This window comes from Geotrypetes seraphini, chromosome 3, assembly GCF_902459505.1.
Source record: "Geotrypetes seraphini chromosome 3, aGeoSer1.1, whole genome shotgun sequence".
NCBI classification, from domain to species: Eukaryota; Metazoa; Chordata; class Amphibia; order Gymnophiona; family Dermophiidae; genus Geotrypetes; species Geotrypetes seraphini.
The window spans coordinates 319,889,401-320,019,139 of record NC_047086.1 but is presented as its reverse complement, the minus strand read 5'-3'; the positions used below and the strand labels follow the sequence as shown (position 1 = coordinate 320,019,139).

At 44.6% G+C, this 129,739-nt stretch overlaps 1 protein-coding gene across 4 annotated transcripts; it reads left to right on the top strand.

Moving 5' to 3' along the window:
• The first annotated feature begins 9,897 nt into the window (after positions 1–9,897).
• GALM (galactose mutarotase) lies at positions 9,898–107,623 on the top strand. 4 transcript variants are annotated; one of them, XM_033938155.1, is made up of 7 exons: positions 9,898–10,200; positions 28,216–28,370; positions 31,729–31,935; positions 39,288–39,369; positions 55,489–55,624; positions 62,630–62,804; positions 107,467–107,623. In XM_033938155.1, the coding sequence occupies exons 1-7, from the start codon at positions 10,011–10,013 to the stop codon at positions 107,575–107,577; spliced, it is 1,056 nt and encodes a 351-aa protein (XP_033794046.1). In that variant the 5' UTR covers positions 9,898–10,010; the 3' UTR covers positions 107,578–107,623. The 4 variants fall into 4 exon arrangements, with proteins under 4 accessions (XP_033794046.1, XP_033794049.1, XP_033794050.1 ...); XM_033938158.1 differs by lacking the exon at positions 107,467–107,623 and adding an exon at positions 79,904–80,064 and having other exon boundaries at positions 9,900–10,200; XM_033938159.1 differs by lacking the exon at positions 107,467–107,623 and adding an exon at positions 78,416–78,448 and having other exon boundaries at positions 9,902–10,200.
• The last annotated feature ends 22,116 nt before the right edge of the window (positions 107,624–129,739 follow it).

Sequence of the window (129,739 nt, the reverse complement as noted above, 5' to 3'; positions counted from 1 at the left end):
ATGAGTGTGGACTGTTGCCAGTGACAAGTACTACTTCCATTAATGTCCAGGATGCTTACCGTCCCAGTGCAGCAGGAATGAAGTTTCTTGTTTCCTCAAATAATTCAACCTTTCTTGCACTGTGAACATCAAAGTGAGCTTCTAGGCCAGGGGTGTCAAACTCAATCACATAAGGGGCCGAAATCTGAAAAAAAGGGTAAGCCACAGGGCAAATTTTTAATTAAGATAATTAGGGGTCCTTTTGCAGTGGTTCCCAACCCTGTCTTGGAGGAACACCAGGCCAATTGGGTTTTCAGGCTAGCCCTAATGAATATGCATGAAGCAAATTTGCATGCCTATCACTTCCATCATATGCAAATCTCTCTCATGCATATTCATTAGGGCTAGCCTGAAAACCCGATTGGCCTGGTGTTCCTCCAGGACAGGGTTGGGAATCACTGCTTTAAGGTACGCTAACCAATTTAGCATGCGCTAAATGCGCACCTTAATAAAAGGACCCCTAAGTGACTAAAGCTTAGTCTTAGTAGAAGAATAGGGTTACAACATCTCCAACCCCACACCAGCTCTATTTTATGATTACAAAATAAATGTTGTAATCATAAAACAGAAAATAAAATTATTTTTCTACCTTTTATTGGTCCCAGGCTCTGGTTGTCTTCTGATAACTCACTTGTCAGGGTCTCCTGCCCATTTGTTGTTTTCTTCTTTCTCCATGCTAACTATCCATCTTCCATCTCTGTCCTCCCCTTCCATTTCCCTTCCCTCCCCCGGAGGTCTGGCATCTTTCCTTTTTTTCATGTGTATATCCGCAGCTGCAGCGATAGACCCCATCATCCCCAGATCCACCATATGTCCTTTTCTCAACTATCCTTTCATCCAGCATCTCTCCCTCCTTCCCCACCACCCCAGGATCCACCATCTTTCCATTTCTCTTCCCAACTACCTCCAGTATCTCTATCCCCCCTCCACACCATCCCTTGTATCCAACTTCTCTCTTTTTTCTGTTCCTTCCCTCTCTTCTGTTTTATTTCTTCCACACCCCACCCAACCCTCCACTCAGTCCGGCATATGCACATCTGGACCCCTTCTCTCGCCAGGTACTTCTACACCAGGGCCTGCCCCTGTTCCGAAGGCCCCCTTCTTCTTCTCTGTCTCACCTAAAGATTTGGCCCCCATTCCTACCCTCCCTCCATCCCGGCTTATGGTCTCTGGCCCACTGGCACGAACCACTGCTGCTCTTCACTCACGTCTGCTTTCACCTGGCCTCCTCTTCAAAGCAGCCTGCCGGCTGTAGCGAACCTCACAGGCCGCTGTCCACTTCGGTAGCACGTTCCCTCTGACGTGATCCCGCCCCTCCTTTCCTTCAAATCCGGATATGAGTTTTATAGTGCCTGAGCAGTTTGACTCTCTGGAAGGTACTTTGAAGTGTGCTAGAGCTATGTCCGCTTGTATCCACTGGCGTAGGAGTGTCAGCAGCTTTTGGGACAGCCCAGGTTAGATTCCTTGGTGGCACCTCTCTTTCCACTGATGGGAGAGTTGTGTTGACAGATATACAGGACCGCCGTGTGGATGTGGTCCTCAGGAAACTTTTTGAAACAGCCAATTTGGGCATCAAAGCTGCTGTGGTGACATCTTTTGTTGCACATGCTTGTCTTGGCGGCGCATGCTAGAGACTGATGCGGTGGAACCTCCTCATCAATTGCTGATAGCTGGGACGGATTATGTAGTATACTAGTCTTTAAGCCCGTTACATTAATGGGTGCTAGAATAGATGTGTGTCTGTCTTTCTTTCTTTCTCTCTCTCTCCTTGCCGCTTTCTGTCTTTCTTTCTGTCTCTCTCCTTGGCTGCTGTCTTGTCTCTTTCTTTCTTTCTGTCTCCTTGGCCGCTGTCTGTCTGTCTTACTTTCTGTCTCTCTCCTTGGCCGCTGTCTGTCTTTCTTTCTGTCTCTCTTTCCTTGGCTGTCCACCACCACCCTTTGCCTGCTCCCCCCTGTCCAGAAGTAGCCCTTCTCTCTTCCTTTTACCTCCCCCGTGTCCAGCAGCACCCCTTCCCTGCTCCGCCTGTCCAACAGTAGCCCTTCTACCTTCCTTTTACCTCCCCACTGTCCAGCAGCACCTCTTCCCTGCTCCCCCTATCCAGCAGCAGCCCTTCACCCTTCGTTTTATCTCCCCCCTGTCCAGCAGCACCTCTTCCCTCTACCCTGCTCCCTAATACCTGCTCCCAAACTGCCGTTCTTACCCTCCCTCCATCCCGGATTCCTGGTCTCTTCTGGCCCACCGGCATGAACCGCTGCCACCGCTGCTGTTCTTCATTCGCATCTGCCCTCCTCTTCAAAGCAGCCTGCTGAAGATCGCCGGCCGGCTGTGGCGAAACTCGCAGGCCATTCTCCACCTCGGTAGCACATTCCCTCTGACGCGATCCCGCCCCTCCTCTGATGTACGGAATCATATCAGAGGGAACGTGCTCCCGAGGTGGAGAGCGGCCTGCGAGATTCGCTACAGCTGGCCGGTGATCCTCAGCAAGCTGCTTTGAAGAGGAGGACAGACACGATTGAAAAGCAGCAGCAGCGGTTTGTTGTCTGGCAAGCCAATTTTGAACACCCTGCAGGCCTTACAGTGAGGGAGGGGGGAGTCGCCGGCGTGTTCCCTGCCTCCTTGCGTCCGTGGTCACCATTTCAAACTCTGCATGCGCAGTAGGCCTGGCACGGAGCTACGGATCACGGACGCAGGGATCATGAAGTTTGAAGTGCGCATGCGCACTTAGGGTTTTATTATAGTAGATGCCTTTTGAAAGTGCTAGCAAAAGTATCAGCGTACTCCATTTCGGCCCACCGAATGCTCTGATTCCACTTCCAAGGCGACTTTAGTGAGGCTGGCTTTTAAGGGGCACTTATTGTTTGACAAAGGCCTAGATGTTCTCATGGATTCGGTATTGGACCATCGCTCAAAGATCCTGCCTGATAGTAGACCCAAATCCTCCTGGGGTTCTGGGTGATCTAATTTTCAGGGCGCCAGACAATATGCACATTCCACGTTGCAGAGATTTTCCCAGAGCTTCCCAGGGCGGTATGCAGACTATAGGCGTTCCCAACCTTCCACCGCCCATCCTGCACACCCTGCCAGAAGGAGACAATGACACCAGGATGCCAAATACCCCTCTGGGGATAGGGATCCAGCTCTCGGAGTTTCTGCCTGCCTGAATGTGCATTACAGCAGACCAGTGGGTCGATCAGGATACAAGCTGGAATTTGTCCAGCCTCTATCAGATTGGTTTAAGAACATAAGAATTGCCGCTGCTGGGTCAGACCAGTGGTTCATCATGCCCAGCAGTCCGCTCACGCGGCGGCCCTCTGGTTGTAGTTATTATTTTCCAAGGGTTTGAGTGTATTTAATACTTATTATAACTAATATGCAAATACAGCTCAAACTCCTCTTACTGACTTACAAGTGCATTCACTCTGTAGCCCCCCAAATATCTCACTTCACTTATCTCCCCCTATGTTCTCACCCCCATGAACTCCATTCATCGGGTAAGTGGATTCTCTGTCCGGACAAGGTGCTCAGAGTCCAGGTTACTGTTCAGCACTTTCTGGATATTCAAGCTAGAAAGCTGGTGTCACACAACCTCTCGGGCTCAGGCAGATACTCTGCTTTATCGTGTTAAAGAAAGGCTTGGAAGATTGGAGGCCTATGCTGTATCTTCAGCACATGAATGCGGCTCTCAGGATTCTCCACTTCCAAATAGAGACCGTGCGGTCGGTCATTGCAGCAGTGGCTCTGAGGGAATTTGTAGCCTCCCTGGATCTTAGAGGCATACATATACATTCCCATATTTCCAGCCTACTGCAAGTTTCTGTGGTTTCATGTTCTGGAGCAGCATTACCAGTTTTTGGCCCTGCCCTTTGGGCTGGCAACGGTGCCTTGGACTTTCACCAAGGTGATAGTGGTGGTGGCAGCTTACTTGAGGAAGATGTGTTTGCAAGTTTATCCTTATCTAGACAACTGGTTGATCAGAGCTCCCTTGTTGGCTGAGTCATTGCACAGTAGAGCAGGTGCTTCAGGTGCCAGAGGACTTGGGCTGGATTGTCATCCTCAGAAAGAGTCATCTGCAGCCCACACAGTCATTGGAATACTTGGGAGTCCTCTTTGATACAGCTACAGGCTGTGTCTACCTGTCCAAGACTTGCAGACAGAAACTGTGTGCCCAGATTTCTGTACTTTTGGAGCAGTCAGCTCTTTCGGTGTAGGATTATCTTCAAGTTCTAGGCGCCATGGTTGCCACACTGGATGTGGTTTCTTGGACAAGGGCGCACATGCATTCCCTTCAGCATGCATTACTTCTCACTGGGCGCCACACTGAGATGCCTTGCAGATTTCTTTGTCGTTGCCCTCTAGAGGCTCAGGCAAGCATGGACTGGTGGATCTGGCCACAATCCCTCTGCAGGGCGTACCGCTCCTCATTGTCTCCTGGATCGTGGTGATGGCAGATGCCAGCCTTCAGGGCAGGGGTGCTCATTGCAATCGTTGTCCTGTTCAGGGGTTGGTCACCCTTACAGAAAAAGTGGTCCATGTGCCTGGTGGAGCTCAGGGCCATTTGTTTGGCTCAAATGAGGTTGCAGAAGACTCCAGAGGACTGAGCGGTCAAGATCTTCTCCGACTTTGCGGCGGCAGTAGCCTATGTCAGTCCCCAGCGAGGGATCAAGAGCGCTCCTATGACTCAGGAAGCCCACCTTCTTTTTCTTGGGCAGAACATTTCCTGGTGCAGACAACAGCGCATGTGGAGAAAGTGGACAACATGCAAGCAGACCTCCTTAGCGAACGGTCTCTAAATCTGGGCAATTGGATCCAGTTTCCAGAGGCATTTCAGATGATTGTGGAGTACTGGAGGAGTCCCATGTCGATCTCATGGCCACTTCATGATACAGGAAGGTGCTTTTCTTCTTCTGTCGAAGTTCTGGTTCTGGCAGTAGGAGTATTCTCCTGTCTGGTTTTACTCCTGGGCTGTTGGTTGACCATGTCCTTCAGAGGATTTTGGTTCTTCTTGGCCGCATTATGCTGGTGGCTTCAGCTAGTTTGCGCAGGCATGTGGGTCATAGCCTTTGAGCTGAGCGCTTCTTCGGACCCTTTCATGCAGGGTCCAGTTACAAGCCAGTTCCAGAGCTTTTGCTCTTTCAGCATGGCTCTTGAGCATGTGACTTTTGGGCATATGAGATGTTCTGCCTTTGTTGTTGAGGCTCTTCTATTAAGTCTTATAAGTTGTCCAGGGGGTTGGCGTACCCTATGGTGTGGAAGGCCTTCCAGGATTGGTGCGCCAAGATCAGGTGGATCCATATTCAGCTCAGATCTCGCTGATGCTTGCCTTTTTTCCCACGGGAAAGATACTGGCCTTACGGTGACTTTTCTGCAGGTCCCAGTAGCTGGACTCTCTTACTTTGATCGTGGGACAGTTGGTCCTCTTTGGCAGCTCATCCTGATGTTGCTCAACTCTTGCAGGGGGTTCATCATGTCAGACGGCTGGTTGTCCATCCTTTCCCTGTCTCGGACCTTATCCTGATGCTGTCCAGCTTTATCTAGGCTCCCTTTGGCGTTCTTTCAGATGCTTCTCTGTTGGATTTGATGCTCTAAGAAAGGCATGTCCAACTTCGAACAGGTCGTAATCTACTTTTTCCAGCCAAAAGTGCCGGTGATCTACCAACATGAAAATTACGTTTCAAATTAAATTTTAACCCAATAAAGTTGGAAGATTCCCCCCCCCGCATTTTTAATGAACCTTTTGTCATTTATTTGGATGTGATCAGCTGTTAAGCAAATTACGCAAAATCAAAACAGAGAGATGAAGATCCAGTAAGAACTGCGAGGGGAAATGGAAAGTACATTTTTTCTTAAAATTTTATTCAGTAATAACTTTAACTGTCTTAATAACTTTCTTTAACTTTTATTGAGTAATTTGTGTTAAATTTAGGTCGAGTATTGATCCAGGCTGATCTTGCACAATCTTTAATATTTTGCTCTTGCTCATTAGTGAGATATCTGAGCCTGCATTTCATCCACCAGCTTTTTGAAGCTGGGTGAATATTGCGCGAGGACCAGTCTCAGGGAATCCTGGAGATTTTCATCTGTCATGTTGGAACGTTGTGCACTCTTTGTCATTTTCAGATGGGAAAACGAAGATTTACGCAAATAAGTTGAACTGAAACAGGAGTGTACAGCTTCACTGCATCTTCTCAAGTTGTGAAATTTGTCTCTAGGCACTAGCTTCCAAAACGAATCTTGCTCAGCACGGGTCTTGAGAAAAATGTCATTTTTAAGGGTTAATATTTCATTTTCAAGAGATGGCTTGTTCAAAGAGTAATTTTTACTGATAGCTGCAATTTCTTTAATGTCCACATCTACTTTGAATGGATATGACAAGTACTCCACAACTGTTCAAAGTTTTTGCAAGTCACAGAATCTATTTTCGAATTCCTGGATAACAGAACAGATTTCTGTCACATGCTTCTCATTCTGAAAAACAAAATTTGGATACTGTCCCAGATGGTCCTGCATATTAGGAAAATGGTCAAAAGTGTTGTTTTCAAGGTCAGTCATCATTAGCTCAAATTTGCTCTTGTAGGATGAAACTGTACTCATCATCTCGCCAATGCATTTCTTTTTACCTTGTAGTTCAAGGTTCATATCACTTAGTTCGCCTGTAAAGTCAGCGAGAAATGCCAGATCACATAACCACTCCTCATCTTCCAACTCTGCTTGGTCATCTCCCCTCTCCTTCAAAAACTTCTTATTTCATTCAGCAAATCACAAAATCTTTGCAGAAATTTGTGCCTACTTAGTCACCTTACATCTATGTGCAAAATGATTTCCGCTGGCCCTTCATCAAGAGTAAGATTGAAAAGCCGTCTTTGAAGTGATCTTCCACAAACTGAATTTACAATTTTGAAAGTGATGTCCATGACAGTTTTTGTATTGAGTCTCTTGCTTGCCAAAACTTGCTGGTGAATGATGCAGTGGTAAGAAAAGAAATTTGGAAAGTTGTCATGTTGTCTACAGAGGGCTATGAAACCCTTAACCTCACCTGTCATTGCTCTTGCTCCATCATTAGTGATGGAAACAAGTCTATGCAATGGAAGATTATACTTTGTCACAAAAAAATGGAAAGAACTGAATATTTCCTGGCCAGTAGTTCTCCCTTTTAAAAAATTCATTCCAAGTAGTTCTTTAAACACTGAAGTCTTCAAAAACCATCTGGATAAAGACTAGTAACAGGGTTATGTCTCTTATGTCTGTAGATTCATCCAGTTGGAGTGAGAAAGCAACACAATTTGAAACATCCTCCAACAATTGTTCAGTTGTGTCTCCACACATCTTTTCTATTCGCCACATGACGATGTTTCTTGACAATTGTACATCTTGAATAGCAGCTATGATCTCTTTCTTATTTTTAAATCCTTCAAAAAGATTGTCAGCTGCTTCAAGAAAACAATCTTTTACAAATTCCCCTTCAGTGAAAGGTTTGTATTTTTTTGCGATCAGGTTGCTGACCTTGAAGGATGCTATGGTTGCATTGACCGCAAGTGACCTTGGCTTCAACATCAACTGTTGCTGAGTAGCCAATTTTGATTTAAATTCTTTGAGCTTCAGTTTATGAATTTCACTTTTTGGGTGGAAAATCAGCATCAAACTTATTGCTATACAGAGCCTTATAATGACGTTCCAGAAGAAGTAGTCCATTTCCCATTCATCATGAAAGTAATAGGTTTTGCTCTTTTTTGGAACACTCATCTTCGTTATACTGGGGTGGCTGGATGTAAGAAGGCCAAATCTGCTAACTTAGTATAAACACTGGCTGAATCTGGTCCAAAACTGTTACTGTCCCAAAGTATTAAAGATCAACAGGAACTGAAGCCCTCTGGATGATGTGCAATACAAGGACTGGAGATGCCAAAACCACACATGTAGTTCTAAAAGTAAAAATAAGAATTCATCATACTGGCAACAATAATCAAATACCACCAATCATCAAAAAAACTCAAACACCTGTCCAGCAAACCAGATAAAATCAAATACTGCCAAACAAGTTCAAATACCACCACATGCGATTTAATAAATTCTGTACACAGTGTAGAATCAACGCAAAGGCAAGGCAATATAAAATTGCAGAGTAGAATCAACGCAAAGGCTAGGCAAAATAAAATTGCAGAGGCAAGCAAAAGTCACAGTGGTTTGAACCAATTCGAAGGCAAAGCATAGGCAAGTTAGAACAAAATTGGAAAAGCCCGCCAAAATCACCAAATTCTTGACACTTTGTTGTGTCTGCCTGAAAATGTTTAATGAAAGCAAACTATAAAGCGACGAACAACCAGCACATGACACAATTAATACGGCATGTGTATTCAGGTAAAACCCGGGCGAATGGATATCGCCCGGTATATAACACACTTCTAAGGGGTGTTGTGGGGGGGCAAGAATGGGTGATTCTGAGAGGCAGGAGACCAGGTATGATGCCGGGCCTGAGGCATATCGTTGCGGGGCACGGGCCCCCTGGGGTACCCACAAACTATTGGCACGAAAACAAGCGCCCCCAATACACCCATTGGATTGTTGTTGAAATGTTTATTGATATGAGCAGATTAGACTTGTTTTTTGAGGAGTTTCTAAGTTTCTCTGTCTCTTCTGTATCCTCTACAGGAATGGCTGTCTACTTTGTCACACACGAAGTTGGAGGGCAGTCTAGAGGTAAGGGAGGAGGAGCAAAAGTATGCAAATGAAGTATCCTACAAGAGATCTCGTGAGATGGGATTGACTACCCAAATGTTCAGGAATAGAGTGAGGGTTTATAAGAAAGAAGATTACCAGAGTAAGAACCTAATCTTTCCATTCTTTGCTATGCTTTCCATTTTAACTGTTTATAACCCATTTGAATGGACTTGATATCCCTAAGTGGTAAAGCAAATTTAATAAATCTGAACCTGCCAATGCAGCAGATTCAGCAGGTCTGAATAGTTAGGCTAGCTTCCCTTGTATGTCTTACCTAACTTATTAACGCTGGCTTTTATAAAGGTACGGTAGAGGTTTCTACTATGGGCTGGCAAGGTAAATGCTCTAATACTAATAGAATTCCTATGAGCATTGGAGCCTTTACCTTACTGGCCTGCAGTAGAAACCTCTACCGCAGCTTTGTAAAAAGAGCCCTAAAGTAGCATCATTGCCTATTAGAACTGCAAATGCTACCCCACGCAGGTTATCCTTGATGCAGGAGCAACTTTCAAAAATGTTAAACACAAAAATATCTAATATGCAATAAAATAGAGAGCAGGAAGATTTTGCATATTTTAACTACCAATTGAGTCATGGGGTCTAGGTTGTATTGCTGTTTTATATTAATCTTCCCATGAACTTCAGTTCAGACACAATGCAGAAATACTAATTAAAAGAATTAAATCATTTTATGGAAATTGAGAAAATTACAACAGAAGACAATATGGTCCCTTCCATACCAACTGCTCAGCTCTCCTTCAGAGCACCTCTGCACTTCCCCCACCTTTTCTGGATTTCAAGATACTGTCCTCGTCTCTACCACACAAACTGGAAAGCTTTCCCATGCATCCACTACCACTTAGGGAAAGAGATATTTCTTTCCATTAGTCTCCTGTCATTATTCCCATTCACCCTCGTCCTAAAACCCTCATTTATATGATTCGGCCTTCCTCTGCAGCAAAACTGCCTACATCGAGAAAAAATAACAAACACTTAGCATGGAGAAATTAAAACACAAAACTGATTGGGAAATATAAAGAAGTAAAATCACAGCTTATTGCTTAGCCTAAGACTTCCTCGAGACAAAGAGAACACAATGATGCTCACGCCCGACACTGGCGCATAGAGATGATAGAACGCTAGGCGTGCTGAAGTTGACGTCATCAGTACACCATACTTTACTCAAGTTGAAAGCTGACGTGTGTAGGAAAGAGGAAGGACCTGGTAGTTTGTGTTCAGGTGAGGTCTTTTACACCATGACTTCGGTGCAAAGAGAATCGTTCGGCACCTTGCCGGGGTCTGGAGAAACGGTGGAGAGATTCCGATTGCATTCGTCCTCGGTGACGGTGGAAGTCCTGTCCCTAGGCTGTATTATTACCGCTCTGAAAACTCCAGATAAGGCTGGTAGAGTCGCCGATATTGTGCTGGGATTTGATAATTTAGAAAGTAAGTTGTTGGGTTTCGCGAAGGCTTCTCAGTCCTACTAAAAATGATGATTACGTGTTTAGATAAATATGGCTATTATTATTTTTAAATAATATAGGTTAATACTGAGAATTACATGCTGTTCTTCAATATTTATTTGCTGCATACATTTGACTGGTTTGTGATTCTTTATAATTTAGGTTTTTATTCCTCCGAATACACTGAAATAATCCTGGGTTTCTTGGATTTTCCCATTTTTTTAACTTAGAAAAACAACTTTATAATGACTGGGTAAAACTCAGGACTAAATCCGTCTTCGAATGGTAAATTGATCCAATTAATTTGCCTATATGTATTCATATGTCTCTCTTTTGTAAGCTTTGGTTTTTAAGGGGCAATGCATGACAAACTATAAGTATTTTGTCATTTACAATGGCATTGTTTCCTAGATTTAGGGCTCCTTTTACGAAGGCACATTAGGGCCTTAACGCGTGGAAGAGCGCGCGCTAGCTGCCACCGCCTCCTTTTGAGCAGGTGGTAGTTTTTCGGCAATAAAATGAACAGCGTGCTAATCCTTCGTAAAAGGAGCCCTTAGTTGAAGGCCACTGGAGTATCATAACGAGAGTTTATTCAATCCAGCAGCCTGTAGCAAAAACAATAACACTCTGACACAGCTGTGTTTTGAGCATACAGTTGCCTGCATCAGCTGAGATGAGGGCAGTGCACTACATATTTGTGCATGGACAAGGAGTGTTATGTACTGTACAATCATTCCTTATCCTTGTACAAATGTGTAGTCCATCATATTCCACTGCCTTTATCTGAGCTCGAGATTGACTGCTACACTGTGCTGGCTGCACTGCTGAAAAGCAACATAGGCTTGGATGCACTAAATGCTCCAATCATGATGGTCACTAAATCAGTTTGTCTGATTTAACGACCAACCAAATTTGCCGACCTGATGTTCAAAACGGCCCACCGTGTGGTTTTCCATGTGTTCATACATTCTCCGACTCGCATGCAAACAATCTCATTACTATTAAAACGAGCCATCCAATCGATGGCCTAAGATTGCAAAGCCAAACCACTAATACTGACTCAAATAAGGTGACTGGTCTTGATTAGCTCAGATGCTTAAGGTCCCTCCCAGGGGGCATCTGAGCCAATCAAAAACTTAGGACCCTTGCCCAGTATATCCTGGAATGCACTGGGAGGAGCCTAAGGCCCTGATTGGCTCAGATGCCCAAGGCCCCTCCCCTGGCATCTGAACCAATCAAGGTCTTCGGCCCCTCACCGTGCATCCCAGGATGCAACAGGAAGAGGAAGGCCTGCCATTTTGGAGTGGCTGGCCTGCGGGAAGGAGGGACTGGGCATCCCTTCTGCTCAGAAGTACCAGGGGGGAGGGGGGAGAAGAGACAAGACAGGAGGGAGTGAGTATCAGGAGCATTGTGAAGAATTGCAAGAGAACCTTGATAATGGGCATCAAAAAGGCAGATGATGTTTAATGTGAGCAAGTGCAAAATGATGCATGTGGAGAAAAAGGAATCCGAGCTATAGCTTTGAGTTATACAGGGTTCCACGTTAGGTGTCGCTGTCCAGGAAAAGAATGTTAGGAATTAATGTATATACTTGAATATAAACCAGGATTTTTGGGCTCTTGCCCTGCTGTATCCCGGTCGTTCGGTGGCTGTCTCGAGTTTGGCTTTCTTCAGCCACTGAGTAGCACTGAGCAGGAGCATGCTTTGGCGCTGCTGAGAAGCTTCTGGACTGGCTCCTGGAGGGAGGAAGGGGGGCTGGGTGTAGAGCCTGACTGGGGAGGGAGGGAGGGATGGAAGGAAAGAGGCTGGGTGCAGAGTCTGGCAGGGAGGGGGCTGTTTATAGAGCCTGACAGGGGAGGGAGGGAAGGGAAGGGGGCTGGGTGCAGAGTCTGATAGGGTAGGGCACTTGAATATTAAGCCACCCGACTTATATCAAGTCAACCAGTTTTCCTCCTTTTTGGGGGGAAAATGGGTGTCTCAACTTATATTCAGATCGACTTGTATTCGAGTATATACAGTAGCAGGAAAGGAATGGAAAACAAAGATGAAAATGTTAAAATGCCCTTGTATCACTCGCTGGTATGGCTGTACCTCTAATACTATGCAATTATGGTCATCATATCTCAAAAAAGATATAAAGGAATTAGAAAAGATACAGAGAAGGGAGATGAAAATGATAAAAGGGATGGGACGACTTTCTTTTTCAAGCAGCTGGTGTCCATTTGTCTTTCTCCTCTCTCCTGTCTATTCCTTCACTAAACCTGCCTCTGACATATCATTCATTTTTAGCTCTCTTCATCTTTCTCACCCTTCTCTTTACTTTTCAGCTACCCATCAGATTTCCATCTTCTTTCATCCATTAACTGTCCCATTCATTTCACTCCTTCCTCAACTCTCCATTCCCTTTAAGAACATAAGACCATCAAAATTTCCATACTGGGACTTACCAAAGGTCCATCAAGCCCAGTATCATGTTTCCAACAGTGGCCAACCCAGGTCCCAAGTACCTAGCTAGGCCCCAAATAGTAAAACAGATTTTATGCCGATTATTCTAGGAATAAGCAGTGGATTTCCCCAAGCCATCTCAATAATGGCCTATGGACTTCTTTTAGGAAATTATTCAAACCTTTTTTAAACCCAGCTAAGCTAACTGATTTCATCACATTCTCTGGCAACAAATTCCAGAATTTAATAACATGTTGCGTGAAGAAATATTTTCTCCAGTTTGTTTTAACTCTACTACTTAGTAGCTTCATCACATGCCCCCTAGTCTTAGTATTTTTGGAAAGAGTAAACCAAGTGATTCACATCTACTCCACTCTGTATTTTATAGACCTCTATCATACTACCCTGAGCCATCTTTTCTACAAGCTGAAAGCCCTAGTTGCATTAGCCTTTCCTCATAGGGAAGTTGTCCCATCTGTTTTATCATTTTTGTCGCCCTTCTCTGTACCTTTTCTAATTCTGCTATATCTTTTTTGAGATATGTTGACCAGAATGACACACAGTATCTGAGTTATCCCAGGACAAGCAGGCAGCATATTCTTAACGCATGGGTGACGTCACCGACGGAGCCCCGGTACGGACACTTTTAACTAGAAAGTTCTAGTTGGCCGCACCGCGCATGCGCGGGTGCCTTCCCGCTCGACGGAGGAGAGCGTGGTCACCAGTTTCTTCGTTTCCGCGGAGCGAAGAAGACGCATGTATTTTTTAAACGGCCGTTGAAATATCGGATTTTGCCTTCCCGCTCGCGTTTTTGTCTTCCTTTTTCTTCTTTTACCTTCGGGTTTCTTTTTCGTTTTAAATTCAAAAAAAAAAAAAAAATCAACAACTTTGTTTTCTCTTTATTTTTCGAACCGGCCCCGGCGGGGCCTGTTGTCACCATACAGGCCTCCGGTTTTGATTTTGCAGAGGCCGTGCTTTAAGAAATGCCAGCGGTGTGCACGCCCGATATCTCTCTCCGACCCGCACAATTGGTGCCTACAGTGCCTGGGTCCAGAGCATCGGGCTGACACCTGCACCCACTGTGCTACTCTTAAAAAACGTACATTAAAAAATAGACAGATCCAACAAAATATTCTTTTCGGCACCAGATCTGCCATGGAATCAGCCGCGCCGTCAACGGCATCGCAAAAGTCGGCACCGACTACTTCGACACCGCCTGATCCTTCCTCGGGGTCGCTGGCACCAGGTAATCCGTCTAAGAAGCCTTCCACTTCCCTTGAGTGCCCTCCTGCCACACCGGCGACGCCGGTCCTCCCGGCATCACGCTGACCCCGCAAACGCTCCGCCCCGATTTCGGTGAGTGCCTCGTCATCGGCCTCCTCATCGCCGGGGCATGGAGCAGCACCTATGGTACCGAAAAAGAAAAAATTGGTACCGGTGCCCCCTCTGGACGACCGCATTGCGGCCATACTCCAAACCCAACTGCAGGAGCAACTACAACAACAACTCCAGCACTTGTTGCCCACACTGTTGGCCCCGCTCCTTTTGGTGCCGGACCGGCCCGAGCCTCGCACCACACCACCGGTACCGTTGAACACCTCCATGCCGGTACTCGCGGCTGAACCACTTCATCCTCCGGTGCAACCACGCTCTGATGCCGACCCTCCCCGACATCGAGACCGACACCAGTCCCCCCGAGACCAGGACCGGCACCGATCTTCCTCCCCCGGTACCTTCTCGATGCGCTCTGGCAAATCCCTCTCTAATACTCGCCATACTTAGCCATCCGCACCACCGTCCCGTCCTGTGCATACCGACGTCAGGGACCCGGACTTATGGGAAGAATCCCCACCCGGTACCGATGATGAGGCTTAATCAACGGACGAGGAACCATCGATGGTCGATACCAGTTCCAAACCTGAACAGTCCTCATTCACAAAATTTCTACGAGAAATGTCGGCAGCTCTGTCTATCCCTTTGGAGTCCGACTCTAAGAAGTCCCAGGCTTTCCTTGACGCCCTGGACTTCGAACAACCCCCCAAAGAATTTTTAAAGTTACCCGTCCACGACATCTTACGGGAAACTTTTTACAAAAATTGGGAAAACCCTCTCACGGTACCGGATACACCTCGAAAACTGGATAGTTTATATAGGGTCATTCCTATCCCGGGGTTCGACAAACCTCAACTACCCCATGAATCCCTTCTAGTGGAGTCCACTTTAAAGAAAACCCAGGGCTCCAGTGTTTATGCCTCTACTCCTCCTGGCAGAGAGGGCAGAACGATGGATAAATTTGGCAAGCGCCTTTATCAGAATTCCAGGCTTGTCAACAGAGCTAATAATTACACCTTCCACTTCTCCTTCTATATGAAGCATTTGGTGCAACAACTCTCCTCCTTCCAAAAGTACATCCCTGAACGCAAGGTCCCGGTTTTTCAACAACAACTTTCCAGTTTGCTCCAACTCAGGAAATTTATTGTGCGCTCCATTTATGACTCTTTTGAGCTGACCTCTCGAGCATCTGCCATGGCTGATGCCATGAGGCGCTTGGCCTGGCTGAGAATTTCTGACCTCAATATTAATCACCAAGACCGCCTAGCCAACGCACCTTGTCTTGGTGATGAACTCTTTGGGGAGTCCCTGGACTCAACTACCCAGAAACTCTCGGCACACGAGACCAGGTGGGATACCCTGATCAAACCTAAGAAGAAAACTCCTCCTGCTCGCCCCTACAAACAGCAGTCTTCCTATCAACGCAGGTTCTCGGCCAGACCTCTCAACCCGCCTCAACAACAACAGTCTTGCCGGCCTCGTCAGCAGCACCAGACTCAGGCACGTTCACAGTCTCACCCACCGACCAAGCCTCTCCCGCAGTCAAAACCATCTCAGCCCTTTTGACTCTTTTCTCCAGGGCATAGCCAGTCTCCCACCATCCTTGCCTCTTCCTCAGCCGATAGGAGGACGTCTTCAACTCTTCCTCAACCGTTGGGAGGCCATCACATCAGACCTGTGGGTCCTCAACATCATTCGCCACGGCTACTCTCTCAATTTCCAGACTCTTCCACCGGACAATCCTCCCATAGAGTCTGTTTCTCACTCCTCTCAACCCCCTCCTCCTGAGGGAGGTCCAATCCCTCCTTCTTCTCAATGCCATCGAAGAGGTACCCCCAGACCAAAGGGGTCGGGGATTCTACTCCCGCTACTTCCTGGTTCCCAAGAAGACAGGAGACCTCCGTCCCATCCTCGATCTCCGGAACCTCAACAAGTGTCTGGTCAAGGAAAAGTTCAGAATGCTCTCCCTTGCCACGCTTTACCCGCATCTCTCTCAACACGACTGGCTATGTTCCCTAGACCTCAAAGAGGCCTACACTCACATTCCAATCCATCTGACTTCACGTCGCTACCTCCGATTTCAGGTACAGCACCGCCACTATCAGTACAAAGTACTACCCTTTGGCCTCGCATCATCACCCAGGGTGTTCACCAAGTGCCTTATTGTGGTGGCGGCCTTCCTCAGGTCTCACAACCTCCAGGTGTTCCCGTACTTGGACGATTGGTTGGTGAAAGCTCCTACGTCTCCGCTTGTGCTGCAAGCCACACAACACACCATCTCTTTCCTCCATCTCCTGGGGTTCGAGATCAACTACCCCAAGTCGCATCTGCTTCCCACACAGCGACTTCAATTCATTGGAGCAGTTCTAGACACCACTCTGATGAAGGCGTTTCTTCCCGCCGACCGACAACGGACCCTGCTCCATCTCTGTCGTCAGGTGCTCCTTCATCACTCCATCCCAGCTTGGCAGATGATGGTCCTCCTAGGCCATATGGCCTCGATGGTCCATGTACTTCCTCTGGCACGACTCCACCTCAGGACACCTCAGTGGACTCTAGCCAACCAATGGTCACAGACCTCGGATCCTCTTTCTCATCCCATCTCTGTGACATCGTCTCTTCAGCAATCTCTTCAATGGTGGTTGAACTCCTCAAATCTTTCCAGGGGTCTACTCTTTCATCTGACCCCTCACTCCATGACCATCACCACGGATGCCTCCCCCTATGCGTGGGGAGCTCACCTGGGAGATCTTCGCACCCAGGGACTCTGGACCCCTCAGGAGCGTCTACATCACATCAATTTCCTGGAACTTAGAGCCATGTTCTATGCTCTCAAAGCCTTCCAGCAACTTCTCTACCCTCAGGTCCTTCTTCTGTGCACAGACAACCAGGTCGCCATGTACTACATAAACAAGCAAGGCGGCACCGGATCTCCCCTCCTCTGTCAGGAGGCCATCCGCATCTGGTCCTGGGCCACGGCCCACAGTCTCTTCCTCAAGGCTGTATATATCCAGGGCGAACAGAACTCCCTGGCCGACAATCTCAGCCGCATCCTTTAACCTCACGAGTGGACTCTGGATCCTCCCACACTCCACTCCATCTTTGCGCGCTGGGGCACTCCGCAAGTGGACCTCTTTGCAGCTCCTCACAACCATCAGCTGCCCCAGTTCTGTTCCAGACTCTTCTCTCCTCACCGTCTGGCCCCGGATGCATTCCTGCTCGACTGGACGGATCGGTTCCTCTATGCCTTTCCTCCACTACCTTTGATGTTGCGGACATTGTTCAAACTCCGCAGGGACAGAGCCACCATGATTCTCATCGCTCCTCGGTGGCCTCGCCAACACTGGTTCTCCCTCTTGCTCCAGCTCAGCTCCAGGGAGCCCATTCTTCTTCCTGTGTTTCCTACTCTACTTACACAGCAGCATCAGTCTCTACTGCATCCCAATCTGTCCTCGCTCCACCTGACAGCTTGGTTTCTCTCGGGCTGACCTCTCCAGAGAACCTGTCTCAGCCTGTCCGTCGTATTTTGGATGCCTCCAGGAAACCCTCCAATGTTACCATCAGAAATGGACCCGGTTCTCCTCTTGCTGTCTACTTCATCATCACGATTCCGCTTCATTGGCGGTAGAAACTATACTGGACTATTTGCTTTCTCTCTCCGACGCTGGCCTCATATCTACCTCAATCAGAGTCCACCTCAGTGCCATCACTGCGTTTCATGAGCCTATCCTCGGAAAACCTCTCACAGCTCATCCCCTGGTTTCCCGGTTCATGAGAGGCTTCTTCAATGTCAAACCACCACTGAAGCCTCCTCCAGTCGTCTGGGACCTGAACGTGGTTCTCTCAGCCCTCATGAAACCTCCATTTTTTTTTGCATTGGATATGGACTACAAACATCATCCAATGCCCCGGAGAGATGACATTTCATTAAGTATGAGTTCTCCTCAGCTTCACCTTGCAATCGTAGAAATAAAGATAAGGCAATAAAAAACTTATCTGAGTCCCAAAAGGAATACAGTTACTGCTCAACAGAGCTCTGTTTCGCTATCTTCGTCAGGAGCAGGAACGGGGTCATCTCTCAGGCAGTGATATTTCTCTGCTTTAATGTTCCTGTCAAATCTGAAAAAATCAAATTCCCAAGGTTTTTCAGAGCTTTCCACAGATATAGCAGCACTAGAAAAGGTTCAAAGAAGAGTGACCAAGATGATAAAGGGGATGGAATAAAGGGGATGGAACTACCCTCGTATGAGGAAAGACTAAAAAAGTTAGGGCTCTTCAGCTTGGAAGAGAAGGGAGATGTGATTGAAGTCTACAAAATCCTGAGTGATGTAGAATGGGTACAAGTGGATCGATTTTTTCACTCCGTCAAAAATTACAAAGACTGGGGAACATTCGATGAAGTTGCAGGGAAATACTTTTAAAACCAATAGGAGGAAATATTTTTTCACTCAGAGAATACTTAAGCTCTGGAATGCCTAACCAGAGGTTGTGGTAAGAGCAGGGCCGGATTTAGATGAAAAGAGGCCCTAGGCTATTCCACTTATGAGGCCCTTTCACCTCTCATTTTCACCCCTGGCTGAATTTTGATGAGTCGCTGGCACAGACGCTGTGAGGAGTGACACAGAAGCACACCTCATGCCACCAGGACTCACGATATTTCAACAGCGCATGCGCGCTCTAGGATTATATTATTTATGATATAATCATGAAAATATAAAGTAAAGCACGTAATATACATTTTAAAATATGCAACTTAAAACATATGTTAAGAACTTACTTAGAATTCCGCGAAATGAAGATATTGTCACAAAAAAATTTTCAATAGTCTATAAACACTTCACTAAAGTATTGAACCTACTGAACTCAAAAGGCGAGAATCAAATGATCGTGTACGCAATCCTAAAATAAGAATCTTTTCTAATAACATTAACACGTGTTTCATATTATCGAAGTAACACAAATATAACCGGACGTCGGGATATCAATAGGTCTGTTCGTTTGTCTGTTCCAATTTACACCAATCTGCACTTTATTTATGCAAGAACAAACCAGAGCTTAGTAGCATAAGGCACGTCAATACTTGCCATAGCAATCAGTGAACGTATGAACTATACTTTGGTGCAATCTAGTATATACAAACGAACAGACCCAATGAGCCGAACGCGTTGATCTTAACCAATACATTTTTATGTTTGTTTATTAGTCATATGCGTAGAATTTCTCCTTATTTTCGGTTCAGTGTTTTAGTGTTCACTGTTTTTAGAATAGTGTAATTTTAATTTTGCTAACAATTTGAATGAAGGCCCCTCTTGATCTTGAGGCCCTAGGCTGAAGCCTAGTTAGCCTATAGGAAAATCCGGCCCTGGGTAAGAGCGGATAGCTTAGCTGGTTTTAAGAAGGGTTTGGACAATTTCCTGGAGGAAAAGTCCATAGTCTGTTATTGAGACTGACATGGAGGGAGCCACTGCTTGCCCTGGATTGGTAGCATGGAATGTTGCTACTATTTGGGTTTTTGCCAGGTACTTGTGACCTGGATTGGCCACCATGAGGATAGGCTACTGGGGTCATTGAATGTTGCTACTTTATTGGTTTTTTGTCAGTTACTTCTGTCCTGGATTGGCCACCGTGAGGATAGGCTACTGGGCTAGATAGACCATTGGTCTGACCCAGTAAGGCTATTCTTACGTTCTTATGATCCATAAGAATCAACCATTGTCTATATCAGGTGAATGAAGAGATGAAACCATGTCTCATTTGTCATCCATAGAGAAATATGAATCAGCCACTTCACATTAGATGAGTCTCCCTGAGTTGGGGGTGACTCCACATATTGGGTTGCTGCCACATGTGAGGGCCTTTGCTACTGGGGGAAGCTCAATTAGAGGGAAGGCGGGGGGGGGGGGAGCCATGGGGATGGGCTGGAGGTGCTGTCTGGGATCAGAGTCCTTGCTAGAGGGAGCAGTAAAATGCTTCTCCCACATCAGTGTCTGTGGGAGGGAGACTGCTACATTTTTCCCCATTTGCAGCTTTCTAAAATAATTGCTCATTCTGTAGGTGGAAGGACTTTGATGTCCTGCACCTATTTTACAAGACATTCTGTGCTGGGCAGAGACTCTCTTGTAAAACAGTATGGGAATTTCCCCACATCTGACTTGGATGTGTGAATTTCCCTCTCTACATTCTATGTAACACTAACACACACTGTGAAATTAATAAGAGCATGATTTCATTTTGCTAGAATTAAAAATTGGCCATTTTTTGAGTTCTGCAAGTATTAACTCATCTGTTAAAAAAGTTGTTCAAGGTGAAGTTTGCATTCAAAAGCAGGAAATGACTTACAGAACTTTCACAGAAACTGAAAACATTCCATAATCTCTTCGATCTAATGTTAATCTTGCAATTGATGCAAGAAGTGGTACAGGAAGCAAATTTAATGTGCAGGCAAGTTGTGGCTCAGCCTCGTAAGAGTTACAAAAAATTTGCTAAGAGATTACAGGTAGGCTCCATTCTACTGCCTACCATTCTCTTAAAAGTGCACTTAATTCCTTACCCCTGGTTCTGAGAAATGTGATCATGTTTCAGACCTTGATACCTCCCCCTGCCCCCTTTTTTTTTTTTTTTTTTAAATCAAGAAACTGGCCCAAAAAATGTAGGAAGCAGTAGCCAATAGCTCTCTTAAACTCTCCATTGACCCCATTGAAATTGAAGTTAGGGGAGTTCTGCAGCACCTGGGTGGACCTGGACACCAGTTGGGTGAGCAGAAGATCCCATCCTCTCCCACCCAGTTAATCTGATCTGGTTCCTCCCCCTCACCGGCAGCAAGCAGTGTGACTGATTCACGCCGGCCTCACAGTGTTCCTTCTAATGCATTCCACTTCTACGGAAACAGGAAGTTGTGTTAGAAGGAAGGCTTTGGGGCCGATGCGAGCAGCATGCATCATTTATGCTGTTCACTTCCAGCAAAGATCAGCCCTTTAAAGATATGCGAAGGAGAGGTTTGGGGGAGTTTCTAGCTGGTAGGGCTTGGGGGATCCCCACCAGCTACCTCATAGATGTGCTGCCACTGGGTGGGCCTGAGCACAAATTGGGTGCGACGGGCCCATCCATGGCTATGCCACTAGCATTTGAGGTAATTTTGCCTCTTTGATTCAGCTATCACTGTGATATGATTGCCTACTAGTCTCTTTCACTCAACCCTCATCTCAGAAATGTAATTTTCATCTACCCCCACCAGTTTGCTAGTTCCAATCAACATAAGCAAGTGTATTCCCAGAGGAGTCCTCCAATTTGTTAATCCCCCTTCTCCCTCCTCACCTTGCTAGTTCTGGCCACTGTAGCTTCCCTGGGAACAGATTTTCCCTGCGCCTGTGGTTCTGTGAGTTTGAGCCTTGCAGTGTCTGAATTCTTGTACTGGTCTTGCAAGACTTTTGATTGTTGGACTAATGCAGAGGTTTGAGCACCGCTATGGTAACTGAAGGAGGTCATGAAAATCTGGATGCCATGGCAATCTGGAGCACATCCAAGGTCAACTCAAGGCAATCTGCTGCCTGAGGTGAGCTGGCTTGCCCCCTTCCCCCCAACCCGATCACCGAGCATCCAGAATAGAGGTGGGGCAAGGGCTGCTCCAACTGTTAGGCGAGACTATCCAGCTGCCAATAGCAGAAGCTTCTTAGAGGGTAGTAGCTTCAGTAACACAGTAAATGACACCAGATCCTTGCACACCACTCCTTTTAGGCCCAGGTCACCCATGTTTAAAGCAAAGCAATAGATCCTGCCAGACAAACTCTCAAAGAATCAAGGCCTGGATGCATTAAACATAATTGTTAATACTGACTGGATTGCTGTTGGCCGATTCTCTGGCTGATTGTGGAAGAGCGATCGATGTACCAAAAAGATTGCATGCAAATGATTTGCATGGAGGTTTGTTGTAATCCCCATCTCTCTCATCTGATTGATTGGTGGTGTGAGAGCGAAGGGAAAGCCTAAACAACTGAGAGGCAGGGGAAGCCCCAAAAGCAGCCTCCTGCCAGTCAGCTGTTCGGAGCAGGAAACCTTTTTTTAAAAAAAATGGATAGATGCTGTGCGTGTGTGACACACGCATAATATCTGCCCCATTAAAAGAAAAAATGCCCACCCCGCCAGTTGAAAATTACGGTGTCTAAGCCAATCAAGGCCTTAGGTTCTTCCCCGTGCATCACGTGGTGAACCGGGGAGGGGAAGGCCTGTTATTTTTGACTGGCGAGCCTCGGAACTGAAGAGGACCATTCTTCCTTCCAGCTCCCAACATCTACAAAAGGTATGGGGGTAGGGTTTGGGGAGGGAGCATCTGGTGCCAAGAGGGAGTGTGCATCTCTCTTGCCTTTTTTTTTGGGGGGGGAGGAAGATAAGGGTAGGGGATGTTTTTTTGGGGGGGAGCCTCGGTTGGCCCTTCCTGCAAATTTTCTTTTTTTTGGGGGGGGGAGGAAGATAAGGGTAGGGGATGTTTTTTTGGGGGGGAGCTTCGGTTGGCCCTTCCTGCAAATTTTCTTTTTTTTTTTGGGGGGGGGGGATTTCCGGTGCCGTGTTAGTTGGGGGTCATTGTACATCATCGGTGTTGGGGGACTTTTTAAAATATGGGACAGATATTTTGCGTGTGTAAGCTGTGAAAACTGGTTTAGCGACAATCGCTGACTTTAATGTATCTAGCAGCATGTTTCTTGCCGCACATACTTTTAACCTGCTTTTCAGCAAAAACACAAAGGAGAAAGATGATGCTCAAACAACAAGGAGCAAAATGAGAGAGAATGCAAAAGAAAAGCTCAGTTTAATACACCATAATAAAATTAGTTATATGAGAGCTGATATCCTCCCCACAACATAAAGATCAGAGCTAGAACATTTCTCTTTGGAAGTCGCCATCCAAAAGAAGAATCCTGATTTTTTTTTTTTATGTTATCTGAGCAATAGCTTGTGTCCTTTTATGAAATAAACAAGTTGATTTTACATCAGTGTTCTTCAATGGAGTGCTCATTGTCCGTTCCCACTTCCTTTTGTACTGTTTTATACTTGTGGGTTCTCTGTACTGTTGGACTTTTTGGTGTTTATCTGAGCAATAGCAACACAAATGTCCATTACCAGGCACATTGTGAAATACAAAACCTGAAAAGGGGCTCCATATTTTGTAATGAATACAGTACAAAGACATCTGCAATTAATATTTTCCAAAGCTAACATATTTCAATTAATAAATTCCAAATAAAACACTTTATTCTACCCTAATATTTTGCCAAATATAAAGATAGCAGATATAAATTTGGGAAACTGAGAAATAGCAATCATCACTTTACAAATTAACAAACATAAATAAAACAAATAATAGGAAATAAGAAAATACTATTTTATTAGACTAATCCATTTTTCAATGAGCTTTCAGAGGCTAAATCCTCCTCCTTCGGGTCAGTATAGTATACTGCTGTTAAGGTATTCTGTCCTGACCTGAGGAAGGGGATTTAGTTCAATAAAAGGATTTGCCTTATGTCCATTTCCTGTTTATAAACTTTTATCAATACAGCCACAATACTACTTTATTCTAAAGTAACAAAATATTTTTCCACTTTTTGTTGATTCTGCTTTAACCATCTTCTCTTTGCTCTCTTATTTTCATACAGCATCTGTCCTCTCTCTGCCCCTTCCTTCTACTGTCTGCCTTCTCTCTCTCTGCCCCTTCCTTCTACTGTCTGCCTTCTCTCTCTGCCCCTTCCTTCTACTGTCCGTCTTCTCTCTCTCTCTGCCCCTTCCTTCTACTGTCCGTCTTCTCTCTCTCTCTGCCCCTTCCTTCTACTGTCCGCCTTCTCTCTCTCTCTGCCCCTTCCTTCTACTGTCCGCCTTCTCTCTCTCTCTCTGCCCCTTCCTTCTACTGTCCGCCTTCTCTCTCTCTCTGCCCCTTCCTTCCACTGTCCGCCTTCTCTCTCTCTCTCTCTGCCCCTTCCTTCCACTGTCCGCCTTCTCTCTCTCTCTCTCTGCCCCTTCCTTCCACTGTCTGCCTTCTCTCTCTCTTCCATATGGCATCTTCCCTTTTTCTATGTCCCTTCCATAAATTGTCTATCCTGTGCCCCTTCTCTCCATTTTTCTCTCTGTCTCCACCTCCTCCCCTATGCTCTAGCATCACTCTCTTCTCCCTTCCTTCCTTTATTCCCATTCCACCCCCTGGTCTGGCATCTCTATCTCCTTTCCTTCCCTTCCCTCATGCCCTGTCATCTCTGTCCTCTCCTTCCCTTTCATCTCTCCCTCCCCCTCCATGATCTGATCTGATATCTTCTCTCCTTCCTTTCCTTGGTCTGGCATCTCTGTCTCCCCACTTGCTTGGCATCTCTCCCTCTCCCTTCATGGTCTGTTATCTTCTTTCTTTCCTTCTTTTTCTTTTTCTTTCTTTCTTTCCTTCCCCTAACAGGGTGCAGCATCTCTGTCCCTACCCTCTCTCTCTCTTTGTCACTTGTCCATAGCACAGCCTTCACAACTCGTGGCTTTTGCTGGTTGCAGGCCTTCCTCTCTGCCAGGCGGGACCTGGCAGAGCAGAAGGCCCAACAATGAAAGAGCAGCGAATTGTGAATACTGTCACTGCTGGAAGAAGATCACAATGCTGGCCCTCAGAGAACCTCCTTATGGGCTGCACATGGGGCAGACCATTCCCTCCCCTCCCCCGCCTCTTGGTACGCCATTGCCCCCAAGTCCAATATCGGGCACTGTTGAGGGAGCGGCATCTTGCCCGCCAGCCAGCCAGCCAGCTTGTTTTCTCTGTCTGTTGCTCCTCCCACTGCGGACCGCCCCAGCAGAAACAGGAAGTTGTCAGAGAGGGTGGGCCGCAGCGGAGAGAAGCGCTGGGGTTGGTATGGCCCATCTGGGAATCACTGCCACCACTGACAAATCTAAAGGTAGACACGGGGGAGGGGGAGAAGGGAAGAGAGTGAAAAGATTGGGTGCCGGGAAGTGGAGCGGCAGAGAGAGCCGACCAGCAGGTAGGCTGACTGGCAGCAAGATACTTCTCCCTCAAAAGTGCCACCTGTGGCCACCGCCTCAGTTGGCCTCATTATAGAGCCGCCCCTGACCACATCCATGCTGCAAATTTGAGATTCTGCTAATTGGGATTTATTAACTACCTCTTTATGAAGAGATTTTATCTACTGCAGGTGTACAACAGAAATACTGAATGATAAATGTACCAAGATAGAAATGCTACATTGTTCTTATAATACAGATATGATACTTATGTAGGCCCTGCTATGGGGTGCAAGCAGCGACACCTAGATACTGTGCTAAGTACTGTAAAATGAGCCTGATTATTCAGTGATTCAAGTGGGCAGGAGAGACTCCTGCATGCTTAAATCATGTTCAGCAGGCCAGCTTAATTGGGTAGTGCTGCTGAATATTGACACTAACTGGCCATCTGGAAACCCGGCAGGAGAGGGGCATTAAAGGAGAAGAGCCGGCAGTTATGTGGGTGCTGGCAATGCTCAGAACTGGCACTCATATAGCCAAGTGGGCACGCACGACTGCACAAAAAGTAACACTATGCCCGCCCAGCTATGGCACCAAATATTGGCCAGCACCCACATAACTTCTAGGTGCTGATCTGAAGTATTGTGGGCTCCCCTTTCCATCTGATCCCCCTCCGAAGAGGCTTGTCAACCCTCCCCTCACTAAATTTTTATTATATGTCATGTAATGTTGAAGCTAGGCCTGGCAAATGGTTGTGTGGTAGACCTCCATTCCTAGGTGCAAACTCTTCTGTGGTAATAAGTGTTGCACTCGTATTTTATGTTTCAGGTTGTATTGGAAAACCAAGACCTTGTATTCAGTTAAGGCAGTGACCCGCAAACTTTGTCGAGCTGCGGCACACTAAACGTAGTGGCTACAGCTTCAGGCATCCGGAAGTGCGCAAACGTCACCTTGATGACATCATGCTGAAGTCCGCGCGTGCGTAAAGGCCCATCAAACGGGCCCTGAGCCGCCAGTGGGAGGTGCCAGCAGAGGAGAGGCGCCGGTGCTGGCCGATTGCCTACATGACGTGCCTCTCACCGCAGGAGCCACGTCTTGTAGGCAGTCAGCTTGCACCGGCGCCTTTCCTCCTCCCCAGTGTGTCGTGGCACACCTGAAATCTCAGCAGGCACACAGTTTGCGATACACTGAGTTAAGGTACAAACGGACTACTTTCAGAATACCACATTATTTCAAAGTTTCTTCCAGTGCATTCATTATCAAGTAATTTTCAAACAGTTACATCCCCAGTTCTCCCTCTCCCTTACCCTAATAAAACTCTTAAAAGAAGTCTGGGTTTTCATAACTACTCAGTGCTACCCCATCCTTAGTAAGTCCCCATATCAACTAGAAAATAAGGTTGCCTCTTCTCTGTGTTCTGTTCAGCTTTCCTTCATTGTGCCCAAATATCACACCTTGCTCTTGGCGGAGGTGATTGAATGAATGAAATTTCCCCATGCCAATATGGATCTTTTTTTTTCCATATGTTGCTGCTCTAACACTATCAAGTTGTATAGCATGTTTTTCCAGTATCAATAAACCTAAAGGGATTGTATTTGAAATGAAGTGCTATATCCTGTGGAAATTATAAAGTGCTCTTGTACTTTTTCTTTTTACAGTAATCTGAATATAAGCCGTGGCATGTTACTCTAATAACAAACTATTACAGAGGGCACTGTTATTGCAAAATAATTGTATATTCAAAACTGCTGGGCACAGCTGATCAGATATTCCTTGAAAACACATGCTTGCCAGATTACGGATTATTTTAATCGTTAATTCTCAGCTGCTGTCAGTGTTTTAGCAATCAAATTTAAAATCAAAAGAAAATAATTCAGCCTCTTCGGTGTACTGACCAAATAATTACATTACATTACAGATTTCTATTCCGCCATTACCTTTCGGTTCAAAGCGGATTACAAAAAGAGTTATGGAAGAAGGGTTACAACGTTAGATCAGAGAAGGTTTCCAAGAGAGAGAAAAGTAGGATCTGGGGTTAGGGAGGGGATGGTAAGAGGGGGGTTAAGCTTTATCATGGTATTAAGCTTTATTAAGGGATTTCTTGAAGAGTATGGTTTTTATTTCCTTTCTGAACATCTTGTAGTCTGGGGTTGTTGTCAATAGGTTGGAGACTTGGTATATGTACTTGTAGACAAAAAAGAAAAACACAACATGCTGAAGAGACCTGAGAACAGTAAACAGTCTCTGGTTTTATACATGTTGGTTGGATTGCATAATCCTCCCTTGGATGCATTATGACTGTGGCTCAGGTGATATATATACAGGACAGGGCTTCGTGAGTCCCACGAGAACTGGCGGCAGCCATTCAGGGAATGGGGCTGGGGGGAGCTTGAAAAGCTCGTGCCTGCATACTGGGTGCGCCGCTGGCTGCGTGATTTGAGGCAGCCATCCAGGGAGGGAGGGGCTCAGCGCGGAGCAGGAGCGTGGAAAACTCGCTCCTGCCCATACACCGCTGGACCACCAGAGATTAGAGAAAAAGTGAAAAAAATGTACACAGAGTGAGGGGGGTAAAAAAATTGTTAGAATCAGACGGGATGGGAGACAGGAAGGTTCCCTCCTGTCCCGGCCTACCACTAGACCACCAGAGGGGGGACAGGGTGCAGGGCAGGAAGGTTAGGACAATGCAGAACCTGGCAGGGAGTGATGAGGGCTGGGTTCAGAGCCTGGTAGGGAGAGAGGGCTGGCTGCATAGCCTGGTAGGGCAGGGAGGGAAGGGGAGCTGGGTTCAGAGCCTGGCAGGGTATAGCACTTGAATATTAATCCCCTGTCTTGTATTCGAGTCAACCATTTTTCCTCCTTTTGGGGGGGGAAATGGGGATCTCGACTTATATTCGGATCAACTTGTATTCGAGTATATACAGTATATAAAAAAGTGAGTAGGAAGCTAGATTCCCGATTGTGTATGATAATTAGCTTTCAGGCTGTAGCCTTATAGGATTGTATTGCTTAACTCAATAATTTAAATTTTTGAAGCATATGTGTATTTTGTTAGAAAATAATGGAATGTATGTTTATTTCTAAGACCAAAGAATCCAGAACACGCTGCAGCTTATCACATGAGTGTAAATGACATTGCACTCTTTTAAAAATCACTTTCATCCCATTGCTGGGATTTTTTTTACAACCAAATTGAGATTCATTTTCTCTGGGAAGAAAAAAAAAAGTTTTAAACTATTGATCTTGGCAGATTATCTCAGCAAGCATCCCTATTTTGGAGCTGTAATTGGACGAGTTGCTAATAGAATTGCTAAAGGGAAATTTACTGTAGAAGGAAAAGAATATCAATTGGCCATCAATAATGGCCCCAATAGCATACATGGAGGAATAAAGGGCTTTGATAAGGTAAGCTGAACAATGGGGAAAGGGCATGTATTGAAAAAGCATGTTTGTTTTTACTGAATTGACTAGACTAGAGTATTTAGACCAGGGGTGTCCAACCTGCGGCCCCGTGAAGTATTTTGTGCGGCCCCGGTCGAGGACGATGCAGTGTTTTCCTCTGTTGTCCCCGGGTGTTTACCGTCTTGCCAGCTCCCTCCTCTGCCTTGCTGCAGCATTTGTGCGGCCCCAGAAACATTTTTTTCGGCCAGTGCGGCCCAGGGAAGCCAAAAGGTTGGACACCCCTGATTTAGACGATCAGTTTGTTTCTTGTTTGTGTGGCATCTTATTTATCAGGAGTGGATGGACGGGGTTTCCAGGCCTCTGGGTAATAAGGGTCATGGGGCCCTCAACCACTCATCTAACAAATTACTGGTGCTGCATCTGTCAAAATGTTTCTAACTGACTTTAGACAAAAACCTAATGTAAAAATATACAGTAATTAAATCATGCATCTAGAGAAGGGGTTCTTAACCCTGGACCCCTAGGGGTTTCAGGGGGTCCGTGAGGGTCAGATAAAAATTAACATTTATATTTACTATACACCTCAGTACTATTGATTTTTCTCACAGATAATGAGAGAGTAGTAGTAGTAGAAATGGTAGTAGAAAACGTAGATCAGTGCTCCACCGCGAATTTGCGGTCTGCGGTTCACGGTCCCGGTCATTCGCGGTGTTATCCGACCACGAAGGGGAGGCAGGAGAGGGCAGCTGGAGAGGCAGAGAGGGCAGCCGGAGCGCTGGCGAGTGATGGAAATCACTCACTGTATGCTCCGACCGCCTCTTCCTGTACTAGTCGGGACTCACCAATCAGGAGCTGCGTGTCAAAGCAGCTCCTGATTGGTGAGACTCGACTTTAGTACAGGAAGAGGTGGTTGGAGCATACAGCGTGTGATTTCCTTCACTCGCCAGCGCTCCGGCTGCCCTCTCTGCCTCTCCAGCTGCCCTCTCCTGTCTCCCCTGCCTAAAAACCGTATTTGTGGTTTTTCGACATTCGCAAGGGTTCCTGGAAATGAACCCCCGCAAATATCAGGGGAGTACTGTAGTAGTAGATCTGTGGTTTTGTTTTGTTTTTAACTTATGCACATTATACAGAACTACGCATCCATAAGATCAATAAAGAAAACCATAGAACTGAAAAGCATCATACACAAGATGTCTATTATGGTACAGAAAGCAATCAACAACATGAACTCCCCCCCCCCCCAGGATCCCACATACAGCATACATCGCCCTCACGGTACAGTGTTCCTCCACTCTTCATAGCATTGCCATTTCCTAATGAAATGCCCCATCCTATGATTCTTCAAGGCCGTCACCCTATACAGAGAGTACCAATCGTCCAATTTAGTCAGCACTAAAGAAGCACTTATACTATGACGTCCTTCATTTCTAGACTCTGTCCATCAGCCTTCAAAGAAACACTGTCGTACCTCGGGCCTTCTGTCCTTACCTTAAATGTTCTCCTTTCCTTTTACAATTGTATTTCATGCCCTTCAACCTTGCGTGTCCCATTAGTCAAATGTCCAGTTTTAATTTTGTCATCTCTATTGCAATTAATTTTTTTTTTAACCCCAAAATTTTTATTGTAAATCGCTTAGAAGTTCTGATAAGCAATTTTATCAAATTTTAATAAAACTTGAAACTAATTGCATGTCCGAAGCAGCCAACTATTTCCAACTGGCTACCAGCACCAAGCGAGCCGCCGTCAGGAACAGTTTGGTGAAGTGTATTTCTCCCTCCTCCCAGACGTTATCATAATGATACAGAAAGACTAACCCAATGGAGAGCTCAAGATCTTTTCAAGTACCTTTCTTATTTCTAATCTTAATGTATATTTTCTGTAAACCGCTTAGAACCTAACGGATGTAGCGGTATATAAGAAATAAATTACATTACATTACATTACATCCCTATGCAGAATAGTTTACGGGGCTCGGAATACTGAGATCCAGTACTCCGGAGCCATTCCACAGTCCCACCACATGTGCAAATAAGTGCTCGGTAACCCACAGCCCCACCAACATGTCCCATCCTCCCCCTCCCTACAGAAAGTTTTGCTAGGAGAATAGAGGTGTAATACCAGCATAGCAGTGCTTTGTACCCATTTTTCACCATTACAGTGGCTAAGCCCAGTGTAGCAGTATGCTTCCAAATCATTCCTTTGGAGTTATAGTCCTGCCCAAATCTGCTTCCCATGCTAACATGTATTTCAGGGGAACTTTGGATCTGCAATAGAGGCAGGCATATATAGCAGAAATCATGCCCTTTTTGACCTGTGGGCCCAACAAATTGCCCCCCCCCTCCCTCCAGAGCGCACTCAAAATACCAGCCCGTTGAATATAGTCCTTCGCTTGGAGATATGGGAACAGATCTCTAGGTTCCAAACCATACCTCTTCTGGAGGTTTCCAAAGGATTGCACCATCCTCCCCTCTTTATCAATAAATTGCCCCATACAAACCAACCCCCAAAGTTCCCACTGTTGAAAGACCCCCACACTATTTCCAATGGAAAATTCAGGGTTAAACCAGAGTGGGGTGCACCAAGAATGTCACCATCCTTGCAGAGGGCCAGATGCTCCACTGAGTGATAGACCCGCATGGCAATCTCCACAGCTTCCAGACCCTCCCCCCCCAATATACTGCCTACGTCCTGGGAGCCATGGCAGATGGAGTAAGGAAATCGAATCAACCCCGCCCCGTTCTACATCCACCCAGGGTTTGCAAGATTTAACCTGCCATTCCAGAAGCGCCTTCAGCTGGGCCGCTTGATAATATTTCAAAAGGACGGCACCACCAGGCCACTGAATTGTTTACGCAGGCATAACTGTCTCCCACTGATCCGTGGGTGCTTATGGGTCCACACAGAAGCAGAAATTCACTGTTGCGGAGCCCCAAATCGGAAGGTTCTGGAAAAGGAATAGAAACTAGTGTAGAATCATCATCTTAACCACCTCAATATTACCGATCCATGAGAAGCAAAATTTTTTCCCCAGAATTCAACTCCTCTCTAATTTTCTGAAGCGTTGGGACATAGTTTGAGTCATAGAGGTGGAGGGGCAGGAGGGCCTATATGAAATTTGAAGTAGTACATAGCTCCTTTCACCCAGTGGAAGGGAAAGAAATGGTTTAGGGCCCTTTTTTAGTCAGGGGGCAGAGTGATGTTTAACAGCTCCGATTTGGACATATTCACCTGAAAACCAGAGAGTCTATCATAACGCTGCCAGGGATGCTGCAGTTTTTTTGTTAAATGTTTTGTGCATGCTTTTCCACGGGTTGTGGAGGGCGAGTGGACATGCAACAATTTCAGTAGAACTGTTTTGCAGATGCTCTGGAATGCTGAGGTGCTACCAAACAGCGTGCGGTTTTCTAGGATAAGCCCAGATGGCGAGGAAGGATACCCTGGTGAGCTAAAAGTTTGGGTGACATACACGCTGGATGAGGGAGAGCTGAGCATAAACTACAGGGCTCAAACTGACAAGACCACACCGATCAATTTGACGAACCATTCTTATTTCAATTTGGCGGGCCAGGTAAGATCATTTAATAACTCATCTTGTTTTACTTATTTATCACTTCTGGTTTTATATTGTGTGTGTGTGTGGGGGGGGGGGGAGGGGGGAGTTCCACTTGCTAGTTTCTGTTTAGCATGTTTTTTTGTTAGAGAATAATCTTGAAGGTTATTGGAAAATTTGAGCTTGCTTCTGGGAATATTTCAGTTTATAAATTTACTCTCAGCCTTGTGCTAGCAGTGTCTGGAATTATATTAATTCAAAATTGTACATTTAGGCCCTGATTCTATAAAGGGCGCCTAAGTCATGCCTAAAGTTAGGTGTGCTTTAGGCATCCAATCTAGGTAGTTAATGAGCCAATTAAGGGTCTTAAGTGATAATTGGTACTTAGGCGTCCAAAGGACATAGACGCCACTCTGTAGGCACAGCCACAATTTCATGGACGCCCATGTTTAAAACTCGCGCCTAACTCAATGGGCGTGGTTTGGGCAATGACTCATTTTGGGTGTCCTTTGATTCATTTACATAACACTGAGCATCCTAGGTTACTCTGATAAGAGAGAAATAAATAAAAGCGTTAAACAAATCCAACTCCTAGTATTACAATTACAGTGCTCCCCTGCAAATTTGCGGTCCCGGTCATTCACGGTATTTTCCGACTGCAAACGACCAGGCAGAAGAGGGAGGCCAGAGGGCAGCTGGAGCGCTGGCAAGTGAAGGAAATCACTTGCGGTATGCTCTGACTGCCTCTTCCTGTACTAAAGAGGAAGAGGCGGTTGGAACATACCGCGAGTGATTTCCTTCACTCGCCGGTGCTCCGGCTGCTCTCTCCTGCTAAAAGCCATATTTGTGGTTTTTCAACATTTCCGGGGGTACCTGGAACGGAACCCCCGCAAATATCATGGGAGTACTATATAATGAAAAACAGCATAAAATTGCCATTCTAATAACATAATAATAAAATGTTATAACATTAAGGACGTTGTTTGGATGTCTAAATCTGCTGAACTCTGCTGAGCGCGATTCTACAAAGGACGCCTGACATAGGCATCTAAATGGCGCCTAACTTTAGACGCATTTTGCAGAATCAGGGCTTTAGAGTGTATTACAAATAAGTGATTTTATTAGAAATAATTTATAGGCATAATTTAAGGATTTGGCAAGTGTTCTTTAGTTTAAAAAAAAGTGCAAAATAATACATTTGGGGTGCAGAAATCTAAGGGCCAAATACTGTTTTAAAAGAGAAGAAAAAACTAGAAGTTACCAGACAAGAAAGAGGTCTGCAATGATCATAAGTTAAAGTTCTGTGACAGTATCTTGAGTTACTATACAAGGAGGAGAGAAGAAATTTCTTTGGTCCAGAGCTGCTGACCTGCCTATATGTTGTATACCGAGGTCACCACATAAAGGTTACTGCTATTATTGACGTATGAAAGCAGGGAATAAGAAAAATTCATTCTGGCAGTATTAGAACTGGCGGTAGCAATAGTGCAGACCTTTCTGGTGAAAAGAACACTCACAGAAGCTAATCAAAACATTTAAGGGGATTAACTACAATTTGATGAGCCCATCTTTCTTTTCATATTATGTAATTTGGAAGGGGGGGAGGAGCCAGCAAGCTAAAAACCACGATTGCTGAAACCATGAATACGGAAGGAGAAGTGGACTACTTCTATGCTACAAATTAGAGAATGACACGGGGAAAAAAATCTGTCCCCGTCACCGGACCACCTTCCCCTTTATGGCCCCATCCTTGCCATCCCCTTCACCACGCCGTCCCCTTCACTGCCCCGTCCCCGCTGTCCCCTTCACTGCCCCATCCCCGCAGCTTCCACCCTTCCCTCTCGCCACCTCACTGCCCTTCGGCACCCCTTGCAGGGTCCATGCATCTCCCTCCCTCCCCTCTTACCTTCTCGGCGCTTTTTAAGGTTTCAGATTTGTTAAAAGCTGCCGGAGTGTTCGTGCAGTCGCGTGCGTGTGTAGGCAGAAGTTGTGTCAGAGGAGAAGCTTCTGCCCACACACACACGTGACTGCACGTATGTTCCGGTGGCTTTCAACAAGTCTGAAACCTTAAAACACGCCGCGAAGGTAAGGGGGAGGGAGGGAGATAGATATTCTGGTGGGTAGGTAGGAAGGAGGGAGGGGGCCGCACGCGTTCCCTCCCTTAACTGCAGGGACAAGGCTATTCACCGCTTCATGGGGCGAGGGATGGCCTTGTCCCAATACCTGCGTTGAACACCTTTCCCCCTTCACCATTTTGGCAGGTTACCAGTGGCTACTCGCGGCTAGCTGCGGGTAACATCCACCGTGTCATTCTCTACTACAAATCCTTTATTTAAATTGAGAGGACTCGTAAAGAGAGCAAGGCTGAACAGTAGAGTAGCCTGGAGAGATTGAGATTGTATCTGTTGTACCCTGGTTTACGGGTGAAGTTCATTTCTATCAGTGTGTGCGGAAATAATCATCTAGAAACATTACCTCAAAAGAGATTTGAAGGCAGATTTTAGAAAGAACTTCCAAATCAAAATTGAAATGTCTAGGTCACAACTTGTCAAATTTGTATTTTAGAAAAGCTTCTGCTGATATGTTTTGAGTCACTTAAGTTACTTGTGTATTTTAGCCTTTCCTCTCTCTCTTTCCCTAGTCAGGTACAGTGGCATAGCAAGAGTAGGAGGCACTTGGGGCAGTGACACCTCGCCCTCCTCTCTGTCCCCTCCCTTCCCACCCCATACCTCTTAAAATCTTCGCTACTGCGAGCAGCTTATCCAGCCTGCTGCTTGCACTGGCTTTCCTTCTGATGCCACTTCCCGGCCCCGTGACCCGGAAGCGATTTCAGAGGGAGGCAGACCAGCGCGAGCAGCAGGCTAGAAGTAGTTGCTTGTGTTGGCGAAGATTTTGAATAGGCACTGGGGGTGGGGGTGGGATGTGGAAGGAAGAGAATGGCATGGGGGCGGAGAGGTGCTGGCACCCCCACCAAAATGGCGCCCAGGGCAGTCCACCCCCCACTCCCCCGCCTCCCACCTGACTAAGCCACTAGGCAGGTAGTCTATAAAAAAGCTACAGTCCCTACCATATTCCCTTCCCCAGCTCCTAGTAATCTCTCTGTGGAAGTAAGATGCTGTTTTGGCTTGGTTCTTTGTCTCCAGATTGATTGTAAACTAGTGGAAGAAGAAACATTGTTCTAAAACTAATAGCATTACCATATGATTTGTTGTATGTAATTCATGTACTGGAACACATGGTGATTCAAAAAGGAAAACACTATGGGGGAAATTGTATAACCAGCATCTAAATTTAGGCCACGGCAGGGAACCCCCGAACCCCACTGCAAGTCAGCTGGCGGAGGGATGCACACTCTCTCCCGTCGCTACATCCCAATAACATCCCCTGCAGGAGGGATGCCCACTCCCTCATGCCAGCACCCCCCACTAACATCCCTCACAGGAGGGAAGCCCACTCCTTCCTGCCGGCACCCCCCTCAAATACCCCCACCCTCTGAAACCCACCTTTTTCTGAAAGGCTGGCTAGAGGGATGCCCACTCCTTCTGGCCTGCAGGCCCACCTCTTCAGAATGGCGGACCTTCATGGTGCACCGGGAAGGGCCTAAAGCCCTGATTGGCCTAGATGCCTAAGGCCCCTCCCATAGCAGGGGCTTTAGGCATCTGGGCCAACCAGAGCCTTAGGCCTCCTTCCCAGTGCATTCTAGGATGCACTGGAGTGGTCTAAGACTCCGATTGGCTAGATCCCTAATGCCACTTAATGGGAGGTTTTTCTGGGCCTACATTTCAGCCACCTATCTTAACTGAATAGGCGCGATTCTGTAACCAGTGCTCTCAAATGATTGACAGGCTATCGGTGGCCACTTTTAAGGCGGCTACCAGCTGGGCACCAGTTACAGAATCCAGCCCTAACTGTTTTTAAGATAGAAAGAACTAGACAGCGTCTGAAATATAAATGACCTGTGTTCTTTAAAGTTTCCCACCAAAATCTGGATAATGTGATATTCTTTAATAAAAAAAAACCCCCAATACAAAGTATACTTAATAATATCCCATTGTCTTTCATGCATTGTTCATGATACTATGTATGCAGTTGCCTTTATTAGAAGCTCAAACTAGAAATATCATGTCTCTTAATGCAGTGTTCTTTAACCACCAGTCCATGGACCAGTGCCGGTTCACAGAAATTTCCTGCCGGTCCACAGGGCCAGCACGTGCATCAGGCCCAAAACAGTGTTCTTCAACCGCCGGTCCACGGTGCGATCGATGCGGCGTTATCTTCGAGCAGCTCCCTCTTCCTAACTGATTCAGTGCACAAAGCCACGGGCAGTGGCTCCTACGGGCATACTGCGCCTGAACCGGAAGCCTTCTCTCTGACGTTGCAACGTCAGAGGGAATGCTTCCAGATGAGGCATGGGACGTGCGAGGTGCAATTAGTACTATTATGGGGGTGGGGAGGAGATTGGGTAGAGATGGGCGGGTCTGGCCCACAACTTAGCCCAGTGTTCTTCAACCGCCAGTCCACAGACCGATGCCGGTCCACAGAATAATTCTTTTATTTCTGCCGGTCCATAGGTGTAAAAAGGTTGAAAAACACTGTCTTAATGTAAGGGATAATTGTAAGAGATCAGGGTACTAATATAACGCAGGAGGCGAGAGATTTTTCTGGATGTCACCGAGTATTGAATATGCATGATTCTTTAAGTAGGTGGAGTTGGAGGACCCAGTGGTGAAGGTAATAAAAAAAAAAAATAAAAAAAAAGAGTATGTACTGAGAGAGAAAACGGGGCTTTTTGTTATCCTGATCTCCTTCCAGAGCCGAAGTACTGAGAGAGACTCCTAGAACTGTCAGTTGTCTGTGGGAGTAAAGATCTATGTGGATTTGCCAGAGTGCAAGGCTGTGGATTGTTTCAACTTGGCAGAGAAAAAAGAGTGGCCCTGGGCTAAGAAGGGAAGAGTGATGCACATTGGGAAGAATAACCCAAATCATAGTTACCAGATGCTAGGGTCCACCTTGGGGGGGGGGGGGGGGGGGCGGTCAGTGCCCAAGAAAAAGATCTGGGTGTTATTGTAGACAATATGATGAAACCTGCCCAATGTGCGGCAGCGGCCAAAAAGAAAGACAAGATGCTAGGAATGATTAAAAAAAAGGTTGGTTAAGAAGACTATGAATGTTATAATGTGTCTGTAATGCTCCATGGTGCGACCTCACCTGGAGTATTGCATTCATTTCTAGTCACCTTATCTCAAGAAAGATATAACAGAACTAGAAAAGCTCAAAGAAGAGCGGCCAAGATGATAAAGGGGACGGAACTCCCCTCGTATGAGGAAAGACTAAAAAGGTTAGGGCTCTTCAGCTTGGAAAAGAGACAGCTGAGGGGAAATGGCAAAGACTAGGGGACATTTGTAGGGATGTACTTTTAAAACCAAAAGGAAGTTGTGGTAGGAGTAGTTAATGTAGCTGGTTTTAAGAAAGGTTTGGACAATTTCCTGGGGGAGAAGTCCATAGTCTGTTCTTGAGATAGGCATGGGGCAAGCTACTGTTTGCCCTGGATCGGTAGCATGGAATGCTGCTACTCTTTGAGTTTTCGTCAGGTACTAGTGACCTGGATTGGCTCCGTGAGGACAGGCTTCTGGGCTAGATAGACCATTGGTCTGACCCACTAAGGCTAGTCTTATGCTCTTATGTTCTAAGAGGGTGAGACCTGGAGTGGCTCGCTGAGAGATAAAATAAGGGGACCTTGTCCCCTCCTGGCAACAGTCTTGGATGCAAGGAGACTGTAGGATACCAATTTCAGTGGAAAACGAGAGTGTGATTGTTACTGCACACATCAGAGCCTTTGTGGATGATTTCAGCTTGGTGGGGAGGAAAAAGTGGTCCTGGGCTGAGGAACGAGGGTAGGACCCGAAGCGGCTCCCACATGTGCAAAAGGTTTTGTTGTGAAGAGATTGGGAACACAAAGAGGGACTGATTTTAAAGAGGGAAATTTTAAAGTACATTTGTACTGGAAATGAGATTGGAGAATTACTTTGAGAGACTTTTGTAAATAGTTTAAAAGTTGGAACCACAACTCAGATTTCAAGTAATGTTCTAAGTCACAGGTGTCAAAGTCGGTCCTCGAGGGCCGCAATCCGGTCGGATTTTCAGGATTTCCCCAATGTCTATGCATTGAAAGCAGTGCGTGCACATAGATCTCATGCATATTCATTGGGGAAATCCTGAAAACCCGACTGGATTGCGGCCCTCGAGGACCGACTTTGACACCCCTGTTAAGTCATGGGTGTCAAAGTCCCTCCTCGAGGGCCGCAATCCAATTGGGTTTTCAGGATTTCCCCAATGAATATGCATGAGATCTATTATCATACAATGAAAGCAGTGCATGCAAATAGATCTCATGCATATTCATTGGGGAAATCCTGAAAACCCGACTAGATTGCGGCCCTCGAGGAGGGACTTTGACACCCCTGTTCTAAGTTATCAATTTTTCATCTGTCTGAGTTTGATTATTTCATTAAGTAAAAGACTGTATGAAGTGATTGGATGTCGGGGAAAATTATCCTTTGGTTTACTAGAGTAAGTCTAGCCTGTGCTCGGTACGGTTTTAAAAACCCCAGACTTTTGTTTTGTATATTCTGGTGACAGGTACCTGACTCAAAGAGATATAGCTTGTGTCCCAAAGAGTATGAGTGAGACCAGGGTTACATGTGTATAAGCATCGCACACTAAAACAGGCAGTTTTGTCAACAAGGGCACTATTTCCAAGATAATACATTACATCCTAAAAAAATGAGGCTGACAACTTTTAGAGTGCAATGTATTACTTTGCAAATAGTGCCTTTGTTGACAAAAGTGCCTTTATAGTCTGATGCTTGCTGGTAGAATCATGCTCATGTGGTGTATCATTGGCTACCCAGAGAAAGGAGCAAGCTGGTGATAGGACAGAAGTGAGCCAACAAATTTAAGAGGTTTACTGTATTCCAATGACTGAAAGAAATACCATAAATTTTGTCGTCCCTAAATGCCATCTATAGGGCGTGGGTTGTGTGAGAATCTATATAAGGTAAAGAGCAGAAATGACTGAACAGCTACTTTCCCGCATAAAAGAGTAATGGTTTCAAAATTCTGCCTTTGTGTGGGAATGACATAATTTGACATGTCATTTGATATGTATTCTGATTACTTGTATTTAAGTTTGTTGATTCATTTCTTATTATTTTGCTTATGATTTCATAGCTATTGTCATGTGCTCTGCCTAGGTCTGCTATTAGCTGAATTGGATAAATGAAAAGAATAACTAAATATATGATGGTATCAAAAAGATGTCCAGAATTTATTACAGATATTCATAAAATATATTTTATTTTCTTTGTAAGGGATCACAGAATATATATGATCACGAAGTCTGCATTGCAGCTGAGGAATATTTACCTGTGGATGACACCATGATTCCCACTGGTAGGAAACGGATTTCTTTGGGGTTGTCACAGATTTTGTATTTACAGCACAACAGCTCCTCATGTTTTCTTTTGACAGTCCATGTTTTGTATGATCTAATGTCTGATCGGTACCTCCCCTTTCTCTCTAGCCACTGCTGACTGTAAGGGAGAGGAGGACATATTGGTGAGGTAAAATTATAGAATGGAAATAGCTTCTGATTGTCTTGTCTTTTGCTGCCTGCGCTTGCTGGTCTGATGCTGCCCTTTTGCATTTTGCCAGTTCCAAAACCATTTGGTTCCTGCCACCAGTACTGAAGGACATCAGCACTAAGAAATTTGGACTATAGGACACTGCCGTTTTCCCTTAGAGATACTCCCTCACAGTGTCAGAGCCACTCTTAAAACCCCTAGTCCTACCTAAGAGGAAAGTGACATGGTAGGGTGGAGCCAGGAAACAGCTAAACTAAGGAGACCCAGAAGGAAACAGTGATGCCCGACTGCATTTGTCGTTACCACATACATGTGAACTGCAACTGCTACAGTCAGATGGGTCAAGTTCAATTTTGCAAGTAATGGCTACAGACTTATATTGGTAGCTCTGGGGAACAAGCCCAGAGACGAGTAAAGTGTACTGCTGTGCTGAGAAACAGTGATGTATGCTGTGGACCTTCAGGAGCAGGTCACTGGAGAACCTTGTTACATCGAATATCATACAAAATATGTCTATTAACCTTTAAATGCCTTCTTCATAAAGCCCTGGCCTTCATTATGCAAGAATTCTTAGGTCTAATGATCATCATTTACTTACAGTTCCCTCTCTCAAGGTTATAAATATGCGCCGACAATACATCTTCTCTGTTACGGCTCCACAATTGTGGAACTCCCTCCCTATTCATTCAAGGGAGGAACACATGCTAGACCGATTTAAGAGTAAGTTGAAATGCTTTCTTTTTAAAGATGCCTTCAACTGTTAGCTCTCTTGACTTGAATCGTTCCTCAGGGCCTATCCTGCGACCTCCTCTCTTTTCAGCATCACCCTCCCTTTTGTCTTATTTTCTTTAAAATATTGTATTTCTTTCCCTCCTCCCTCATGATGCGTAAGTTTTGTCCGTTAGATATATGTTGTATGTTTTGTCCCCTTGAAAGTTATATGGATTTTAGTTATGTACATCGCTTTGAAGTTTGATTAAGCGATCAATCAAATTTTAAATAAACTTGGAAATTTAATTTCTTTCCCCTACCTGTGAATGGAACGGTGTATTTTCTTTCACCTGCAATTGCTGTGTGGCTTTGTCTTGAGCTCTGGCCTACCTTCATTCACATTACCTCAGAGAAGAACAAATGGAAATCACCAACCCTTTTCTTTCATTTCAGTTCCAGACAGCATAGTGCTGATTTTGATCAAAATCTCTTGTAGCTTGTGCTTTCACAGAGAGAGAACAGTAATCCGACACAGACTGTAAGACAGATTGTTATGCCAGATTGTTATGCCAACTTCTGACATTAAAAAGATACTTTGGCACAGAAAGCCAGTTCTTTACATTAAATCTTTTTTTTTTTTTAATAAAAATCAAGAAACTGACAAAGAAGCAAACAATACATTGGCCCAAGAATTTTCTTTCTAAACGGAAACAATCTTACCTAATCCTACTTTACACTCCCCCCCCCACCCTCCCCAATCCATCCCTTACCGATATTTTATACATGGTGTATTGGTGCCACAAATAAGGTAATAAATTAACAAAATACATCAGTTTATCTGCCATGGACAACAATTTCAAACCATCTTCAATCCCTTACCCCCTACGGAAACCCTTCCCTATGTAGGCCCCTCTGTCGGTATAAGTAACCCTCTTCATTGAAAGACACACTGCTCACTAAAAACCTCATTAATACTACTTAGCAAAACTTTACTTCCCTCCTTATCCCAAAAATCTCCAGAGATTCTCCAGTTAGTTACCCAAACTGTTTCATGTGGCTGCACACCTTATAAAGTATTCAAAATAAAGCTTCTACCTTTGTGGGACAAAGATTGAAGATACGGATTCCAAGCCCTTAGAAAGTACAGTTTACGTTTATAGGATCCTAAATTATCTTTCGATTCCCAGTTTGCGAATAAGTGGATTGCATTTCTCCAATGCCAATATATTGGGGGAGAGTCTTGCATCCAGGTTTGTAGGATACATTTTCAAGCTAATACTCTTTTGTTTCATAAACTAAGCTTATTACTCTTATCTATCTTTCTAAAGCACAATGTCAAACACAAGGCCCATGGGCCGAATCCGGCCCACCTGGCCTTTTTATGTGGCATGCGGCAATGCTTTCGGACAAGAGGTCATGGACTGAAACTAAGGGGCACCAGGCCCAGGACAAATATTAGGAAGTTCTGTTTCGCACAACGAGTGGTGGACGCTTGGAACGCTCTCCCTGAGGAGGTTGTGATGGAGGCCAGCATTCTGGGATTCAAGAGCAAGTTGGATGCACACCTTCTTGCAAATCACAGTGGGGGATACGAGTAAACAAGGTTTCTTAGTAGGGAACACCTAGCTTGGCCTCCGCGGGTGCGGGTCGCCGGACTGGATGGACCTAGAGTCTGATCCGGCGAAGCCATTTCTTATGTTCTTATGTTCTAACTTCCCTTTCTCAGAGCCCAGCGTGTCCTCCCTCCCTCCCGCATCAGTCCGACGTCGCCATCACGCTGGAAAGTCTGCTGGATTCAACAGTGTTGTCCATGGCTCCCCTTCCTGCCTTCTGTCTGCTGCGGTCCACCCAGGCGGAAACAGGAAGTTGCGTGTCATTGGAGATAGACCGCGGCAGGCGAAAAGCAGGACGGGGACCCACATACAACACTGCTGAATCGCTGAGGCCGGCAGACTCCTCGGCTTGGTGGCGACATCGGACTGGCGCCAGAGGGAAAGACACGCCGGGCTGTGAGGAGAGAAGGACCGGTGCTGGAGGGAAAGGCAAGCTGGGCTGTGAAGAGAGCAAGATGAAGGGAGAGAGGTTGGACCTGAGGTAGTGTGGAGAAAGAGGGAAAAAGATACTTGAAGGGAGAACCATTGGAAAGAGAAAGGGAGAAATGGTGAACCTGGGGGGAGGGAGGGAGGCAGACAGGGAGAGAGATGGGATGGGGGGCAGTTGGGAAGAGAAAGGGAGCGAAGTTGGATCTGGAGATGGAAAATTGATAGGTAGCTGAAAATTTAAAAAGGAGAAGGATGAGAAAGAGGGCGAGATTTGAGTGGACAGAGGCAGAAAAGAAAAAACGAGAAAAGTTGAAAGGGAAAAATAAATATGTTGGAGACAGGGACTGGAGCAAGAGAGAAGAGGAGAAAAAAAATGGACAGCAGACACTGGAAAGAGAATTAGAAGATAGACAAAATCAGAAAGAGAAACTGGGACTAAAAGCAAAATGACTAGACAACAAAAAGTAGAAAAAATAATTTTATTTTCTATTTTGTGATTACAATATGTCAGATTTGAAATGTGTATCCTGCCAGAGCTGGTGTTAGACAGCAAGCGTGAACTAGGACTTAAAAGAGAGGAAAAGTCTTTTTTATTTATTTTGTAGCTGGCGTGGGGTTGGAGAGGTTGCATCCCTATACTTCTACTAAGACTAACTCCCCTCCTTTGCTGGTACGCAGCAAGGGTTTTGGTGGCGGCAGCGATTGATCCGACACTCACAGAAGTCTTGTATCATCAGCAAAGGAGGGGGTAAATATCTTAATAAAAATTCCAGCCTGTGACTTAGCCTGTGTTTTGGATTTCGGCTCCTTATGTGATTTTAGTTTGACACCCCTGATCTAAAGGATCCCATTTTATCTAAGACCAATTATCCAACTGTCCCCCAGGATTGGAGCCATGTATCTAGTGACCCTTTTCCAGAATGCTGAATCGCAACACAATCCCAGAATACGTGTATGAAAAGTGTTCTCTTTAGCTCTGCATTTCCCACATAGTGGTGAAGCTACTCCTCTGCCTTATAAAGCTGAACCTCGGTATAAGCAGCTCTATGTAAAACTCTGAAATAACATTCTCTGAGGTTTGCTTTGAAGCATATCCCATGATCCTAGAGCTGTCCCTAAGTTTTATTCCCATCGCTACTTAATCACATTCATATCTTCCCCTGTTTCCAGGGAGTATAACATCCTATACAACCCTGATATGGATATGGTCAATTCTGAAATGTCATCAAAGAACATCCGGGGATGCTCTCCTGTCTTTAATCCTAGTGATTGTTGATTGAGAGAATTAATATAATTTTTCAGTTGCCAATGAGTGAACAAATCTCCCCATCTAAGTCCCCTTTGTTGACTTATCTGCTCAAATGCTAGAAGAGCCCCTTTCTCATCTAGAACATGTTCTAATTTCTGAAAGCCCTGCAATGCCCAACTTTTAAAAGTAGAGTTCTCCAAGCCCGTTAGAAAGGCCAGGATTACCTCTTATTGTAAGCTGATCTGTGATTGCGCGCTTTTTAGTACCTGCGGTTAAAAAAAAAAAAAAATGCTTTGAAATGTGCCTATGTAGAAGGCTGTGTAGTTACAGTGACACATCTAGGCAGTCTTGTCTGTAGCTAAATGATTTTCAGGAACTGGGGTTCGGGAGCGAGTTTAGGAAGCTCTTCCCGTTTAGACCTCAGCTTTAACAAATGCTTTCCCAGAGGAAGTAATTGCAGAATCCACCGTTCTAGGATTTAAGGGTAAACTAGATGCACATCTCCTTAAGAGTGGCATAGAGTGATACGGGTAAGGGTAAATTAGATGCACATCTTCCTTGAGAAGCATACAGTGATATGGGGACTAAAACTATGCCAGGGTACACCTGGCGGGGTCTCTGCGTGGGCGGATCACCGGACTTGATGGACCCAGGGTCTGATCCGGAGATGGCAATTCTTATGTTCTTATGCTCTTATTAAGAGATTTCCATCTAGTTTCCACACCAGGACTCCCCATGCCACCTGCATGTCTCCCAAGATCAAGTTTTCCTGCAAATATCTGGCAGTTGCCCCTTTTTTAGTTGCAGAAGTGTTATGACTTGATATGGAGCATTAAAAGCCTCTTGCATTGTCAAGGGTGTGAAGTGCTGGCAATGATGATATATTCAATGATGATAATACGCAAATTGTCTCAAATGTCTCAAAGCAAAAGCTATATTATCGTACTTAGATTGGGCAATAGAAAGGCAGCTCTTTAATTGGCTGGGTTCCATTCAAATAATAGTTATGTAACTTTGAGATCGAGTTGCTACATCTTTGAACAGTCTTGCATAAGGATGGAAAAGATGGTGAACTGCTCAGAGTGCTGAGTTAGTGATCGGTGTAATGTGAAACTTGTTTTGTGCTGAAGATGTATTTTTAAAACGGTTTTGTTTTCCTTCATACCTAGGGTATTTTTTTTATTTTTTTTTACCTGATTGGAATCTCTCCCAGACCCTTATATAAAATGATTGAAGAATGTGTAAAATGGGACCCTTTAGGATCATTAATTATAATCATCGAGCTCCCCTCTAATCTTTCAATTTAGTCCTTTCCCCGCCTGCTGGCCAGAAGGTATTTTTGACTTCATAGTCCATCTTTTTTTTTTTTTTCTTTTACTCTTTCCTATTCTCCTCATCCCCTTGGTATTGTTTCTTACATTTAAAATGCTGTTTGCTTGTTTTTTTTTTTTTTTGGGGGGGGCATAGATCAGAGAGCAATTTCCTTAGATTAGTTTTGAGTGTGCAGGGGCACTGCATCGTATATTGTGCAGTTTTTGAAAATATGCATAATACTATTTAAATTCTACTGTATACTATTTAAAACTATAAACGGAGACAGCCCAACCTACCTGAACAACCGACTCATCCATACTACCTCAACCAGACATAGAAAAACGCACACCCCATTCACACACCCTCCAATCAAAGAAGTTAAACGAAAAAAAACTTTACGACGGCCTCCTAGCCACTCAAGCAGCAAAACTAGATAACCAAATCTCCAATCTACTGATAACAACCCCAGACTACAAGATGTTCAGAAAAGAAATAAAAACTATACTCTTCAAGAAATCCCTGAAAAAGTCTTAACACCACGAGTACCTTCCTTCTTCCCATCTTCTTCCTGACTCACCGATACTACCTGATCTACTCTTTACCTTCACTAGAAATAACCAATGATCTTCTTTTGTAACCCGCCTTCTATAGCTCTTTTGTAATCCGCCTTGAACCGCAAGGTAATGGCGGAATAAAAATCTCTAATGTAATGTAAATATACAATACCTATAAATTAAAAATGTATCTTTCAGACTTGTTTGAAATATTTTAAGCCGCTTTGCTTTAAGTTTCTTGACTGAGGTGAGGAGTAGTGGTAGAGCTGCTGCCCTGGTGACGGGACTAAATCGCGCTAGACAACGGCGCGCAGACAACTGAGCGCAAGGTTGACAGTGCGCCGAAGAAAAACACTATTTTAAAGGGCTCCGACGGGGGATGTGGGGGGGGAACCCCCCCACTTTACTTAACAGACATTGCGCTGGCGTTGTGGGGGGTTTGGGGGGTTGTAATCCCCCTCATTATACTTAAAACTGAACTTTTTCTCTAAAAAGCAGGCAAAAAGTTCGGTTTCAAGTATAATGAGGGGGGGTTACAACCCCCCACAACACCAGCGCGATGTCTGTTAAGTAAAATAGGGGGGTTCCCCACCAACACCCCCCGTCGGAGCCCTTTAAAATAGTGTTTTTCTTCGGCACGCCGTCAACCTTGCGCTCAGTTGTCTGCGCGCCGTTGTCTCGCGCGATTTTGTCTATGAACCGCTGCCCCAGTACCCTGAGGTTGTGGGATCAAGCCCAGCGCTGCTCCTTGTGACTCTGGGCAAGTCACATAATCCTATATTGCCCCAGGTTCAGTATATGTAAATTGCTTTGAATGTGTAACCACAAAAAGGCAGTATACAAGTCTTATCTCCTTTCTCTTTTGAGCAAGCTATTTTTTTAGAATGTCCTCATTTATCCTGGATGTAATTGACTCAAGTTGGCGAACAGCAAGAGCTTAATAAAGAATCGTTCTGTGGTGTAATTCTGATACTATTCCCAAGGAAGTTGCTTACATAACTTAAGTTCTTTAAATCTAAAAATACAAGTCCTCAAAATAACTCTTACTGTTTGCAAGAACAATAATTAGGCCTTGAAAAGAAGAAAAAAATGCATTGATCATGGAAAGATACCACAGAGGGAAAAGACTCATCTTCTCACATGGCATATAGAAGTGAATCTCCAGCCTACGTGATTACATGGCACATTAAGATATGCTGTATCTTAATGCATTTATTCTTTAAGAAAGTAGACTGTAATTTTTTAGGGGGTAAGGACTCGATATTCTCCAGTTGTATCTAAATGGACACAGAACAGAAGGAAGCTTTTTCTTGCTTTTACGTCGGTGAGTTTTGGCTCTGGGCGCAACATTTCAGTTGTGCTACCCTTGTAAATGTTTAGTGAAATTTGCAAGAATTAGATATATTCTTTGAGACTCGGTTGCAGGTTTTTTGGATGGTAAAGTAACTGTGACATACCGTATATACTCTAATATAAGTCGAGACCCCCTTTCTCCCCCAAAAAGGAGGAAAAATGGTTGACTTGAATATAAGTCGGGTGGTTTAATATTCAAGTGACTTGCCTCTGCACCCAGCCCCCTTCCCTCCCTCCCCTGTCAGGCACTGCACCCAGCACCCTTCTCTCCCTCCCCTGTCATGCTCTGCACCCAAAACTCTTCCTTCCCTCCCTCCCCCTGTCAGGCACTGCACCCAGGACCCTTCCTTCCCTCCCTCCCCCTGTCAGGTACTGCACCCAGCACCCTTCCTTCCCTCCCTCCCCCTATCAGGCACTGCACCCAGCTCTCTTCCCTCCCTGTCATGCTCTGCACCAGCACCCTTCCTTCCCTCCTTCCCCCTGTCAGGCACTGCACCCAGGACCCTTCCTTCTCTCCCTCCCCCTATCAGGCACTGCACCCAGCACCCTGGATGTACGTTGTGAATCATGCTGCTCTACATTTGCACCTGCTGAGTGAATACAGAAGTGTTAACACATTTATGTTCTGCAATTTAGTCCCGCGTGCACTTTAGTCCCGTCACCGAATTCAGTGCTTAACATACTACAGAAGCTGCTTTTGAATTTAAATGAAACCTTGTTAAATGACCCAATTAGAGTCTTGTCTGTTTCTGATATGGCAACCAGAATCTTGTTTGCTGATCAGACTCCTACCATCTGTAATGTCCTTTTATCCCATGCCAAATTGCTCAAGCATCTTACTGTTACTGCAGCAGATTAATCTTGTTGCTGCTGGCATCAAGGAACTACTATTTATTATTTCTATAGCACTGCTAGATGTATGCAGCTGTGTACATTGACATGTAAGAGACAATCCCTGTCCAATAGAGCTTACAGTCTATTTAAAACAGGGAATTACAGAGGGAATGATAAAACAGACATGGTTACTTTACAAGTGAGTGGGAATTAGGAGTTAAAAGCAGCCTCAAAAAAGTGGGCTTTTAGCCTAGTAGATTTGAATACTGCCAGAGACTGAGCTTGAAGTACTCACTCAGGCAGTCTGTTCCAGGCGTAATGTGCAGCAAGATAGAAGGGAAGGAGTCTGGAGTTGACAGTAGAGGAGAAGGGTACAGATAAGAGATACTTACCCAATGAACGGAGTTTCCGGGAAGGAGTGTTTCAAGTTTATTTAGGTCTTGATATACCGTTTTTATTAACAAAGCGGTTTCCATTTTATACAAAGTACAGTGGTACCTCGGTTTACAAGTGCACCGGTTTGCGAGTGTTTTGCAAGACGAGCAAAACATTCGCAAAATCGACGCCTCGGAAACTGAGCGCGCTTCGATTTGCGAGCGCCCCCCCTGCGAACCGGCACCCTCCCCCCCACGATCCGGCACCCCCCCCGCCGCCATCGGGCACCCCCCCTGCCGCGACCTGAGGTCCCCCCAACCCACCCGAACCCTCTTCTTACTTTCTGTAGCCTCCGCAGCGGCACTGGCACCAGCATGTCCTGTGCGTGGTGCCGGTGCCTGAAGCTCTGCTTCCTGTGCTGGGCCTGAGAATTCACGTTGAACGTGAACTCTCACGTCGAACGTGAACTCTCAGGCCCAGCACAGGAAGCAGATCTTCAGGCACCGGCATGCACAGGACATGCTGATGCCGGTACCGCTGCGGAGGCTACAGAAAAGTAAGAAGAGAGTTCGGGTGGGTTGGGAGGACCTCAGGTCGCGGCGGGGGGGGGTGCCCGATGGCGGCGGGGGGGGGGGGTGCCGGATCGCGGGAGGAGGGTGCCGGTTCACGGGGGGGCCTTCGGGGGAGCAATGCCGGTTCTCGTGGGGGGGGGGAGCAGCGCTGCTTTCCTCGGGGGGGGGGGGGGGGGAACATATCAAAGCAAGTTTCCCTTACTTCCTATGGGGAAACTTGCTTTGATATACGAGCATTTTGGATTACGAGCATGCTCCTGGAACGGATTATGCTCGTAATCCAAGGTACCACTGTATTTAAAAGTTTTATAAAAATGTAAAATAGGGGGAACAAATTCACAGTTAAGATACGGACATAACATGATACATATGGGCAGATGGGGAGGGTATATTGCTTAAGGAGAGAGGAGAGATACTGAGGATCTGCAGAGTGAATGCACTTGTAAGTCCATAAGAGGAGTTTGAACTATGTGCAGAAATGGATAGGGAGCCAGTGAAGTGCCTTGAGGAGAGGGGGTAATGTGAGTATAATGACACTGACGCAATATAAGACATGCAGCAGAATTTTGAGTGGATTGAAGAGGAGAAAGATGGTTTAGTGGAAGACCTAAGAACATAAGAACATAAGAAGTTGCCTCCACTGGGTCAGACCAGAGGTCCATCGCGCCCAGCAGTCCGCACCCGCGGCGGCCCATCAGGTCCATGACCTGTCAAGTGGTCCCTGCCTCATCCTATAACCTATCACTACTTCTGCCCGTACCCCTCAATCCCCTTATCCTTCAGGAATTTATCCAAACCTTCTTTGAATCCCTGTAGTGTCTTCTGCCCTATCACAACCTCCGGGAGTGCGTCCCACGTGTCCACCACTCTCTGGGTGAAGAAGAACTTCCTGGCATTGGTTCTAAACCTGTCCCCTTTCAGTTTCTCCGAGTGCCCCCTTGTACTTGATGGAGAAACCTTTCAAGGCAGGTTACAGCAGTGTTTATCAACCTTTTCAAGCCAAGAATCTCCTAAGCCTAATAAATACCATCCAAATAGCTCCGTCCCAGACCTGCTCAAACTCTGCCCCTGACTCCAACCATATAATAATAGTACTAAGTGTAATGCAATTTCTTCCATCCATTTTTCATATACACACAATATAATCTTACTAGTGTTTAAGCCCGTTACATTAACGGGTGCTAGAATAGATGTGTAGAATTTCTCTTTCTTTCTGTCTCTCTCCCTCCTGCTGTCTTTCTTTCTTTCTGTCTCTCTCCCTCCTGCTGTCTTTCTTTCTTTCTGTCTCTCTCCCTCCTGCTGTCTTTCTTTCTTTCTGTCTCTCTCCCTCCCACTGTCTTTCTTTCTTTTTTTCTGTCTCTCTCCCTCCCGTTGTGTATCTTTCTTTCTTTCTGTCTCTCTCCCTCCCTCTGTCTATCTTTCTTTCTGTTTCTCTCCCTGCCCTGTCTTTCTTTCTTTCTTTCTGTTTCTCTCCCTGACCCCTGTCTGTCTTTATGTCTTTCATTCTTTCTTCTATTGGCCCCCGGCCATCACCATTTTCTTAGTCCTCTGTACCCTTTTGGCTTTCATCGATCCTTCACTGCATTTATCATCCTTTCAGTGCCAGCTCCATTCCTATCTCTCCTTCCTTCCATTGCCTCCAAGGCCATTCTTCCTGTCTCTATATTTCACCCCCACCCAGCTTCTCTTCCATTTTTACCCTTTCTCTTGTACCCCACCCCAGGACCAATTTCTCTCTCAAGATATCCTGAATGAATATGCAGGAGAGAGATTTGCATACCTGCCACTGCCATATTCATTCGGGATATCTAAAGCAACAGTTCTCAATCCAGGAATGAAGCGGCCCTGCCACTCTCTTTCGTGGCCCCCCTCGGGGGGAGGGGAACGTATCGCGCTCGGCTGTATTTCAGGACAGGGGGCAGTTTCCTATCCCCTCCCCCTCCCTCACCTGGACAGATGCTTGAGTCCGGCCATTGTGATGTCTCGAGCGGCCTCCGCTCCTCTCACTCCGCCGCCGCCATCAGCGGGAGCGCGCAGCGTGGGACGTGGACAGATTCAGGCGTCGCACACGGCGAAGCTGAAACAATTGCCATAGAAACCACATAGAGCGCCCGCAACTCGGCCACCTATCCACTCTCTGACCAATGCACTGAATCTTTGGGCAGGCTGCTCCTCCCCAGCCCTTCACCCTGATGGACCTCCACACACGCCTAGTCCACCACCCCCACAGGTCTGTCCTGCCTCCCTCCACGTGGGTCTGGCCTCCTGGAATGGCTCCCCAGACATGCCTTTAGGAGAGGACCGGGACCTGTGAGAAGCAAGTTGTAGTAATCTAGGCAAGAGGTGATAATGTTGTGGATAAGGGTTTTGGTAGTGTGCTCAGAAAGGAAAGGTCGGATTTTGGTGGTAATATAGAGAAAGACAAAACAGGCTTTAGTGGTCTGTTGGATTTGTGCAGAAGAGAAAGGGCTGAGGGGTATGAAACTTTCTCATGTAGTTATTCAGAGCAAACACTTGCTTTCCCTGAGATAATTTTACCCAGAGCTTATGTCGCTTTTATAAAATAGTTACTTGATAGTCTAGGTCAGGGGTGCCCAACACGTCGATCGCGATCGACCAGTAGCTCAGGAAGGCAACGTGAGTCGATCGCGGAGCCCATCCCGGGCTCCGTGATAGACTCGTGTTGCCATCCTGATCTACCGGGCCAATCAGCCTTCCTCTCAAGTGTTCTCTCTAGGGCCTATTAGCTGGGCGGTCCGCCCAGCTGTCATCTGCTGCTGCCGCCGCTGCTGAACATTAAAAAAAAAACAAAAAAAACCGGCTTGGAGATTTCAGTCCGTAGCGAACTTATGCTCCGTGGCTCTAATGTGTGCGTGCCGGCTTCCCTTCTCTTCCCTCCGAAACCGGAAGTTATGTCCGGGGGGGGGGAGAAGGGAAGCCGACACGCACATGTTGAGAGCCCTGAAGCAAGCGTTCGCTACGGGCTAATGCAGGAGACAGGTTAGTGAAGCATTTGTTCTTCTTCCTGCCGGGTCCTGCCTACTTTCTGTTTCCGCGAAGGCAGGACCCCACAGCATTTCCCCCAATAGGTCGATCGCAATCTTGGGCCAATCAGCCTTCCTCTCCCCGACGGCAGAATTGACGTCGGGGAGAGGAATGCTGGTCGGCCGAAGCAGGGAGAGCTTGGGGCGTTGTCGGCTTTCGGGCCTGTTATTGGTGGCGGTTTGGGTCCTGGTCCCCGATGGCAGTGGCTTAGGGGAGGGCAGTGAGAAAGAAAGAAAAAGGGCAGGCAGGGAGACAGAAGGAAAGAAGAGAAACAGAAAAAAAAGAAAGGGAGGCAGAGAGAAAGAAAGGGCAGGGAGAGAGGAAGGAAAAGTTGGGAGAGGGAACGAGGTCTGGAGAAGAGGAAGCATACAAGCTGAAAGAAGGGAAGAAAGATTGGATGCACAGTCAGAAGAAGAAAGTGCAACCAGAGACTCATGAAATCGCCAGACAAGGTAGGAAAAAGTTTTATTTTAAATTTAGTGATCAAAATGTGTCTGAATTTATATCTGCTGTCTATATTTTACACTAAGATCCCCTTTTACTAAACCGCAATAGAGTTTTTTAGCGCAGGGAGCCTATGAGCGTCGAGAGCAGCGCTGGGCATTCAGCGCAGCTCCCTGCACTCTAAAAACTGCTATCGTGGTTTAGTAAAAAGGGAGGGGGTATATTTGTCTATTTTTGTATGGTTGTTAATGAGGTGATAATGCATAGAGTCATCTGCTTTGACCTCCTTGGAAAACCCTGGAATAGGAATGATAATTAACATTTTCTATACGTATAGTATGCTTTGTGTTGTTTTTTTTTTATTTTATTGTTGGTAGATCATTTTGACTTGGTCATTTTAAAAGTAGCTCGCAAGCCCAAAAAGTGTGGGCACCCCTGGTCTAGGTCAATGGTCTCCAACCTTTTTCATGTGTGACTATGAGAAAGCTCTGAGGGTCACCAAAAGACTTCAAGCTTACACATACTACTAATTTTGTAAATCACCTTGACGTGCTTATTCAGGCGGCGGATTAACCATTAAAATTAATATTTATTTTGGTTCTATAACACTTCAAGGATATATTTTAAAAATTACTTTATTTTGGATTGTCAACAGTAGCAAATTCCATAAATGAGACGCCTAAGTAACACACTTAAAAGATTGTTTGCCCACTTGATATATAATTGCAAGATTGAAATGACATATTTACATATTTAAGGTATATAGGAATGAGGTTTTCTTGAATTTAAAGAATGTTATTGATTGGAGGGGAGGGGGGATAAATTCTGATATGGATTTTAACAGAATATTTAGTGTTGTATTTGAGTTTAAAATGTTATAAATGCTGTTACACTTATTGTAAATTTTTTAAAAATGAATAAAGAATTGGAAAAAAAAAAGAAAATGACATATTTACAGGATTTGAAGAACATTTCAGCCAACTGTTTGAGGGCCACAGTAGTGAACTTTGAGGGCTGCACATTCAGAGACCACTGGTCTAGTTATCCTGTTATAGAATTGCCCCCTGTGTACATTAAACTGATCTAGTAGAAAGAAAATGTACTGTGGAAGCATTTCAACTAATATTTCAAAGATAACCCTTACAAAATATGGTCTTATAGAAGAATTTTATCAAAATACTTGTATGAAGGGAGCAATGTAAAAATGTTGTCTTATTAGTTTTGCGGATGTCCCCAAAATTATGGGGTAAAAAATCCCAACCTTGTTGGATGTAATTTCAACACAAGGAATCATTTTGCATGAGAAGTTCTTCACCGTGCACTCAAACTCTTTTCAGACTATCTCAGCTAATTCTTTCAAAATCTTCTATAGAACTACTGTATGTAAGGATATATTTAGCTCATACAGATGAACATAAATTCAATTATAGACATGAGAAATACTCAAAGCAAGTTGTAATGTATGAGGAGCTCCAACAGTGGTCATATTTTGCCAAAGCCTTTGTCAAGGAGATATTGCAGGATATATAATAGCAGCATCTTTTAAGTAATCTGCATAAAAACTGTCTTTATAGGGGATTTTGGATTTGGCTTAGGCCTTTTTTCGGTTGTAGCTATTGACAGACACAGGGGAAGCCGCTGCTTGGCCTGATCAGTAGCATGAAATGTTATTACTATTTGGGTTTCTGCCAGGTACCTGGATTGGCCCTGTTGGAAACAGGAAAATGGACTAGAAGGACCATTGGTTCTTATGTTCTAGCTCAGTATCCATGACATGCTAGTATACTTGTAGGAGGAATTTTTCTATCCCCTGAGGGCTTACAGTCTGCGCTTGAGGCAATAGTGGGTTAAGTGATTTGTCCAAGATCACAAGGAGTCACATACATAGGATTTGAATTGGGCTTCCCTGGTTCTCTCTGCTGTGCACATGTACCAGGCTGTAGCTTTTTTGGGGCTGCCAAAACCATGACTGTTTCTATGGCAGGCCCTAAGCAGAGTGAGATTATCAGCGCCACCCTTGGCCATCCTAAGGCAATGAAGGGTTAAGTGACTTGGTCCAAGGTCACAAGCAGCTGCCATGGGATTTAAACCCCAGCCATCTGGTTCCCAGCCCCTTGCTCTGGCTGTTAGGCTACTCTCTGCCCTTCCCTGGTTCTCAGCCCGCTGCTACAATAGTTAAGTTGATCTTCCAATCCACTTTGTGTCTGCCTTTGTGCATTAAGTGTAGTCTTTAATATTTTTTTCCCGCCCTCCCAGAAAGCTCACAGCAGGTAACAGTAGAACAAACACAGATTCAGAGAGTGGGGTTACAGAGAACAGAGAGCATCTAAGTACAATATTCAAGGCTAACAAATTATCATCAAGGAGAAATGGATCTAAGTACAAGGTGAGGCTAACATGTTGTCATGTACAAGAGAAAACTAGGAGGGACAAAGGGCATACATAGTATAGGGGGAGGGGACTTGGGTAACATAGGGAGCATAGCAGGGCATGGGCTGAAAAGTATACTGGAGGCATATAGAAGGGAGCCAAGCAGTGGTGTAATCTTGTCCATATAGCTGTTCATATGTCTGTCTGTAGAGCTTGTGGACATCTTTGTCACAGTTCCTCGTAACTCATTTCTGGTCCAAAGCAGTTAGCAGAAGAGGAAGAAGGTCTTTACTGCCTTCCGGAAGGTCATCAGGGAGTCCAGGGATCTGATTTGCATGAGCACATGATTCCATAGCTTAGGGAGGAAGTGGCTGTAGGAGATTTTACATGCAGTTTCCAGTTGAAGGGGAAATGCTGAGTTGCTTTTCTGATTCGGAGCAGTTGGACATGTAGGGGTGTAATTTGGCAGCTACATAGTAGGGTGTTTTGTGTGAGACTTTGTTTCAAAATAATCAGTGAGGTACCAAAAAACATTTGTTGGAATGCATGCTGAAGGACTTATTTATGAAACTTGAATGAAGACACTTTTATCCATTTTATCTCTTATACGTTTTAATACAGTTCTTCAAAAACCTTTTATTTAGATTTTGTTGTTGAAATACATATTAGTTGAAATCCTTTTATGAGACTCTTACTATTTTGTAATAATATCCTGTGGAATTAAAACTAAAATATATAACCTTTTTCAGTGATAATCATCCATCATTTAAAAAGATTATATATAGGCATATGTCTCTGTCATCAAATTTTGATATTATTCACAAATTATTTGTGGGAATGGACAAGTTGTACAACACAAACTAAAAATGAATCACTTAGAGAGACCTTCAGATTTTGTGCTGGTCAGATATATGACTCATTGTGCTGCATTACAGTAATTATCTGAGATAGCATGCCACATTTCTTTTGTAAAGATCAGTGATAAAGGTAGTAGTTGTTTAATTCATGTGTGACAAAGAAGTTAGCACTGATTTTTTTTGTTTGTTTGTTTGTTTCTGCCTGCAGGAGAAATTGCTTGTGTGCATGACACACTGTTTGACTTGAGAAAGCCAGTGAAACTTGGAAGACAAATGGAGAAACTGGGTGGCTACGACCACAATTTTTGTTTGGATTTCTCGAAGGATCTGCATTACTGTGCAAGGTGGAAACTTTTATTTGATTTGTTTATTTACCGTATTTTCACGCATATAATATGTGCGTTATACACGATTTTACAAACCGTGCATAACCTTGTGCGTTATACGCGTGAGTGCGCTATATAAATTTTTTTTTACATAGTTCCCCCCCCCGACGTCTGATTCACCCCGCAGGACCGCTCGCACCATCCCCCCCCGACGTCCAAATCACCCCCCCCCCCCCGCAGGACCGATCGCACCCCCACCCCGAAGGACCGCTTGCACCCCCACAGCCTCCCCACTCCCCCACCCCCATCATGGAGAAGCTCCTACCGTTCTCCTGCTGCTTCCTCTGCCGGCGGTCCCGGCCCTTCTGTGAGCCCTGCGTCTGCGCTGCTTCCTCTTCCGGCGGTCCCGCCCTTTCTCTGGTATTTTATAGATGCTATTCCATCTATTTGGAACAGCCTTTTTAAGGCAATGTTCAAGCCCTTTGGAAGAAATTTGTGGCCAGGGGTTACCCTAGAAGGGTGATCCGTAAGGCTTACCTCAGGGCCAAACATGCAAACAGGGAGCTCATGTTACAAGGAACAAACAAAGAAACATCTTCCAATCATATATACGTTCTTTCTCATTCTACACAGTCAGCAGCAGTGGCTGCCAGCATTAGAACGCATTGGCATGTGCTTCAACTCCACACAGTATTTCAGGAGAATCCCTGTATTGCATTTACCAGGGGAAGGAATCTTTCTGAATACAGTGGTGCCTCGCATAACGGACGCCTCGCACAGCGAACGCTGCGCACAACGAACTTTATGTCGTGATTCGTACAACGGACTTCGTTTCACACAACGAAGTCGCCCGAGCTGCATCCTTCCGGGGTTCCTTCTCCTTACCTGCCCTGTCGCAGCACACAGCCGAACGGAAATCTTCCCGATGTCAGCGCTGACGTCGGAGGGAGGGCTTAAGCAAAGCCCTCCCTTCCTCCGACGTCAGCGCTGACATCAGGAAGACTTCATCTCTCGAGGAACCTACAGTTAGAGCGAAACGGAGACGCTCCGTTGAGCGTTTAATCATCAGTTGCCCTGGGCCCCGGATAAAAGCTAAGTACTAATAGCCAAATACTTTTTTGCTTTATAAGAATTGAGAAGTGTCTACGAGTAGGAAGAAGGCAATGGCGAACGAAAGAGGGGGGGAGGGGGCGGTCCGCCTCGAAGAATGTGCACAGCTGGTCAGGTCCCCCGATCGACCGACAACAGGCCCGGCCGACAAACCTCCCTGCCCTGTAGCCGCGAATCTAAATTACCTCTTACAGCAGCTTCAATAATCCAGCTGCTGTAAGAAGGTAATTTAGATTCGCAGCTACAGGACAGGGAGATTTGTCCGACCGGGCCTGTTCTGTTGTCGGTCGGGTGCAAAAGCGCCACAAAGGTGGAGGCAGGGAGGGAGGAAAGGTGGAGTGGAGAAGAAAAGACGCTTAAGGGGGGAGAAGGCCCCTGAAAGCACATGTTGGAGCAGGGGATGAGAGGGAGGGAGAGAAGGGGAAATATTGGACAAGGGCAGAAGGGATGCTAAATCATAGGGTGACAGGCAGAGAGAACAACAGGAAAAAGAGTGGAAGCAATCTTGAACCCTGAGGGTGAGGGCAGAGAGAGGTGGTGAGATGATTGATCATGGGGAGAGGGACAAAAGGGAATAGAGATGGGATAGGAAGATAGTGGAAGTAAAAGGACAGGGAGATGTATGTTTTTAGATGTATCTAAATAAAAATAATAACAAAAAATTTATCTTTTTTATGTCATCTTAGCATATTTTATGCTGCAGAACGAATTATTTTTTTTTTACATGTATTCCTATGGGAAAACGTGTTTCACATAACGAACGTTTCACATAACAAACTTGCTCCTGGAACCAATTAAGTTCGTTGTGTGAGGCACCACTGTACTTAGTTTCCTCGGTTTTTCCACCTAAATCTACCCCTATTTTGGGCATGGGTCAGCATGTTCCCTGTGGAAAATGTTCTGTGTGTGATACGTCTCTCTCTGGCAACCAATGGGTACATCCTACCACCAAACGCGCATACAATCTGAAATCTAGGACTTCTTGTGGTTCAAGTTTTGTAGTGTATGTGATTTCTTGTCCTTGTGGACTTATTTATGTGGGCTGCACTACCCGATGTATTCGCACTCGCCTAATTGAACATCGGAGTTGTTTAAGAACTGGCAAAATTACAGCCCCTATGGTGTCTCACAATATGTGCTATCAACATAGTTTTTCCCAATTACGTTGGTGTATTTTGGAACAGATTTCCACTACATTTGAAGGGGACAGACATACTTACCTGTTGACTCGTGAAAATTTCTGGATATTTTATCTTCAAGCATATTGTCCCATAGGGTTAAATGAAAATGTCGACAAATGTTTCACTTGCTAATTTTTCAACCTGCCTGGTCAGTTGTTTACATGGTACAGCTTAATTTATTTTTTACAATTATTTTTTACAATCATTTTTTTTCTTATACCTTATTAACTTTCTTCCAAACAACAAAAAAATTTTTTTCATATAATTTTTTTCCCGACATACATATTTTGTTTATTATGTTTGTCCCTTTCTGGGTACCGTTCTTTTACGTCACTACGTAGCTTGAAGGCGTCTCCACGGCTGGTTTCTCCGAGGCGTTCTTAAACCCCGTAGACGCCATGTTTTTTCAGCAGCGTGGTTTGATTTGTACACGCTAGCTCCGAGTAATCTTCTTGAATTTTGAATTAGAAACTCTGGACCGACTAACTGCGATATTTGGTTGTCGGTTTTCTCCACTGGGCCATCATATTACATGATTTGGCATCCTGCTCCTGATGAAGAAACGAAACGGAGCTCTGTCGAGTGGTGATGAATGACAGTGGTGATGAATGATGATATATGTTTTTTGGTGTGAGTGGATATGTGAGTGTAAATGTGTAAATGTGTGGGGTTGGTAACAGTCTGAGCCCTAGCTTATATTTGTAGCAAACTGGTATAGTATTGATGTTTTACTAGTTACCAGAGTTGGGTTATATGAGTGATACCCACATACTCTTTATATTGGCACATGAATGTTGGATATTCAATTGGTATCTAAGTGACTGCATTTTATTTCATGAGAAAGATTTTGCTGCTATCTTAGTTAGAAATTTCTGTATTGGTGCTGGCACTGGCACTTTTCATGGGTATAGAATTTTGCACATTTTAGGAGTATATAACTTTATTTCAATGAGAAAGATTTGGCTGCTATTTTAGTAGAAATTCCTATATTGGTGCTGGCACAGGCACTTTTCATGGGTATATAACTAGTTTCTCAGGGTTTGGGCAGTTTTGCACATCGAGCATAATTTTGCACATTACAATCCTTTTAATGGATCTTCATAATTATTTAGATCAACTTTTAGATGTTAACTTATTAATTTAAATGTTTTAGTATTTATTATATTTGAGGTTAAAAATTAAACTAGTGTAATTTACAATCACCACTCACACATTTTTCTATAATTAATTATATTTATGATGTTGGTTTGTCTGTGATGGGGTATTTGTTTGTTATGTCCTCATATTCCCCTTGTCCCTGAACCACAAGCCTGCATTTTTTCACTTACAATGAATGATTTTGTTTATAGAAGATGGTCATAGATTTGATGATGTATGAGGCAATTCTCATTTAGACGCATGTCTGGTGCTAGTCACCTATGAGACTTAGCCTGAGCCAAAAGGTTTTCACGATTCATGGTGGGCTCATACTGATATCTTTGACCTTCATTCCATTATTGCTTTTGTATTTAGCATAGTTACAGACTTCTGGCTCAGGCACAGGGGGATTTAGCCAATTTTAGGAATACCAAGTTAGAGAATGACATGGGGACACAATTTGTCCCCACCACAGGCTCTGCATGTAATTGTGGGTACCCATCCCCATGTCATTTTCTATTTCGCCTAAGTTGAGCAGTGATCCTCCACCTACAGTTCTGCCAGTGGGTGGTGCTGTTTCATCACAATGGAGTAGTCGTGAGGATGAGATGTCCATAATCTATCCACAGGTGTAAAGTTCAAAGTTCACTTTATTAGTAGTAGCACTGCGAAGACTCATCACTGACAATGTTTCGGCATCTATACCTTTGTCAAGAGTCTCAAAGGCTGATTTCTCTATCACATGAATAGAGCATTAAGTGCAGGTCAATGTTTGGAGCAAGCAGAGAAAAAACTGGTGTCCAAACTGGTGTCACGTGAAGGCACAGATCATAACTCCCTTTTGAGCCCACTACATGAATATACTGTATTGACCAGTAGATGTCGCTACAGAGAAACAGCTAGAATGTGTTTTGTTGGAGACTGAATGTTCCTTGATAGCCTCCCTAGTCTTGTCTGGCTGTAAGATCAAGAACCGTGTCCAAAAGTGCACACAGTCTCTGGATTATCAGGCCAGCTCTTATTTTGCACATAACTTGTGTTGTATGTGTGTTAATTTCATCTTCATTTTTTATGTTTAAAAGCCATATGTGCAAAACAGACAACTTCCTCTGTGATCATTCTAGAAAACATAGGTTCAGGATGTGGTTTCAGATTACACAGAATCAGAGAGGTTTTAGGTGATGAAACTGTTGTTGATTTACGCTGCTTCTGCTACTATATCTTCATCTCATGCAGGATCAGCATTTATTGTTCAGTTTTCTTCATAGTAAGCTTTTGAATAAACCACAAATTTATTATAAAACAGCCACATATGCAAAACATGTGGAAGCTTTGAGTTGTGATTTATTGTAACAGAGACCTCCAAAGAGAAAAAATTGTAAGATGATCAATATTAGATTTAATGTTGTAGTGGCCTACTAGGACAGTAAGGGGACAGAAATAGTGACATCTATTTAGGCCATCTCTAATGGCATTTTTGAGGAAAGTGTGGCATGGACAGTGAAGCCAAAAACCAAGATAGAGACCAAAATTATCCCCCATCCCCCAAAACAAAACATTTAAAGGGCTGATAGCCACTAAGGAAAGATAGGCACTAAGGCAATTCTGCTAAAGGGAAAGGGAATTGGAATTTGTAAACTGCCTTTTTGTGGTTTTCGCATTCAAAGCTGACATTCAAAGTGGTGGGTACTGGAGGATCAAGTGACTTGCTCAGGGTCACAAGGAGCAGCACTAGGATTTGATCTCTCAACCTCTGGGTGCAGAGGCAGTAGCTTTAGAAGTGAGTTATACTTTCCCCACAAAGGATCTGCCTTTAGATTTCCTAGAGTGTTTGAATTTCTGAGGGTGCTTGTCAGTCACTTGCTGCCATTCAGGAATATATTTGGCTCAATATACTATATGTACTTGAAAACATCAGCAAAGGCCTTTGTCAGACGCTCTAGCTTTGATTTATAAAGCTTGTGACCCTGGGCAATCACTTAATCCTCCACTGTCTCAGGTACATTAGATATATTGTGAGCCTCCGGAACAGATGGGGAAAATGCTTGAAGTACCTGCCTGTAAACTGCTTTGAGTGTGGTTTTAAAACTACAAAAAAGGCAGTATACAAGTCCCAATCCCTTTCCTAAATCCTGCAAAGGGTTAATCAGGCTAGCCTGCCTGCTCTGTGATCAGAAGTCTGAAAATCAAGGAACAATATTCTGGTGGTAACAACCAACACAGTACATAGCCAGTTGTACTGTCGTGGCCCTAAATTACGTGTTTGAGAAAGGACTTGTTTTAAGGTGTTAAGAGCATGCTATTAGCATTTAATATTTGACTCATCTGGAACTCCTTTAAATCATCTGCTGTAGGTTGTTGTATGCAAAGATATTTGTCTTTTTGTTATCTTTAGCTTTATGCACTCCAAAGAATTATCTGCCAAAACACTGAAAACTATTAAAAATGCTGGTCCCTCCTACATGTAAATGGCTTGTTTTGGCCATTTTTAATTTGGACCTTTTTTTCGATAATGGAAAAAAAAGAAAAAAATTTGACATTTAGCTGGACAAAAATCTAACTGGGTCATTTTCAAAATAAAAAAGGATAGACATCTTGCAGGTTCAAAAACGGACATTTTCTCCACATAATTTTTGAACGTCTTTCTCAAAATGTCTAAAGTCAGATTTGGGCCGTCCTATCGTAAATGCCCCTCTCTATATCCAGCTGGATGCCCACACTGTTGCATTGCAACAGAAGATTTTATTATTGTGTTTCAGTTTGAAAACCTTGTAGCAAATGAGTTTTAAGCAGCATAGGCGTCGTCATATTTTGTTTTGTATCTGTGGGCATTCTCCCTCAACTCTTCTCTTCCTGAGCCTACAAACGTCCCCTCCTTAAGGTATAGTATTCCTACACTGCACTGCTTTTAGTACGAGTATTGCTATGCCCAAAATGCAGCGCAGCACAGCACTTTGGTCACCACACACTCGCACTCGGAGAGCTGCATAGTGCAGAAGGAAGGCTGCACTAACTTCTCTTCATCCTCAGATTACTGCCTTAACCTCACCCTCCGCAAGCTTGCAGGCAAACTATACACCCCAAAGGAGTTCCTTCCCTCTGCCACAGCTGCTGTCTTCTAAGCATGCTCTTCCTAATTATACAATATGAGTATGCACACAATCTGCAGGTGCATAATTCCCCAGGGTAGAACTAATTTCATATGTTTCTATGCTTCTCCATTTTTAATTATCAATACTTTCAATTGTTATTTTTTTTTCTTCTGTTAGCTTCACTGGTATAGCACGTGTTCCAAGAGTAAATGAAACAGACGTTCAAGCATGTGCTGGGAAAGTCCAGTTTCGCTCAATACTATAGTAGACAAATGCTGAGAGTGCATTTTCTTCTATAAGGTTTTTCACACTTGTGCTCATTCTTTCTGCAAGAATATGAAAAAGAAAAATACAGTATCTACCAGAAACTATCAACATTTACTGAAATCTCACTTCTCATGAAACATTCCCTGACTTGGGAGAAAACAGTTCTATTCCTGATCTATGCCAGAATTTCAAATGATTTTCAGTGTTTTGGGTTGTTGTTGTTTTTGTCTATGCAGAGTTTGGCATCCTGACACTGGCAGAGTGCTGGAAGTAAGCACCACACAGCCTGGGCTCCAGTTTTACACGGCAAACTTCCTGGATGGGTCTCTCAAGGGGAAAGGAGGTGCTGTGTACCCCAAGCACTCTGCTTTTTGTATGGAAACACAAAATTGGCCAGATGCTGTCAACAAGGTAAACTTTAATTTATTCTGCTGTTAACGTAACTGTAGAACTGGTTTTAGCAGTCTGGAATTTTGCACATTGCCAAAGAAGGACACGGTACTACTCAAAAGGGTCCAGAGTAGAGAGTTGCGCGGGGACAGAAATCCCACCCGTCCCCACCTGTCCCCGCCAAAATCCCACCCGTCCCCACGAGGAATCCCACCCGTCCCCGTGAGGAATCCCTCCGTCCCCACCCGTCCCCGTGAGGAATCCCCTCCGTCCCCACCCGTCCCCGCGAGGAATCCCCTCCGTCCCCGCCCGTCCCTATAAACTTCAGAAATAGTTATTTCATTTAATTATGCTACTGAATTAAAGGCTCTGGTAGAAACCCATTTACAAATAAGCAAAAAGACTTTATTAATTTGAAAATATTAATTGGGAAGAATACATACTTTGTAAACGGGTTTCTACCAGAGCCTCTAATGTTTATAAATTTTTATCAACACAACTAATATACTACTTTATCCTGAAGCAAAAAAAAAAAAAAAAGAAAATAGAATTCTTTTAAGAACATAAGAACATAAGAAGTTGCCTCCACTGGGTCAGACCGAGGTCCATCTCGCCCAGCGGTCCGCTCCCGCGGCGGCCCATCAGGTCTGCGACCTGTGAAGTGGTTTCTGACCACTTCTATAACCTACCTCAAGTTCTATCTGTACCCCTCTATCCCCTTATCCTCCAGGAACCTATCCAAACCCTTCTTGAATCCTTGTACAGAGTTCTGGCCTATCACTTCCTCCGGAAGCGCGTTCCATGTGTCTACCACCCTCTGTGTAAAAAAGAATTTTCTAGCATTTGTTCTAAACCTGTCCCCTTTCAATTTCTCCGAGTGACCCCTAGTGCTTGTGGCTCCTCTCAGTTTGAAGAATCTGTCCTTATTTACTCTCTCTATGCCCCTAAGGATTTTGAAGGTTTCTATCATGTCCCCTCTAAGTCTCCTCTTCTCCAGGGAGAACATCCCCAGCATTTTTAACCTGTCAGCGTATGGAAAATTTTCCATACCTTTTATCAGCTTAGTCGCCCTCCTCTGCACTCCCTCGAGTACCGCCATGTCCTTCTTGAGGTACGGCGACCAGTATTGAACACAGTACTCCAGGTGCGGGTGCACCATTGCGCGATACAGCGGCATGATGACTTCCTTCGTCCGGGTCGTGATACCCTTTTTGATGATGCCCAGCATTCTGTTTGCTTTCTTTGAGGCTGTCACACATTGCACCGATGGTTTCAGTGATGAGTCGACCATCACCCCCAGGTCCCTTTCCAGGTTACTCACCCCTAGCAGTGTTCCCCCCATTTTGTAGTTGAACATCGGGTTCTTTTTTCCTACATGCATGACCTTGCATTTCTCTACGTTAAAACTCATTTGCCACTTTTTTGCCCAGTCTTCCAGTCTCGTTAGGTCCCTTTGTAGGTCTTCGCAGTCTTCCGTGTTTCTAACCCTGCTGCAGAGTTTGGTGTCATCAGCAAATTTGATAACCTCACATTTTGTCCCCGTCTCCAGATCGTTAATAAATATATTGAATAGTAGAGGTCCCAGCACCGACCCCTGTGGAACTCCGCTCGTGACCCATTGCCAATCTGAGTATTGGCCCTTGACTCCAACCCTCTGTTTCCTGCCCGCTAGCCGTTTTCCTACCTTTGTTGCCTGGTTTCTGCTTTCCTCATGTTCTCATTCAATTCCTTCCATCCACTGTCTCTCTTCCTTCTGCATCTTCCATTTGCTCTGTTACTGTGCCTCTCCCTTTCTTCCCCCTTCCAAATTGGTCTGGCACCCATCTTCTTCTTTCCGCTCCCCCCATAGTCTGGCATCTGTCTTCTTCCCTGCCAGCGTCTTCTCCCTACTCTCTCTTCCTCATTTCCTTTCAATGTCCTTCTCCCCCCCATCTTCCCCATGTCCTTTCAGCGTCCTTCTCCCTCTCTGTCTTCCCCATGGCCTTTCAGCGTCCTTCTCCACCCCTTTGTCTTCCCCATGTGCTTTCAGCATCCTTCTCCCCCCTCTGTCTTCCACAAGTGCTTTCAGAGTCCTTCTCCCCCCCCCGCCCTTCCCATGGCCTTTCAGCGTCCTTCTCCACCCCTTTGTATTCCCCCATGTGCTTTCAGCGTCCTTCTCCCTCCTCTGTCTTCAAGTGCTTTCAGAGTCCTTCCCCCCCCCCCCTCTTGTCTTCACCATGGCCTTTCAGCGTCCTTCTCCCCCCCCCCCCTCCTTCTCTACCGCCCCGGGTGCAGCACAGCCGGCCAGGTCCCCTTACTTTTGTGGCACTTCCCCGACCGACCGACAACAGCCCCGGTCCGACAAACCTCCCTGCCCTTAACCACGAATCTAAATTACCTTCTTACAGCTGCTGTAAGAAGGTAATTTAGATTCGCGGCTACAGGGCAGGGAGGATTGTCGGACCCGGGCTGTTATCGGTCGGTCAGGGAAGTGCCACAAAAGTAAGGGGACCTGGCCGGCTGTGCTGCAACCGGGGCGGGACGGGGTGGACTGCCCCCCTCCCTTGGTAGCCACTCGAACCGCGAGGCTACTCTCCTTCTCCTTACCTGCCCTGCCTGCAGCACAGAGCCGAACGGAAGTCTTCCCGACGTCAGCGCTGACGTCGGAGGGAGGGAGGGCTTTGTTTAAGCTTTGTTTAAGCCCTCCCTCCCCTCCGACGTCAGCGCTGACGTCGGGAAGACTTCCGTTCGGCTCTGTGCTGCAAGCAGAGAAGGTAGGGAGAAGAAGAGCCGCGCGACTGAGTACATCCAGCCCCGCGACCCTCGGAGGCGTCCCCATGGGATCCCCGCGACCCTAGGGGGCGTCCCCATGGGATCTCCGTGACCCGAAGGGGGAACCCGCGGGTCCCGCGGGATTCCCGTCGTCCCCGTTCCCGTGCAGCTCTCTAGTCCAGAGAAGAGCGACTAAGATGGTTAAGGGGCTGGAGGAGTTGCCGTACAGTGAAAGATTACAGAAACTGGGCCTCTTCTCCCTCGAACAGAGGAGATTGAGAGGGGACATGATCGAAACATTCAAGGTACTGAAGGGAATAGACTTAGTAGATAAGGACAAGTTGTTCACCTTCTCCAAGGTAGGGAGAACGAAAGGGCACTCTCTAAAGTTAAAAGGGGATAGATTCCGTATAGAGAATGACACGGTGGCAGTTTACCCGCGGCTACCGCGTTTAGCCGCGGGTAACCTGCCAAAAACGGGGAATGAAAATTAGCAGCCTCTGCAGGGACGGGGACAAAGCCATCACCGCCCCGTGGAGCGGTGAATGGTCTTGTCACCACAGTGAGGCATAAAGGATCGTGCGGTCCCCGCAGCCCCCACCCGCACGCCGGCTCGATCGTTTAACCAGCTTCCTCTCTCCACCTCACCTTAGTTTGCCGGCTTTCTTTTTCGGCGACCAGAACGCTTTCAAAAGAGCCGCGCACGCGTGGCTGCTCAGTATTCAGTCTTCTGCTCTGACCCAACCGGAAACAGGAAGTTGCAGCAGAGCAGAAGATTGAACTTTGAGCAGCCGCGCGTGCGCGGCTCTTTGAAAGCGTGTCGGTCGCCAAAAAAGAAAACTGGCAAACTAAGGAGAATTGGACAGCAGTAGCGTACCAAGGGGGGGGGGGCGGGCGGGGCGAAAAAGGTAATGGCGCCAGGCCTTGGAGCACCAAGGCAGACCGCTTCTCCCCCCTCCCAGCCGAACCCCCGCTGACCCTCCTATCTCTCCCCCCCAAAGTGAACCTTTCCGACCCTTCCAGCGAAAGCAGCAAACCTCCCTCCAGTAGCGTCGGCTTTCTCCTCCCTCTGCCGCATCACTGATGACGTCATCAGTGACGCGGCAGAGGGAGGAGAAAGCCGCGAAGGAGGTTTGCTGCTCTCGCTGGGAGGGTCGGAAAGGTTCATGGGGGGGAGATAGGAGGGTCAGCGGGGGTTCGGCTGGGAGGGGGAAGAAGCGGTCTGCCTCGGTGCTCCATTACCTTCTTCGGGCAGCAGCAGCGTTTACAATTCGCTGCTGTTGCCGGCTTCAGGCCTTGTTCTCTGCCGGGTCCTGCCTACTTCCTGTTTTCATGAAGACAGGACCCGACAGAGAGGAAGGCCTGAAGCGGGAACAGCAGTGAATTGTGAATGCTGCTGCTGCCCGATGAAGTTCAGGACATCGGGGAAGGAGCAGGGAGAAATCGGCTGCTGGCTTGGGGGTGAGGGTAGGGAAAGAATCGTGGAAGGGGAGAAATTGGCACGATGGCTTTGTGGGGGCTAGGGGGAGAGAGAAAGAAAGGAAAAAAATAAAGGGGGGGGGCCAGGAGGAGAGAGAAAGAAAGGCAGAAATAAAGAGGGGGACCAAGGGGAGAGAGAAAGAAAGGCAGAAATAAAGAGGGGGTCAAGAGGGAGAGAAAGAAAGGCAGAAAGAAAGAGGAGGGCCAGGGGGAGAGAAAAATAAAGAGGGAGGCCAGGGGAAGAGAGAAAGAAAGGCAGAAATAAAGAGGGGGGCCAGGGGGAGAGAGAAATAAAGGCAGAAATAAAGAGGGGAGCCAGGGGGAGAGAGAAAGAATGGGGGGGCAGGAGAAGAAAGAAGAAGGACCAGAGACTCATGAAATCACCAGCCAAAAAGGTAGGAAAAATGATTTTATTTTCAACTTAGTGATCAAAATGTGTCCGTTTTGAGAATTTATATCTGCTGTCTATATTTTGCACTATAGCCCCCTTTTACTAAAACGCAATAGCGGTTTTTAGCGCAGGGAGCCTATGAGCGTCGAGAGCAGCGTGGGGCATTCAGCGCAGCAACCTGCGCTAAAATCCGCTATCGCAGTTTAGTAAAAAGGGAGGGGGAATATTTGTCTATTTTTGTATAGTTGTTACTGAGGTGACATTGCATAAAGTCATCTGCCTTGACCTCTTTGAAAACCCGCGGAATATAAATGATAATTAACATTTTCTCTGCGTACAGCGTGCTTTGTGTTTTTAAAATTTTATTGTTGGTAGATCATTTTGACTTGGCCACAAAGGTAAGGGGGAGGGAGGGAGGGGAGCTGCTGAAAGACATCTAGTAATCCTTGCAGGCTTGACTGTGCAGGGAATTATTTTTGTAAAATCATGTTTTGTTATGTGACTGGCATTATCTAGACTTTAATTTCTATGAATGAATAGAATGAAAATGATATAAAATTACTTGCTTGCGGGGACCGCGTGTTCCGGCTCACACAAGGAAGGAGGGGGTGAAAGGGAAAAAAGTTTCTCTTCCTTGGAAATAGATTCTGAAGTGACCTCATCAAAGAAGACCAGCACCAAATGTACAAGAAATCCCTTAAACAATGTCAAAAGAGCCCAAAATAGAAAACTGCTACTGCCTTGAGTCTCCATTATTGAAGGAATCAACTTGAAATCACAGAAGAGACAGGAAAAGGTTAAATGCCTCATGGAATCCTCAGGTACAAAACACAAACCAAATTGTGAATGAAATCAGAGCAGACAGTAAGAATTATAAAATTGATGTCATTATCCATCTGGAAAAAAAGGCGTACTAGAAATAATGCCTCAGCAATACAATTTTCAGAAGTTCTATTTGCTCATGGTAAGGGAGAAGAGAGACTGCTAGTGATGGTGGGGGGACTGATAGAAGATATGAAAGAAGGGTGGTAGAAAGGAACAGATGGTAAAGGAGGGAGGGAAGGGTGGTGGAAAGGAATAGTACAGACATTGAAAGAGAGTAGAGAGGAACAGACCCTGAAAGGAAATGTGGAAGGCAGAGTGTGGAGAAGATGCTGGAAGGGAAGAAGACAGATGCCAGACTATGGGGGAGCGGAGGGAAGAAGATGGGTGCTAGACGGGGACGGTGACGGGGCGGTGAATGGGATGGCAGTGGTGGTGACGGGGCGGTGAAAAGGATGGCGGTGACGGTGACGGGGCGGTGAAGGGAACGGCGGTGACGGGGCGGTGCAGAGGATGGTGGGCCGGGGACGGTGCAGTGACGGGGACAGATTTTTTCCCCGTGTCATTCTCTAATTCCATACAAACATAAGAAAGTTCTTCTTCACCCAGAGAGTGGTAGAAAACTAGAACGCTCTTCCGGAGTCTGTCATAGGGGAAAACACCCTCCAGGGATTCAAGACAAAATTAGACAAGTTCCTGCTGAACCAGAGCATACGCAGGTAGGGCTAGTCTCAGTTAGGGCGCTGGTCTTTGACCAGAGGGCTGCCACATGAGTGGACTGCTGGGCACGATGGACCACCAGTCTGACCCAGCAGCGGCAATTCTTATATTCTTATCTGTAATAATAAAATGCTAAGCGCGCATGCGCACTCGCGCCGCATGTTCCCTGATCTGTCGTGGTGTGGCGGCACGAGTGCGCATGAGCTAGATTGCGGGGAGTGAGGAGTCGGTACTTAGGGGAAGGAGAGCAGGCCCGGGAGAGCGAAGGAAGCCTCTGACACTGAGCCCAAATTCACATCTCTGCTGCCGTGGCAACTTTAAAATTAAAAAAGAGGCGATCGCGAGCTTTTCCCGCCCCTCTCCAGCTTCGGGAAGGGATCGGGACTTTGGAGAACCGCATTGTCTGCTGCCCACCCCTTCCCCGACCTTCCCGAAGTCTTCCTATTTACCAGTGCACCTCCAACTCGCACTCAGTCTTCCCGACCGCCTCCAGAAGCCCGCTCCGCTCCTCCAACAGCGGAAGGCCCCGAGCCCGAGTCGGCGAACGAGTTGGTTCTTTGCCGGCTGCTTCCACTCATGCTGAGGAGCGCGGTGTACAGGCGCTGAATGGCGGTGGCTCCGTGGCTTCTCCTCCTGCACAGGCCTTTCCCCCCTCCGCCAAAGACGCTCCAAGCACAGCGTGGCGCTGTGTGGGAAACCGAGTCCCACGCTCGACACTGACCAAACTCTCACCGGACCAGTCGCGCGAAGCTGCGGCGGCCTTCCTCCCCAGGTTCCATACAAAGCAGGCTGAGCAGCACAACATTCAATAGGATTAGCGATATGAAAAGATGAGCAGACAAGAACAGAGACTGAGAAAAAGAGAAGGCATAAAGGAGTAGACAATTGCAGTTAGCTTTAAAATTAAAGGCAGAGATGACAATAGAAAACTTGAGAAAAGGCAGATATTAAATAACTGAGCACTTTGAAGTAGCTCTCTACTAGAGGTCTGCACGGGAACGGGGATCGCGGGGATCCCGCGGGTCCCGCGGGGATCCCGCGGGTTCCCCCCCTGGCCCACGGGACTCCCACGGGGACGCCCCCTGGCCCACGGGACTCCCACGGGGATGCCCCCCTGACCCACGGGACTCCCACGGGGACGCCCCCTTGCCCACGGGACTCCCACGGGGATGAAAACAACCTACCTAAATTCTGGCGATGCAAGTCTGGCGATGCAAGTCTGGCGTCGGGTCGGGAAATAGCCATGTTGAGCAGTGAGCTCAGCACGTACACAGATGAAAGCCTTGCTTGCTGATTGGTCCGGCGGCCCCGCCCCACCGTGCCGCCGGACCAATCAGCAAGCAAGGCTTTCATCTGTGTACGTGCTGAGCTCACTGCTCAGCATGGCTATTTCCCGACGCGGGCATTAGGCTGTTTTTTGTCATTTCGGGTGGGGGATGGCAGCGGCAGCGGCAGCAGCAGCCTGAAAAAGAAATCATCCTGGCCGGGTTCGGTGTCATGCTCCGGAGCTTCTACAGCCTTCCTATCTCCCTCTCCCTTCTACCTGCGGCTCTCTTCGGCAACAACGATCGACACAAGCTTCTGGCGTCGGGGCCTACCCTCTGCGAGTCCCGCTTGTTTCAACTTCCTTTTTCCACAAAGGTGGGACTCGTAGAGGGAAGGCCTCGATGTCGGCAGCTTGTCTTGATCACCGCTGCTGACGAGTTGCTTAAGAGAGCCGCGGAGCAGGGGGGTGTTGCCAGGTGCAGGTAGAAGGGAGAGGGCCAGATGCAGGACTCGTGGGTGAGGGAGGAGAAGAGAGAGGGGAGAGAAACAAAAGGAAATATTTCATACTGGGCTGGGCCGGAGTGGAGGGAGGGTGGAAAGATTCTGGCTACAGGGTGCATTAACAATGGAAAAGGGGGGAAAGCTGAAAATGGAGATAGTGACACAAAGAAGAGAAAGGGTAAGCAGGACCTTCTGAATAAGGATAGAGATACAGAGGGGACATGAAGAGGAGGTGAAATAGAGACATAGAAGTAATGCTGAAAAAGTGTGTGTGGGGGGGGGGAGATAAAGACATTGAAAGGGCAAATGGTGAATATGGGGTAAAGACAAGGACAGAGACAAATGAAGATTCTGAAAAAGTGGTGAGATACGGATATAGGTGAGATGGACACAAAGAAGGGTGATGCTGGAAAATAGGTGGAATGGTAATTCTGACAGACACAGAAGGGAAATGCTGGATCAAGGAGAGATGGGGCTCAGGCTGGATGGAATGAGGAGAAATGCCTTGTTGGCCCGGAACTTCCTCTCCTACGTCAGAATTGACGTCAGGGAGCGGAATGCTGGTCAGCGCGACGCTTCTGCAGGGAAAGCTTGGGACAGCGGTGGCTTGGGGACTATTCCCCGATGGCGGTGGCAGCAAACCGAGTGGCTTGGGGGAGGGCACGGAGAAAGAAAGAAAGGGGGCAGACAGAGAGACAGAAAGAAGGGGGAACAGGGAGACAGAAAGAAAAAGTTGGGGGAGAGAATGAGGTCTGGAGGAGAGGAAACATACAGGAGGCTGAAAGAAAGGAAGAAAGATTGGATGCACAGTCAGAAGAAGAAAGTGCAACCAGAGACTCATGAAATCACCAAACAGCAAAGATAGGAAAAATGATTTTATTTTCAATTTAGTGATCAAAATGTGTCTGTTTTGAGAATTTATATCTGCTGTCTATATTTTGCACTATGGCTCCCTTTTACTAAACCGCAATATTGTTTTTTAGCGCAGGGAGCCTATGAGCATTGAGAGCAGCGCGAGGCATTCAGCGTAACTCCCTGTGCTAAAACCTACTATTGTGGTTTAGTAAAAAGGGAGGGGGTGTATTTGTCTATTTTTGTATTTTGTTACCGAGGTGACATTGCATAGAGTCATCTGCCTTGGGAAATGTATATGGCAGATATCTTTGTTTTGTGTTCAAAAGAAAAGGAAATGCATTTCTGGTTTTATTTCTACAGTGTTGAAGTACTTGTTGGCCCTTGCTGTGACTGGTGGGGATCCCCAAGCACCGCCAGCAGAGGACCTCCTCTAGAGATGGTCAGAACTCCCCTCCACCAAGCGCAGCAGTTGCTGGCAGCATCCATGAGCCACTGAGGTGCCAGCATCTGTGACTCAGGGACGCTACTGCTGCCTGCCAAGCTTGGCAAAAGGGACCCCAGGCCAACTGCAAAGGAAGTCCTCAGCTGACAGTTTGTGGGTTCTCATCAGCTGAGTATTTATATTTTATATTTACATTAGAGGTTCTGGTAGAAACCCATTTACAAAGTATGTATTCTTCCCAATTAATATTTCCAAATTAATAGTCTCTTTGCTTATTTGTAAATGGGTCTCTACCAGAGCCTTTAATTCAGTAGCATAATTAAATAAAATAACTATTTCTGAAGTTTATAGGGAAGGATGGTGACGGAGGGGATTCCTCGCGGGGACGGGTGGGGACGGAGGGGATTCCTCGCGGGGACGGGTGGGGACGGAGGGGATTCCTCGCGGGGACGGGTGGGGATGGAGGGATTCCTCACGGGGACGGGTGGGGACGGAGGGATTCCTCACGGGGACGGGTGGGGATGGGTGGGATTTTGGCGGGGACGGGTGGGGACGGGTGGGATTTCTGTCCCTGCGCAACTCTCTACTCTCTACTGCTGGACAGGGGGAGCAGGAAGAGGTGCTGATGGACAGGGGGGGGGAAGGAAGGGAGGCCTACTGCTGGACAGGGGGACCAGGAAGAGGTGCTGATGGACAGGGGGGGAGGTAAAACAAAGGGAGAAGGGCTGCTGCTGGATAAGGGGAGCAGTGAAGGGGTGGTGGTGGACACAGGGGAGGTAAAAGAAAGGGAGAATGGACAGGGGAAGCACGCAAAGGGTGGTGGTGGACAGCCAAAAGAAAGAAAGACAGAAATACAGAAAGCGGCTAAGGAGACAGAGATAGAAAGAAAGAAAGACAGACACACACATACATATTCTAACACCCGTTAATGTAACGGGCTATAAAGCTAGTTACATCATAATCTTTGTGACAGCATTGAGTGGGATTGCATATTTTAACCAGGAACAGCTCAGATCCTAGGGGATCAAGTTCTTTTTCAGCTTTAAATAAAATGTGCCTGACTGAAAGCTTTGACAGAGTAGCCTAATAGTTAATGCAGTGGCTTGAGAACCAGGGGAACTGTGTTTGATGCCCAGTGCAGCCACTTAAGACTCTGGACATGTCACTTAACCTCCATTGCACCAGGTACAAAATAAGCACCTGTAAATAATACTCTATGTAAACCTCTTTGATTGTAACAGAGAGGTAGTGCAGTACATCAAATCCACTTTCCCTAACATAACACTCAAGGATTCAAGTGCTGGGTTGTATATTTACTACTATTAGTATGAGCCTTTATGATCACTGTCTTCTTTTGACTACATTTTAGGGACAACTCTAGAGCCGACTGCTGCTCTTTGAGATCTTTGGCAAGTCACTTGGCTAGATGCAGTAAAGTCGGCAATCGTTGTTAAACCTGTTTTCACAGCTTTAGCGACAATCGTTTTTACCAACCCCATGCACAAAACAGCTCACCCATTTTCCAATCCGGCCATGCAAAGTAGCTAAAACCACATGCAAGTAGCTAAGCGATTGATGCACTAACATCAATTATGCAACAAATGCACTAACTAATTATGCAACAAAAAAAAATCAAGGGTTTTAGCTATTGGAAAAAAACGACAGATTATCCAAAAGACAAAAGCAGATCACCTTACAAGTTATCCAACCCACAAAACTTTGTCATAAATTGAAAAAAGGGGCTATTGAGGATAATTTATATATTGCTTGCTTTAAGGAATTCTTTTGCATATTAGTGTCCAGCTTCCATTTTATAATTTTAATATAACACTTAAATGCATTCAGGATCAAGACTTGAAATAACATCTAAGTTATAAGAGGTCTCTTTACTGAGAATAATGCAGTCTTTATGATACTTCAACCTCCGTTTATAGAGATTCAGGGGTGAGTTTGTTGTTTAAAAGGGCATTATCTAAATCAGTGTTGTTCAACCTTTTTACACCTGTGGACCGGCAGAAAAAAAATAATTATTTTGTGGACCGGCAAACTACTAGGACTAAAATTTAAAAATCCCGTTTCCGCCCCATCTCCGCGAGTTCGGTCCCCACAAATCATCTGATCCCATCCACACAAGCCTCAGTTATGATTTTATATTGAATGTATTTTATTAAAGTATAAAAAGAAACAATATTCTGTAGAATTGTCATTTTATAAATACAAATAATTCAGAGCAAGGATCAACAAAACCCCTGTCTCCCCTCCCCTTCACATATATCCCCTCTACTATCAAGAAAACTGAACAAGCCAAATTATTACAGAATGCTACACAGAAATATCATGCTAACAGAATACTGAAGTAACACATGACAGGAATAGTTTTAGGGGAGTGCAACTAGGGCAACTGCCCCCTGGTCAGAGAGCGCCCTAAGCCAGCTGAAAGCTAAAGAAGCACTGCCTGGGTTTTGCAGTCCCCAGTTATGTCTAACACCAGCTCTAGCAGGATATATATTTCAAATCTGATATATTCTAATCACAAAATAGAAATAAAATTATTTTTTTCTATCTTTTGTCGTCTCTGGTTTCTGCTTTCAATCTTTTTTTCACTCTCTTCCTTCCAGCGTATGCCCTCTCTGTCTCTTCAATCCAGCATCTGCCCCTTCCATCCACTATCTGTCCTCTCCCCCTTCCATATGGTATCTGTCTTCTTTCTATGTCCCTCTCCCCTTTCCATCCAGCTTGTGCCCCTCTCTCCTATTTACATGATTCATTCCAGCTTCACTGCTCTCTTCATTTTTATCTCTTCTACACCAGATCTATCATCGTTATCCCTCTGCTTATTTTTCTGCTGACCCCTTCCTATCATCAATCTCTCTACTTTCTCATGCCTGTGTCTCCCCTTCCCCTCCTCTAATCTCTCTGCCAGCTGTTTCCTTCCTTTTTTCATTCTCCCTTCCCTCCTCCTCCTGTCCAGCAGTAACTCTCTTCCCTTCCTCCCCTCCCAGCAGCATCTTTCCGTCTCCCTCTCCAGTAGCAGCTGTCCCTTTTTTTTCCTTGCCCAGCAGCTTCCCAGATTCCTTTCCCTCCTCCCCTCCCAGAAGCATCTCTCCTTCTCCCTCTCCAGTAGCTGCTGTACCTTTTTTTCCTTGCCCAGCAGCTTCCCAGATTCCTTTCCCTCCTCCCCTCCCAGAAGCATCTCTCCTTCTTCTCCCTCTCCAGTAGCAGCTGTCCCTTTTTTTATCTTGCCCAGCAGCTTCCCAGATTCCTTTCCCTCCTCCCCTCCCAGAAGCATCTCTCCGTCTCCTTCTCCCTCTCCAGTAGCAGCTGTCCCTTTTTTTCCTAGCCCAGCAGCTTCCCAGATTCCTTTCCCTCCTCCCCTCCCAGAAGCATCTCTCCTTCTCCTTCTCCCTCTCCAGTAGCAGCTGTCCCTTTTTTTTCCTGGCCCAGCAGCTTCCCAGATTCCTTTCCCTCCTCCCCTCCCAGATGCATCTCTCCTTCTCCTTCTCCCTCTCCAGTAGCAGCTGTCCCTTTTTTTTCCTGGCCCAGCAGCTTCCCAGATTCCTTTCCCTCCTCCCCTCCCAGATGCATCTCTCCTTCTCCTTCTCCCTCTCCAGTAGCAGCTGTCCCTTTTTTTTCCTGGCCCAGCAGCTTCCCAGATTCCTTTCCCTCCTCCCCTCCCAGATGCATCTCTCCTTCTCCTTCTCCCTCTCCAGTAGCAGCTGTCCCTTTTTTTTCCTGGCCCAGCAGCTTCCCAGATTCCTTTCCCTCCTCCCCTCCCAGATGCATCTCTCCTTCTCCTTCTCCCTCTCCAGTAGCAGCTGTCCCTTTTTTCCCCTGCCCAGCAGCTTCCCAGACTGATAGTGGTTTTCTCCCCTCCCAGCAGCTCTTCTTACTTCCCAGCGAAGCGATTCACGAAGGCAGCCTCGGGTCCTTTGTTGGGTCGCGCCGCCTCTGAGGAAAGAGGAAGTTGCATCATCAGAGGCAGCCGCGACTCAGCAAAAGCCCCGAGGCTGCCTTCGTGAATCGCTGCGCTGGGAAGTAAAGGAGAGCTGCAGAGAGGGGAGAAAGCCACTGTCGGAGGCTCCCCAAGATCTCTCCGGCCCAGCGCACGCTTCCGATGCTGATCTTGCCGGTCCTGCGCGGACCGGCAGGAAGTTCAAATGAGTCAATCTTGTCGGTCCTGCGCGGACCGGCAAAAATTTCCTGCGGACCGATACCAGTCCGCGGACCGGCGGTTGAAGAACTGTGATCTAAATGATATAGAAGAATGGGTTAACAGAAGTGGATGCCCACCCCCTCCTGCCCTGTTGTCCCCCCCCCCCCACGAAAGAAAATTGGCAGGAAGGATGCCCACTCCCTCCTGCCACCAGATGCTCCCCCGAATCTCACCTCCACCTCCACCCCCACTCCCTGATCCCACCCCTTTACCTTTGCTAGACGTTTGGAAGCTGGAGGGGAAGCACGTCCCTCCAGCTCCAAGCCCCACCCATGGAAAATGACGGGCCTCCCCCCCCCCACCCCGGTGCACCATGTAATGCACGAGGAGGAGCCTAAGCCCCTGATTAGTTCAGACGCCTAAGGCTCCTCCACTTGGGAAGACTATAGCTGACCCTCCAATGGCTGATGTGACTCAGTGCTGTGATGTGACTCAGTGCTAATGTGGAGACGTTACTTCAGGAAGACCATTTTTTGGGCAAGGATAATATATTCTACTCAGGAAGATTGAAAACTTGGAAAATTCTACTAAAAAGAGGTAATAAATAGAAATAAAACAAAGAAAAGATAATAAAATTATACTTTTTTTTATTGGATTGACTTAATACATAAGAACATGAGAATAAACATACTGGGTCAGACCAGTGGTCCATCTAGGCCAGTATCCTGTTGTCACAGTGACCAATCCAAGTCACAAGTACCTGGCAAAATCCCATATAGTAGCAACATTCCATGCTACCGATCCTAGGGCAAGCAGTGGCTTCTCCCGTGTCTGTCTCAATAGCAGACTATGGACTTTTCCTCCAGGAGCTTGTCCAAATCTTTTCTTAAACCCATCTATGCTAACCATTGTTACCATATCCTCCGGCAACAAGTGCCAGAGCTTAACTATTGGTTGACTGAATATTTCCTTCTATTAATTTTTGATAAGTGGTAGAAGGCAATATTTTTTTTCTACAGATGAGAAATGAACAAATGCTAAGAAGAGGAATTTATACTCTGTAAGTTTTCCTAAGTTCTCCAAAAGAACTCTTAGAGATATTTTGCAGAAATATTGAAGGGGTTACCTTTTGAAAGCTAATTATAAAATGCATTAAGTTAGGCCAATAAAAAGTGTTTCACCTTATTTCCTTTATGTTTTTGTTTTAATTATATACCGTATTTTTTACTCCATAAAAGACACACCTGACCATAAGATGCACCCTAGATTTAGAGGAGGAAGACAAGAAAAAAAAATTCTGAACCAATTCTCCCTGCCAGGCTCTGTACCCTGTCCCCCCTCTGGTGGTCTAGTGATAAGCTGGGATAGGGCACAGGGCAGGCAGGCCTAGTGACTGACAGACAGGCAGGCAGGGCCCCCCCGGTACCTTTTTAAAATTGCTGCCATCCAGCGATGTACCCCCTGCACTGCTGCTCTTCCCTCCGCTGTGTACGTCTGACAGTGCCACAGAAGGGATTAGTAGTAGTGGATCAGCCTCTTTTACCCGCAGGCAGCAGAGCAGACTTGGCCGGCTGGCTTACATGGCTAAAGGGGATGCTGAAGTTGGTGGTGGGGGAGCCGTTTGCTCTCTTGTCCGCCATGTCTGAGCCGCTCTTACATGTCTCCATGTCAGAGCCCGAAGCCGGATCTTGCGCACGCACGTGCAGCGAGCCAGTCAATCCGACGCCAGCTCTCGATGTGCGAGAACCACACAACGGGGATGGGTCCGATCCAATGGAATGGCCCATGGCAGCAACTCACTTTAGCAGCAGAGGTGGAAGCGGCAGCGAGAGCGTCCATTCATGAGGGAGAATGCCGAGTGACAGGGATTGGCTGCTGAACTCCCTCAGCGTGGTGCAGGAGCTGTTCGGTGAGCGTGAGGTAGTAGAAATCAGGACGTGGGACCCGGGAAAGACTTAGGCTGTTGGAGTGAGAGGTGGGGGGGGGTTGGGTATTCGCTCCATAAGATGCACCCTTATTTCCACCCACTTTTTAGGGGAAAAAAGTGTCTTATGGAGCGAAAAAATATGGTATATTACCTGCAGAAATACTAAAAATATGAGGTACTTTTTGTAGGTACCTTAAGTTCTTGTAGGTTCTGAGGATATTCCTCTAATTTTGAATGAAGGCTCCTTCATCCCTCCCCCCCCCAGATCATATAACATTAATACTGCTGAAGCATTCCTCTACCCCACTGTCATCCACCAATACAGGAAACCAGATACTTTTGACTTGAACCGTTCCTTTGAAGATGATTCCTGTTTGCTGTGGAAGAGAATTTGCAAGGGCTGTGTCCCTTCCTTGAGACCTATGAATATTTATTCCTTTGACACTGCTACTTTCTGCTGTTGTGGTTCACTGGACTTGCTGGTTTCTGAATCTCTGGCTCATGTACTAAAACTAATTCCTTTGGTAAAGGCCTCCTGCTGAAAAAAAGTTGTGAATCTGAGACACTATACAAAACGAAGACTTAAAATAATAGAAGATAAAACAATTGGCATAGAAAGTGCATCTGGAAAACGTAGAACATAAAAGAAAAATTGAATTGAATTCTTTCATATCCATCATTTTTCTTTCCAAAACTAACTCTATCAGCCTTCAAGTACTGCTTTCAGTAGAATGATACAGAATAAAGCGGACTGGAAAGATTCTGAAGTTAATCCCTCTATGTCATGGCTCATCTGTGGAGGTGGTGATGGATTCAGTCACGTTGCTGAAGTGAAAGTGTTCTGAGGCTTATGACTCATCTAAAAAAACATAGAGGCAGCTGCAGGATGTCTCTGCAGTTTGGAGCTCCTGTTATATTCCACTACTTGTCAAACTAAAATCCTTAAAACCAGAAGCTTTATACTTAGGGAGTAATTTTAAATGCATTTCTGTACAAAAATGTGCTTTTGTAAAACTGTGCATTTTGATATGCACGCACACTCTTTGCCTAGACTTAGCAGAAGTATTTCCGGGGAGGGGTTGGCATTGTTTGGAAAATATGCACATATGTACATACCTTTTCCAGGTTTAATTTGTGCATGCCATAAAGCAAGAATAAATGGGCATTGTTTCCCCAGGTAAATTTTCAAAACAGAAATATGCACATACTTTTACTTTGAAAGTTGGTTAAGTTCACAGAAAGAAAAGAATGCACATATATATTATGCAGGCATAGCTAATAAAATTACTTCCTCTATGGGATGTTCTTGGGGTGGGGTGGAATATTTTCCAAAATTTCTGAGGCTCACAGAAGGCGGGCTGTCTTTCTTGTTTTTTCTGATTGGATTATCCTATGCTTTAGTGCAGGGGTGTCCAATGTCCTTGAGGGCCGCAGTCCAGTTGGATTTTCAGGATTTCCCCAATGAATATACATGAGGTCTATTTGCATGCACTGCTTTCATTGTATGCTAATAGATCTCATGCATATTCATTGGGGAAATCCTGAAAACCCGACTGGATTGCGGCCCTCGAGGACCGACATTGGACACCCCTGCTTTAGTGGTTTATCTTGCCATTTAGATGCTGTATGTTCTGCCTATGTACTACCTGCCAGTATTTGCATTTTTGTTATGCATTCTTGGATACAAGCTTGTTTCTCTTGTGGTCTCTTTAATAAAAATGATGTTAAAAAAAAAAATTATTTTCAAAAGTATATTATAAAGGAAATATTTGATTTCAAATATATTTATTGATTTTCAATAACAAAAAAACAGAGTTGTATAAAGAACAAAAAGAACAATGAACAAGTGAACAGAGAGGTTCAATAGAACCATCCAGAAATCCAGAGAATACAGAATACAGAGAGCAAGTAACATGATATTAGTAATATTTCACAACCAAAAGAAATACAGGGAGAACCTGGAGGCTCAAAAGATAAAACCCCATTGTATAACCTGGAGAGGAAAAAGGACGAAGAGGGAAAAGCAGAGAAAAAGGGAAGAGAAAGATAGCAAACAAACAGATGTTGAGAGAAAGAGACTAGTAATAGAAGAAATGAGTAGAGAATGATGGATGAAAGATACGGGACGGACATCCCATGCCAATCTGGAGAAGTGAAAAGAAAAGGGAGAGACAGGAGTGGATACAGTCGAGATCACGAAAGGCTGGGTGAAAGACAACGGTTAAAAAGAGTAATGTTGAATGGGTTCCCATATCTTGGAAACGAGGTGTAGTCGATTTGTAAATTCGGCAGCTTTTAATTCGTAGGAGTGAATCATAAGAACAGTGTTCCACCAGAAAACAACATTAAGCAAGTCAGCGGATTTCCAATTGTGAAGAATCATTTGAATTGTTAAAGCTATTAAAATATTGAAAAGAGATTGTTGACTGGTGGAAAGAGGATCTGACACCGCTAAAGCTCTGTAAAGCAAGATATTGAAAGAGAACCCCGAGGAAATAGGGAGAATACGTTGAATGAGGCGCCATATTTGTGTCCAGAAGTCCTGGAAGATAGGACATGCATATATCATATGATGAAGATCCCCTAACTCCGAGGCACAATGCCAGCACAAATTGGAATCTCTGAGACCGGCCATATACATCTTGTTAGGCGTCCAAAATACTTTGTACGCAAGAAAATAAAGCGATTGAGATAAGCTGGCGGATGCTGTTGGCCGAATTATTTTACTGAAATAATGATCCCATAAAGGAAATATTAAGGAGGTATACATATTTGTTCAAGACCTTGATTCTGTTTATATATTATAATGGTCTCTGTGCAATAGGACTGAGTGATCCAGACTATTCCAGGTAGCTCTAGTCCAGTGGTTCCCAACCCTGCCCTGGAGGACCACCAGGCCAATCGGGTTTTCAGGCTAGCCCTAATGAATATTCATGAGAGAGATTTGTATATAATGGAAGTGATAGATATGCAAATCTGTTCCATGCATATTCATTAGGGCGATCCTGAAAACCTGATTGGTCTGGTGGTCCTCCAGGACAGGGCTGGGAACCACTGCTCTAGTCAGTGTAATCTGTAGCAAATTAGTGCGTAAGTTGAGAGGTTTTTAGTGTAGAAATTAAATAGAGTTTTGGGCAGTTCCAGAAAAACTAGCTCACAGTGAACATCCCCTGTTGTTTTCCCGATTCAGCTTGAGGAATTTCATCTTGTCTGCATTCCTCTAGTCAGGATCTATTTCTAGCTCTCTAGAAGTATCATATGGCTGGCATAAGTGTCTGTACATCCACAACACAGGAGAGGCATGGATCTGCTCAATTCCAAAGCAATACCAAACATTGCAAATCACTGAAGAGAAGTAATTTATTGTTGCACACAGTATGCAGTAAACTCTCATGAAAAAGCCATTGGTGGTCACCTTTTGCTAAAAGACTATGTCAGGGGCATTCTAGGAAACAAATGCATAATACCAATAATAATAAAAAGAAAATAAATCAAATCATATAAAGCAGTGGCTCTTAAACCTGTCCTGGGTGACCCCAAGCCAGTCAGGTTTTTAAGATATCCCTAAAGCAAGGGTGTCAAATGTCGGTCCTCGAGGGCTGCAATCCAGTCAGGTTTTCCCCAATGAATATGCATGAGATCTATTAGCATACAATGAAAGCAGTGCATGCAAACAGATCTCATGCATATTCATTGGGGAAATCCTGAAAACCTGACTGGATTGTGGCCCTCGAGGGCTGACATTTGACACCCCTGCTCTAAAGAATATGCATCAAACATAAATTAGGGTATTCAGTAAATTCTCAGCTTCCAATTTCAAAACTTCATTAAAAAAGAAGCTGCTTAATTCTTTTTATATATAACATCAAACACACTTTGTATCAATTAGTGAAACCAATATATTTGTTTAAAATTTACATTATAATTAACTAATACATATAAGACCTGATATATATTCCCTCAAACACATCCCAAGAAACCACCCCTGTGTTCCATAACCATTTGCTTATCATAGTCCAATAAGCTGTAGTTAATGAGATCTTGTGCTATTCAATTCTTGTTCTTTTCAAAATACAGTGTACAGCAGAACCTCAATATTTGTAGGGATTAGGGGTAGAGCCAGGTCGCGAATATTGAAAAATCGCAGATAATTTTTAGGGTCGGCTCTAACCCACCTCCGCCTCCCTCCTGTGTCCCAGACCTTCCTCAGACCTGGTGGTCTAGCGGTGACACGTGGCAGGATCAATTGTCCTACACTCCTGCCCTGTGCAGAGCTGTCATCAAAATGGCTGCCGTAAGTTCTCGTAGTCTTGAGACTACAACGGGAACTCACGGCAGCCATTGTGATAATAACTATTTTTCTATACCGCCACAATCTTGCGACTTCTAGGCGGTTCACAAAGAAGAACTGTACAATCAGCAAATTACAGTAGATGAATACAAGGTGGCTGAAAGGAAAATTATACGTTGCTGCTAGACTACCAGGTAAGGTCTGGGGAAGGTCCAGGATGCAGCATTTCTTAAAAAAAAAAAAAATTGCGAGTAACCAAATCCGTGGGTACTGAAACCGTGGATTCAGAGGGGGAACTATACTATATCCTGTCGTATCTCATTTTTCACGATGATCTTGTCCTTGTGATTATGTTCAAATTCACTTCACAATTACAGTTCACCAAACACACAAAAGCCTCACTCAACACCAGACTGTGTTTCGCTGAAAAGCATCTTCAGGAGTTGAGTCCAAATCAGGAGTTCCTTGGAAAAATCCTTTTCTCTCCTACAACATTAAATTATCTTTGTTAATTTCTGTTGTTCTTCCTTTAATATTATGTGTGAATAATTTATTTTTAAAAAATCTTACCTTTTACTTTCTCATGACATAATATATCGGCTGCTGATAATGATATGTCATGAGAAAGTAAAAGGTAAGATTAAAAAAAAAAAAAAAAAAAAAATTATTCACACAGAAGTATGATTAAAGCTCTGCATCTTCATCATACCCAAGAGAGCCTGGAAATTCTATAGAATCACTCAAAGCCTCTGAACATGGACCTCAGCTAATGAAAACTGAAATTAAATGCCACAGTGCTTTGACAGTGGCAGAGTTTGTGCTTTGGAATGATCAACTAATGTGACAGGATATTAAATTACTCAAAAAATGAGGGTGAAAAATATTCAAATTTCAAAGAAATAATCTCACTTGTATAATATTAGTATAAGTCTAGATTCAAATATACTGCATTCATAATTGTTATACTTCACATATGCTCAGAGATGTGAAACTCTATAGGGAATATTCCCATTGTGAAGCTTACCATCCAGTCATTGCATATGAATATCTTTTTTTATATATCTTCTATTGTGCTTTTTCTTTACTATTTATCAACCGTGCTCAGTAGAAATAGAAAAAAGCCACTTATCTCAAATGCAGTTTTTTTTTTTTTGGGGGGGGGGGTCCTGACATGGCCCCATTTTGATCTCTTCCTCAGGGAACCTGAAAAAGGGTTTTCTCTGAAATGCTCTCAAAGTTGATCTTTATTACTGATGGCAGAAAGCCTATGAAGCTGTCTTTAGAGGCTCCTGGTTCACTTTCTACTTGGCTTCCTCCAGCGTTCCTTCTCTGCAGACAATATGTATATAATAAAACATTGAATATACATTTCTTCATATAATTTAATATATAATATTGTAATCACAGCTATATTCTCTTGTTAATAATGTTACTTTCTTTAATTTATTTTAAATATTATTGTGAAGTGCTCAGACCAAGTAACCCAAAATATAGTGAAGTCACTACAATGAGGTTAACAAGGGGACCATCATCGCCTTCACTTGTCCCCTGCCCTCCCTAGATGCCCAATAACTTTATCAGATCAACTTGATGTACTTATCTGAATAGGGGGGTAGTTGGTTTCGTTAATTCTCATTGATGACTGTTTACTAATAAAATTTATGTGCTCCATTAAAATCCTAGAAGTGTTCATTCATTGTTCCAATCCCGTCCCCCCAACTCGAGTTTCACCTCTTCATCAGGGAGGGACACTTAGGAAAAATCAAACCAAGTTCAAAAATCACAACTCAAACTTCTTGAAACATAATATAAAGAATTAAATTAAATTATACTTATAAGTGCTGAGTACTATCTGGTAAATACCAGTATATTGACTTAATCTTGATCTTAAAGCTCTTAAAATTCCTATATTACCTGGTGAAGGCTCACTGAGATCAGACTCACTCAAAGCAAACGGGCCAACTGAATCTGTCTGCTCAGCTTGTAAATTTTTAAAGGGGACTAACCGGAAGATCCTGCCAAACCAACAACCGGAAATAAACTCAAATGAATTCACTGAACGAGGGGTCATGCTTTTAAACTGCTAGCCAATCTATGTCTAGATTTAAACCCTTTGGCACCAGGGTCTGCCAATTATATATGAAGCGTTGCTTTTTTTGTATTAGTGCTTTGGATATGTCACCCTCAGTATTGTGTGTTTGGATCAATACTGTGTATTTCAGATCTTCTAATGAGTGTGACTGCTCCAGCCAATGGGAAACCAGAGGGGCGGAGATTCGATTTGTCCTGATGTTACTTAAATGTTCTATGATCCGGGTTTTGATCATTCGGATTGTTTGCCCTATGTATATTTTTTTACATGGGCACTGTATATAATAAATCACCCCTCTGGATTCACAATTGGTCCCTGTGTTCAAAATGAAATGACGTCCCCCAGTGCACGGTATTTCCACAAAAGTAGCCTCCAATATATAAGGGCAGACCCTGCATTTGCCGCAGGGCTTATGGGAAGGCTTAGACACCAATCTCTGGTTATGCAAATTATGTTTTAACTGTTCGCCCAAATTCTTTGCTCTTGAAAAAGCAAATTTGGGGAACTTTTGTAGTGTTGGATAATACTGTAGTATTGCCCAGTGTTTTAAAATAATATGTTTTATGGCGTTACTATTATTGGTATACGGCATAACGCAAACAATATCCTGGTCTTTTTGTTTGTTTTGATCTTTTAACATTAACCAGGGGCGGTGGCAGTTTTTAGCTCTTTTCCATGCCCTTCTAACGATCTTCCCAGGATATCCTCTTTGTGTAAATTTAGTATACATTTCAATAGCCTCTTTATCGAAATCCGATTCCTCCGAGTAGATTCTCTGGATACGGAGAAACTGCCCGGTAGGAATACTGTTTCTCAGTGCTCGTGGATGGAAACTCTGGTATTGCAATAAAGTGTTTCGATCAGACATTCTTTTTGGAGAGTGGTGGAGATATGTTGATTTTGTTTGAATATCTTTATATCTAAAAAAGATATTTGATCCTTATCTGATTTATACGTGAATGCTATATTAGCATCCTTTTGATTAAGATCCTCCAAAAAACTTTTTAACGCATCTTCCCCACCACTCCACACAAAAAATATGTCATCGATGAATCGCTTCCAACAGGACACGGAATGAAAATGAGGTGAATTGTAAACATGTGTTTCCTCATACTGAGTCATATATAAGCATGCCAATGTGGGGGCAACTGTAGCCCCCATGGCCATTCCCTTAGTTTGGAGGTATATCTCACTCTCAAATTTGAAATAATTATTGAAAATGACCATTTCAGCCATTTCTTTCAACAGACGTCTCTTGGAGTTTGAAAAATTCAATTTCAGCAACTGGGATTCTACTAATTTCACTGCTTCCTGTTGCGGTACGTTAGTGTACAACGCAACTACGTCAGCAGTTACTAAAATTGAATCTCCTGAGAATGTCTGTTCAGAACACTGTTCAATAAATTGCAAAAAATGGGTTGAATCCTTAATATATGACTCAGCATGAGGAACCAGATACTTCAATTGACTATCCAGATACTGGGAAATGGGTTCTAACACCGACCCTATCCCCACTACTATCGGACGTCCCAGGGGTGTCCTGCCAGATTTGTGAATCTTGGGTATGAAATGAATTTTGGGGATCCTGGGAAAATCGTTAGTAAGGAATCTCATTTCTTTAGGAGATAAAATTTGTTCTATCTTAGCAGAGTGCAATAGCCCATCAATTTTTTGTTTAATTTCGGTTGTCGGATCCTGTGTCAATAGTGTGTAATAAGAGTTATCCTGTAGTTGACGTAACGCTTCACTCTTATAGTCCCGATAATCCTGAATAACGATTCCCCCACCCTTATCAGCCCTTGAGATGATAATTGAACTGTCATCGTGTAGATCTTGTATAATTCTCCTCTGTTCGTGGGTAAGATTAGAATGACTAAACGATCTATGTTGGGACTCCAAACTTTGAACATCCTTTAATACTAATTTCTCAAAGGTAGTTATTAGAGGGTCCGGCAACCCTGGAGGCATCCAGGTTGATTTATATTTCAGTCCTTCAGGTAAGGAGGAGTCGTTAGTCGGGTTATCTTGGAAAGACTGTTTCAATTTGATAGACCGAAAAAATCTCTGCAGGTGAACTCGTGTGTCAAAGCTATCGTAGTTAATACTAGGAACAAATGATAGTCCTTTCATCAACAGATCCTCTTCTTGTTTGTTAATTTCGGTTGTCGGATCCTGTGTCAATAGTGTGTAATAAGAGTTATCCTGTAGTTGACATAACGCTTCACTCTTATAGTCCCGATAATCCTGAATAACGATTCCCCCACCTTTATCAGCCCTTGAGATGATAATTGAACTGTCATCGTGTAGATCTTGTATAATTCTCCTCTGTTCGTGGGTAAGATTAGAATGACTAAACGATCTATGTTGGGACTCCAAACTTTGAACATCCTTTAATACTAATTTCACAAAGGTAGTTATTAGAGGGTCCAGCAACCCTGGAGGCATCCAGGTTGATTTATATTTCAGTCCTTCAGGTAAGGACTGTTTCAATTTGATAGACCGAAAAAATCTCTGCAGGTGAACTCGTGTGTCAAAGCTATCGTAGTTAATACTAGGAACAAACGATAGTCCTTTTTCATATAATTTAAGACATTTCTTTAAACAGTGCTCTAATAGAACTTAGGCAGAAGAGATGGGCCTGCCATACATTTAGAGTGATGGCTGATGTCGTATCTCAACAAAGAGGCTAATTCTAAGGAGCTTATCATCCTAAACTTACAGATTTTATTGCTTTTGATACAAAAGTTTAGCAGGAATTTATTTGAAATACCCTATTTACAGTATAAACTACTATGCAAAATCATAACTGCATTACTTGCAATCACATTATACAAATAAAGAATACAAAGAGTAGTCTCCCCCCTCTAGATTACCTTAAAATCCCTGGTGGTCTAGTGGTGTAGCCAGGAAAGAGTGACAACCTCCCCCCCCACCTGCTGTTCTCGTGCCCATATCAGCTCTACTCTCAAAATGGCTGTTGCTGTGACCTCTTGCAGCAGTCTCATGAGATTGCTACTAGAGGTCATGGCAGCCATTTTGAGAGTGGAGCCAGCATAGGCAGGAGTGACTGGGTGTCACTCCTGCCTTGACTACACCCCTAGACTGCCAGAAATTGTAAAATAGACCCCAGGGGGTAAAATAGGCAGGGGGACAGGCAACTCCTGTTCAGAGGGGAAAGAAAGGAGACACAGGACAACACCCAAATTTTCGGCTTTTGCTGAAAATACATAGGCCCAAATTCTGTAACCAGTGGCTAAAGTTAGGCACCTATTTCGGAGGCGCCCACCTAGATAGGCGCCTATCTAAATTGAATAATAAGCTCAATTAAGCTTTTTAATCAGCAATAATTGAAACTTAGGCGCCTATCAAGGAAGAGCGATTCTGCAATAAGGCACATCTAAAAATTTAGGCGGCCTTCAAAAAAATAGGCGCTATGCATGTTAGGTGTGGACATGGCTACGTGTTAGGCACCTTCTTACAGAATCACTGCTCTTAAGTGTGCTTAAGCACTCACATGGACGCCTTTTAGTTGTGCCTAGAGCTGGCCTATTTAATGGGCGCCTCAAAAATAGGTGCTGCTCAGCGTGATTCACTAAACAGCACCCAATTTTACTTGAATCGCGCTGAACAGTGCCTATATCGGGCACTTCTTATAGAATTTGCCCTATAATCTTGTTTTGGCCAAAATCATGGCTATAACCTTTTGGCTGAAACAGGCAGAAAATGGCAAATAATTGGGACCTGCCCAGAGGGGTGAGAAATACTTCCCTCTCTGAATGATTCAAATCTACATACATCCAGTATTGAAACATTTAAGCCTCACTTACGGTTGTCTACGATGATTGGAGGGAAGCTGTTGGTGAGTAGTGCCATCTACAGCTTTTTTTGAATTATAGCTTAACCATACACTTTTTTGCACTTAAGAGGCTGATGCTCAAAGCCGATACACCAAAACGCATAACACAAAAGGAACATACAAAAATAATGAAACAGTGCTCAATGATAAAAAAAAAAAAATCATGGTGCAAATTAACCACACATCATTTTCATAACAAGCTGAAAGTAAGGGGAAGATTGTACTTTGCACAAGTGCAGAAAGGTTTTGCGGTGTGTGTGACTCTCGTACAAATCCCCAGACAACCGCAAAAGTGCAAGCACATATTGGTTGCTGTCCAACAAATTGTTTGCACTTTCAAGTTTTGAAAGGCTCCTATTTAAGCACAGAAAACAGGCGTCGATATGTGCCTTCACTATTAGCTTTTCTCGTAATTGCACACGCTTGTTTCTCACTATTAGTGCTTAAAACTTGCAAGGGCTTCCTTCAGCTTGTAAAAAAAGCCAAAACCCGAAGTTCAATGTGAAAAATCTTCTCCTGAAAACCACTTACGCAGCCCTATCCTGGTAATAAACTTTTGGCGTTATATGACATCATTTCCTTCTGTGCATTGAAGCACTTTCATTTTGTACATTGCAAAAGAATACTTACTGACCTCTAACATCCAGTACATTTCATACTATGTGGCCATGTTTAGGGCACACGTTAACACCCTTTAACCATTCACCACACAATAACATGCACTAACCATGTTTTAATGCTGGTGTTAGTTTTGAGCATAGGCCCCTTTAATTGTTGTTGTTGTTTTTTACTTAAGTTTACTGTGTTTGAGTATTATATGTGTGTAGATTTGAATCATTTCTCGACCCTCTGGGTCGGTGCCAATAATCTTAGTTATTTTATTATTTGATTAAACATCTGTTTAATCATTTTTATCTACGCTTTAGTATGTTTGCTTTTGGATATTTTGAATGGCTGTTGCTTTTAATTTGCTTTATGAAATGATTGATTTATTTTCATTTTAGTAGTATTGGTATTATGTATTTAGTTCCCTGATGCAGCTTTTTGGCAAAGTTGAGCTTTTTCGTGAGAGTTATTTTTGCATACAGTGTGAGGTAAATTACTCTGAAGAGTACTACTGTTGTTTTGTGTTCTTCATGATCTGCATTGTTTGGTGTTCCTTGGTGTGGTGTGAATGGGTTTAACATCTAAGAATTGTGAATAATATTTTCTCTACTGCTCCAAAAGGAGAGTCAGCATTCCCACACATTTGATTTCGATGCTTACCTTCTTGACTCTTTATGTACCTTGTTTCTCTTTTGAAAGCCAATAAAAACATTTGAAATCATAAGGCCTAAGAAGGTGATATTTGCTTTCAGTTCTTAAGAATATAGCATAAGCATTGCCATACTGGGACAGTCTGAAGTAGAGAGTTGTGCAGGGACAGAAATCAAACCCGTCCCCGTCCATCCCCGCTAGGAGTCAAACCTGTCCACGCCCATCCCTATAAACTTCAGAAGTAGTTATTTCATTTAATTATGCTACTGAATTAAAGGCTCTGGTAGAGACCCATTTACAAATAAGCAGAGACACTTCATTAATTTGGAAATATTAATTGGAAGAATACTTTGTAAATGGGTTTCTACCAGATCCTCTAATGTAAATATAAAATATAAATACTCAGCTGATGAGGACCCCCAAGCTATTGTCAGCTGAGGACTTCCTCTGCAGGTGGCCTGGGGGTCCCTTTTGCCAAGCTTGGCAAGCAGCAGTAACGTCCCTGAGTCGCAGATGCTGGCACCTCGGTGGCTCATGGATGCTGCCAGTGACTGCTGCGCTTGCTGGAGGGGAGTTCTGGCCATCTCTAGAGAAGGCCCTCTGCTGGCGGTGCTTGGGGATCCCCCCAGCTACAGCAAGGGTCAGCAAGTACTTCATCACTGTAGAAATAAAACCAGAAATGCATTTCCTTTTCTTTTGAATATAATACAAAGACATCTGCTATATACATTTCCCAAAGCTAACATATTTTAGTCAATAAATTCCATTTTTTTACCTTTGTTGTCTGGAGACTTATTTTTCCATCTAGTTGGTCCCAGTTTCTTTTTTCCGCTTTCCCGTCTCCTGCAAATTCTTCTGTTGCTGTCCATTGGTTCCTCCTACCATGGTCCAGTATTTATCCCTTTCTCATCTTTCGCCCCTGCCCAACATTTCTCCTATCACCCCTCTCCAGCAGCATGCCACATCTCTCCCTCCATTCCTTTCACCACTATGTCCAGAATTCCTCACTCTTGCATCCCTTTCAATATGTCCCATTGTTCCCTCTCCACCACATTTCTCTCTCTCATCTTTTTCTTCCCTATCATCTGTATCTCACTCCCTCTCTATGACCAAAAATTCTCCTCTTTCTTCCATTCCCCGTGTACACCATCTCTCCCTCTCACTGACACACTCACGCCCAGTTCTCCCTTTCTATTCCCTCCCCCACCTCAACATCTCTTTCCCTCTCTTCCTCCGTCCTCTCTCCCAAGTTTATGCCTTCTGTGTCCAAAAAGCAAAAATGCACTCCCTCCCTCCTGTGTCCTGTGTTTGGGCCCCTCCCATGTCCCTCCCAACTCGCTTCCTCCTAATTACAATGTGTGCGTCCCCTCCCAAGCTGAGCTATTTAAATGTAACAACAAAAAAATATATCTATATCTTGCACATTAATAAGCTGCTCTAAATCAACAGGCACCCTGAGACACCCTCAGAATATATTGGGTCAGACAGTTTCCAAAAGTAAATGTGTGTATATCTCCCTTCAAAGATGCAAACTCTGATATACTATAAAATAAACCCTCATATCCTTGTTCTCATTATTTTGGCTTATCAGAGTCTACTATTTGACCTGTACCTGCTCAGTTTCATTAATACCTAATACAGTTCTAGATAAAACAATCACAGGTTTTTCCTGACATTTTAGTGGGTAGCTGGAAACTTTAAAATAAGAAAAAAAAGAAATAAGAGTTGGTAGTAAATGGGGTTTCACATTGTCTTAATTAAAGAGGTTGGTTATTACAGAACACCTTATAGTCCAAATAAACTAGTTTGCTGATAGATCAGGCAGAGACAGTTGAAATTAATTATCAGAACCCAGTGCTTCATTCCCACTTAGTAGTACCTCAAGACAAGACACCTCTTGGTGAAAATGAAACTTAATAATAAAAAAAGAACAAACCCAACAAAAATGCTACATATATTTATAACCACACAAACCAGGCTCATGGCATAATCCCTCCCTCCCGCAAAACTGTACCTCTTCCAAGTGCTGCACTTCTTTGCAGGTCAGCGGGCCCTGTACTCTTCACGTAGCTGACGCGAAGCCTTGCCTCCGCCTTCAGCTCCAACTTCGGGGGAAGACTTCCGGGTCGGCTATGTGTGGTGTGCTGGGAGTGCTGCACGGTGCAGGAAGGCAGGAAAAGAAGATGAGCCACTCGGCTCGAGCTGCCTCCCAACCCCGCGACCAGAGGGGGCGTGCCCATGGGATCCCCGTGACCCGAAGTAGGAACCCGTGGGATCCCTGTCATCCCCGTTCCGGTGTAGCTCTCTAGTCTGAAGGTCCATCAAGCCCAGTATCCTATTTCCACAGCGGCCAAACCAGGTCACAGTTATTTAGCAAGATACCAAAAGAGCAAAACAGATTTTATGCTGCTTATCCCAAAACCATCTTGATAATGGCTAATGGATTTTTATTTTAGGAAATTATCCAAACCTTTTTAAAACCCCTTTTAACTGCTTTTATCACATTCTCTGGCAACAAATTCTAGAGTTTAATAACACATTGAGTGAAGAAATATTTTCTCTGATTTGTTTTAAATTTACTACTTAGTAGCTTTATTGAATGCCTCCTAGTCTTAGTATTTTTGGAAAGGATAAACAAGCAATTTACGTCAACTCATTCCGCTCAGTATTTTATAGACCTCTGTCATAGTTGTCTCTTCTCCAAGCTGAAGAGCCCTAGCCACTTTAGCCTTTCCTCATAGGGATGCCATCCCATCCCCTTTATCATTTTTTCATCTTTCTCTGTACCCTTTCTCATTGGCCTGGGTTTTCAGGATATCCCTAAGGAATACGAGTATGCATGATAGATTTGCAAATCTTTGGTATGCAAATTGCTCATTTTTATTTATTAGGGAGATCCTGAAAACTTGATTTTGTTTGTGGCCCTTCAGAACCATAAGTGAATATCAATGTCCTAAGAAGGTAAGAAAACCCCTGTTAAAGAGGGATAAAATCACCTTGGTGCATTGGAGTACAGCCTTCAGTCAGTACTACTGAACTTCATCTTTGAGAGCCTGCCTTGTGCCTGAGATGTTTCAAAATGTACCTTTTATGATGTATTGATAATTTCTGTTGCTCTTTAATAACAGAAATTGCCATCATCACTGTGACAATCTCTGTGAATTAGAGAATGACACGGGGATAAAATCTGTCCCCGTCACTGCCCCGTCACCGGACCACCATCCCCTTCACCGCCCCGTCCCTGTAGCATCCACCCTTCCCTCTCGCCACCTCACCGCCCTTCAGCGGCCCAAAAATCTCCCTCCCTCTCCCTTACCTTCGCGGCGCATTAGTAAAGAAACTTAAGGGAGGGAAGGCACACGGCCCCCTCCCTCCCTCCCTATCTACCTACGGCCAAATCTATCTCCCTCCCTCCTTCCCTCCCCCTTACCTTCGCGGCGCTTTAGAAAAGAGACATACTGAGGCCGGCGAAGCCTGCCTGTGCCTGCAGTTGCATGTGTGTGTGTGTAAGCTTCTTCTCTGACGCAACCAGAAGCTTTCAAGCTACCATATATGGGGTAACAGCCTTCAGAATGCTGTTCAGAGTCTAGGCACCTAAAGAACTTTATACTATTAAAAAATTGAAATTTTCTGTTTGAAAGCTCTTCTTCCTGTCTCTTATCTTGGAGATGGAATAAATAACTGCATATTTTATTTTATTTTTGACAGCCACACTTTCCCAGTGCCCTGCTGCGACCAGGAGAGGAGTATAACCACTCAACTTGCTTCAAGTTCTCTCTAGCTTAACAAGGGTTAAGCTTGTATTCTACAAGTCTGCCAGAGGTCCTTAAAATAACATATTTCATTTTTTTCTGGTGCACAATAAATGAAACATAATGAGTTCGGGAATCCTTTTCAGAACAGCAAAGAGGTTAATTCGACTTTGAATTTAATGACAGAATCTATATAGTTTCCAAAATTCATGCACTTTGTTTAATTAATTCTTTCATTGGTGCCAGTATTCGATACTTAAAATGAAGTGAATAAGATTGATATAAACAAAGCTCATTCCTTATGCTATAATGTGATGTATTAATTTGATATCTCTACTCACCAGGCACATGTAGGGCAATTTTATAACAGGACACCTGCTAAGATCCTATTCTATAATGAAATGTAAGCATCTGCTTTAATTTATAGAGTACTAGCCTGATTGGGTATGAATGTATGTGGTGAAAAGTTAGGTGCAAGCTTAACCAGCCATAGAGCTGATGTAAATGCTCACACCTAAACTTATTCTGTAAGTTATATACACTTGTCCCTCCATATTCATGGGGGTTAGGGGCAGAGCCAGCCTGCGAATATGGAAAAATTGCAAATAACTTTTAGAGCCTAATCTGACCCTGCCCCCCCTCCCTCCTGCCTCCTGGACCTTTCCACACCTTACCTGATGGTCTAGCAGTGAAGTGGGGCAGGAGCAATCTTCCTATGCTCCTGCCATATGCAGAACCGTCAACAAAAATGGCTGCTGTCTCACTAGACTACAGTGGGAACTCACGGCAGCCATTTTTGTTGACGGCTCTGCATCAAGAAGGAGCATAGGAAGATCACTCCTGCCCTGCTTCACTGCTAAGCCACCAGGTACAGTGTGGAGAGGTCCGGGAGGTGGAGATGGGTCAGAGTTTAGAAACTCGTGAATAATCGAAGTTGTGAGTTCTAATCGTGGAGGGAGAAGTTAGAGCCTTGCACATTTGTGTACACATCCCTCACTTGCAAATACAGGCTACATAAGTTGTGAGTGCAGAATAGCGCTTAGGCATGTATGTGCTCCCTAACACACATAAATGCCATTATTTTGAACATGTGTAATGTACATGGGAAATGTACATGGGAAGCGTGTTACAGAATTGCCCCAGGGTGGCTTGGGTTTAAATTGTATTCTATTGTAATTATAATAAATGATCATAGAAACCCCTATTCTAGAGCTAACAAATTCTTTAAATTTGCAATAAATTTATGATGTGAATATTTTATGGTATATGTCATCAAATATAATGCATCTACCGGTAGATTTTAAACTAGATTTTCTGTACAGTAGTTTGCATTGATGATTGATGATTTTTAGAGTACGAGAATGATCAATTATGAATTTTATGATTCCTGTTTTAGCAAATGCATGTTTGTATGAGAGGCAGTTGTTTTCTTGTGCCATGGATTGCTAAGAATGTTTTAATTATCCTCATGCAACTAAGGAGCTACTGAAGAGAAAGCTATGCCTGAACAACAACTTAAAAAGTTCCCAAATGTTTGATACTGTATTCCATTTTTGTTTCCAGACCAAAAATATAATCTAGTGCCACAATGTGCCATTTTCCTGCCTTGACTTTTCTGGTCAAACAGGAGAGGGCGTTTCACACCAAAGAACCAGTTGGCACAAGGATGAATTGAACTAAGTCTCAGACAAAAAAAAAAAAAAGGTGAAAATCGCAAGAAAGATGGATCAAATTACTTGAAGCAGAGCTGACATGAACCGTGCTTGGACTCTATGTTGGGGTTCTAAAACATGTACGAGGGGCTGCTGAAATGTTCTCGGCCCAGCCAACAAAGTTGGGGCAGTCTCCATCAAGAGCTATAAACTTACCACGTCTTTTACAAAGGTGCGCTAAGCTTTTTAGCGCGCGCTAAATATTAGCATGTGCTAAATGCTAATGCGTGCATGTTATCCTATGGACGTGTTAGTGGTTAGCACATGCGTTGATTTAGCGCATGCTAAATCCTCGCTAAAACGTTTAGCGTACCTTTGTAAAAGAGTGCCTTAGTCCAGTGATTTTCCATTTTTTTGTTTTGTCAGAAAAATATGGGACGAAAAAGTGGAAAATAGCTTGACTAACACCCAAACTCTGTAGACAATGCGCTGCAGTTAGGCGGTGGTAGGCGCTCTACCGCCGCCTAACTGACCAATTAGGAAGCACTTTTTTTAAAAAAAATTGAAGGCACCAGTCTCACGCCTATGGAGGTGCATAGGGACGCCTAAGGCCATCAGTGGCGTGGTTTGAGCTGGCTGTGGTCTTAGGTGTACATAGGTGTCCCTTTGCACCTCCGTAGGTGCAAGACTGATGCCTTAAATGTAGGTCTTTAAAATGCTGGCCTATATTTAAGGTGCCTGTTTAAAAATCCAGCATGATTCTGTGAACAGTGCCTATGCGTGATTGGCACTTGATCGGAGGCTGTTTCTTAAGTGGCCGCTGATACCGGTGCTGTTTATAGAATCTGGCCTTAAATGTATATCCCTCGATGGAGACTGCCCCAACTTTGTTCGTTGGGCTAGAAACCAAACATAAAATTAAATAAATATTAATTATCCAAAATTGAGAATATTAAATATATAATTGTAATATGCTTATGTTCTGTACTCATTTTAGTACAATCACAAAACCATGTTAAAAACTTCCACAAAAAAGCAAATGAATATTTGTCATCCCTGGGGAAAGGAGGAGATGGAAGATCTGGAAGTGGGAGACATGTCGAGGGAATTTGGGCACCCCTTGGCATGTCCCTAAAGACTTGGAGACTGGCCTTTCTAGACCCAGTACACTTTTACACTACTTGTGCCTGGCCACTGGGATGGTGGATATAACTAAAAACCAAGTTTGGCTACACAGTGAGTGGTGAGAAGTATGGAGGTGGACCTGCTGCTCCTGACTGGCAGGATTATGAATGTTTGAGGGTCATGGAGTATCCTTTCTGGGCTTTTGCTGAGGAGACTCAAGAAGGAAGACTGCACTCCCCATTGCCAGCTGAGTATCTTAAACATCACTTGACAAGTTCCAGGGAAAGCTAGAGAAGAGAAGCTACCAAAATTGAGCTACACTGACCTCTACTTCAAGCACTCGGTGTTGGGCATGTGGTGTTTGTGGTATAATACAATGCACACCTGGTACTGAAACAGCATATAGTGACACATATAGTATATGTCTATATTTTGTATGTGGGAGAAAAGACCTCAGAGACCTTGAAAATCAGAACCTGTGACTTATATAATTCTTGAATCAATCAAGTCAAATCTTAATCATTGGTTTTAAAAAAAACTCCCATGTATTATATTTTAAACAATTTGTATTCTTTTTAATTCTTTATGGTTAGATAAAGCACCAATTTTAATGGAGAAGCCTTGAAGTCGGTCAGAATGCCCTCTTCTGGTGAGCAGTGTCACTACAGCTGGTCCTCTTTTCAGCTAATACTACTACTGCGATTTATTATTTCTATTGTGTTACCAGACACTCGCAGTGCTGTACATTAAAATAGTCCTTCTCTTTTAGGCTTCCTCCAGGATCAAAGAAAGAGGCAATAACACTATGGGCTCCTTTTACTAAGCTGTGTTAGCGTTTTTAGTGCACGCATAATTTTAGTGCACGCTAAACCCACGCTACACAACTAGAACTAGTGCCAGCTCAATGCTGGCATTAGCGTCTATTGCACGGCAATTTAGCGCACGTTAATGCCCTAATGTGGCTTAGTAAAAGGAGCACATTATGTAACGTCATAGACTACTGGGTTCTTCCTTAAACCAAGTATTAAGCTAACCCTTCCCAGGAACTACACACATGGTTAGCCCTTGACAATACACACACACTTATTTACTGGGATTTAGTAATTGCCTTTTTGGAGAGATTCATCCAAGAGTGTATACAGGATGGTCAATGATTCACCTGCTCTTTGTGATTTATATAGTTATTCTCAATTTTTGTACAGTCAATAGTCTTGGGTTTTGTCAAATTAATATTTGGTGTGTGTTTTCTACGTGCTTCTGCCCTTTGCATCAAGGACATAAACGCGGTCTGTTCAAATACAGTTTCAGCCATATTTGTGGTTTTTGCCTTTTTTTTTAACCCATTACCCACTCTAATCAGTCCTTGATGCTGCCAATGGCTCTTCCACATCTGACAGTGTAATGCATTAGGGTGAACTTAAGACCTGTCGACCAACTGATAGGGTTGCCAGAAAAGATTGACTATGCAATCGACCAATAAAGGTCACATGTTTAAGGCAATTTTACTGCAGTAGTCGTATGTAAAATGAATGTTTAGGAAAGTGCAACTGGGACCCCTCCCCCAGTGTTTTAAAGGAGCAAATTGTTGTCAAAGCCATGTGTTAATTGTATAATAATCACAAATTGAATTTTTTTAAAAATTGTATACTAAACATTTGGGGCTCCTTTTACAAAGGTGCGCTAAGCGTTTTAGCGCACGCACCGGATTAGCGCATGCTATAGTGCGCGCTAGCTGAAAATCTACCCCCTGCTCAAAAGGAGGCTGTAGCGGCTAATGTGCGCAGCAATTTGGCGTGCGCTATTCTGTGCGTTAAAGCCCTAGTGCGGCTTTGTAAAAGGAGCCCTTAATGTATTTTAGGAGAATATGACATATATAATATTTGAACAATGGACAGGATTAAAAATAGAATAAAAACAGCTTGAGAAAAATCTAGTCTTGGTACAGTGATATAAAATATGCACTTGTATTGTACTTGACCCCTTCTTTTCTCCACCCCCTCTGAAGAATGGCTATTTGAAAAATATTTTGATCTCCAGGCCCTGATCTATTATCTGAAACAAAACTTCTGTTATTAAAAAAAAAAAAAAGGGTTGGCTTCATATGACAACACCAAACAGCAGGAAAACACTCCACAAGGTAGGTCAATTAGCAGATTAACAGTGGAGATAGCAGCCAACAAAAGATTTTTTTTATTGGGATCTTTTCTGAACTGACATGGGCTGTGTTTCGGCTACAGTGCCTTCATCAGGAAGTCTGATAACTGGATAACAGTAAAAGAAAAATGTAGCCGCCATCCGACCAAGAACACAATTCTGTTGGGAAATTGCATGCTATAGGAACAGATTTTTTTGTAGTCTAAAAATCCAGATCAAATCCCACTAAAATTAACACATTGACTATGAAGCAGATGGAATTCACCCGAGAGTCTTAAAGGAATTGAAGGTTGAAATCGGAGAGTTATTGCAAAAACTTGCAAACCTGACAATCAGAACTGGACAGATACCGGACGACTGGAGGATAGCGAACGTCACGCCAATTTTCAAAAAAGGATCGAGAGGGGAACCGGGCAACTATAGGCCTGTGAGTCTTACGTCGGTCCCCGGCAAGATGGTTGAAGCACTGATCAAGGATAGCATAGTCCGGCACTTGGACGCACACGACTTGATGAAACCCAGTCAACATGGATTCAGGAAAGGGAAATCGTGTTTGACGAATTTACTCCAATTTTTTGAGACCGTGAACGAGCAAATTGATAGTGGGAAGCCTGTGGACATAATATACTTGGACTTCCAGAAAGCGTTCGACAAAGTTCCACACGAAAGACTTCTCAGGAAACTACAAAGCCATGGCATAGAGGGAGATATACAAAGATGGATAGGCAAATGGCTGGAAAACCGAAAGCAGAGAGTGGGCATAAATGGGAAGTTCTCCGACTGGGAGAAAGTGACTAGTGGAGTACCCCAGGGCTCGGTACTTGGGCCGATCCTTTTTAATATTTATATCAATGACCTGGAGGAAGGAACATCCAGTGAGATCATCAAGTTTGCAGACGATACAAAACTATGCCGGGCGATCAGATCGCAGGAGGATAGAGAGAAACTCCAGAGCGACTTGTGTCGGTTAGAAACATGGGCGGAGAAATGGCAGATGAAGTTCAATGTGGAGAAATGCAAGGTAATGCATTTAGGAAATAAGAATAAGGAATACGAGTATACAATGTCAGGTGCAACTCTGGGGAAGAGTGAACAAGAAAAGGACCTGGGTGTACTGATAGATAGGACCCTGAAGCCGTCGGCACAATGCGCGGCAGCGGCAAAGAAGGCAAATAGAATGTTGGGCATGATAAAGAAAGGAATCTCGAGTAGATCGGAGAAAGTTATAATGCCGCTTTATAGGGCAATGGTCAGACCACACTTGGAATACTGCGTCCAACATTGGTCTCCCTACCTAAAGAAGGATATAAAACTGCTGGAGAGGGTGCAGAGACGAGCGACAAAACTGGTGGAGGGTATGGAGAGACTGGAATATGAGGATAGACTTATAACACTAGGATTGTTCTCCCTTGAGAAAAGGAGACTTCGTGGGGATATGATCGAGACCTTCAAAATACTGAAAGGAATCGACAAAATAGAGCAGAGAAGATTATTTACACTGTCCAATTTGACACGGACTAGAGGACATGTAATGAAGCTAAGGGGGGGCAAGTTCAGGACTAATATCAGGAAGTTCTGCTTCACTCAGAGGGTGGTTGACGCCTGGAATGCCCTCCCAGAGGAGATTATTGAGGAATCGACCGTCCTAGGCTTCAAGAGCAAACTAGATGCATATCTCCTTAAGAGAGGCATATAAAGATATGGTGGACTATAAATTACGCCAGGTGTACACCTGGCAGGGCCTCCGCGTGTGCGGATCGCCGGACTTGATGGACCGAAGGTCTGATCCGGAGATGGCAGTTCTTATGTTCTTATGTTGCTGTTTTTTTTTTTTCTTTTTATTGACGTGTCGAAGATCTCAATAAAAGTTTATAAAATCTTTTATTGGCTGTTGTCATCTCCACTGTTGATTTGCTTGGGAAATTGGGCATCAAAATGACAAATTTAATGTGAGCAAGTTCAAAGTTATGCATGTGGGAAAGAGGAACCCGAACTATAGCTATGTGATGCAAGGTTCTATGTTAGGAGTCACTGCCAGGACAAGGATCTAAGAGTCATTGTTGAGGATACGTTAAAACCTTCAGCTCACTGGCAGCGGCGGCTAAGAAAGCAAATAGACTGTTAGGAATTATCAGGAAAGGAATGGAAACAAAGATGAAAATGTTATGCTCTTGTATTGTCATCTGGTACAGCTGCACCTTGAGTATTATGTGCATTCTGGTCGCTGTACCTCAAAGATATAGTGGAATTAGTAAAGGTACACAGAAGGGCAATGAAAATGATAAAAGGGATGACTTCCTTATAAGGAAAGGCTAAAGTGGCTAGGGCTCTTCAGCTTGGAGAAGAGATGGCTTGGGGTGATATGATAAGAGGTCTATAAAATACTGAGTGGAGTGGAAAGGAAAGATGTGAATCACTTGTTTACTCTTTTTTTTTAATATCTTCATTTTTAAGCCATACATAAGTGCAACATATTATACAATCATATTACACTATAAAAGCACTTAAAATCAATCATATTGTAATCTATGCAATTTTTGAATATGAATATGGGGGTTGTTTACTTTTTGCAAAAATACTGGGACTAGGGGACATGCGATGAAGTAGTAGATTTAAAACAAAACGGAGAAAATATTTCTTCACACAACGTGTAATTAAGTTCTGAAATTTGTTGCCGGAGAATATGATGAAATCAGTTATCTTAGCGGGGTTTAAAAAATGATTTGGATAATGTACTAAAAGAGTTCATAGGCCATTATTGAGATGGCTTGGGGAAATCCACTGATTATTGCTAGGATAAGGACCATAAAATCTGTTTTACTACTTGAGATCTAGTTAGATACTTGGGACCTGGGTTGGCCACTTTTGGAAACAGGATACTGAGCTTGATGGACCTTCAGTCTGTCCCAGTATGGCAATTCTTATGAATCATTATCCAGAAAATCTTCATTTATCTAGAAAAATCTATAAAATGACCTCGGTCCCCCTACTATTCAGGCTAAACTGTGGTTTACTATATTAGAATTCTGTAAATCTAGGCAATGGTTTCCAATACAGTGGTGCCTCGCATAACGAACGCCTCACACAACGAACGCTGCACACAACGAACTTCATGTCTTGATTCACACAACGAACTTCGTTTCACACAACGAACTTCACACAACGAACTTCGTTTCACACAACGAACTTCGTTTCACACAACGAACTTCACACAACGAACTTCGTTTCACACAATGAACTTCGTTTCACACAACGAACTTCACACAACGAACTTCGTTTCACACAACGAACTTCGTTTCACACAACGAAGTCGCCCGAGCTGCCGATGTATTGCATCCTTCCGCGCAGGCACTGCAGGCAGTCGTTAGTCACTGCGCTTAACTGCCCTCTCTCACTGTATACAGTCGTCCTTTTAAGATAAACTCAATATTTTTTATAGATCATGGCTTCTAAAAAAAGCAGGAAGGTGATTTCTGTTGAAATGAAACGGGAAATAATTAGAAGGAGTGAATGTGGGGTAAAACAGTGTGACCTCGTCAAAGAGTTTGGCCTCAGCAAGACCACCATTTTCACCATTTTGACAAATTTATCTTTTTTTTATGTCATCTTAGCATATTTTATGCTGCAGAACGAATTATTTTTTTTAACATGTATTGTTATGGGAAAACGCGTTTCACATAACGAACTTTTCGCATAACAAACTTGCTCCTGGAACGAATTAAGTTCGTTGTGTGAGGCACCACTGTACTTGCTATTCAATCAGATTAGGAAAATTGCACCCTTTGAACACTTGAATATTCTAAGTAAATGGTTCTCCCCATTCCTTAACTTTTGTTGTGCTGGAAATTCAAATTAGTAAACAGAACAGCTTTCTTTTAGAGCAGTGATTCTCAAACTGGTCCTCAGGACCAGGGCTGTGGAGTTGGTACACCAAACCTTTGACTCTGCCTTCTCTACAGTAGTGCACCAAGGGGGGTGTTCTATCTCAGGTGCATTTAACTCGGGGGTGCTGGAGCGGTCATGGGTCTGCAGTCTACCTGTGTGCAGCCATTGGTTCCATTGGCCTCTGATGTCAACTTCCTCTTCTGGGGCGGGGGCCCAGAAGAGCCAGTGGTTGTGTACATGTGGTCCACAACCCCATGGCAAATCCACGCACCTTCCCACTGCCTGGAGGAGGTGCTCCACCCTGGGTTCCCACCTCGCAAGGTACACCACTGCTCATCTGTTTTTCTTCTGTCTGACTCCTACTCATATTAGGCTTTAAATTTTTTGTTCTGGGTCTAAAGTACTATAACATATTTAGCAGTACCTTATATTCAGGACAAATGTAAGTATAAAATGATAAAACTAACATCATTATAATATATGTTAAATTTATTTTGAAGCTGGAGTCTGAGTCGGTACATTTTTACTGACTTTGATCGCACCCAACGTTGCCTCTGATTCTTGGCTTTACAGGCCTGCTCGAGATACACCCAGTGAGGCAGGTTTTCAGGATTAACATCCAATGAGTATGCATGCTATAGGTTTGTATACAGTAAACCCAAACAAAAAATGGGAAGAATTATTACCACGTGGGTGACACGTGGAGTAATACAAAATACAGAAACACCCACTCTCTCTATATAAATGAAGAGTTTAAGGGTGTACGAAGTGCTCACTTTAAGACATCTTATGTGTGGGTTCTCTAAGGAAGCCTGGTCTGGCGAAACGCGTCAGAACCTGGAAGAATTAGACGTTTAAGATGAGTACATAATAGTTTTTGAATTGTTTAGAAAATTTTGAGTAGTTGGAATCACATTCAATATAATACCCAAAGTGTGATGATTGAACATTGAAGATTTTCTCCAGGGGTAATACCCCGGTGTGATCTTTCTATCACCATTTGATTGGTTCTGAGCACTTCTTACACCGTTAAACTATTCATTTATATAGAGAGAGTGGGTGTTTCTGTATTTTGTATACAGTAGAAACAATGCATACAAATTATGGCTAGCCTGTAAACCTGACTGACCAACATCCTGAGGCCTGAGTTGAAAATCCCTGTTATAGAGAAAGAAGAGGCTGACATTGACAGTCACAGTTATTTAAAGAGACCTACGGAACCCCATTGATAGTGGTAGGTTAAAAAGATCAGTAAATTAAAAAAAGAAAAAAAAAAAAAAGCTTCAGAGGGCAAGAGAGAGGGTCTGTCGGTATCTAGCTCCTGTACAACAACAATATGCTCCCAAGCCACCTCATTAACCATATGTCAACGCATTTTATTTTCACACCTTGCAGTGTGAACAGTATGTGCAAAATTGTGAAAGCCAAAATTATCCATCAGTTGCATCAGAGCCTCCTATAGTGACCAGTGTTTATTATGTCGGAGGAAGTAGTCCGCATCTAACTCAATGTGTCCAATCTAATCAGTAGTCTTATATTCTGCTATTTTTCAATTCAGATTCAGAGCAGATTACAACAAGAAGGGGCGCACAGATACTTAAAAATTATTACTCAGATAAAATATCAAGAATAACATAACAAGTAGGTCTTTAAAACTTTATGAAAAATAATTTACAGTAGTATGTGTTTGTGCCTAGATTGGGGCAGTATGGACTATTCGCCAACCCATGTGAACATCCATCCACACATTCAAAGAATGGCACATACTTACACAATAGCACATAGCCAGATTACTGCTATTTACACCCATATGTGTTAACGTGCATACAGTGGTGTACCAAGGGCGGGGCGTACTGCCCCGGGTGCACGCCCTAGGGGGGTGAACAGCCAGCCGGGTCTGGAACCTCTCGTGCTGCTCTACAATGGGACCTGCACCTCAGTGTGGCTGCCGTACTTATTCCAGAGCAGAGTTGGCAGCCGCGCAAAAGTGCAGGAAGGTCCCGCGATGACTGTCTGCCGGCTCTGCTCCAGAAGATGTAAGTGAAGTCGGAGGGAGGTGGACCAGCAGATGCAGTCATCACTGGACCTTACTGGTTTGGAGGGAGAGAAAAACATAGAAGGGTGGTGGAGGGAGAGAAAGGGGCAGATGCTGATGGAATTGGTGTGCAGGGAAAGGGGAGAGTGACATAAGGGAGTAGGATACTGGAGGGAATTGGGTTGGAGGGAATGAAAGGGGGCAGATGCTGATGGAAGTGGGGGGGGGAAGGGAGAGGAGAGAGTGAAATTCCAGACCATGGGGGAGTGGGAGAGGGAAGGAGAGGAGAGAGATGTCGGACCATTGGAGGAGAGAAGGGAAGAAGATGGATTCCAGACCAATGGGGGTGAAGGCTGATTGGATGGTATAAGACATTTTAAATAAACTTGAAATTTGATGAGGCATCCAGTTTCTGGAAGGGGCATAGAAGGAGAGAAGATGCCATATAGAAGGGGCAGAGAGAGGGTAGACAGTGGATGAAATGAAGAGAGTGACAAGAAGATGAGGAAAGCAGAAACCAGAGAAGACAAGGTAGAAAAAAAAATTCTATTTATTTATTTTTTTGCTTTAGGGGAGATGCATTGCTGTTTCTGTGGTGTTGCATTGTATGCAGAGTCCAACTTCTTGGTTGTTCAATTTAACCTTTGTCTATGTATTTCTATTTTATCCCCCCTTTTATAAAACCATAGAGCATTTTTTAGTGTTGGCCATGGTGGTAACAGCTCAGACTCTCATAGTATTCTGAGCATTGGAGCTGTTACCACCATGGCTAAAAACACTACAGTTTTGTAAAAGGAGGAGGAGTTAGTTTGTGATTACATAATCCATACTAGGCGAAGGTGTTTTCTGTGTTCTGTGTGTTCGAAAGACATGATTTTCTGTTAGGATTGACTGCAGGATTGATCTGTACTAGTAGTCTGGCTTGTTTAGTTTTACAATGGGTGAATTGATGTTGTACTGCTCATTGCAGTATGTAAGATGCTGCCTTTTCCTAGGTACACTCTTGTGTGACATGTGGATTGTTACTAAAAATCATGTTTTTCATACAGATTGTGTGTGTGTGTGTGTGGGGGGGGGGGGGTTAGTGTCAAAAATGATGGGCCCTGGGTGTCACATATTGCTAGGTACGTCACTGTCACTATCCCAGAGAAACTGGAAATGCAGGCAGTGCAACCAGATTCAACTTCAACACTGTTCTATTTGGCTGGAGACCAGTAACCAGTCCAACAAACACAGGCAGCTCCGCTGTTCTCATAGGCCGTATTCCCCACACAGAAAAATTTCAGATGCAATGACAAGGTTTGCAATGGCAAAATCCTGTTCCAGATTTTGCTGTTTCATTAGGTCTCTCAATAGGTCTCTCATCCACTTTAACTTATAGCTTTCTAACTGCATGCATCATGGGTAATTAGGTAAAAGAGTAAAAATTGGTGAAATTATGACTCTGGTAAAAGTAACAAATGTTTCCTGTACTTCTTTACAACTACAAGTGACAAAACTTGTACTTAAATACAGTAATTAGCTACATTTACTTAGTAACTATGCAATGTTGCTCTCTGGGCATTCCAAGGCTCATTCTCATGCTCCAGTTGCCTCTCATGGTGAGCTCCAAGGCTCATTTTGACACTTCAGTTGCTTCACTGATTGTATTCCAATCCTCATTCTGGCATTATCATAGATTTTGTCTGCAGCAACTTCCTCCATCCCCAAAGGATCCTGCAGCAACTTTTCCCATCTCAACTGAATTCCTGTGATCCCCATTCCTATGCAGCTCTCTATTCAAGTTTCAAGTTTATTTAAGTCTTGATATACTGCTTTTATAGTCAAAGCGGTTTCCAATTAATACAAAGTGTTAAAAAGTTTAAAATATAACATAAAGGGAATGAATACACAACTACAATACAGAGACAACATGATACATATGAGCAAAGAGGGAGGATACATTGCTTAAAATAAAAGAAAGGGGAGGAAAAAACCCAAAAGGTAAAAAGGAATCTTTAATGTAAGGCCTGTTTGAGTTTTTTTTAACAAAAAATAAAAATAATAAGTATAGATCTCAAAAGCATCTCTGAAAAGAAATGTTTTAAGATTAGATTTAAAATTATTGAGATTCTTTTCTTGTCTCGGTAAGAGGTAAAGTATTCCACAATGTTGGAGCGGTTACAGAAAAGATTGTTTTACGTGTTGTATCATAAAACAATTGGCGGACTGAGGGGACCACTAAAAGATATTGTTGGGAGGAGCGTAGTGTACTATGTTGGTCATATGGGATTAACATCCGATCTATAAAGGATGGAATGTGATTAGATTAGAAACATAGAAAAGTGATGGCAGAAAAGGGCCAAGGCCCATCAAGTCTGCCCACTCTATTGACCTTCCCTCCTAGCTACCCTTGAGATATCGTGCTCTGATGACCCATCCCCTTAACTCTACCCTCCTAGAGATCCGACCTGGGCATCCCATCTGTTTTTAAAATCTACCACGCTGCTGGCCTCGATCACCTGCACTGGAAGCTCTTTCCAATTGTCAACCACTCTTTCGGTGAAGAAATACTTCCTGGTGTCGCCATGAAACTTCCTGCCCCTGATTTTTAGCGGACACCCTCTTGTGGTCGAGGGTCCCCAAAGAGAGAACATATCATCTTCCACCTTGATACGACCAGTGATATACTTAAATATCTCAATCATGTCTCCCCTCTCCCTACGTTCTTCGAGAGAGTATAGTCGCAATTCGTTCAGCCTTTGTCCGTACGGGAGATCCTTGAGCCCGGAGACCATCCTGGTGGCCATTCGCTGAACCGACTCAACTCTCAGTTTAAAAGTAAGAAGTAGTATTTTGAAAGTAATCCTGTGTGAAATAGGTAGCCAGTGAGCTTTCCTGAGAAATGGTGTTACATGATCAAATTTTTTTACTGCAGTGTTCTGAATGATTTGTAATCTCGTGATCTCCTTTTGAGTGATGCCCTGGTAAAGTAAAATTGAAATTACTAAAGAATGAACAAGGATATTAATTGAATTTGGATTGAGTAGCGATTTGAGAGATCTGATCATTTTTAGTTTGAAGAAACATTTTTGTACCACAGAGCTGATCTGAGTTTGGAAAGATAGCGTGTTGTCCAGGATCACTCCTAGAATTGTAATGGTTGGTACAAATTCTATTGGGATTGAAGAAATACATATTGGGGATACAAGGGTTTCATGTCTGTCTTGGGAGAAATATCAGACATCCCTTTTCATTTATCTCCACATAAACTCTCATTTGTTTCCATTTCTTCTAGAGGGAGAAAGAGAGTGTAATAAAAGAACCTTTAACCCAGAGCTGCCCAAGTCGGTCCTCGAGATCTACTGGCAGGCCAGGTTTTCTGGATATCCACAATGAATACGTATGAGCGAGATTTGCCTGCATTTTGCCAAAACACGGCCCGTGTAGGGTCAAGATTCCAGTGCGCGTTTTGTGACAACTTCTAATAAAGTATTGTATATCCAAGTCCTGGTTCCATTTTGTGCATTTTTGGACATTGTCTGTTCATGACGTTTGTTTTCTATGACCCTCTTATTTTAATTTTATATCATTTTACCTCTGTAAACCGCTTTAAAAATGGATAAGCAGAATAACAAATTTTAATAAAACTTGGAAGCTCCAAATCTTCAACTTTTTTCAGAAGAGTGCATGCCTGCATATCCAACTTCTCTATCCACAACTTAATACCAGCAATCGCTTCTCACGCTCTCTTATCCTGGTCTGAACTTTTACTCTCTGACTCAGCTCTATGAAGTCACTGTTCTATTCAGACAGCAGGCCTTTGCTGATGCTCATTACAATATCTATTTATTTGGTTTTATATCCCGTCCTCTCAGAACGGGTTACAAGCAAAACACGGTAAAACATAGCATGATGAGCATTGTATGACAAAACATAGGATAGCAGCTTAGCATGGCAAACAGTTTTATAACAAGCTTAGCATGGTAAACATAGGGCTCCTTTTACAAAGGCGCGTTAGGGCCTTAACGCGTGGAATAGAGCATGCTAAAATGGCGCACGCGCTAGCCGCTACCGCCTCCTCTTGAGCAAGTGGTAGTTTTTCAGCAGGCGCGTGCTATAGCATGCGCTAATCCGGTGCATGCGTTAAAAACGCTAGCACACCTTTGTAAAAGGAGCCCATAGTATTATATGCATGGCTAGCATAGTATGGCAGATATAGTATTATATATTCGAACATAGCATTTTTCCCAAGTTCAATATTAATTTATTTTCCAAGAGGAAGTCTAGTAACATATGGTATATACCAGGGGTAGGCAATTCCGGTCCTCGAGAGCCACAGGCAGGTCAGGTTTTCAGGATATCCACAATGAATATATATGAGATGGATTTGCATGCACTGCCTCCTTGAGATGCAAATCTATCTCATGCATATTTATTGTGGATATCCTGAAAACCTGACCTGCCTGTGGCTCTCGTGGACTGGAATTGCCAACCCCTGGTATATAATAACATTTGAGTAATGTATATAGTAAAGCCATTATTAACCATACACATTAATTTTAGCATTAAAATTAATGTCCGACTGTTGTTCTTACCATTACCAATCCTGCTATTCCCTCTTCTTCTCCTATAGAAAATCTTGATGAGTCCATAACTGCTTCTTTGCTTGACCATACCACACACGAACCTCTCCCTTCTCTTCAAGTTTCCTGAACACACTGCTATTTCATATTGAGGTTTTTCAGTGCATTATACTGTATCGCTGTCAATTCCTTCGGTAATATAATATTTTGCATGCTCTGCCGCCATTGAGTCAACCTATTTTTTTTTTGGGGGGGGGGGGGTCTCTATTCTTTCATCTTTGTTTGGTTTGCTTGTAACTTTTTTTTTTTGCCAAGAATGCTCAGCTTTTAATGTGCTCATATCAGCAGTGATGTCAGCAGGCCAGAACTTAACAGAAAAAGTCTAATCTAATTTTTTTTTAAATTTCTTTATTGATTTTCTAAACTTCAAAATTTCAATGCACAAATAGATATCATATAATAAGTTAATAAAAGCACATTCAACTTACAAATATGTATAACCAACCATTTTCTCCCACTCACTTCCCCCCCACACCACTGAATGATTATTCAATAAAAATACAAAAACATAGACTATCCCAATAACCTTACCCTATTCAGATTAAAAATATCCTCCCACCCCAGGTGGACATACTCAAAAGTCAAATTTGGACAGAAATATCCCCCCCTTTCCTGGATGTGTACGAAAATAAACCAAAACTGACTCATAATCGAAGACCTACTAGTGAGGTAATATATGATGTCAACGGCCCCCAAACCAGCTTAAATAAATTACTGTGCCCCAAACTATCGGCATTCATTTTTTCATATCTATAGCTGGAGCACAAATTTGCCCACCAGAAAGGAAAATTTAGGGGGTCATAGGTTTGCTTGTAACATTTAATATGGTTTTAGGAAATTTAGCAGGATCTGATCTGTATTGAGACAGTTGTATGTATAGTAGACTTGTGTGTGACCAGGTTTAAATTATGCCTCTTAAATACCTACAGTTGAATTGTTTCCATAGACATGTTTGTGATTTAGGGTTGGAAAGCGATTGAAATAACTGAGTTTAAAATATGTAACATGTCAATCATAAGGTTTGTTATGCAGGTCCCAATCTCGTGAGACAGCAAAATCTACAACCTATCTGTGGACAGGAGGGGAGGGGGTAAGATATGTGAGATGGGGGAAGCCTGGCTATGGGGAGGTGGGATACACTGTAGGGAGGTAGGATATAAGAGAGAGAAAGCGGGATAGACTGGCTGTGGTGAGGTGGAATATGAGACAGACTGACTGAGAGCAGGTGGGATGTGAGTTAAAAAAAAAAAAAAAAAAAAGAGACAGGCTGCAGGTCTCTGGAAGTGTTGGAATCTGTCCTATATTTAATGGAGTTCCTTTTCTGCTAGGCCATATTTTATTGTATGTTGCCTTGATTTACATGTTAAAAAAGGCAATTCATTAAAAAAAAAAATAAACAAACATCTACAATCACTTTTTCTTCAATCCACTTTAATTCTGTTGCCTAAAAGAGGTGTTTAGACTAGATAGGCTATTTGGCCTTTATCTGCCATCGTGTTTCGATATTTATCCCAGGACAAGCAGGCAGCATATTCTTAACGTATGGGTGACGTCACCGACGGAGCCCCGGTTCGGACATTTTTAACTAGAAAGTTCTAGTTGGCCGCACCGCGCATGCGCGAGTGCCTTCCCGCCCGACGGAGGAGTGCGTGGTCCCCAGTTTCTTCGTTTCCGCGGAGCGAAGAAGACGCATGTGTTTTCAACGGCCGTTGAAAAACTAGTTTCTGCCTTCCCGCTCGCGTACTTTTTCTTTTTCTTTTTCTTTGATTTTTTCCCTTCGGATTCCTTTGCTTTTATTTTCAAAATATTCTTTTCGGCACCGGATCTGCCATGGAACCTGCCGCGACGTCGATGGCACCTCAAAAGTCGGCACCGACTACTTCGACGACGCCAGATCCTTCTTCGGGGTCGCTGGCCCCAGGTAAGCCGGCTAAGAAGCCTTCCACTTCCCTTGAGCGCCCTCCTGCCACTGTTGCGACGCCGGTCCTTCCGACACCGCACTGACCCCGCAAACGCTCCGCTCCGATATCGGTGAGTGCCTCGTCATCGGCCTCCTCATCGCCGGAGCGTAGAGCGGCACCTATGGTACCGAAGAAGAAAAAAGCGGTACCGGTGCCTCCCCTGGACGACCGCATCGCGGCCATACTCCAGACCCAATTACAGGAGCAGCTGCAGCAACAACTCCAACAACTGTTGCCGGCGCTGCTGGCCCCACACCTTCCGGTGCAGGACCGGTCCGAGCCTCGCACGATCCCATCGGTGTCGACCCCCTCGGTACCGCTTAACACTTCCATGTCGGTGCTCTCGGCTGAACCACACCGTTCCCAACCTGCGGTGCAGGCCCGTTCTGATACCGACCCTTCCCGGTACCAGGAACGGCACTGGTCTTCCTCTCCCGGTACCGCCTCGGTACGCTCCGGCAAGTCTCTCTCCAAGACCCGCCATGCCGAGCTCTCCACACCAATGGCCCGCCGTGCGCACCCCGACATCAGGGACCCTGACTTATGGGAAGAATCCCCGCACGGTACCGAGGAAGACGCTTCCTCAACGGACGAGGAACCCTCGACGATTGATACCGGTTCAAAACCTGAACAGTCCTCTTTTACCAAGTTCCTCAGGGAGATGTTGGCTGCTCTTTCCATTCCATTAGAGTCCGACTCTAAAAAGTCCCAGGCTTTTCTCGATGCCCTAGACTTTGAGCAACCTCCCAAGGAATTCCTTAAGTTACCCGTCCATGACATCCTACGGGAAACTTTTTACAAAAATTGGGAGAACCCCCTCACTGTTCCCGGGGCCCCTCGCAAACTGGATAGCTTGTACCGGGTCATTCCGATCCCGGGGTTTGACAAGCCTCAATTGCCCCATGAATCTCTCCTGGTGGAGTCCACCTTAAAGAAATCTCAGGGCTCCAGTGTCATGCCTCCTGGCAGAGAGGGGAAAACTATGGATAAATTTGGCAAGCGCCTTTTCCAGAATGCAATGCTGGCCAACAGGGCAAATAATTACACCTTTCACTTCTCTTTCTATATGAAGCATCTGGTGCAACAACTCTCCTCCTTACAAAAATACATTCCTGAACGTAAGGTCCCTCTTTTCCAACAGCAAATTTCCAGTCTGCTCCAACTTCGGAAATTCATGGTACGCTCCATTTATGACTCATTTGAGCTGACCTCTAGAGCATCTGCCATGGCTGTTGCCATGCGGCGTCTGGCCTGGCTGAGAGTTTCTGACCTCGACATTAACCACCAAGACCGCCTGGCTAACGCACCTTGTCTTGGTGACGAACTCTTCGGGGAGTCCCTGGACTCAACCACCCAGAAACTCTCAGCACACGAGACTAGGTGGGACACTCTGGTCAAACCTAAAAAGAAGACTCCGCCTGCTCGCCCCTACAGACAGCAGTCCTCCTACCAACGCAGGTTCTCGGCCAGACCTCTCAACCCGCCTCAGCAGCAGCCTCGCCGTCCTCGTCACCAGCATCAACCTCAGGCTCGTTCCCAGTCTCATCAGCCTGCCAAGCCTCTCTCTCCATCAAAACCATCTCAACCCTTTTGACTCCTTTCTCCAGGGCATAGCCAGTCTCCCACCATCATTGTCTCTTCCTCAGCCTATCGGAGGACGCCTCCAACTCTTCCTCAGCCGTTGGGAGGTCATCACATCAGACCAATGGGTCCTCAACATCATTCGCCACGGCTACTCTCTCAACTTCCAGACTCTTCCACCAGACAATCCTCCCATAGAGTCTGCTTCCCACTCCTCCCAATCCCCCCTCCTCCTGCAGGAGGTCCACTCCCTCCTTCTTCTCAACGCCATTGAAGAGGTACCATCAGATCAAAGGGGCCAGGGATTCTACTCCCGCTACTTCCTGGTTCCCAAGAAGACAGGAGACCTCCGTCCCATCCTCGATCTCAGGGACCTCAACAAGTGTCTGGTCAAGGAGAAATTCAGAATGCTCTCCCTTGCCACGCTTTACCTTCTTCTCTCTCTACACGACTGGCTATGTTCCCTAGACCTCAAAGAGGCCTACACTCACATTCCAATCAATCTGACTTCACGACGCTACCTCCGATTTCAGGTACAGCACCGTCACTATCAGTACAAAGTGCTACCCTTGGGCCTCGCATCATCGCCCAGGGTATTCACCAAGTGCCTTATTGTGGTGGCGGCCTTCCTCAGGTCTCACAACCTCCAGGTGTTCCCCTACTTGGACGATTGGTTGGTGAAAGCACCTACGTCTCCACTTGTGCTACAAGCCACTCAACACACCATCTCTTTCCTCCATCTTCTGGGGTTTGAGATCAACTACCCCAAGTTGCACCTACTTCCAACACAGCGACTTCAGTTCATTGGAGCAGTTCTCGAAACCACTCTGATGAGGGCGTTTCTCCCCTCCGACCGACAACAGACCCTGCTCCACCTCTGTCGTCAGGTGCTCCTTCATCACTCCATCCCAGCTCGGCAGATGATGGTCCTCCTGGGCCACATGGCCTTGACGGTCCATGTGCTTCCTCTGGCGCGACTCCACCTCAGGACACCTCAATGGGCTCTTGCCACCCAATGGTCACAGACCACGGATCCTCTTTCTCATCCCATCTCTGTGACATCGTCTCTTCAGCAATCTCTTCAATGGTGGTTGAACTCCTCCAATCTTTCCAGGGGTCTACTCTTTCATCTACCCCCTCACTCCATGATCATAACCACAGATGCCTCCCCCTATGCGTGGGGAGCTCACCTGGGAGATCTTCGCACCCAGGGACTCTGGACCCCTCAGGAGCGTCAACATCACATCAATTTCCTGGAACTCAGGGCCATGTTCTATGCTCTCAGGGCCTTCAAGCACCTCCTCTACCCACAGGTTCTTCTCCTGTGCACAGACAACCAAGTCGCCATGTACTACATAAACAAACAAGGCGGCACTGGATCTCCCCTCCTTTGTCAGGAGGCAATCCGCATCTGGACCTGGGCCACAGCCCGCAGTCTCTTCCTCAAGGCTGTCTACATCCAGGGCGAACAGAACTCCCTGGCCGACAATCTCAGCCGCATCCTTCAACCTCACGAGTGGACTCTGGATCCTCCCACACTCCGCTCCATCTTTGCTTGCTGGGGCACTCCTCAGGTGGACCTCTTTGCAGCTTCTCACAACCATCAGCTGCCCCAGTTCTGTTCCAGACTCTTCTCTCCTCATCGTCTGGCCCCGGATGCATTCCTGCTCGACTGGACGGATCGGTTCCTCTATGCCTTTCCTCCACTGCCTCTGATGTTGTGGACGTTATTCAAACTCCGCAGGGACAGAGCCACCATGATTCTCATCGCCCCTCGGTGGCCTCGCCAACACTGGTTCTCCCTCCTGCTCCAGCTAAGCTCCAGAGAACCCATCCCTCTGCCTGTGTTTCCTACTCTACTTACGCAGCATTATCAGTCTCTACTACATCCCAATCTGTCCTCGCTCCACCTAACAGCTTGGTTTCTCTCGGGCTGACCTCTCCAGAGAATCTGTCTCAGCCTGTCTGTCATATTTTGGATGCCTCCAGGAAACCGGCCACCCTCCAATGTTACCATCAGAAGTGGACCCGGTTCTCCTCTTGGTGTCTACTACATCATCACGATCCCACTTCATTGGCGGTGGAAACTGTACTGTACTATTTGCTCTCTCTGTCCGCGCTGGCCTCAAGTCTACCTCAATCAGAGTCCACCTCAGTGCCATCACTGCGTTTCATGAGCCTGTCCTCGGAAAACCTCTCACGGCTCATCCCCTGGTTTCCTGGTTCATGAGAGGCAATGTCAAACCACCTCTGAAGCCTCCTCCAATCGTCTGGGACCTGAATGTGGTTTTGTCAGCCCTCATGAAACCCCCATTTGAGCCTCTTGCCACAACTCCTCTCAAATTTCTTACATGGAAGGTGCATTTCCTCTTTGCCATCACCTTTGCCAGGAGGGTTAGTGAACTGTATGCACTTGTTGCCGACCCACCTTTCACTGTTTTTCACCATGACAAGGTGGTTCTGCGTACCCATCCTAAATTCCTTCCCAAGGTGGTCTCGGGATTTCACCTCAACCAGTCCATTGTATTGCCTGTCTTTTTCCCTAAGCCCCATTCTCATCCTGGGGAACAGGCATTGCACACGCTGGACTGTAAGCGTGCCCTTGCTTACTACCTTGACCGTACCAGGGCTCACCGCTCGTCTCCTCAGCTCTTTTTGTCCTTCGACCCTAACCGTCTGGGTCGTCCTGTCTCTAAACGGACGCTTTCCAACTGGCTTGCTGCCTGCATTGTGTTCTGTTATGCTCGGGCCGGTCTCTCACTGGAAGGTGCTGTCACGGCCCACAGGGTCAGAGCTATGGCTGCTTCTGTGGCTTTCCTCCGTTCCACGCCCATCGAGGAAATCTGCAAGGCTGCCACTTGGTCCTCAGTTCACACGTTCACTACTCACTACTGTCTGGATACCTTCTCCAGATGGGATGGGCACTTCGGCCAATCTGTGTTGCACAATTTATTTTCCTAATGGCCAACCATCCCCCCTCCCTCTCTGTTAGCTTGGAGGTCACCCATACGTTAAGAATATGCTGCCTGCTTGTCCTGGGATAAAGCACAGTTACTTACCGTAACAGGTGTTATCCAGGGACAGCAGGCAGATATTCTTACGTCCCACCCTCCTCCCCGGGTTGGCTTCTTAGCTAGCTTATCTTAACTGGGGACCACGCACTCCTCCGTCGGGCGGGAAGGCACTCGCGCATGTGCGGTGCGGCCAACTAGAACTTTCTAGTTAAAAATGTCCGTACCGGGGCTCCGTCGGTGACGTCACCCATACGTTAAGAATATCTGCCTGCTGTCCCTGGATAACACCTGTTACGGTAAGTAACTGTGCTTTATGGCAAATGTCAAATGTCAAACTTGTGAAATCAAAATGCAAACAAATTAATCTTCAAATCCACTAGATGGCAGCATTTACAAACGTAATTTTTTTCCTTAAGTGGATCATGTTGTATCATCGATCCTTGTGTGTGAAAATGCATGAGCACAATTTTAATAATAAGAAAAACAAATCTCTGGTTATCATCAAGAGGAGACTCCCCCACAAGTTTGATAGATTGCGATGTCTTGCATTGGATGTGAAACCAGCAAATAAGAGAGAAGGTGACTACAGTGGCGTACCTAGGGGGGGGCGGGGGGGGGCGGGCCGCCCCGGGTACCAGCCCTGAGGGGGTGTTCCCGGCCTTGCCGCTCAGTCCCCCCCCACGCCCGAAGGACCGCTCGCCCCACTGACCTTCCAGCACACCTATGAAGCAGCCCGCAGCAGGATCGCGACGTCAGCAATCCCTCAGCTGCTTGGGCGCTGCTTCCTGCGCCGCGGTCCCGTCCCTCCTCTGACGTCAGAGGAGGGGGCGGGACCGCGGCGCAGGAAGCAGCGCCCAAGCAGCTGAGGGATTGCTGACGTCGCGATCCTGCTGCGGGCTGCTTCATAGGTGTGCTGGAAGGTCAGTGGGGCGAGCGGTCCTTCGGGCGTGGGGGGGGCAGTAGCTTAAGGTAGCCCGGCGCAGGAAGCAGCTCCTAAGCAGCGCAAAGATAGCTGACGTCGCGATCCTGCTGCGGCTGCTTCATAGGTAGTGCGGGGAGGCCAGGGGGGCGAATGGTCCTTCGGGGTGGGTCGGGGCATCAGGCCTTCAGGGTGGGGCGGGCGGGCGGGCGGGCAGGCAGACTTTCAAGGGGGAGGGGGGTGACAGGCAGGCAGGCAGGCCTTCAAGGGGGGGTGCAGGTCTTCGGGGGGGGTGCAGACCTTCAAGGGGGTGCAGGCCTTCAAGGGGGGGACAGGCAGGCAGGCCTTCAAGGGGGGGACAGGCCTACAAGGGGGGGGGGACAGGCCTACAAGGGGGTGCAGGCCTACAAGGGGGGGGGACAGGCCTTCAAGGGGGGACAGGCCTTCAGGGGGGGGGCATGCCTTCAGGGGGGGTGCCGACCTTCAAGGGGGTGCAGGCCTTCAAGGGGGGGACAGGCAGGCAGGCCTTCAAGTGGGGGGACAGGCCTTCGGGGGGGTGCAGGCCTTCGAGGGGGGGGGTGCAGACCTTCAAGGGGGTGCAGGCCTTCAAGGGGGGGACAGGCAGGCAGGCCTTCAAGGGGGGGACAGGCCTTCAAGGGGGTGCAGGCCTTTGGGGGGGTGCCAACCTTCAAGGGGGGGTGCAGGCCTTCAAGGGGGGGGGGACAGGCCTTCAAGGGGGGACAAGCAGGCAGGCCTTCAAGGGGGGGACAGGCCTACAAGGGGGTGGGACAGGCAGACCTTTAAGGGGGGACAGGCCTACAAGGGGGTGGGACAGGCAGACCTTTAAGGGGGGATAGGCCTTCAAGGGGGGACAAGCAGGCAGGCCTTCAAGGGGGGGTCAGGCCTTCAAGGGGGGGGGGAAAGGCCTTCGGGGGTGCAGGCCTTCGGGGTGGGTGCAGGCCTTCGGGGTGGGTGCAGGCATTCGGGGTGGGTGCAGGCCTTCGGGATGGGTGCAGGCCTTCAGGGGGGGACAGACCTTCGGGTGGGGGGTACAATCCTTCGGGGAGGGTGCAGGCCTTCAGGGGTGGGGTTTAGGCGTTCAGAGGGGGACAGACCTTCGGGTGGGAGGTAAAGTCCTTCGGGGGGTGCAGGTCTTCAGGGGTGGGGTGTAGCCCTTCTGAGGGGGGACAGACCTTCGGGGGAGGGGGGTCCTGGTGTAAAAGTACACAGAGGGAGAGAGGGAAGGGGGGGTTCAAAGATACGTGCATATGCCAGACTTTGGGGGTTAGAAATAATGGGTCTAAAAACAGAGGAGTGGGAGAGAGATGGTGCATAATGGGATTTAGGGAGGGAAGGAACAGAAAGGGAGAGAACTTGGAAACAGGGGATGGTGTGGAGGGGGGATAGAGATACTGGATAGGAGGATAGTTGGGAACAGAAAGGGAGAGATGGTGGATCCTGGGGTGGTGGGGAGTTGAGAAAAGGTGAATCTGTGGATGGAGACAAAAAAAAGGAAAGATGCCAGATCTCCGGGAGAGGGAAGGGAAACGGAAGGGGAGAACAGAGATGGCAGACGGATGGTTAGCACGGAGAAAGGAGACCCTGGCAAGCAAGACAACAAGAGCCTGGGACCAACAAGATTTGAATATTGATCAGAGAACAAAAGGTAGAAAAAATAATTTTATTTTCTGTTTTGTGATTACAATATGTTAGATTTGAAAAGTGTACATGAGACAGCTTGAAATGGGAACTTTTCTATTTTTGTGAATGGCAAGGCTGAGTTCAGTTAAAATATATGCTTTATAAGAAAATATAATAATGTGTTTTATAAAGTTTATAAGCATTGCTGGCATACTCGGTGAGGTGTTCCTAGTGTTGGTGGTGGTGGTAGCATGTCAGTGTGTTGAGAGGAAGAGGTAGTCTGGGAAATTCTGCTGAGCAAACTCTGGGCCCATTTCCACCCCCAGTTAGTCCACTCCACTCAACTGGTTCACACACTGAGTGGGTCTTTGGGTGTTATTTCTGGGTAGTTGTTTTAGAATCTCTTCCAGTGGTTTGTCAGTATCTCCTTCTGGTCCAAGGAAGGAAACTTTGTCAACCTTAGCATTGACCTTCAGAATATGTTTGTAACAGCGCTGCTTGTGTGGCATTAGGCTATGTAGTGATCGAAAGAAAAAAACAGACCTTTGCACATTTTTGCACTATATGGTGGGTGTATGAGGAGATTCATTTCCTGCACAGTTAAGTCCATGTGAAGTTACCTTGTGTTGTATTTGACATCTAGCAAGGTCTCTGTTTGGAAGGAAAGATCTAAGCTTAAAAATGAAGTGGCCAGAAGTTATGTTAAAAGTAGATAGCGTAGCTGGTTTTAAGAAAGGTTTGGACAAATTCCTGGAGGAAAAGTCCATTGTCTGTTATTAAGACATGGGGGAAGCGTCTGCTTGCCCTGGATTGGTGCACTCAGCAGCAACAAATACTAGTTTTGGCTGGCTCTTTCCCCGCATTTCTCCTCTCTTCCCCACGATTTAATATCCAGTTCAGGCAGTAAGTAAATGCATCGGCAGGGGGGGTCTGGTAAGTCTTGGGGGCTGGGGATGGAAGGTGAGAATCAGTTCTGTAGGCTATCAGAAATTTGCTTAATTATCTACTCACACAGAAAAGCAGTAAAGTCAATAGGTTCTCTGAGTGGGAACAACCTGTTTGATCTTGCACTCTTGTGATTGACCAATTGTTTATCACTGTTTAATTTATCACATTGATTAATTTGAGCACACCTGAGGTGTCCTATGATGGTGTGCACTGCAGGCAGAGGAGCCTTATTGTGTAAAGCACTGGAGAATTCTCTCCTCTCGCTTACCTCTCACGCTGAGGACACCCTGCTTCAGTATAATCATTTATATGATTTATCTTATAAACATTATTACGTGGTCTTTTCCTCAAGTGCTGAGACATCAGGTTGTTCCCACTTGGAGAACCTATTGACTTTTACTGCTTTTCTGTGTGGCTTTAACATTTTTGCTATTCAGTATACCTAAACTATTATTCAGTAGAAAAAATATGGTTTGTTCAATCAAATCCTGTGTGGACATTGGACTTCTATGAGTGAATGTTCTGCTTGATTGAACAAACTAAATTTTTTCTACTGAATAATAGTCTAGGTACAATGAAAGTAAATAGCAAAAATGTTTGAGTAGATAATTAAGGAAATCTTTTTCATATTGCTTGCTTATGGACTGGGAAAAAAGACTGTTCAAGCAAATGTCTCCAGAACTGCTTTAATGGAAAAATGTGATTTTTTTTTTTTAAGTACTTTGTGAAATTTATTGTTGTTGTGAAATTTATTGTTATACTTTGTTTAAACTTAAAAAGCGGTGTCATTAACAGTGAATCTAATCGAAAAATCGATTCAACAGGGTGAATCGAATCGAATGAAATATTTTTCTCTGAATCGGGCAGCACTATTGGCTACCATGAGAATGGGCTACTGGGCATGATGGACCATTGGTGTGACCCAGTTAGGCTATTCTTATGTTATGTTCTCATCTGTAGGGGCCTTTGTTTTCACTTCTTATTTTAATGTATTTTTTTCCTGGGAACTTATCAGTGTTTTTTTATAATGGGAACAAAAATGGAAGAGAATTAATGTGTGTGGAATGGGGGGGTAACTAATTTCTTCAGCTAAATAATTCAATCCACTTCAAACAGACATAGGAGAACTCACGCACCATTCACACACCCTCCAACCAAAAACGTCAAAAGAAAAAAACTGTTCGACAACCTCCTAGCCATTCGAGCTGCAACACTTGACCCCCAACTCTACAACCTATTGACCTCGACCACAAACTACAAAACCTTAAAAAAAGAAATAAAAACCCTTCTATTCAAAAAACACATAAAACCAAACTAACATAATCAGAACTGTCCCAAGCATCACCTGCAACTACTCCATATGTACTTCTGATGTCATGACAATTCCGACATAATTTATGTTATGTTATGTTTGGAATAATGGTTACATAAATGAGGTTCAATAAAAGAAAATTTTCACTGCCTGTTTCTATTCTGACCATTTATTCCATTTCATGGTTATTGCAAAAAAAAAAAAAAAAAAATTTTTCCATGAGGGGGGGGGGGGGGTGTCAAAAAATGATGGGCCCCGGGTGCCACATACCCTAGGTACGCCACTGGGTGACTAAGCTAAGACATTACAACGACATGAGTCAAGAAGGATTTTATAAAGTGAAGTAATTAGAATCTAATGGTTTCAACAACATGACTGAATGGAGCACTTTTTATTTTAGATATAATGCAAGTTGTAAAGTTTTTCCTTATATTGCAAAATTGTTGTGTAATGGTAGCAACCATGTAGGACATGATGATGTAAGAAATGAAGCAGAATGTTCTTTAAGAAGAGCACTGGTGTTTTTCTAGCTCGCTTAAACCATGTTAAGCAGCATGCACTATTAAAGAGCGCTAGTCTAAAAGGGACATCTAAAGAGATCAATCCTTACAGTATTTAGTTAACGGTTCCCAAACATCTATAAATTTCTTGTAATTTTCCTGCTGAATGGCCTTAATGGGTGGGAGGGTGGGGGAGGGGGGTATATTTTAGATTTGGTTTAAGGGTATGTATTGATTGTTTTTTGAAGGTATTTATTTATTGTTTAATAGGTGGAAGGGTGGAAGGAAATAATTTTTCTTTTTATAAATTATTGTAAGATTTTATAAATTATTGTAAGTTTAATGTGCAGTTCTGTAGTTTAGGGTGCTTTGACGCCCATTGGGGGGGATATTTGGTTTAAGGGGGATGATGGTTGTGGTATGTTGTTACCGGGGGTGGGGGGTGGGAGGGCTGGGAGGGAGAGGGGTGTGGATGACCTCAGTGGGTTTTGCTGTTCTGTATATTGACTGACTGTTCTGTTATTGTTTTGTACTGCTGTGGTGGTCTGAGGTTCTTTGTTATAAATAAACAATTTATTTAAAAAAAAATTGAATAAAGAATTTATAAAAAAAAAAAAAAAAAAAAGAGCGCTGGTCTCCGGAACCAGTAAGTTGCTGTTTTAAGGATAGTGTTTGAATTTTGAAGGATTATTAGTAACGCCTATTTTTGTCACACAGAAATCTGCCGGTTTGCCACAGGATAACCAATGCCACGAAAGGGAGATTTAAAACATACCCTGAGAGAGCCTCATATCTGCTTGGTGAACCAGAGGCTCCCTCGGGTGTTAAGTAAAACTTTCTTCCCTGGATTCCATATATTGTGCCTAACTTTCCAAGCCCAACTTTGTGCACAGATCAGAGATATGTGCACAAGTCAATTAACTAATGAGCTCAGAAACATCAGTACTTGGGGGCTAACAACCAATTACTGACCTTAAGTGGCAGTCTTAAAAACTTGCACACCCATCCAGCTGTATGTTATTCTATAAAGCAGGGATAGGAAACTCCGGTCCTCGAGAGCCGTATTCCAGTCGGGTGTTCAAGATTTCCCCAATGAATATGCATTGAAAGCAGTGCATGCAAATAGATCTCATGCATATTCATTGGGGAAATCCTGAAAACCCGACTGGAATACAGCTCTCGAAGACCGGAGTTCCCTACCCCTGCAATAAAGCATATAGGGCTTCACTAACCAGCCTCTCCATACCCGATCCGCAGCAGGCTGACCAATTCACGAAGGGAGAATAATCAAATGGGGGTGATCGGAGGCCCCCATCTGACCACACGGATCGCTGTGTAGCGATCCCGACGCATGCGCAGACCATCTGTAGATGGTCTGCACATGCACTGGCCCTCCGTGCCCGACAGCTATATTTTACTTTTTTAAACTTTTTTTTTAACTTTTTCATGAGCCCGTGGTTATAACCCGCTTTAAACCCATGGGGAAGGTGATCGAGGCAGAGTGCTGGAAAGTCGGGGGGGGGGGGGGGGGGGGGGGGGGGGAGAGAGCAGGTGATTTGGGGCAGAAGCAGGGCGGCGATCGGGGCAGCCAGAGCTAGAAAATCTGGCTGAGAGCAGGAGATTGGGGCAGAAGCAGGGCGGCGAGTGGGGCAGACAGAGCTGGAAAGTGAGCAGAAGATTGGGGCAGAGAGCAGAGAAGCAGGGCAGAGAGCAGGGCGACAGAAGGCAGGGCAGTCGGAAAGGACCTCAGCGACTGGTCCTCAGCAGTCGCTTATTTTTGGATTGGTCAGCTTAGTCGGTGTCCATCATTTTGTTTAGTGAATCGCTGCCTGCCTGCATTTCAATGCCGTTCCCTCTCATTTGCCTGTGCGGATTGGAAGATGATTGGGACAGAGGTTAGTGAATTGGGTCGGAGGGAAATCGGGTCGCAAACCGATCAGTACACGATCGGTTTGCTTAGTGAATCTAGCCCATCGAGCCTAACTTCGTTCATTTGTATCTGAAAATGGGGTTTGGCCAGGGTATGTCAAGGGTGTTCCACAAAGTTGCATATGAATTCATCTGATGCACACCTAAGTAGGGTGCTGGCTTTTACACCTTGTTTTAGCAAGCTTAAACACAGCACTCAAATGTTAGGCACTAAATCCATGCAGAACACTATTCTATAAAGGGTGCGCTCCCTTTATAGAATAACACTTAGGGCTTGATTCTATATATAGACCAAAAAAATCAGTGCCAAATAGAACGTTGCTTAGTGCAATTCTACAAGGTTCGCGTATAAGAACATAAGAAGTTGCCTCCGCTGAGGCAGACCATAGGTCCATCCTGCCCAGCGGTCCGCTCCCGCGGCGGCCCATCAGGCAGAATCAAGCAAAGCGCCTGGACAAACAGTACCTGACTTTTAGGGGCACCCATTTAGGCCAGCTAAAACCAGGACTAAATGCCTGCACCTAAGTCGTACATGGATTGGGCATATTCTATAACAATGCGCATAACTCTTAGGAACCTCCATGATCCGACCCCTAGCTCTGCCTCCTTTTCACATTCATTCACTCCAACTGGCGCATACGTTTTATAGAACTGCGCTTTCCAAGATGCACTTTGTTAGTGCCAATTAGCATTGATATTGAAGTGTTAATTGCCAATTGGTGCCAATTAGAACAATTAATTAAGTTGTGCATGCAAATTGACCTGTACTTAAGGCGCCATATACAGAATTTGGGAGTAAGTGCTCAATTTTGTGAGGCTGCATTTTTTTGCCAATTACTGTGTCCAAATGTTTGGATTGGAACTGGAGTTAAATATTGAGCTTTTTACTATTAATATTGTGGCCGGGCCGGGCTCTCAGCAAGCGAAAGATCTGGCTCGGACCGCAGGCAAGATTTTGGGCACCTTTGATTTGGTTGGTGAAAAGAAAAATGCAGAATTTTTCTGGATTCAGTTCAAAATAAGGTTTACACTTTATTTGTCCACATAAGTTCAATGCAGTTCAGTCTTCACTGCCACCTGGGTAAAGCATCCTTTATTGTACTTCATTTCAAAGTTCATTGCTATTAGGCTTCATTTGCCTCTAATACTAATGTCCAAATAATATTATAGTCTCTGTTGGGACCCCAACCCGCAGGTAGCTAGGTTCCCTCTTGGTGAGCGCTCTGCTGGCTTACTCCCCTCTCTCCAGGCAATGCCTGCTCTATTATAGTATAGCCAGTTCCAATAATAAAGCAAAACAGTTCTCATTAGCTTTTAACTTCCCAGCATTCACTGCTTTTCTCTCTGGGGACCTTCTCCCGGTTTGCCCAAGCAGTGGGTGTGGAAACAAACAACCCTTCCTGTGCATACAACTGTTCTGTGCCCCACCAAAGTTTCCAAGCACCCCTTTCTACTTCATGGCAGTTTAGAAGTTTGTTCAGGGAATGGATAATTCCCTTAGCACTTGTGCTTGGTCCCTGTTTCTGGTCAGCACTCTGTAGCCCTCCCCCAGCACATACCCATTCCTAGCTCATTTAATATTCTAGCTGGAGAAACATTTGCAAAGAGCAGTGCTGGTTAGCAGTTTCATTACAGTTCCATGCCTTCTTCTGGCAAATTATATTCTTCTGGGATATTAGTATAGCTCTGGTATCACAATCATATTCCGCTATTTCCATGCTTTCTGCATTTACATTTTCCCATTCTCCTTCCCTTTCAGGATAGTTAGAAGAACTGGCTGGCCAAGCTTCCCTTTCCCCCTCTGTAGCATAACTTTGCCTTTCCCTTACAAAACCCTCTGCAAGGTCCCAGTACTTAGCTGCTTGGAGAATTTCTGTTTGTCCTTCTCTGGGTGGCAAAGAGCTGCCTTTCTGTCTCTGTGGAAGGAACAAGTTTTTGGCCAATGACTGGAGCAAGGAGCATGTAAACTATGCTGAACAATTCAGTCTATGATATCACGACTGTGCTTAGGCTCCATTTCTGAGGCCTTTTCCTGTGTAAATTTGAAGATGCTTCTCTCTATTCAGAATGTACTGTTCCAGATGAGTGAATTTTAAATATTGAATCTGTGGAAGGAATGTACAGGCTTGAGCTATGGGCTGGGCTCGAATCTCCCTTCTAGCCTCAGCTGCATTTAATTTATTTCCCTTCTGCTTCAGGTCTGACAGCTTATGTGCTTGCAGCTTCCCAGGAGTAGCCCCGCCCCCATTCTGGGTTGATTCTCTGTTTCACAGCTTGATTTTGCAGGGAAACTTCTCTGCTCTTGGGAAAGGAATAATGACAATTAGACTGTGGTTTGGGAGCCTTCCCTACTAGGTTTCCTGGTGGATGGCTTTCCTGCTTTAATCCTGCTTGTTTTCCTCTGCCTAAAACCCTATTCTCTGGCTGCTGAACTAGCTTAGCTTTAGGGACTGAGGGTTTTAGAGCATGGTTTTTCCTTGTAACAGGTGCTTCCCTGTCACAATATATGTTTATATTTATTAAAAATGTCATATACTGTACCACTTAACTTACTAGTAATACAACCAAAGCAGTTTACAAACTAAATTAATCTAGGAAAAACCAAAAGGAACTTCATTATATTGATAGGAAAGACCTATATACTTAATCCCAAGATTCATTCAAGGTTGGCCCATTCTTAGCGCTGATTACCATTTGCAGAGGAGCTAATGCACTCTGGTATCACCACATACAGTACACCAATATTAAAGGCCTCTTTAAACAGAAAAGTTTACAGTAAAATTTTAGATATTTTAAGATTGTCTTTCACATGATTGTAGTGTGGAAGATGATGTCCACAAACAAACAAACATACTGGTATCCCAAAGAAAGTAAACAAAAAGAAGTAGGACCTCATGCAGGCACCGGAATAATGATGAGGTATAATCAAATCTATCAGCACTGTATTGTAGAAATACACCTACAGGATGATTCCATTAAAATGGTAATACAAATAGAACTCCACACAGGCTTAGGGAGGAAAATGCCTACCAAAACCCAAACCAAATCCTCACTAAGTAGGTTGGTGCAAAGTAGAAGGATTTGGTCCTGGTTGATTCCCATCTAGCTCTTTTTAATGATGGCAATACCAATTGATTGTCTTGTAGTGTTCTAAAAGCCCTACTTGGAGTGTATGGAATAGCTGATAAATGTAAAGAACTTGGCTGTTGGCCAAAGAATGCCTTATATCAGGTCTGCCCAAGTCCGGTCCTCAAGATCTACTGGCAGGCCAGGTTTTCAGGATATACGTAATGAATATGCATGAGAGAGATTTGCCTGCACTGCCTTCTTGCTATGCAAATCTGTCTCATACGTGTTCATTGTGGATATCCAGAAAACCTGGCCTGCCAGTAGATCTTGACCCCTCAACCCTGTTTCTACCCCTGCCTTCTATATTGGTCCCAAGTACATTTGTTACAATCCTGGCTTTCACTGCCTCTGCTGGTAGGTCATGTCAGGCAATTATTACATTCTCTAAAGCAAACAGTAGCTGACTAATACATTTGGTGTAGTAATTTAACAAAAAGAAAGAATGATTGATTGTTCTTGAAGGTATTTATTTATTGATTAATAGGTGGAAGGGTGGGGGGAAATAATTTTCCTTTTTATAAATTTTTTTTAGTTTAATGTGCTTTAATTTTAATATTATATGTAAGTGTATTAATTATTGTGCACTTCTGTAGTTTAAAATTGAATAAAGAATTAAAAAAAAGAAAGAATGATGATGACAGATGCTGCTTTTAAATAATTGTTTTCTTCATGACATGACATTTTCTAACATGACATTTTCATAGCTAGCGATGTGTTTGTTCTGAGTGACTGCTTTTGCAATCTTTCACGGAAAACCTATCATTTAAAATGTCACTATAAAATAGCTGACCAGTATTTAAGAAACAAAGCCGCAGCAGCTGTATTCTCTTTTCAATGTTGTTTGCCCAATGAAGCACAAAATCCTTGAGAAGGTTCCTTAGCAAATATTGCGAGGTAGTGGTGATGTGTTCTGATACAAAAACAAAATCATTCTGAGCTTATCTGAATTGAAAATTATTGTTAATCATCACGTGTACAGCTGAGAAATATTTCTCGACAGACTGTTGTTTTATAGTCTGATGATATAGCTTGAAGAAAAATTAATGCAAATAAGTATGATGTGCATTTTTTAGGTATAAGTGTGGTATACAGTGTACTCTGGTTAAGGGACTGAAGTTTAACAGTTAACTTTGCAAAAAGCTGGAAGTGCAAGTAACCAAAGTGACCCTTTCTGAACCATCTCAGTTACCATATATCGGTGTACAGCAAATGTTTTGAAGCGGGCCCACAGCTGGAGGGTATCTGGAAATGTGCGGACATTGATGCGATGATGTAATGTGCATGTGTGATGTCATCACATAGACCTCTGCACATGCGCGGATGCCCTCCAGCCACGGCCCTGAGGCTCCTATTACCACTAGTAGGGGGGGGGGGGATTTTGGAGAGGGAGATGAGGAGAGGCACTGGCGCCAGCTGATTGCCTATAGGATGTGCCTCTCACCATGAGGCATGTCCTGTAAGCAGTCAGCCAGCACCGACGTCTCTCCAGCGTTTCGTGGCACACCTGGAATCTGCTGCAGCACACAGTTTGCAATTCACTGCCATATATGTTACTAACACAGCTAGTGAAGTACCATTTATATATTAATAGGATAACACCCCATTTTATAAAAACATCAGCTAGCTAATCACACATAAATGTAGTCAACAAAAGACAGCAGGTGGACCTGGGCAGTTGACTAACCTGACTGTGCACATATACAGCGTGCTTCTATGTAAATGGGACCAGCCAATTGCATGCATATAAGCAGAGTGTGTGCTTACAACTGGTGTACTTAACCAAAGAGATCCTCTCCACCTACCCCTACCTCTTGAAATCTTCACCGGCGGCAGCGAGCAGCATCTCCAACCAGGCTGCTTGCGCCACCTCAGCTCTCCCTCTGATGTCACTTCCTGGTTTCGGGACCAGGAAATGACATCAGAGGAAGAGCTGAAGCCAGCGCGAGCAGCAGGTTGGAGATGCTTCTTGCTCCTGCTGGCAAAGATTTCAAACGGTACGATGGGAGGTGCGCGTGGTGGGGAAGGAGCTGGAGGGTTGGGCGTGGGGGAGTGCAAGGCTCGACAAGGCTGGGCACCACTGCCCTAGCACTTCCTTCCATCGCTATATCACTGTATAGAAAAATGGCATTCTGTAGTGCAGATAAGTGGAACATGCTCTTATCCAATGTGCAGATAAGTGAAGGGCACTGTATTGTATGTTTTGTTTGGAAATAGTATGGTTTTCTCCTTATAACCTGGTTTATATAAGAGCATAATTCTCCCCTTCAGCTCCAGTCTTGGTACCCCCCTTTTCGCCTGTCCCTCCTATCCCCTCTCTTCCATTACCGCTGGCTGTTTCTTTGCCTCTCTTATATTGCCGAGCAAAATATATCCCTTCCCTCTCCTTTGTTGATTGGGCTCCTTGTGCTTCCACTTTATCAATATGTTTTGCCTTCATACATTTATTGATGCTTCTGGGTCAGTTGCAACCTAAGTTGTTCACTCAATGACTGGTTGCAATAATACTGTTGACCATTCTCCAGATGACCAGGCAAAGTTTAAGTACACTTAACCCCTTTATCTGTGCTCCAAAGCAATGGACAGCACATTAAAATTACAATAATTTCATAGCAAATAGACATGCACATAATCAATATATTTGGCTAGCTGAAAATGTATAAAGTACTGCAAATGAACATTGTAGAATAAGTGTTTGATTCCTTTCCCTTTCTTTGGAGGGAGGATGGAATAAAGTATTTAGACATTTGGATTAAAAATACGATGGAAGATACAATGAAAATAAATGAAAAATCTTTATTACAGAAGGTTACAGAAATGTGTGAGCAATGGAATCCTTTACATCTTTCATGGTGGGGGAGAGTCCAAACTATCAAGATGATGATTTTGCCTGTAGTTTGTTATCAGATGGGTATGTTGCCGGTTTATTTTCAAGGGTCCTTTTATAAAAAATTAAATAGCATTCTTATAAAATTTATTTGGCTGGGTAAAACTCCTAGAGTGGCCTTGGTATCTTTACAAAGACCAATTTCAGAGGGAGGGTTAAATTTTCCCAATTTTTATAGGTATCATCAAGCCTATATTTTGTGTCAGGGTATGTATTGGGTCCTCCCAGAGCTCATGGAAAAACTCCCAGATTGGTTGTGGCTAGAATGGCAATTCATATCTCCATTACGCCTTTGCCATGTACTTAGTATCAAAATGCCTAGTTACACTAAAGATAACAGAATATTAGCTGATACATGAAAAACATTGCATTATGTAAGTAATTTAACAAATATTCCAATTCACAAATCTACAAATCAATCTATATGGCTGAACTCCAAGATCAAATTGGCGGAGAAAGGCTCGCCTGGAAGCAATGGATGATAGCAGGAATACGTATATTAGATGATGTTATTTCAAATGGTAAAATGCTTGAATTTTCACAGTTACAACATAAATATAACCTTAATAAATCATAAAGTTTTAGATGGTTGCAACTGAAGCATGCCATTCAGGCAGGGTTCCCTGACTGGAAAAACCTTAATAATCAATATAGTATGGAGTTCTTATGCTTTCAGGTGGACTTCTTGGGTCACCAGGCCGCCTAGTGGTATAAATTGCTGACTGGATTTATTAAAAAGAAACCAAATACTGGTCTGAGAGACATTTGGAGTATTGAGATTAAGCATCAAATTACTGCATCTCAATGGCCATGAATTTGGTTTTGGAGGATGAGATGTACAGTGTCGATATCTATGAGACAAACTTGGTTTTTTCTATTATATAGAGCATTATGGACCCCTGTTCGGTTACAAAAATTGGATAGCTCTAAGTCTAATAAATGTTGGCATTGTCATCTCGAAGCAGGGACTTTAGATCATTTATTATTCTATTGTCCATTTATTATGAATTTTTGGAAATCAATTTGGGACCAAATTAATTGTTTATTAGACAACCCAGTGGCATTATCATATGATACTGTGCTGTTTGGTATGGCAATGAGAGCAAA

What these genes read in the sequence shown, in the direction of transcription:
- GALM (XM_033938155.1), top strand. Translation starts at nt 10,011, where the DNA reads ATGACTTCGGTGCAAAGAGAATCGTTCGGCACCTTGCCGGGGTCTGGA. An exon ending in ATTTCAATTTGGCGGGCCAG is followed by an intron (nt 31,936 to 39,287) that starts GTAAGATCATTT and finishes TTTCTTTGTAAG; the next exon opens with GGATCACAGAATATATATGA. An exon ending in TGACACCATGATTCCCACTG is followed by an intron (nt 39,370 to 55,488) that starts GTAGGAAACGGA and finishes TTCTGCCTGCAG; the next exon opens with GAGAAATTGCTTGTGTGCAT.